We start from the raw sequence: 136,345 nt of genomic DNA, 5'->3' as shown, positions 1-136,345 counted from the left end.
CGACTAAACAATTGGTCGGCAACTTCGTAGCACATCTCCCGACTAAATAATTAATCGGCCAATAGTAAACCATTCCCCGACTAAACAATTAGTCGGCCAATAGTAAACCATTCCCCGACTAAATTATTAGTCGGCCAAAAGGTTATATATCCCCTGACTAAACAATTAGTCGGCCATGTTTAGTTCATTCGCCGACTAACACGTTAGTCGGCAAATAGTCCGATCTTTGCCGACTAAATCCAAGTGCCGACTAAGTATTTAGTCGGGAGATGTTAGTCGGTAAATGAAAATACTTTAGCCGACTAAAACATTTTTTAGTCGGCAATTTCCTTTGCCGACCTTCTTCCACCGACTAATGTGCCGACCAAAATTTTTAGTCGGAAAATAGTTTTGCCGACTAAAATTTATGCAATTGCCGACTAAACCTTTAGTCGGGAATGGTGTTTTTTCTTGTAGTGCATACACTATTTTTTGTTTACAAATATAGAGAGATACTATAAAATAAAGCAAAAGATTAATGAAATCCGTGATTCACAAAAAACAAAATGTGAGTTCTCTTTCCAAACGGAGTCGTGTGGAACTCAATTTGACAAAAATTCTCGCGGATCCAGGGCTGCCAGCTATGTCCTTCAACTATGAATTGCAATCCAAATGATCGAGACCATTTAGATCCGTAGGGCATATCTACAGAAATGCCACTGGGTGATGTTTCTGTGGTTTCCAAACGAAGTCGTGTGGGACTCAATTCGACAGAAATTCCCGCGAATTCAGGGCTACATCCTTCGATTATGGATTGCAATCAAAATGATTGAGACCAAATCCGTAGGGCATATCTACGGAAATGCCACCGGATGGTTTTTCCGTAGTACCCCAGAGGTCCTCATTCCTAGCTACACCACTAGGAAGGGCCCCAAGCACCCCTAGCACTCCTGTGTTTTCCTCAGGGGAACAATTTCACTACCAACAAGAGAAGTAGAATAGCATGCCTACCCGTTTTTACAAGGGAAAATTAGCCATAAGGGCGGCAAAATAGTTTTCATTTAAGGAAAGGATGTACACCAGCAAAATAGGTTTTAGTGGAGGTCCTTCAACTTTTTGAGTTTTTTGGCCATAAGGCCAAAACATGTTTAGGCACTTTCATAGGGTTTAAGGGTGCACTTTCTTATTGTATGTTTTAGTGGTTTAGGCACTTTCATATGGTACCCTAGGATTTTAAGCACTTAGTACCCTAAGGTTATAGACACATTTATCCTTATGTTTGATTGCAAAAAGTACCTGTCTTTGAGCTTAAAAAAATATAAATATGAGAGATTTTTGGCTAAGTCTCCCATGTTACAATGTTCTTTATTTGGTAAGAATTGTTACATGTTTGCCTATCTCAGCAGTATCAAGTGTTTCTTCAATTTTGCATTCAAGCTCTCACGACCTTGGGTACTTCTAATTCCCGCACTAAATGACCAGTACTTCATGAGCACATGCGCCCACTTCTTCTAAACTTTCCAAGTTTGTGTCATCCAAAAGTTGTTCTCCAAGTTATACTTACAAATCAATGAATCCCACGCTTACTTTCGTTCTTATAATCATAAATTCATGCTTTTGATCATGAAATTGAAAAATCCTAGCTTGCCTAGGTTTAAAGATTTGCTATGATTCGAACTTTTTCAATAATCAACTCACAATATCACTACAACATATTACACCATTCCCGACTAACGTTTTAGTCGCCAAATGTCCACTTTTTAGTCGCCAAAGGGTTTTCCCGACTAAATAATTTAGTCGGCAAATGACAATCGGCAAATATAATTGCCGACTAAATAAGGTTTAGTCGGCTAATATATGGTTTTAGCGACTAAATGGGCGACTAAAAAAACTTGGTCGGGGATTCGATTTTAGTCGGCCAAAGTTAACTTTTGCCGACTAAATACTTAATCAGCAATAATAATTGCATTGTGGCGTGAAATATCAATACAAAAAAATCAAGGGAGCAAAGTGGAAAAATTACATTTCCATTTCTGAACTGTATTTGCCTTTACCCAATTCATTATTAGGAGGAATATGGCGCTTCCAAGTCATCACACGCGCAACTAATCACTCTACCACTGCTATACTTTGTTTACTTTTCAGTAATTAAAATATTTATACTATTTGGTTTCGTCTGTTTTACCTTTATTTTTTAAACTTACTTTATTTTTTTCTTTGATAAGCTTTTAAGTTTACTTTTTTTTTTATCTTTTCTTTGAATTTACTTTCTTAAAAAAAAAAAAAAAAAAACTCGTTACTGCAGTTCATAATCTTTTTTTAGAACTTACACACTAAAAGAGAATATTTCGATCACACATTCACGAACAGAACCTATTTCTCCAATGCACGAATTAGAACATTATCACCCAAGCCTCACTTTGAGGTCTTTTTTCCCCGGTTAGAACCATCTTATCTTTGTTTTTATTAAATATGATTTAAAAGATAATTCTTACCGAGATTATAGTTGATTGCTTTTTATTAGACAATTGATTGCATGACAATACTATTTATTCTAATGAGTTCATGTCTCGATAAAGGGGTTTTTTTTTTCCTATAAAGGGGTTTTCTAAACCTAATCGAGCCGCAAATTTACGAGAATGAATTATTCACCGAGTGTAGCAAAATGAACAGTCTTGATCGTAATATTTTTCTCGTGTTCGTGTGGCTTTTGTAACAATGAGTGCAACATAAGACTTAGTTGACTATCATCAAGTAAACAAAAAAAAACATAGATTGTAAATATAACTGCCGAGTAATTTTTTGTAATACTCGATCTGAACCGTTATGATTTCATGTCTTACCAATTATAGCATCGTCACCAAAATCGAAGACCATTCGATATCAGCGACCACATAATCAAAAACATATTTAATGCGTTCGGAGACGTTTAAGTGTTATAGTGCACTAACCGAGCCCCGCCTGAGGCCTTATTTGGCAATCCAAATCATCTATCTTTGACGTAATACACATTAAATCATTCGTACCAAGACTGAAGTTAACCCTATTTGGATAGACACTTGATCGGACAACAAAATTCTTTTTAATTAACAATTTGCGTGCCGATAAACAGCTTTCCTTAACCCAATCGAGCAAAAAATTTATGGAAATCTTATGATTAAGAAGGAAAAAAATTGAGCGGTTTCGATCGGGAAGGTTTCATAGTGTGATCGATGTCGTCGGAACAAATATTGATTTTCTTGAAATTTTGTTTAAAAGAGAGGAAAAATTGATATTCCCCAACCAAATGTAATTTTAGTCAGCAAATATTACTATTCCCTACTAAATTAATCTACTAAATTATTTAGTCGGGAAATGTTTTTCATTCATTCATTTTTTCAATTTAGGAAAAAATTGATATTCTCCGACTAAATCTATTTTAGTCGGCAAATATTAATATTCCCTACTAAATTATTTAGTCGGAAAATGTTTTTCATTCATTAATTTTTCAAATTTAGGAAAAAATTGATATTCTCCTACTAAATCTATTTTAGTCGGCAAATATTACTATTCCCTACTAAATGGTTTAGTCGGGAAATGTTTTTTCATTTATTGGTGTTTAAATTAGGGGGGGAAATTGATATTTGCCGACCAAATTTATTTACTAGTCGGCAAACATATTATTTCCCGACTAAAACTAATTTTAGTCGGTAATTGGTCAATAATTGGCGACTAAATTTAGTTTAGTCGGCAATTTTGTAATTTCTTTTAGATACATCCACCCAATCAAACACTGGAAAGCAATAAACAGAGAGAGTGCTCGGCCTATGGAGCTTACAATCTCTCCCTTTGGCTCTTTCATGACTGCAAACCCCTAACTTAACCAAGAGCCTGCACCACATAATATTTCTCCACCTTTTTGTCACCGAAGAACGAAGGAAATCATAAGAGCATCCACAGTGGACTAATCAAAATTAGATAATCAAAAGTTGTCAAATCACCTTTTGATTATTCATTTAAGGGGTTGTTAAGTTTAGCAATGTAGATATCCACAGTGACATAATCAAACATTGAATAATTAAAACTTGTCACATCACATTTTCAACCTGTAAGAATCTAAAAATTGTCACCATATAAAACATTTTTCTTGAAATAGTTTTCAAACTAATAAAAACATGTTATTAGAAATAGAAAATAACTTTTTGTAAACTTTTATTTTGAAAAACACTTTTCCAAAAAAGTTTTAAAAAAAACAGTTTTTGAAAAAAATACAGTTTTTTTTTAAATAACAGTTTTTGAAAAAATAAAAAAGACAGTTTTTGAAAAACGGTTTAACTATTTTTGTAAAGAAAAGAAAAGAACTTTAAAAATATTTTTCTTAGAAACATTGTTGAGAGAGAGAGAGAGAGAGAGAGAGAGAGAGAGTTTCTGCTATTGGCAAAAAAGTTGCTAGTTTTGATTTTTCAAAGGCCAAAATTTGATGAATTGCTAAGAGATTATTAAGTTTGGTTATGCCACTGTGAACATTTTTTTGAAAGAACAATATTACTAACTTTAACAACATTATAGTTTTGGTTATTCCACTGTGGATACTCTAAGAAACCATATTAGCAGAGAAATGCAACCAGTTGCTAACCATCAATGATAAGTTCAATAAGTGCAGCAAACCAATAAGTGCTGCACTAGGCATAAATTAATGGCCATAAGCCCAACTAACCTTAGCAAAAATACAGGAAAATGAACCATATGAGCAATTTACTATTAGTTTACTCCCTCCATCCCAAATTCTTTGTTCGGTCCGCAAAACGGAGTGTTAAAAATAATGCAATTTTTTCTTTTGAAGAAAAAATTCAAACTTTTTCACAAATTACAAATACTCATTGATATCTAGTAAGTTGTTGAAAAACTTTTGATTTTTTCTTGCAAAAATTTATTATTTTTAACACTCCGTTTTGCGGACCGAACAAAAAATTTGGGACAGAGGGAGTATTTTTTTAAAAGAAACATCACCTTTTAAGCAACATACTAATCATACCCGCAAACGTAGTAGACGGTTAAGGGAATCAATGAACAAACACACAAACTATTATGCATAGTCACATGCTATGATCCTATCAGACGAGTATGAAGAGAATTGATGGAGCATAGGTCATGACAAAGTAACAAAAGTGTGCGCGTGAGTCGCGACAAAATATATTAAGCTCGACCGAACAACTTAAATTTGGTTTCTCATGAATGCACAGAAGGTCTTAAAAACTCCCCCTCTCAAGAGGTCAAACCAAGCATTTTTGGAGAGTCAATAAATCAAAACTCCCATCCACATATTTAAACTCCCCCTCAATTTATTCCGAAACACAAGATGTGGCGTGGAATGCCTTGGGTCCCTTAAGCTTTCTAATTGACCCGTGTAGCGAGCTTTAGGTCGGCGACACCCAAACAAAATGGCTTTAGGGCACTAGGTGTAGAGGACACCCCAATAGACTTAATTACTCGAGTCAAAAAGGCTACGACCACAAGCTAATCCATGCAATACAATCTCGGAACTATCCACCTTTTAACACGAACACTCAGTACTGCTTACTGAGACAAGATGCCTGATTACTGAGTGAAAAGCCCGAAAATGCATTGTGTAGAGAGAGAGGCCCGGTTTCTGAAGGGCAGTATTTGCGGAGTAATGGATTTCTTAGATGATGGTGATTGTGTAGAGAGAGATATAGCAGGATCGTGTTCATCACTTTTGGGGTTGTCGCATACGTCTACTTCAGCTATATGCTCAGGCCAAGATCTGGATCAGTCCAATTTTCTTAGTCTGTGTCCAATTCATTTTGCTTTGTTCTGGCACTTTTGTTTGAATTGTATTAGGTTGAGCTTTTGCTCCCTTTGGGTTGGTTTCTCTCCAATCTCCCCCTCCCTTTGGCGGCGGATGGCACATGATTGTCCTCGGTCTAGGTGCTAACATCGTTGGAATGTAGGCCGTTGGTTGTGATGCCGTCTTCCCATTTCCTTTTAATCTTCGTAACTTTGTTATTGAGATTAATAAAATTTCTTTGCTGATAAAAAAAAAAGCCCGAAAATGCAATAAAAGAAGGAAACATCACCACATCACGCTCTTTTTTTTATTATTATTTTTATTTTTTTCAACTAAACACCCAAGACAAGATCATAAATGCTAAACGGCCAATCTTTTGGGGAATAAGAAAAGATCCGCTCCAGTTTCACGAGAAATGACAGTTAAGGATCCGGAGCACATATTATCTTTTGTCGTGAACGAGTGTAAGACACAAAGTCAAGACTATGCTACGACCAATATCACAGCACACCATATGAATAGAAAGATTCAAAGATTATAGAATGTACACACACAACTATCGTGTCCCTATCATAAACCCCATTAACAATTAACTAAACCTCCGATATGACCAAGGAGCCACGTTGGCTTAAAAAAACTTACTTATGCGTATAAAAATATGCTCTCTGCGTCCATTTTTTAAGTGTTCCACTTCGTAATTCCAACTTATTAAGAAAATATCATCATTACACATTTCACATCAAATTTTACCACCATTTTCCCTACTTACCCTCTATGGAGACATCATCATTACACTTTTACTCACTTCACTTTTCAAAATGAAATCTACTTTAATTTTATGGACAAAATGGAAAATGTACCAACTTTTACCCACTAACTTTATAAAATGGACACTTATTAAGGGACATCCCAAAATAGAATACTGGACTTTAAAAAGGGAATTGAGGGAGTATAGTTATATATATATATATATATATATATATATATATATATTTTAAATACTCCAAAACAATTGTGAACTAACCAAGCATGTCAAAATCAAGAAAAACAAAACAAAACAAAAACAAAAAAAACAACGCAAACCATATGTCTAAGCAAAAGATATGCAAAGTAAACCAACTTAGACTATGGGTAGGAGACCAAGCCTTAAAAGGCAGGGTCAACTCCTCCGGATGATACACTGTAATCAAGAGGGTTGGTAGGTAAATCAACACAAGGTTTCAAGTCTGATATCCTCATCCAAATAGGTCTAGTTTTGACCCTCTCAACGTTTCCAACAATTTTAGGCACACATTTTGGATTCACATTCTTATTATTTTTATGAGGAGTGATCCTACGTCTAGGTCTTCGGGTTCTACCCCCATAATTATTGACACGGTGAGGTCGAGACTCAAGAATAGGGTACCCATAAAATTTAAAGCAATTAGGTCGAGTGTGACCCTTCACTCCATAAAAATGACATATAGGAATAAACTTGCTATATAATCGTTAGAATGTGCAAAGTGTGCGCTCAAAGTATGACTGGTATGCAATTTCCTACACTGAGGTCTAGTGTGACCTGAACACCACAATGATGACAAATTGGAATAATTCTATCAACAGTAGGTTTCTGTGCGAATGTAGTCATCTTACCAACATTTTGAGGCATGCTAATACTTACAATCTCTTTTGGCTTTGCCTGTTTTCACCTCTTTTTGCTGATTTTTTAGTTCATGTTGCCCTTAGCGAAGTCTTTGAAGAAAACTCCTTGACTTTTGCTTGTGCTTTCCTTGCTTATTTTATTGTCAACAATTATATTGGATGAGGAAGCATGGTAACCAAGTCCTGACCTATCTCCATGATGTAGAACACGTGGAGGCCCAATTTCATGATCAATTGGACTGGTCGAAACTTCGGAAGCCCAAACGTTGTTTAATTGTAAATTACCCGATTTGGCAACTTTCGGATGAGCTCGGATCGGGCCCAAACTTGATGGACTGACTTATTTTCGTGTTGCGGACAATACACATGAACCCTAGGTTGATGATGAATGATATTTTCTGGCCTAATTCCTTCTTTTAGGCCTCCAATTGGACGTTTTTGCCGTTTTAGAAAATATTTGTTTCGTTAATATCTTTTAGCGTATAATTTCATAGAAGTTAATTCTTTTTGGGAAAGTCATGTTTTTCTTTCCTTTTTCAAATTTTATTATTTTTCCCAAATTTTGGAAATTTTCGGTTTTGAGTTAGGGTTTTGCTAGAGTTACGCATTTTTCCTATTAAATGGGTTGTAACCTAATGTTTATGCAGCTTTTTATCAATAATATTCAGACTTTGTCTTTTTCTCTTGTGGACACAAGTTTATCATTCGTTCGATTAGCACGCAACTAATCTCTTTGTTAATTCCATTGCGTCACTCCAGTTGGCCTTTAAACGTCTAGTATGTCATTGAGAGGCTTGATCCTGCATTGAAACGCTCAAAAACACAATTTAGCACTATCTAATTCAACAGTCAAATTATGTATTTTATCATCATTTACCACGTTTAATTTTTCAAGCTCTTTGACTTTCTCGCGGAGTCGTACCACTTCCCCTTGCAGTTTACCTATCTCTCTTGAGTCATTCGTTCAAGAGATTTAGATAACTCCGTAGCTATAGATAGCGCTATTGTCAAGTCGGTGGTAGCTGCGTCGAAGATATCCTCATCAATAGCCTTTATATAGACTTCCATTTTTGCTTTCGAATGATCAAAGTTTGTCCCATCCAACACCAGAGAGGACGATTAGCTAGAACTCAACTCCATAGCAAATAAAGGATCCGCTTAGAAACGACCCGCTCTGATACCAATTGAAAAATCTTATCCTAGCTTCCCTAGGGTTATAGATTTGCGCTATGTTTCAAACTTTTTCAATAATCAACCCACAATTGATATATCAACCCAATCAAATACCGGAAAGCAATAAACAGAAAAACACGAGATATACGTGGCAAACTCTAAACAGGAAAAAACCACGGGAATGAATCATGCACTAAAACCATTGTACGATTACAAGTAGTTCTTACTCAGTGTTCGCGTATCCTCATCACGAATCCTAAGACCTACTTGCCGAATCCACGTTCATCGTACCTCTGCATGATCGCCGAATCTTGAATCCTCAAGCCTTTCGAACTTCACGAAAGGTCTTTGCATAGAGATTGTATGTGTTGTAGTAGAAAACCCCTCGAAGATGATCCTTTAGAGCATAGGTATTGATAAACCTTCACTAGTCTTCGAGGTGCACAAACCCTAGCCACCAAAAGTGTTTTTGAAGATGGGAAATAAGAGCTCTCTATTTTCCTTTCAGCAAGCGTGTCTTTTCAAGACCTAAAAGATCTGTATTTATAAGCACAATCAAAGGATGCAATGAGCTCCAGTTTTGCAGCCAAACGGATTTTGCTTGAGCGAAAACCTATTTCACCAAAATATAACGACAGCCGTGTTGCTTGAGCAAACCAGTCTTTTGCTTGAGCGAAATCCTCCCTTCAACTTGTCAAGAACACACCCTTTCACTTGACTAACAACTACCGCACTTGAAATAAATAAATACACCCATATGATTCCATTCCACAACCTAGTACAGAACTCTAAAAATGATAAAAAGAAAGCGTACAACTCGATAGAAAATAATACATGTAAATGTGAATTTTGGCCATGAAAGTGCCAACCAAAAAGGAGCTCGGCCTATGAAACTTACAGAAATCACGACTAAATTTAGAATCATCTTTGAACAAGTAGCCCAAATGCATCAAGGCATTTTGCGTAGTGTGAAAAGTACACAATCCATGACTAACCTCGGGCATATCTTGAGAAATCGCATTAGCCATTGTTTGATGTTGGTCTGTAAAAATGGTGAGAGGCTTCTTTCTCGACATTGCTTGTAAAAAAGTTCAAAATAACTACTCAAATGAGGCCGTGGTTTCATCATACAACAATACAGCACCAAAAACTACCGTCATATGATAATGGTTAAAGCCTGTAAACACACCTATAGCTAACACTCTTTGTTTGTTCAAAATGTTGTGTCAAATGATAATACATCACCAAAAATTTCATAATCTGTTATCATATGATGGTTAGCCCAAAAACTATTAGTTATCACCTCATCAACATTAGTTGAATTGCACGATAAAAATACGGATTGTTAATCACTTCTTCGTTGAAAATATGTCAACAAAGCTCCTGCTTCACCATATTGTAGGTCTCTATGCCTTTTGCCACGCAAATAAGTTTTGTGGTCCTCTATCGTGAACCCTACAAATTTGGGCCCTCCTACCTGGGCACTAAGAATATCATGTGATAACTTGAGCGATAACCTAGCAGCATTAGCTATTTCAATATTCGTGATAACTTGAGCGATAACCTAGCAGCATTAGCTATTTCAATATTCATAGCTTGACTTTCACACAAATTCCTTTGAGTCAGACATCAATAAGCAGTTCCAGAAGGACGCAATAGTTAATTGTGGACATCAACAAACTTTTTCACCTCCCATTTTATCGAACGCCAATTCAATGATATATACAAATTTGCACTACACTTTGTTCTCGTCTCTCTTCTAGGTTGTAGGACTATGCGATGCCGCTTATCCTTTTCCTTTTCTCCTTCCTTACGACAAACAAACCTTCCATTAATCGTGAGACCATTTTTTTTGCTTTTCGTATGGTAATCTTGTCTAATACTGAATCCCCCTAATCCTTCCATATATGTTCGTTATAGAATCGAAAAGAAACCTCCTCTGACTCAAACTCCATACCAATACGTGGTGTGCGCTCTTTTAACAACTCCCCATTATCTTCTATATACCCCTCAACCCCATCATCCTCCATTCTACAATAAATAGTTGAAAATTTCTAAAACAGGTCACAAATCATGATGGGTATGAAAAATTCTAAAGAAAATGATAAATCCAACAAAGAGACAAATTAGGAGTATGTATAGTTTTAATCCAAAAAAAAATAGAAAGGTTCTTGGACATTTGAAAATAATATTGCTGAGAAAAGTAGCAAAATCCATTGATAACCTTGATTTTATAAGAGCTTATTGGAAAGATGGTGGTTTTCAAATGGTACGAGTTGTTTAACAAATTTTGTTGATTATACCAATCACAGTTGTTTAGGTGGGCAAAGAGGAGCTTTCCGAAGTTGGAGTTCATAAAAATTTACCTTAGAATTACCATGTTATAGGAGAGATTATGTTCTATGAGCTCAATTGAAAATGAGCATTTGGATAAGTTAAAATACGATGATTTAATTGAAGAATTTGCGTAAAAAAATACATATTTCACCCTTTCTCTCTCCCAATCTTCTAAATATTTCTCTCCTAATCTTTCCTAATTTCTCTCTCTCTCTCTCTCTCTCTCTCTCTCTCTCTCTCTCTCTCTCTCCCTCTTAAATCTTTCCTCTTTTCTAATCTTCTAAATCCTTCTCTTTCCTAATCTTCTCTCACCTAAAATCTCAAAATAAAATTTGAAATAAGATTATAATATGTATTAAAAAAAAACATGATCGATAACATTATTTTGGCTTTGCCACTGGGAAGTGGTGAAGGGAGATTGATGAGTCTAGAGAGCTAGAGATCTAATTCGAATATTCCATTTTTTAAGAAAACTATATTATCTCTTCTACCAAATCCCACAATATATATATATATATATATATATATATATATATATATATATATATATAATTCTATAGACAATATCTATATCTACAGTAATATATAATTGGGTATAATGGGACAATAATGTATTTTGAAGATGAGAATACAAGTATTCAAACACATTAGAATGGACACCTAAATAATTCTAATAAGTAGGATGCCTATTTAATTTCTTCTTTAAACGAATTGAACAGCTCCGATTAATTGAGTGAGGCTTTGATTAGATTCGTGTTGAATATTTTGTCCCTTGAACCGACCTTCATAAACAATGACAAAAATCTTTGACAAAAAAAAAAAAAAAGGTTTTACCAAAAAGTTTTGTGTCAAATGTCGTGTCAAATATTTTGTCCATTGAACCGGCCTTCACAAACAATGACAAAAATCTTTGACCAAAAAAAGGAAAAAGGCTTTTAACAAAAAGTTTTGCGTCAAATGCTGTGTCAAATAGTTTGTCTCTTAAACCGGCCTTCATAAACAATGACAGAAATCTTTGAAAAAAAAAGAAAAAAGGCTTTTAACAAAGAGCTTTGATTAATCTGGTGATATGATTATATTAAATGCAATAATCTGCCAATTCAAATCAAAGCTTATGCATGGACAAATCAAATTGGGACCCGCGCGCGGATTTTGGATTCCATCGATATCTTGTGAACAGAGCATACGTGCAACAGATCCAAACCTTTCTTGTGATTAAAGAAATCAGTACTAATGGAGGAGGGTGATCACACAACGGCGAACCGTTCTTGTGGAGCGTAGCGAGGAACAAACATAGTGCTCTCTCTCTCTCTCTCTCCATTTTCTTCCACCCAAATCGATCCACCACAACGATGGTTTCAGAGATGGCCGCGCCTGTGGTGTGACGGGAAAAGAGAACAAGGTTTTGGGGTGCAATCGATATGTGCACCAGTTTTTCAGGTCTGTATTTTTTTACTATCAAAACCGAAAAATAAAGACGGAATAGTGGCTGTTTTCTCTTGGTCTTGGTGGGTTTGTGCACCAATGTTTCATATACTTTTCTTGTTTAGTTTTGTTTAACTTGTGCAACCGATTTGTTTAGTTTTCTTTGTCGTCGTTGGTTTTTTTTTTTTTGTTATTCGTTAATCCTAATTTAGTCTATCTCAGGGGACATAGGGAGATACCATACCAACTGTATTTCACTCTACATCACTTGCTGTCAATTGCTTTGTTTGCTTTGAAAGAAAGTAGTGGGGCCAACAAGGGTATTGTGGTCAATATTGCACCCGGATTATTTTGGATGGGGAGTGTCCAAAAATAAGGCTCCTAAAGAGGGATTAAGATATTCCGGCAAAATTACATCCGGGTACCAAAAACCCAAACAAACGCCGGATATGTATATCCGGCATCTTCTTATATTCCCTGGCCAACAAGGGTATTGTGGTCAATATTGCACACGGATTATTTGGGATGGGGAGTGTCCAAAAATAAGGCCCCTAAAGAGGGATTCAGATATTCCGGCAAAATTATATCCAGATACCAAAAAGGCAAAAACCCAAACAAACGCTGGATATATATGTATATCCGGCATCATATCTGACATCTTATTTTCCTTCCGTTTAAGCTCTACCAAACAGTATGTTAGAAGCATACATACTGCATTTTGGAAACAATTTATGTAGCTCAAGATTTTTCTTTTATTTTTTTATTTATGACTGGATGTCTAAGCTAGCTTACATGTACATCGGCTAATTACGGGGCCCAAAAATTAATAACCGAGCAAACCTTTTAGTGGCACCAAGCAGGGATAGAGCCAAGATTTTACCCTACCAATGACGAAATGTATATGCTAAAAAAAATAAAAAGATGCATTGCAATATGTGTTCAACACTTCTTTTTTTAAAAGAACGAGTCAATTATTATTTTTTTGACCATGATTACCTACCACATTAGTTTACATAAATCAATAAATTGTTATATTATTGCTCAATACAAACTCAATAAGAGAGTCAAAACATTCAATAATTTCTATAACTTCAATTGGACATTGAAAAATTGAAAAAGATCAACCTTTTTCCAATGGAGTTTGAGAAATCTACACAGAATGCTCAACGATAAATGATTTTTTAATTTTTCAAAATTCCAATACTGCACAGTGCCGGCATTGGAAATTTGGAAATCTAGAAATCCACTAAACGAGAAATCACTTTTGCCTAGTCATGCACTGTGCCAACTGTTTTAGTTAACTTGTTTAATTTTTTAGGTTAAGCTGTTTTATGTTAAGTTGTTTTAAGTTAAAGTATGGAGTTTTTTGTTCTTAATTAGACACCATCCTTTATATTATTTCATTTTGGCCCATTGAATTTAGTTTTAGAATACTATTTTGGGTCTCCTTTCTTGAAAAAAAAATAAAGAATTTAAGACTAGTCTGTTGCAAAAAAAGAAAGAAAAAAATTCTAACAGTGGCGAGTCTATATAAGTTGGGGATAAATTATTTTTACATATAATAAGTGCATTTTCTAAAATTCTTACCGTGGCAGCCGCCCCTACTAGACCCCCCTAACTGCATCCTTGGCACTAAGTTTGGAATGTTTAGCCTCCATGTGATTCAAACATAAAACCTAGAACAAACAGTTATTTGTTTTATTAGGCCCATTTAGCCAAACCCTGGTTTATGTAGCTCAAGATCTCTTTTATACAAAGAAGATATTGCTATGTACCCATGTTATTAGGATTCTAAAAGTCTTAGGATGTTAGAACTTCTCAATTATGAAACATGATTTCATGACCAAAAATGCATTAAAATTTTTTGCACTTAAATTTCAGTACATGAGCAGTGTTCAATTCCCGTAAGCACCCCCTAAGTTCCCTAGAATAGAGGCAGGAAAAATAGCTCGATGCCAGCATGTTAAAAAATTTAGCACCCCTCATTCTTATTATTTTTTCAATATGAAAAAGAAAAAAATGAAAAATGAAAAGGTCATCTTATTGAAAACCCCAATCATGACATCCCTTCTCTCCCACTTCACACCTCGAAACGCACCATTCTTATAGAAAGAAAGGTGCTTTCACATCTTCTTAACCCAAAATGAAATGGCTCAGGGGAGGAAAGGTTCCCTTTTTTGAGTCTACTCTCGGGAACAAATCCAGTGGAGACGATGTGGGGCCTGTAGCTCAGAGAATTAGAGCATGTGGCTACGAACCACGGCGTCAGGAGTTCGAATCCCTCCTCGACCAACCTTTCCAAAAAGGAAGGACCTTTCCCTCTGGGGGTGGGAGTAGGAAAATCATGATCGGGAGAGCAAACCAAAAGCCATGGAACTTGGGTGTGGGTCTTTTGTCGAAATGGAATGGCCTTACTTTTTCTTTTGATTTATTATTTTTCGTTAATGGTAGAATCTTTAAACAAAGTCTCCACGGCCCATCCTTGCAAAATGGATCTCTTTATCATAAAGAGATTCGTCGTTCCTAACTCTGCTTCACCTTAATTGTTAGTTGAACAAATCAAAGATCTGTCTTGGTCCGAGCATGCGGATAGTCTTTCTCTTCTACATGTCCATGGAGTTTTGAAAATTCCACACATCTCAGAGATAGATAGAGAGTTGGGAATTTCTCGAATGAACCACACTCCTTCGTATACGTCAGGAGTCCATTGATGAGAAGGGGCTGGGGAAAGCTTGAACCCAATTCCTACGGTAATGAATATAAGCGCAATTGAAATTTCTGGAGAATTATACATTTGTGTATTGATAAGACCATTTACTATTTTTTGAAGCTCGATCACTCCCCTGGATGAGCCATATAGCCAAGAGAAACCATGAACCAGAATAGATTAGGATTAATGAATGAAAAAAAGAAAAAGAAAGAAAGAAAGATCTAGAGCCCAACTAGGATGTGGTATTTGTTGAGCTTCGTTATCTTAATTAATTTTGTAAAGTTGATTGTTCTTTTTCTCTGCCCTTGAATAGACATGCACATGAAACATCGTCTAATGCCATAAATATATTGCATCTGGTTTGAAGTTGCAATTCACATCACCGATCTTATAAATATGTGCAATAAATTATGGGAATTGATGTTGGCACTCTTCTAATTGATAACTGCATAGAGTGCTAAATCAATTTGGAGAGTGCTGAAGTCACTCCCCTAAATGAATATCCATCAAATGATATAGTTAGGGTTCGATATCATGTAATGATCATCACATTAAAACTCTTCTGTTTTTTGTTTTTTTATTTATCTTCAAAAGTAACATTTTAATAAGGGAAAGGGAGTGGATCCAACCAAAAATTGAAACCGTACAACCAAAGGGACAATGCCCAATAAAACACTTGAGGGCCTAAAATGCCCAAATAAAATAATAGCTAGCATATACAATCCAAAAGGCCTAAAAAAACTCAGATAAAACAATAAAATCCAACCCAAAGAAAATCCAAAATCTAACCATAGCTAAGGTCGCCGCCGCCCATCATCTCTGGTAGATCCACCACCACCACCGATCAAACTCCATCGACATCCACCAGCCACCGCTAGCCAACCTGCGGTGGAACCCAGCACATAACCAATCTGCCGCGGAAGCTACACAAGCAATTAGGCGAGATCCAGGCCGTCCAATAACGGCCACAGCGGGAGCCAATACCGGTTTAGTATATTTATGTTATTCGATTCATCTAGTTTGTTATTTTTTCCTAATAACTGAAGTGTCCAAGCCAGCTTACGTCTTGTTTCGTTCTTGTATAACAGTATCATTACGGCGGTGTTGTTCGGGGATGATCTGACACGATCCTCGAGCAGTCTTCAGAGTGACGCGTCAAGGAGCAGGAGGAGCTAGGCGTCAGCGAGTTTTCGGGAAGCACGGCAAGGGCAGCCGGACGTGTTTGGCTGCACGATGAGCAGGAGCGGGCAGCAAGACGACAATGAGGAGCTCCGGCGGGTGGCAATCGACCGGCTCCCGACGTATGACAGCTTGAGGAAGGGGATGCTAAATAGAGTGTTGGACGACGGGAAAATCATGCAAGGTGAGGTGGATGTTACTAAGCTAGGAAATCAAGAGAAGAAGCTGTTGATGGATAGTGTACTCAAGACTGCTGAAGAAGATAACGAGAGCTTTCTTGAACGGTTGAGGGAACGGACTGATAGGTGAGCTCACTCTCTCTCTCTCTCTCTCTCTCTCTCTCTCTCGTTTTACTTCTGCGACCTAAAATCAAGACACAGTTACGCGGTTGGTATTGAAAACCTAAAGTCAACTGATATACGTAATAGTTTTTTTTTTCCATTTTATCCTCTAAACTATGCATATTTTTTTAGCAAATTTTCGTAGTCGTCCCTCTACTTTTGCGGTTGTCTCAGTTTCATCCCTCTAGTTTCAATTGTCTCAATTTCGTCCCTGTAATTTGTTTTACGTTCCAAATTGGTAAAATCATTAACACCATTAATGAAACTAACAGAAAAATATGATTAAAAAATTAAGTACTCCAATTTTCAATCCGGTTGAACCAGTGCGAAGATCTTATTTTTTTATCATTTATCCTAGATGGTCTTAATGAATTTTTGGCTCTAAAGGCCTATCAACGAGCACCCGAAAACTCTTTATTTAGTTTTAAGGCTCTCTTGCGGTACTCATTGAAAGGCCTTAGAGCCAAAAATCCATTATGACCATTTAAGATAAAATAATCAGAAAAATAAGATTTTCGCATCAGTTCAAATAAATTAAAAATTGAAACACTTAATTTTTTAATATATAAACGGTGTAAAAAATTAAGTGTTCCAATTTTCAATCCGTTTGAACCGGCGCGAAGATCTTATTTTTCTGGTCATTTTATCTTAATGGTCATAATGGATTTTTGGCTCTAAGGCCTTTCAATAAGCACCCTAAGAGAGCCATGAAACTAAATAAGAAGTTTTCGGGTGCTCATTGAAAAGCCTTAAAGCCAAAAATTCATTACGATCATTTAGGATAAAATGATCAAAAAAATAAGATCTTCGCACTGGTTCAACCGGATTGAAAATTGGAGTACTTAATTTTTTAATCATAGTTTTCCGTTAGTTTCATTAACGGTGTTAACGATTTTACCAATTTAGAATGTAAAACAAACAACGGGGATGGAATTGAGATAATTGAAACTAGGGGGACGAAATTGAGACAGTTGTAAAACTAGAGGGATAATTATGAAAATTTGCCCTATTTTTTTTACTTAGTTCCTAAACTATCAATTTGACAATTTCATCCTCTCAACTATTATACCATTATCTACTTAGTCCAACATATATTGAAAATCAGGAATTTGGACGGAAAATGCCACATAATGCTATGTTTGAGACCTTATAAAGAAAATACTTAAAAATGAGAGCCCTAGAGATAAAAATTAATCACGACCCTTTAGAATAAAATGATCAAAAAAATAAGATTTTCGCAACAGGTCAAACGGGTTGAAAATTGAACTTAATTTTTTTAACCATAATGTTAATATATAAACAGTCAAATTCTATATAGAGTTCATTCTTTTTGAAAAAATATGTACGTGTTAGCCTCTATAAAATGCCACGGAAGACCTTGATATATTAATTATGAGACTCCTTTAATTATTACTCTAAGGATAATATGATTAGAAAAATAAATTTAAAAAATAATTATAATAACCAATTAAACATAATTAAGAACTGGCAACACATGGTATTGGAGCTTCAATGTGTCCCCATTCTGTGCCTATCAAGGTGAGGTGGCAAAAGCCCAAGTGGTTGCGGGTAAAACAATCATATAAATGTCTTTAATTATATTTAGCCCAAACTCATGGTTCTTGTCTAGAGTAAATTCTGGGCCGGTCCTAATTTTGAATTCGTTAGCCAACCAAGTCCTATGGGGTACAAGTGCAATGCCCACTAAGTACTATGGGTGTGATTTTATTTCTTTACCCCACTTTAAATAGCAACAAAGCTGGTCAGCCCATCATTTAGGGCTTCGCAGCCCCTCCCCTCTCTCTCTCTCTCTCTCTCTCTCTCTCTCTCTCTCTCTCTCTCTCTCTCTCTCTCTCTCTCGTCACCACTGCCGCCCTTCCCTCCACCACCGCCGCCGCCCTATTACTCCCTCCACCACCGCCGCCGCCCTACTACTCCCTCCACCACTGCATGGAGATCAGCTGCCCCGTCCTCGCCGCCCCCCACGACGTCCGCCGATTCCACTCCGACGACCACACCCACGCCCGCAACCTCTGGCACTTCAACGTTGGCGAGGACTACCCCGTCTTCGATGGCCTCTTCCCCTTCTACCAAGCTGTCACCGCCCTTCCTTCTCGCACCCTCTCGCTTGTCACCAACGACAATGGCGCCACCATCACCAACGACAATAGCGGATCCTTTCCATCGCCCTTCCCGGATCGTCTCCGCCGCCCTTCTTGGATCGAGGTCCTCTAGCTCACCGCCAAGATCCTCTTCGAGCTATCCCGTCAACGCCGCCATCAAGCTCAACCGCAGGACGCCGACATCACCGGCTCATCCCCGCCGCCCGACTCCTCCCCGGGAGCGGTCGTCCGCCATCATCGTTGTCTCTGGATTCGTCGACAGGGCTAAGCAGAACGATGACCGGATTGGAGGATATATTCGGGTATCAAGTTTTTACCAATTAACATTGTTAATTGTGTTTTTAGATTAAAATTAATATTGTTAATTATGGTGTGAATTTAGATAGAAACTAACACTGTTAATTAATATTGTAATTAACACTGTTAGTTTAGACAGAAACTAACACTATTAATTGTGGTGGTGGAGTGGTGGTGGTCATTGGGGTGGCGGTGGTGGTGTGGTGATGGTAGAGTGGTGGTGGTGGTGATGGTGGTGGCGGCGTTGTGGTGGTGGTGGTCATTGTGGTGGCAGCGATGGTGGTGGTGGTGGTGGAGGCATGGTGGCGGTGGCAGTGGTGGTGGTGATGCTAGCTTGGTGGTGGTGGTGGAGTGGTGGTGGTGTAGGAGGTTGTATGGGTCGAAGGGTATTTTTGGAAGAAATTAATGGATAGGACTTCGTCAGCTAACAGAATCTGTCAGGACATTGTCCACCTATATAGGACCGGCCAGGAAAAAGTCCTTTTGTCTGTTCAAGAAGTCCAAAAATGAGTTTTGTTCAAACTAGTAAGAAAGAAGTGGAGTAAAAGCGCGCCGTACGGTTAGTTAGTGGGTTTGCTCCCCACACAATCGACCATGATTCAATTTTAAGAGTCAAGCGGCACAAAAATAATTTTTTTGTGAATTCTTTTGTTCTCGCATGGATTAACTACCTTTAATTGGTCCGAAAAGGGGATTAGTTAAAAGTGTGCCTAAGTGGTTGAAATTTTAAAAAAAAAATTTAGACAACATATCCATCCCTTATCCCTGTACGTTAGGAAGTTGACATTTTTTGGCATAAATTTTAGCTTAAAGTAGGTGGGGGTTGTGTTTGATACCTACATACGCAGGGTGGGAATTGAGATTCCGAAGATTGAAATCCGGTTTGAGCATTTATCAGTTGATGGAGATATACATGTTGGGGATAGAGCACTTCCTACTCTGTTTAATGCCACCTTGAACGCACTTGAGGTACTTTCTTCTCTCTATGTTTCTACGACTTTTACTTAATTTGTCTTCGTTTCAATAATTTTTTTTGGTGGAATAGCAAGATTATATTAATACTATATTACAACTCACTGAGTGTGCATCTAATACAAGTGAGTAAAGGCCTATTGTACTTTTACACGAGTGAGTCAAATTACACATCCACATCAAAGATAAAATTTGGACAGATGGCTAGATGTCGGAGAATTTGAGCAAGCCAAAGTGGGTATTGTACACTCGTAATAAAAAGATTGATCAATTATTTGTCCCAATTTGAAGTCACTCTTTATTTGTTAGATTTATTTTCCATTTGATTCTTGAATCGGTTTATCTTTGTTGAGCAGCTTGAGCTTGCTTTAGTTATTGTTGTTAGGGCCACTCTTGGATAAGCTTTTAACGAACAAACGTGAGCATGGGCTTGAATAATTCACACAAAATACAGATATCACACAAAATACAGGAGATCGAGAACCACAACTACTAGAACCTAGAAACATGGCACCTATAGCCAAAGCAAGCAGGCGAAACGTCAATACATAAGAACCAGTTCGAAGAAAAGGTAATAGAGAATCCTAATAGGAAACCCCATCTCAAACCCGAGAATAAGCACAAGTGAAATCCAGAGCACAAATCTGTCATCCCAAAAAGTCACACATGCGCGTTTATGGCCCGACAAACTGACTCGCAGCCACAAACACTGGACGCTACTCAAAGGTAAGTCCCGCTGACACGGCGGACTGTGGCCACGAGGAACAGAACACCGGCAGGCATAAACCGACGAAACCCTCTTGACGTTTTGTTCCGTTTCTCTTGTAATTTCTACAATGCGCAAATAATTTCTTTCTGATTGTAAAAAGAAATTACCAATGTGTAGGATAGGTCCTTTTATATATATAGTAAAAAAAAAGGTGAAGAGAGTCTTTTTGGTCACCTTCATCTCTCAGTTAGAAAAGGACAACTGCACAAATTTTCTGGATGGGTACAACGGGAGAAAATTGGGAAACGAATCTTGGATTTTCATTGTGATTGAGGAGTGAATAAAAGAAAGAATTATACAAATCATTTTTCACAATCCCCTTCATACTAAAAGACTGAAAGTGCTCATTTTTTGTTCTTACTAGTGCATGCCCGTGCCTGAAGGCACGGCGCAATACGTTTCTGTCATACGCTTGGCGATAGGGGAGAGAGCGAGGGAAAGGGATGTGCTGGTGTTGTAAGGATTTGATCACATTGTTACCTAGGGAAAGGGATGTGCTGGTCCTATAGTGATTTGATCGAATAATACCATTAAAACGAAAGATGAACAAAGTCCACAACAAATAAACTCTCAATTAGAATACTTTTTAAGATACATATGTTATCTTGGTAAAGCTTTTAAAAAGTGTTGAATTCACTTTGCCATGTCTCTAGCATTTACCTTGGTAATGATACATCATGTGGCGTGTTCAGACATGTCTCCACATATTTCCATTTTGTTGCGTGTCCTCGCAGTGTCGGACTACAAAGTCTATCCAAAAATTAAGAGAGCTACACAAAAGTGGGTATAAAGAATATATTAATTCACTCCCCGCTATTTTCACTCTGTCAAACATATATTTTAACAAATACGAAGTGCGCATTTTTTAGAGACAAATAACAAAAGTTATAGATCAAAAAAATTTCCATCCTAAACAACAAAATCAATTGTTTTTTCTAAACAGCAAAAAAATTCCCCAGACATATCTCCACGTGTTATTTCCGTCATGTCGCATGTCCTCGCAGTGTCAGACCACAATGTCTATCCAAAAATTAAGAGAGCTACACAAAAGTGGGCATAAAGAATTAATTCACTCTCCACTATTTTCACTCTGTCAAACATACATTTTAACAAACACAAAGTGAGCATCTTTTAAAGACAAAATCCATTTCCTAGTCTAAATAGCAAAAAAATTCTCATCCTAAACAACAATTTTTTTTCTCGATAAGACTCTTATCAAAAAAATTTCCATTCTAAACAGCAATTTATGCCACATTAATTTTTCCACAAGAAGACCCTAAGGAATTGATTTCATGGACGGCTGATTGGTAGGTGTGCGGGACGACTGATTGGTGGAGGAGCTTCGTGGGCACTGTTTTTTCTTTTCTTTTCTGGAGCTCTGAGGAGTGGGTTCTGCGGAGAGAGGGGGGGGGGGGGGCAGAGAGTATAACTATGGAGGAAGAGGGGAGAGAAGAGACGAAACACGATGGAGAAGAGGAAAACTGGGTAGACATTCATGGGAAATAGGTTAGAATCAATGATTTAATCCAACGGTCGTAACCTATTGAAATTGCGATCCAACGGTTAGAGGGGTTCTCATATTTGTATGGGTAGACAAAAAACCACTCTGTTTTATTAATCCAACGGTCGTAACCTATGGAAATTGCGATCCAACGATTAAAGGGGTTCTCATATTTGTATGGGTAGACAAAAAACCAAAATAGGTTAGAATCAATGATTTAATCCAACGGTCGTAACCTATTGAAATTACGATCTAACGGTTAGAGGGGTTCTCATATTTATATGGGTAGACAAAAAACCGCTCTGTTTTATAATATAGACTAGTGCATGCCCGTGTCTGAAGGCACGGCGCAATACATTTCAGTCATACGCTTGGCGATAGGGGAGAGAGCGAGGGAAAGGGATGTGCTGGTGCTGTAATGATTTGATCACATTGTTACCTAGGGAAAGGGATGTGCTGGTCCTGTAGTGATTTGATCGAATAATACCATTAAAACGAAAGACGAACAAAATCCACAGCAAATAAACTCTCAATTAGAATACTTTTTAAGATGCATATGTTATCCTAAAGCTTTTAAAAAGTGTTGAATTCACTTTGCCATGTCTCTAGCATTTACCTTGGTAATGATACATCATGTGGCGTGTTCAGACATGTCTCCACATATTTCCGTTTTGTTGCGTGTCCTCGCAGTGTCGGACTACAAAGTCTATCCAAAAATTAAGAGAGCTACACAAAAGTGGGTATAAAGAATTTATTAATTCACTCCCCGCTATTTTCACTCTGTCAAACATATATTTTAACAAATACAAAGTGCGCATTTTTCAGAGACAAATAACAAAAGTTATAGATCAAAAAAATTTCCATCCTAAACAACAAAATCAATTGTTTTTTCTAAACAGCAAAAAAATTCCCCAGACATTCTCCACGTGTTATTTCCGTCATGTCGCATGTTCTCGCAGTGTCAGACCACATAGTCTATCCAAAAATTAAGAGAGCTACACAAAAGTGGGCATAAAGAATTAATTCACTCTCCACTATTTTCACTCTGTCAAACATACATTTTAACAAACACAAAGTGAGCATCTTTTAAAGACAAAATCCATTTCCTAGTCTAAATAGCAAAAAAATTCTCATCCTAAACAACAATTTTTTTTCTCGATAAGACTCTTATCAAAAAAATTTCCATTCTAAACAGCAATTTAGGCCACATTAATTTTTCCACAAGAAGACCCTAAGGAATTGATTTCATGGACGGCTGATTGGTAGGTGTGCGGGACGACTGATTGGTGGAGGAGCTTCGTGGGCACTGTTTTTTCTTTTCTTTTCTGGAGCTCTGAGGAGTGGGTTCTGCGGAGAGAAGGGGGGGGGGGCGGAGAGGGGATGGAGTGAGGGAGAGAGTATAACTATGGAGGAAGAGGGGAGAGAAGAGAGGAAACACGATGGAGAAGAGGAAAACTGGGTAGACATTCATGGGAAATAGGTTAGAATCAATTATTTAATCCAACGGTCGTAACCTATTGAAATTGTGATCCAACGGTTAGAGGGGTTCTCATATTTGTATGGGTAGACAAAAAACCACTCTGTTTTATTAATCCAACGGTCGTAACCTATGGAAATTGCGATCCAACGGTTAGAGGGGTTCTCATATTTGTATGGGTAGACAAAAAACCGAAATAGGTTAGAATCAATGATTTAATCCAACGGTCGTAACCTATTGAAATTACGATCTAACGGTTAGAGGGGTTCTCATATTTATATGGGTAGACAAAAAACCGCTCTGTTTTATAATATAGATATAGATTATCAGCGTTCTAACAATAGGAATTAATCAGCTGCCAATTTATAATCCGACTAGATCTGACTAATTGATATGCGCCGATTAATCGCCAATTACTAATTGCTATGTGCCCATCAATCGCCAATTACTAGGCTTCGAAGATGGCTGTCCGTATGACTAGCGCCTGGTGACTTTTAGAATATTACTTATTATGTAAGAAGAAAATCAAGTCTGGCCTTACATTTTCATTCATTCTTGGTAAACTTTTGTGCAATATACAACAATTTTATATGTCTGCCGAAATGAAGGCAAAAACATGCAGGGTAATTGGGAAAAATCGCTCCCCAAAAGTCATTGCGGTGTTCATTAATTATGTCGAAAAATATACTCCATGATAGTACATATACTGTACCAAACCATTATACCATGCACTATATTTTTTGTGGGGCTCACTTCGGATTCTACAAAAATACAAAAAAAATTCCATAAGTTTTAAAATAATGTTTTATGGGCCTCTATAAAAAAATTAGCGTATTATTTCTAGATTCGTAGGGGCGAAACTGATCTTATGAATCTAGAAATAATTTTTACCGATATCGATTGGAGCTGATTTTTTACAGAACTCCATAAAATATCATTTTAAATTTATTAAATTATTTTTATATTTTTGTAAGATTCAGAATCGACCTGAAAAAAATGCAGTCAATGTTGGAGTAATTGTTTGGTGTTGGTGTTGGTGCTGGTTCCAGTGTCTACCCAACAACGACTATTACTAACAATAGTTGCTGGGTAAGTTTAGGTTTGAAAAACGAGCCGTTTGGCGATTTGGGCGTTGTGATGGCGAAACCCTAACCCCCTCCCCGTTTCCCTGCGCTGCCTACCCCGTCGGCGTCGCCGGCCTTCCTCTGTCTCCGACATCGCCATCTCCTTATACCCAGCTCCTTGTTCTGTTTTTTTGCCGCCGCCGCTGTGCTTTGTCGTCGCCGTTGATGATTGATGGCTCCTTCCGTATCAATACACCCTTATCGCCGTCGATCTACCCATGATCGCCTCCCAGTTCCTCTCTGTCGTTATTGACCGACATCTCTTGGGAGGTATTTCTGTGTCCCTCTTTTGGAAGGCCGGTGTGTGGTTTCTTTTGTGTCTTTGCTGGAGTTCGACGGGTTTTTTGTTGTTTGCCTGTTTTGGGGTTTCTCTTCTCGACCGGTTTTGTTGTCATCGGTGCTGGTTTCTGTGCTTTTGATCTGTTTTTTGCTGGGTTGGCTATGGCATTTTGGAACAGTAATCAGTTTAGGTCTGGTCATGGGTGTTCTTCTTTCAATATTTTTACTGTATATGTGGATAATCTGCCTTTTCATATGGATGTGGTTTGGTTAAGGCAGATTTTCAAAGGTTATGGTCCTGTGTTAGATGCCTTTATACCCTCAAGAGAAGTTCTAGGGAATCAATACTAAATTTGGCTTCATCAGATTTGGTTCCAAAGAGGAAGCGATTAATGCAGTGTTCGGGGTTAATGGTATGATTATTAGAAATATCATGATTCATGCTAATTTGGCAAGATTTCCTGGAATGAAAATTATTCGTGACGGGAACCGGAATGGTCAGGATACCTTTATGAGAGGACCTGTATATTCTTTGAGGGGTAAAAATGATCCTTCTGGAGGATTTTTTGAGGTTGATCAGGTTGGTAATCGTAGGAATTTTCAATCTTCCATTGATGCTACGAAGGTTGGTTTGAAAGGTCTTATAAAGGAGGTGCTTGCGAAGGAAAATTGATCAAAATGGTTAGAAACGAGCGCGTTGGGTAAACTGTCGGTATATATAGATACTAAGGAGTTGCAAGATCTGTTTATTAGCCACGGGATTTGGGATGCACATATCCGGTACATGGGGGGTCTTTATGTTCTCCTTTCGTTTGATTCTGAAGTGTCTTTGGATTCTTTTCTTGAGGATAACAAAGTTTGCCTATCTCAATGGTTTGCCTCTGTGGAGGCTTGGATCAAGCATAGGATGATGCCATCGAGATGCACCTGGCTTTCATGTTTCGGAGTGCCGCTCAATGTGTGGAATACTCAAATGTTCTCCAACATCGGTAAGATTTGGGGGGAGACTATTAAGATTGATGAGTTCATAGCAAAAAGTCTCTCTTATGATAAAGGAAGATTTTTTATTCTTACTGAACAGCTGGAGTGCTTTAACGAGGTTGTCAATTTGAATGTTAAAGGAGTTCTTTATCCTATCAAGGTTGTCAAGGACCCTGTAGCTGAAACCACAAGGGAAAGAAGGGTTGTTTCAATTATTAAAGTGAACAATGGGATTTCTGCAAAAAAAAAAATTGGTTTAACTTATGAGGAGATGCTTACTGTCTCATAGTCGGAGGGAGAAACTTTACTTTAAAGAAGTTTGTTGAAATGCAAGAAGAAAGAATTTAAGGAAAGGATCCATGCTCTAGATGATTTGGAGGAAGAGTTTGTCTTGGAGGAAGAAGTGGATTTCGAGGATGGTACGTCGCTTTCTATGGAATTTTAATTTTGAGGTTTGGCGGGTTAGATTATGGTTTCTTGGTTTCAGCTTTATCCTTCGATTTTACTCTCTTGGAGTTTCAGTGTATTTTTTAGTCCTTGTTTGTTTAGGGTGTTTGGGGTGTTTAGAGGTTGTTTTGGTGTGGTTTGTTGCTTTGGTTTTTTGGTTGGTTCCTTGCCTTCCTTTTAGTTTGGTTCTCGGGTGGCGTTTTCGCTAGTGTGCCCGTGATCTGTTAAATCTTCGTGCTGCTTAGCGTTCCATGAAACATTTTATTGACTATATATATAACATCTTGCATATCTCTTAGCTTTGTGCTTTTTTTGCTGATTACTAACACATTTGTTTTTGGCTATTGTGGACAAAAGAGCGTTCTCGGACTGATTCGGCTTGCCCCTTCTAAGAAGAGAAAAATTCAGATACTTAAAGATGTTGGCGGCATTGTGAAGCCATCACGGTAATGAAATCAAGTTGGAAACCTTTTCTTTTCATGATAGATAGGGAAGTAATCTTGCTTACGGAAAATGGTTTCTCAAAAAAGGGAGTAATGGAGAGATTACCAGTGGCCACCTAGAAAAAAATTCTAAATATGTTGTTTGTGTCGTTTGTATAACCAGAAAATTTATTTTGTGAGTTCTATTTCCATATTGTATTTTGGTTAGTAATGTAAAAGTAATACTATATGTTTTGCTTATTGTAATCTATGCTTCATTTTGTGGTGCATTTGGAAGGAAAATAGTTGGTCTTTTAAGGAGTTTTTTGGTTATAGATATCGTTTTCTGCTTTTGCATACACTGGTCTTTTATTCTATTCTCATTTACCTCTCTTTCTTTTATGGTTCTTCTTGGGTAGGTTGGAACTTGATCAGTATTGTACTGCCTGGTTGTTTAAAAGTACTAATTTCATGATTTCAGGATGATATTGCTTTTGGGTCCACCCAATGCGGGCAAAACAACATTATTGCAAGCACTAGCGGGGAAGCTTGATCGGGACCTAAGGGTGTGTTTATGGTTCTCCATTAGATGTTTTTGTTTGTTTGTTAGTGTCTTATGTTGTGTGAGGATTTCCTCTTTATTCATTTCCATGTGGCAGTTATCAGGGAAAGTCACCTATTGTGGTCATGAATTGAATGAGTTTGTTCCTCAAAGAACCTGTGCTTACATTAGTCAACTGGATCTTCACTATGGGGGGATGACGGTGAGAGAGACATTGGATTTCTCAGGACGCTGTTTTGGGGTTGGCAAAAGATACGAAATGCTTGTAGAGCTCTCAAGACGAGAGAAAGAAGCAGGAATTAAACCGGATCCTGAGATCGATGCATTTATGAAGGCCATAGCAGTGTCGAGCCAAGAGTCCAATTTGGTCACAGATTATATTATCAAGGTCACACTTCTGATATTGAAGCCATTGTCTTTTTATGTACAGTTTGCTATTGCAGAACTCCTTTCATAATCCCTAAGAGAAAATGATTTCGCAACTCACGGTTAAACGAATTCTCACAGATACTAGGATTGGATATTTGTGCGGATATTTTGGTTGGTGATGAGATGAGAAGGGGTATTTCTGGTGGACAAAAGAAGCGTGTGACCACCGGTATGATTTCCAAGACTGTGAAAAGGAAACATATATTGTTCTTGTTGATCACTGCCTTTTCTCCTTGTTTCTTTCAGTTGCGTATGTTCTCCTTTCCATGCCAGTGAATTGTGAAGATTCCCATTGCATATGTTAAGAATCTTTGATAATGACACTTTAAATCTGTCTTTTTTGTTGGTCTTTTGCTTGTAATTTTAATTACTCCCAACATGCTCATATAAATACATAAAAGTGCTCTTCTACTGTAAGTCTTCGTTGGTGGGTTGGGGGGATCCTATAGTGGTCTGCACTACAGGGATTGTGGATGCCACTCAAGTCCTCAAAACTACGTCGTATTGCCCTAAGGAAATAAAACAACTGGTCTGCACTACAGGGATTGTGGATGCCACTCAAGTCCTCAAAACTACGTCGTATTGCCCTAAGGAAATAAAACAACTGCTCCCTGTTAGAGCATGTACTCCAATAAATAGGTGAACTACCTCATGTACGGTGCACATTTTTTATTTAGCTATCAACTTTTTGTTTCCCGACAACACCACACTATTTATTTTACCTAATACCAATTAAATTGTACATTTTTTGCCTAATTAATTTTTTTTAGACTGTTTATATATTTTAAAATATGGTTAGAAAATTAAGTGCTCAAATTTTCAATCTGTTTGAACCTGTGGTGGTGTGAAGATCTTATTTTTCTGATCATTTTATCCTTAAGGGTCATAATTAATTTTTGTTTTTAGGGCTCTCATAATTAAGTATCTGCTCTACAGGGTCCCAAATAAAGAGCATATAATTGATTATAAGATCCCTAGAGACAAAAAGTAATTGACCTTTTAGAATAAAATGATCAGAAAAATAAGATTCGCACCAGTTCAAACGGATTGAAAATTGGAGCACTTAATTTTTTTATAGAGGACAAATGTTTTGATTCGAGATTTCCTAAGAATTGACTTAATGAAATCCTCTATTTCATATATTGTAAAAAGAAATGATCCATCGGGTTCAGAATGGATATCTGATAGTGGATCAGATTGGACCAAAAAACACTAGTTGAACAACAAAATACGTCAAAAAAGAAGTGTCAGTACGAAGTTCAAATTTTGACAATACTTGGCAATCATCGCACCGTTGCATTTTGTTTTGAACTTGTTCCTTTTCACAAAATAGTGAATCAAGCTATAAATTTCAATTTGTCTTATTAACCAATTAGTAGGCTTTCATGTACTTAGATACATTGTAGATGATGCTTCTCAACAACTTCTTTTGTTTCAATTCTTTCTTTCTTTTTTTGTCTCTTTTGAAAATGTTACTGAATTCGTTTCCGATACATTTACAAAAAGTTTCCCTTCCTATGCTTTCCAAACAACACACCAAAGAGTTTTGATCCTTGATTCCTTGTTACTTTGGTTTCGAAATGAGTTTTCAGTGATAAGTCCGGTAAATTTTTTCTTAACTGCGTGTAGGAGAGATGTTGGTGGGACCAGCAAAAGCTCTTTTCATGGATGAGATATCGAACGGGTTGGACAGTTCCACAACTTTTCAGATTGTCAAGTACATGCGGCAAATGGTCCATATAATGGATGTGACGATGATCATCTCTCTTCTTCAGCCAGCCCCAGAAACTTATGATCTGTTTGACGACATCATTTTACTTTCAGAAGGTCAAATTGTCTATCAAGGTTCGCGTGATAATATCCTCGAGTTCTTTGAGTTTGTGGGTTTCAAATGCCCTGAGAGAAAAGGAGTTGCCGATTTTCTTCAAGAAGTGACTTCCAAGAAAGATCAAGAACAATACTGGTTCAAAAAGAACCAACCATATAGATATGTTTCAGTTGCCGAATTCTCACAGGCCTTCTACTCATTCCCTATAGGCCAACAACTAGCGGCAGATCTTAGCATTCCGTATGATAAAACAAAAACCCACCCGGCTGCTTTGGTGACAGAAAAGTATGGGATCTCCAACCGGGAACTTTTTAAGGCGTGCTTTGATAGAGAGTGGCTCTTAATGAAGCGCGACATTTTTGTTCACATATTCAAAATCACCCAAATAACAATCATGTCATTGATAGCCTTGACTGTGTTCTGGAGAACAACAATGCCATCTGGCACTTTGCTAGATGGATGGAAGTTTTTCGGAGTTCTATTCTTCAGTTTGATGAACGTGATGTTTAATGGGATGGCAGAGCTCGCAATGACTGTTTTGGGGCTTCCTGTCTTCTATAAACAGAGGGATGCCTTGTTCTACCCTCCGTGGGCTTTTGCCTTGCCGATTTGGGTCCTTCGAATACCCATCTCCCTCCTAGAATCAGCAATATGGGTTGTTCTTACGTATTACACAATTGGGTATGCTCCGGCCACAAGTAGGTAAGAGTGCTACCAAACTTAAATTCTGCATTAGAAATTTATACATCCCATTCGGCATCAGGATGTCTAAATTCATAGGTTAAGCCGCGAGTAGTTCACTTTGTGCCTGAGATTCATCCAACGGGAAATTGGTATACTCTTTTCTGTGTCCAAATTTGTGTACCTAGAATTTCCGATACTACCTTCATTGATGGTAAAGTGAACCTAATGATTTCATGTTATTAGAGTTTGTTTCACTGACAAATACCCTCCCAACTCATTCAGATTTTTCCGTCAGTTCTTGGCATTCTTCAGTATACATCAGATGGGTCTATCTCTCTTTCGCTTCATTGCTGCGGTGGGGAGAACACAGGTGGTTGCCAGCTCTTTAGGCACCTTCACCTTGCTACTAATTATTGTTCTTGGAGGATTTATTGTTGCCAAAGGTAAGCTGCAGATTTCATTTTTCTATTTTCCCTTTTGACCGTTTCCTGCAATCACACCAAGCTTTTGGTTGGTTGGTTGGTAGGTAATTTTCTAATGTGGTACATTACTTTTCTGAATAATGCTTGGCATTTGGCCAAAAGGTTATGTATTCTTGCATGTGAGTGTTTCTACATAGATGATTAAAGCATTACAACCATTCATTTCCTTTTGTGCCTGCAGAAGACATTGAGCCATTTATGATATGGGGCTATTATATTTCTCCAATTATGTATGGACAGAATGCACTAGTCATGAATGAATTTCTTGACAAGAGATGGAGTGCCGTAAGTTATCTTTTATGTATGTCTAGAAGTCTATGTTTTGCATTTATATTTGAAATGTTGCATAATTTCATGCAGTCGCCTCAACAAAATGTTAGAATTTATTTCTAAATGCAGAATAACACAGACCTCCGAATTAATGCACCTACGGTTGGGAAAGTCCTCCTCACGTCAAGAGGCTTCTTTACGGATGATTACATGTTTTGGGTTTGCATTGGAGCACTGGTTGCATTTTCTATTCTCTTCAATGTTTTTTTTATTGCAGCATTGACTTACTTGAATCGTAAGTTGTTTGGCTTCTCTTTTTTTTGTTTGAATTTATCATTTCGTTGTGAAAGAACTGTAGGCTTGATGACCCTGTTTTTGTATAATCTACTTCAGCTCTGGGTGATTCAAGAGCTGCAGTGTTGGAGGAAGATGATGAAAAGAAGACATTATATGGACAAATGGCATCTGAAGGTTCAAGCCTTTGCATTTTTCCCTTAATATCTCTACTTTATAACCAAGTCATTACCCATTCCTCATAATACTTTTCAAGTTAAGATGTAGATCACTAGTTACTGGTTGTACAACCGGAGTTCTTATATCACTCAGATGATCCAAACAAAATAACAGAGAATAGAAGTTCACCTTGTATGTTTTTGAAAGACTTTGCGTTCATTTTCCTTCCCATTTTGAAGCTTATGCTGAGTTGCATTGCATGTGTAACGAGAAAAATAAATTTGGGATGCCAAATGTCCTAGGCATGGCAATTTCCTTGTTATAGTAAACAATGTTCTAATGGTCTAGATTCTGAAATCTTTTGATTGGTTACAGGTGTTGATATGGCAGTAAGAAATGCTTTACAGCCTAATCATGTTCCTAGAAAAGGAATGGTTTTGCCCTTTCAACCCCTATCACTAGCATTCAATCACATCAACTACTATGTGGATATGCCCGTTGTAAGTCGCTCGTTCAATCCGGTTTGTTACGGTCTGCTTAAATTCACATCTTTGCGGTTATCATTTGGCCTTTTTATTTTTTATTTTTTATTTTTATCATTTTTTTTGAGGATGTACTCATCTATCTGTTATATCATGTTTATCTAGTAAATAGCTCAGCTAGTCTAGCAACGGAATTTTGCCTTCATTCTCATTCTCACTGACATTTGATTTTATGTATAGCTTGTAATGCCTAGCACCAGAAGATCTGCTTACCCTTAGCTTAACCGCGTGGCTCTAAAGGTTAACCCCGAGTTATACATTATAGCTGGCTAGCGTTTCATTATAAACCACTTCACTTCCCCATGAATCCTCGATGTGGGACTTCACAGTCTCCCCTACTTAGGATTGCAACGTCCTTGTTGCACAACATGGTCCATCACTTCCACTCACCAAGTGTGTGAGACAAGTATCTGCTTAAGCACGTTAAGCTCCTCAAGCTCATCTCATGTGGGACCCGCCCAAGCTCGACAAGCACCTCAAGCTCCTCACTTGTCGGGCCCACCCAGGCGGGTCTCCTCGCGAAACCCGCCCCACATTTCCGGTTGGTGTAGGCTCTGAGCCCTATTGGCTTTTGATAGCAATGGGTCGGGATCAGCTAATCTCAGAAAGCTTGGGTCTGGCCCAACTTGAAAAAGAAAAAAGAGACTGGCCGTCTAAACTATGAAAATCAGTGAACCGAAGGACAACCCAAGGGTCTGAGTCTAATCATGAAGTGAAAGGCCCCCTCAACCTCTTAATCAAGGGTTTTTGAAAGCAGCATTCCTTTGATGCTGCTTACATAGTGTTTGCCGATGCCTTAAAGAAAGCAGCAATGATAATAGTGAGTGGGCTCCTCGCGCTTTGTTGAGTGCTTTGAAGTTCACTCATCTTCTTCCTTGACCTTATTCTCGAGTATGAAGGACAATTTCTTAAGTTTAAGTAGCTCTTTCCTGAGATGTCTTTCAAGCTAAAGAAGGATTTCATTCGTTGAACACAATACATACGGGGAACAATCCCTTCATTCTTTGATCCCAACTCGATACCACCTATAACGACCCGCGCCAGTTGACCTTTCGCAATTCATTATATATTACCACCCAATTCCTTGGGTTTTCAATGTGGGATGTTACACGCCGCCACTTAAGTCACAACGTCCTTGTTGCATCCCCATGGTCCATCACTCCCATCTACCAAGCGATATAAGACAAGTACCCGCTTAAGCACATTAAGCTCGTCTCATGTGGGACCCACCCAAGCACAACAAACATCGCAAGCTCCTCACTTGTTGGACCCAGTCTCCCCGCAGGACCCACCCCCGGCTTTCGGTTGGTGCAAGCTTTGATACCTTGATACCACTTGTACTGTCCCAGGTCAGCCATCCCGCGTCAGCTGACCTACTTACCCTTAGCCTAACCACGTGGCTCAAAAGGTTAACCCCAAGTTATACAGTAGCTGGCTAGTGTTTGATTATATACCACTTCACTTCCCCATGAATCCCCGATGGGAGACTTCACATAGCTTGTCCCACATAAATTTATAATCACCTCGTGAACTTATATACGAACTTTTGTGGCCTCTCTACTCATTGCTAGTTGGGTTTGAGTTATATGCTCAAAAAATAGTGTCAGAGCTAGGTTGTGAGACCCCATGTCCCATTTCTGACATCGATGGTAATAAGTTGAAAGGAATGATATATAACGAATTCCAACCGGCTATCGTATACTTCGAGGTTAACCTTTTAAGCCACGTGATATATAACGAATAGAGGGTGTGCATTATATTGAGTACCCATCCTTTTTGGCCATGCCAGCGTGAATTTCATTTTGTTGCGATCCTATGTTATGGGTCCTTTAGTTACTTCTTCACGTGCAAGTGGGACGCATATGCAGAGGAATGTTGTTAGACTTGTCCCACATTGCTCATTTAAGCCACTCAAACTTGGCTAATATATTGTAGAGGTTACTCCACTTACGGCCAATTAGTTTTAGGTTGGAATCCTCCAAGAAATCTAACATGGTATCAAAGCTGGTATTGGGTGGTCTCGCCTCACGTGTGGTCAAGCAACGCCCGAGCAAATCTCCTAGTCTCCTCAATTCGTTTCTCCACGTGCATCCGAGCTGCATGTGAGGGGGAGTGTTAGACTTGTCTCACATCGCTCATTTAAGCCACCTAAGCTTGGTTAATGTATTCTAGAGGTTTCTTCACCTACAGCCAATTGGTTTTAAGTTGGAACCCTCGAAGAAATTTAACAAATGTTAGAGCTTGTCACCCCTCAATAAATTATCTCCATAGTATATGATTATGAACAGCCTCTCAAGTCATTTTCAGTTGGTTTTACGTTGGATGGTTTATTTCACTTTGATGATGAGTTTTACTTGATTTGGACAAATTGATTAAGTTGAAAATTTTACTTCTCTTAAACAAGGAAATGAAAAAGAAAGGGATTAGGGAGGATCGTCTTCAACTGCTGCGAGATGTTAGTGCTGTTTTCAGACCAGGGATATTGACTGCATTTGTGGGTGTTAGTGGTGCTGGAAAGACCACATTGATGGATGTGTTGGCTGGAAGGAAGACTGGTGGGTATTTTGAAGGAACTATCAGCCTTTCGGGTTACGTGAAGAACCAAGCAACATTTGCTAGGGTTAGCGGGTACTGTGAACAGAATGATATTCACTCACCTTATGTTACTGTTCATGAATCTCTTCTACACTCTGCTTGGCTCCGTCTTTCCTCAGATGTGAACACAAAAACACGGAAGGTGTGTCACTTGATAAACATCCCTAGAATTTGTATTTGGAATTGCCTTCATTTCCATAGTCTTTTGTTTCATTAGCCTTTTTCGTGTTTTTGGAAACGAGAAAACAATAAAAGACTGAAAAAACTCCTCATTTTCCTTTTTGGTGTTTTTTGGATGGAAACTTTGTTGTTTTCAAAAATAAAAGGAATCCCTCTAAAACCATTTTCAGAAACGGTTCACCATACAAGTATTTATATGTTTTATAGAAAAAAGAAAACGTGAATGTTGCCAAGCAGAAGTTTTTTCCTCTATTTAAATGACTTTTTTTTCCCTTTTTTTGTGACAGATGTTTGTTGAAGAAGTGATGGAGTTGGTTGAGCTTAACCCGATAAGGAATTACTTAGTTGGGCTTCCAGGAGTAGACGGACTTTTGACAGAACAAAGAAAGAGGTTGACGATAGCTGTAGAATTGGTTGCTAACCCATCTATCATCTTCATGGATGAACCTACATCAAGCCTTGATGCTAGAGCTGCAGCCATTGTTATGCGAACTGTGAGAAATACGGTGGACACAGGGAGAACTGTAGTGTGCACAATTCACCAACCAAGCATAGACATTTTTGAAGCTTTTGATGAGGTTTACGAAATTTTCTAATTAAATAATATATGTGAAACTAGTTTATATCATGATTTTTGGCCATTTTATGGAGCCAAATAGCAACTTATGAAGTACCAAAACGCCGAAGTGGTCTCCCTATGCATCAGGCATGTTGAGGACATGCCACGTGTTAATTTGGGTGTCCCAAGTTAAGGCACAGACGAGAACATTGCAGGGTCATCATAATTTTAAGAACAAATTTCCAGAGTACAATTATAGAAAAGTAGGAGTAGGTACGAGTGTACGACTAGCAAATTATGATATGAATTCTGGACAATCTTCATAAGAATAGCAATTATATAGATATGTAAAAAAATTCCCTTTAACTGTTTTGTTGTGTTCCTGTCATGTTTGTGTCCACACTTTTAGGGCATATTGTTGTGTCCCATGGCTGTATCCATCTCCATGCCCGAATCCTCGTCATGTCCGTGCAGCTTAGATTGCAACTAACGATAGTTCTTGTTTGCAGTTACTTTTGATGGGGAGAGGAGGCCAAGTCATTTATGCTGGACCTTTGGGTCGCCAATCCCGAGAGGTTATAGAATATTTTGAAGTGAGTAAATCTTTTCCTAATGCTGCTGTTTGCTTTTGTTACAAGAAAGGATAACACAGAATTTTCAAATTAAACTACCAGAATAGCAAATTTTCTACTACTTAAAAACTTGGGGTAGATTGAAATCTCAAATTTGTGAACTGCCACAGGCTGTCCCAGGTGTGCCCAAGATTAAGGATGGTTACAATCCTGCTACATGGATGTTGGAGATTAGTGCTCCTTCGGTTGAGACTCAACTGAATGTCGATTTTGCTGAGATATATGCCAAATCCTCCCTTTATCAGTAAGCAGAATTCGATTTTTGAGTTATTATGAATATGTAGCTTTCATGTACTTGCACAGCATTACATGGGCGCGCTCTTTAATTTTCTCGTTGTACTTGTGGCAAATACACATAAATGTGTCTAACTCTTTTATTTTACTTCATCTAGTAGGAAATGTTGGGGACAAGCTAGGACTCATTGAGACATAGTTGTAATAAATTTTAAGTTGGAACAGAACCCTGTTGGAGGAAAGAACACACACACAAACTCACAATATGAAGAAGAAGATATTATGGGAGAAAGACTCAAAATATTTTATTCACTCATAATCCAAAAGACTAGACTACATGCAATTTATAGGAATAACAAAAAAGTAACTCACTACCTCTAATTGACAACCATTATACCCATGACCTCCACTAAACTATTATTAGAGATCTTTCATCTCTAAAACTGCTACTCATTATACATAACTCTCACTAACATAAAAATAAAACTCACCATTACTTTAAAAAATAAAAAATTCCCACTAACAAATATGAAAAGACATAAAACATAACTCCCTTAATTATTACTAAATAAAAAACAAGTTTATTTTTCCAACAAGCCCTAATTGGCATGGATGCTTACTTCATGATACTCATTTAGTTATTGTGGATTTGTATCTTCATGATGTTAACATCTTTATGTTTTCTTTTCCCTCTTTCTTTGTTAAAAATAACGTTTGGTATTGTTACAATAAAGTGAGGGGTAGTTAGTTCTTTGTATCATATCACTCTTCACTATATATTAACGATATGTGTGTGTTAGGGGTTAGATTAACATGCTAAACACCTCTCTCTCTCTCTCTCTCTCTCTCTCTCTCCAACATTGTATTAGAGCTGGGCTTTCGGAGGCTTTTGGACAAAGACTCTATGTCGTTGGCGGTGACTCCCCTTTTGTTTGTTTTTTATGGTTAATCGTTGTCATATGTTTTGAATTGTTTGTTTACCTCACCACGTGCAACCGAGTTAGGGGTCGCACATGTTGGCGGTGATTCCCCCTTTGTTTGTTGTTGATGGTTAATCATTGTCATATGTTTTGAATTGTTTGTTTGCCTCACCACGTGCGACCGAGTTAGGGGTCGCACGTGCGGGGGAATGTTAGTGCTTGTCCCACATCAGTTAATATTCAGCTCCAAAACTAGTGTATGAGCCTACCTGCGGCCTCCCAGCTCATTGCCAATTAGTTTTGAGTTTGACGCTTTAACAGATATATTTATATGACTATAAAATATACCTATAGGTATCTACTTTTGCATTCAATATGTCCTTGTCCTAATCTTGGGAAAATAGCTTGTTTGTATCTCGTACTTGTCCCGGTTTGTATCGGTAGCCGTGCATCTTAGATTATGGCTTTAGGCAGTGGCGGTGCAGGATTCTTCACGTGGGGGACCAAACCACATGTATTCGTAAATTAATAACAAATTCCCATCCTTATACTTAAATAGATAATGATAATAAAGACATGCATGCCAAAAAGTAACAAAATTAATTTCATGAAGAACATTTCCATCTTGCACTAAAAAAACAAAAAAAAGAGACCAAAGTGGATTACATAATTTTTTTCACACTTTTAAAAACAAATGAAAGGTAAAATACATCACATAGATTAACATTAATACCAGAGAGAGAGAGAGAGAGAGAGAGAGAGAGAGAGAGCATTTTTCAAGGAAAACCAGACTTGGGCTTGTGAGATGTACTGATGTAGGAACCATTCTTCAATCCAAGGAGAGAGAGAACATTTTTCAAGAAAAACCAGACTTTGGCTTGTGAAATGTACTCATGTAGGAACCGTTCTTCAATCCAACAGTCTTGAAATAATGATTTCACACACGAATCCATGCAACGGTTATATTAGTTGCATATTTATTTCAACTGTCCTTGTCTTTTCTTGATTCTTGATTCAGGAGGAATCAGGAGCTCATTAAAGAACTCGGTACTCCACCTCTGGGATCGGAGGATCTATACTTCTCGACCAAGTACTCCCAACCATTCGTTACACAGTGCAAAGCTTGTTTCTGGAAACAGCACCGGTCTTATTGGAGGAACCCCCAATATAATATCATTCGGTTCTACATGACCGTTGTTATTGCTGCAATATTTGGGTTTATTTTATGGAAAAAAGGGCAGCAAATGTAAGTCTTCGACGTCTTCAAATTTCATTTACACTCACTGGCTGCAATAACTGTTGGAATTCCCTTCTTTCCCGAAAAGACAAAACAAGATGCACAATAGTCAGCAACACTCTGGGAGATGAGATCGAATTATTGTTTTCATTTCTCTAGTTTTTATTGTTCTATGTTTCTGTAAAGAAAATTAACGAGGAGTTCAAAGCACATATATGCTTCATGTTGTTTGTTTGAGCAAACCAGTTTGAAACTACTTTGAACTACTTCCTAAAAAAATGATGTCTTTTCGAAAACATTACTAGAAACACTGACAAACACGTTTTCATGAAGGAAAAGTAAAACAGGTAAAAAAAACAATACCGAATGCCCTTTCGTATCTTGGTATCGTCCAAGGTGAAGGAAATATCGAGCATTACATAGTTTGTGTAGTGTCTTCTTCCTCCTCTCTTTTTTGTGTGTTTGGTGTTCCTGTTTGATGTGAAAAATTGAAATTTGTAGACTACAATTTGTTGTTTGATTTAAATATGGAATACCTAGATTACAAAAACATAAACTTCATTAACAGGACAAAACAACAGGATCTGATAAATCTTTTGGGAGTTATGTTTGCTGCTGTTCTCTTCCTTGGAGCTTCTAATGCTACTTCAATCCAAGCTATTGTTGTTATTGAGAGAACAGTATTTTATCGTGAAAGAGCAGCTGGGATGTATTCAGCGTTGCCTTACGCATTTTCTCAGGTAGCACAACTCATCTCACCTCAATAAGTTACCTTCCTCCCTGAAATGAGATCTTAATATCTCTATGGTGGACTGTAAATCTCCATCAAGAAAATTAGTATGTTCTTGTTTGCCTGTTTTCAGGCCAAACATTGTAAACTTTTGAAATAGGCAGATATTGTTTGCGAAGGGTTTTTTTTTTTTTTCTGATGCAACCTAAGATACCCATAGATAATGTAGAAAGAGAAACTCCGAAATGGGATACAAAAAAGACTAGCTCTTAATAATATTTGTTCAAAATGACAAAAGCTACCAAAAGAAGGACTCCAACACTTATATATAGACCCAAAAACAAAAAGACATAAATATCTGTACTACATACTACATTTTCTTGCCATGGTCTTTGTTTTTATATTCTGAGTATTTGAAACCTATAAACAAAACATGTTTGGAAACTGTTTTCTCATTTCCCAAAAATTGATTATACTTCTAAGTTCTAAACAGAAAATAGTTTTTCTCCAAACAAGTTTTCATGGAGAAATAGGTAAAAGAAACTTCCATCCAAATTCCCCGAATACCGTATTCAATTTTTTTCAAAAACATCATTGTGGTGTTCCTCTTCCCTTGAACAACTTTCAGAATAGTTCACCAAATGGTTTTTTGCATTTTCTGGAACTTAAAGCAGAAAATATTAATAAAACGCAGATCTTTTTTCTGACGTTTTCTTGTTATAAAAATTATGCAGGTGGCCATAGAGGTGATTTATGTCACAATCCAAACATTGGTATACTTCCTTATACTCTACCCCATGATTGGGTTCGAGTGGAAGGTTGTAAAAGTCTTGTGGTTCTTCTATTACATATTAATGTGCTTCATCTACTTCACAATGTATGGCATGATGGTTGCCGCGCTGACACCAGACGTCCAAATTGCCGCCATTGTTACGTCCTTCTTCCTTAGCCTCTGGGGCTTATTCTCTGGTTTCCTCATTCCCAGGCCGGTATGTCAACTTAAGACCTATCAAGGTTTAGTTCCTAAAAATATGGAAACTGTCTTTTATTTCATAGAATTTGTGAAAACATATAATTTATGCAAAACTTTTGTTCAGAATGATGAGATTGAATTACAGTTAACTTTTCAAAAATGAAAGGTTGGAAACCAAAACATCTACTATGGTGGCTCGTAATTCAAGAAATGTTGTTGTCACTTCATTCTTGATGAGCTTTTTGTCCTCCATAAAGACTGTTGAAGACAAATAGAGGGTGTTTCATTTTGAAAGAAAAGGTCTACAAAACCGAAAGTACGAAAAGAAATCTGAGTATATGCAAAATCGTATTCTTCCTATACCAGTCTTTTTGTGAAAAATACACTGCTGATCATTCTTCATTCTTGAACAAGTGCTTGTTTAAAGCTTCTGACGTGGGTACCATTTTCATAAAACAAAAACAAACCATTGTAAGTGGATTTTGGAAGAGCGTTACCTATAATTTCTTTGTAATTTACATTCGATGTGGTATCTAATATTTCCTGAACTCGTGGACTGTTGCAGCAAATCCCGATTTGGTGGAGGTGGTACTACTGGGCTAATCCAATGGCATGGACACTCTACGGACTAGTGACTTCTCAGGTGGGTGATAAGGATGCTTTGCTTGAGGTCCCTGGAGAGGGTGATGTGCCATTGAAGCTATTTCTCAAGTATTATTTGGGTTTTGAGTATGACTTCCTACCTGCAGTTGCACTGGCCCATGTTTGTTGGGTCATAGGCTTCTTCTTTGTCTTTGCCTATGGCATCAAGTTTCTCAACTTCCAAAAAAGATAACAAAGCTTCAACAAAAAAAAAAGGTTGGTTATAGGTGAGCATGGGCTACATTGTGACAAGTGGGGTTAGCTGACGCCACCGAGTGGTAAAAATTTTTGAGGATATGTATATTGTTTTTGGTGTTTTAGAAAACTTTGCCGGAAAGATTCCATACCTGTGGTGCTTGCCCTGCAAATTTTGTGCGTGATGTTAAATCTTATGGTTCTTGCCCCCACAAATTTTATCGTTGCCCCATGTATGTAATGGAAATTACACCATTGCCAACCATTAAAATGCCTTTTTTCTCTCTTATCTAAAAAACAATGAAACTCTATGGGTCATGGAATGGACTTTTACTTCCTCTTAGATGCAAGGTCTATCTCTTACTCTATAGCCTCTCCTCATCTTCTTTAGCAAACAAATTTGAATACCATGGTCCTTGCAATATGGATCTTATTAGAGGTCTTTTGAACGGTGCAAAAATTCGAAAAATAATCCTAATGAATACATCATTTTAAGTTCGAAAATTGCATGTAATGTCGTAGGCGACCATCTTTATGGTTAAGCAAACCACAATATGAGTTTTGGGTAAATGATTTGGGTTCGGAAATGTTCCCTATTCGATTGGAGTTTTAAGGGAAATTTTTTAGAGTAACGAGGAGGGAGAGAGAGAGAGAGAGAGATTTTATTGAAGATTTTGCCCAAAAGGTCAACTATCCATGAAAGTGTATGGGACCCTGGCAAAATCTCATTTGGGTGTTTTTACTCAGATTTTTAGAGTTTTATACTCTAGTTATAATATGAGTTTAAAGCTCTGTTTGGAACTTAGGAAAGGAATAGAAAAGAAAGGAAAATAAAAATAAAAAAACCCTTTTACTGTTTGGTTGGAAGAGAAAGAGAGAAAAGAAAATAACAATTTCAAGTTTTGTGAATGATAAATTTTTATCTTTTTTTTTCCCTCTATTTTGTTTTCCCTAATACTCTGTTTGAAACTTAAGGAAATGAAAATGGAAGAAAATTTAACTATTTACTAAACTTGAAACTTTTATTTTCTTCTCTTTTTTTCTTCCAATCAAACAATAGAAGGGGGAGAGAAGATTTTTAGTGCTAAGCAAATACCCTATGGTGCCCGCTCAGCGTATCCTAGCCGTTCATTTCGATTTTGGACGGCTCGAATTTGAAGAGGGAAAGAGGAGAGAGCGTTTCAATATGAACCGTCTAATACACTTTTTGACGGTCCGGATATGTTTCACAGGCAACACGTCGGCCGGGTGACGTGTACCCACTGGCACCCCAAAATTTCTCAAGTACGGAGCCAATTTTACTACTGGAGCAGAGAATCAGAGATGGTCTCTCTCTCTCTCTCTCTCTCTCTCTCTACACTACGAAATGGAGGGATTCTCACAAAAACCCTAAAAGCATCTGAAATTCCAAACCAGTTGTAAAGATGAAGAAGACCGATGACGGTGGGGCCATGGATTTCTCCCTCTGGAGTCGACTTCCACCGGAAATGATCGACCACGTACTCTCTCTCCTACCGCTGAAATCTCTCTGCCGATTCAAGTCTGTATCCCCCTTTTGAAATACCCTAATCTCTTCCCCTCATTTCGCCCAAACCCACTTCCACATAACCAACACCACCCACAAACCCCAAAAAACCCTTCTCATTTCCCCCTTTCGCGCTCTCTACTCCGTCGATTTCGTCCAAGAAAATCCCAGCGCCAGAAAGCTTGGTTTTCCGGCAAGCAGTTCGAGAAGAAAGAAGAAAGACACGTTACACGTATGAGTGGATCTCGGTCTCGGGGTCTTGCAATGGCCTCGTTCTGATTTCTGATCAAGACAATTCCAATTTCTTGTTCAACCCATTCACTGGAGAATGTAAGAAACTGCCCGAATCTCCTTTTTCTCACGTATCTTTGGATGAGGGGGACAAGTATCTTCTACGTGGTTTGGGTTACGACTCGTCGATGGATGATTACAAGGTTCTGATGCTCCTTTTCCTTTGCTTTGAGTTTGACTTCGAAGGTGATACTGCTGATGTGGCTGTGTATTCACTGAAAACTGATTCTTGGAGGATAATTCAAGTTCCAGATTATATCTATCCGGAAAGTCATGATGGGTTTTACTTTAATGAGCGTCTCCATTGGCTTTGTCTTGATCTGTTTGTTGTTGCTTTCGATATGTCACGTGAGGTTTTCAGGAAAATCATGCTGCCTGCTTCGTATGATAATTCTGGTTATTATTATGAGTTTGAGGGTTATCACATGGAGGTTCTTGGGGGTTGTCTCTGTTTGGTTGTTCGGCCGGATGGAAGCAACAAAACTGGAGTTTGGATGATGAAGAAATACGGGGTAAGGGACTCGTGGACTAAATTTATGATTGCTAATCTGTGATGTCTGTAGGGCGTGTGTTGTGTTTGTCATCAGAAGGCAAACTTGTGTTGAAATCTTATGGACAGATAGTAGATGTTAACGGAGAGATTCTAAAGGGATGAAGTTCGGGACAACTACATTGAGACGCTGGTTTCTCCGAATCACAGAGGACAGATTCTGAAATACTGTGAAGCTTCTTTAGATGAAAGTTCAAAGGGTTATCAAGTATATTTCCGACATAGAAATGACTCTGTCCCTTCTTTTGTTGATTAATAATTGATTAATTGTATATACTGTATGTCACATCAGCTTCTATATTTAAAGGTTTTCGGAGGTTGCAAATCCACATATCCCTTATTGATACTTGCATAGATTTGGCAGTCAGAGTTATATAGGGCCTTGTTTAGGAGAGCTGCTATTCCCCCCTCCCCTGACACACACACCCCCCGGCCCCACATCCCTTTTTCCGGAATTACCCCCCGCCTCTCTCTCTCTCTCTTCCTTTTCTTTCTTTCTTTACCGTTTCTTTCTTTCTTTTTTTCCTTTACTTTACAGTTTGATTTTTTTTTTCATTTTATTTCATTTTCTTTCTTTTTAGTTTGAATTTTTTTTCTTTAATAATAGGTTCAAGTCTAATTTTAAGCTTTGTAAAGTAATTAAGAAAAAAAAGTGTTTCAATTGATCATATTTATACGACTGTTTTATTTTTCTTTTTTTGTCCTTTATAGATTAAAAAATATAATTACAAAAATAAGTGTTTCAATTTTCAATCCGTTTGAACCAGTGCAAAGATGTTATTTTTCTGATCATTTCATCTTAAATGGTCGTAATAAATTTTTGGTTCCAAGGCCTTTCAATGGACATCCTAAGAAAGTTTTAAAACTAAAAAATAAGTCTTACGGTGTTTTGTTGAATGGCCTTAAAAAAATACGAGTAATTAAGTAAAGAAATAAATTAAAATAATATGATCAGAATAAAAAAATCTTCACACCAGTCCAAACGCATTAAAAATTGAAGCACTTAATTTTTTAACCATATTTTTTAATATATATAAACGGTCTAAAAAAATTAAGTGCTTAAATTTTCACTCCGTTTGAATCGGTGCAAAGATCTTGTCAATATAATCAGAATAACAAGATTTTTGCACCGATTCAAACGGAGCGAAAATTTGAGCACTTAAGTTTTTTTTAGACTGTTTATATATTAAAAAATATGGTTAAAAAATTAAATACTTCAATTTTTAATGCGTTTGAACGGGTGTGAAGATCTTTTTATTTTGATCATATTATTCTAAAGAGACATAATCAAATTTTGTCTCTAGAGCTCTCATAATTACGTTTCTGCTCCATAGGATTGCAAATTGATGGTGAGGATATTTTTTTTAACCCAAACGTTGCCGTTTAGAGGCAGCAGGGCTCAGGGAATTAAAATGGCGGAGGAAGGTAATTAAAAGGGCTGAGGGAGGGTAAAAGCGGAAAAAGGGTGTGGGACCGGGAGGGGTGTGGTGTCAGGGGGGGTGGGAAAAGCAATTTTCCTTGTTTAGTGATGTATGTTGAATTTAGATTATATCCTTGATCATACTCAAGTGGCTAGGGCCCACTCTAGAAGGTTGGAGTCTATATGACCTATGAAGCATGACTGCATGAGTACATAGAGATGGGTGTCGCATCCGTGTCATGTCCATAAAAGATATAGGATACGGATACTCTGTGGATGTCCACTGGCACTTATCTAATACTCCTTGAATGAATCAGTCATTTTTAAATTTAAATTAATTTTCTTTGTCCTTGAAGTATCGAATGCCTTTTGGATATTCTTCCGTCACTTATCCGAACTTCCATGAAATAGAGAATATGGCGTTTCTAATGAGCATCAAAGTACAAGTAGTAGTGAATACATGAGTAGTTGTGAATACATGAGTAGTTGTCCTATACGTTACGTAGTCTTAGTTTTTGAGCTGACAACAACATAAAATAAGAGAGGAGAAAGGGGATTACCTTTTTCGCCATAATCCTCTATGCATTGGGAACTCCTCAGTTGTTGAGGAGCTGCAGTTGATATGCATTCTTTGATCCATGAAACTCATTTGCCTTGACACCCCAGACTCTCCAATATCCTTGATTGTACCGAAGTTTGTGTACAATTATTTGAACCACATCACCCCAAGAAGATGGCATTCTTAGAATTAGTAAGGGTGTTGCAATGACTTTCCAGCCCCCCTTTCCATCTCTTCTCATTCCTCCCATTGCTCTATGGTAGGTACAATATCTATGTAAGCCACTTAGCAATTTATCTCAACTTATTTAGTGTGGCACTTCCTTCACCTTTAGATTTGATGTTACAGTCCCATTGAATGTCACTGATTTGTTGTTGCGTTGGCTGATCCATTTAAACAATAACAACTTGAAGTCTTGAATTAGTGCTCGAGTTTTAGCTTTCTAGTTCTTGCTTTAACTCTTCTCTATGCACCGAGCTTCTTGCCATCTCTTTTTCCATCCACTAATACTCATTGCTTTTATAGCCCCTTTGGATGATGAGAAAAGGGTGAGTAAAGAAAAGGAAGGAGAATCTTGTAATTTATTTGGATTTTTAAAAGAGATGAGAAATGGTGAGAAATGATGAGAATTGGAAAAAGAAAGATGAACTTTTAGAGGAAACCACAATCTTATTTTCTCTCTCATCTTTTCTCGCTATACAGAGGACCCGTTAGTATTCTTCATATGCGTACACTTACTCACTAATGGTTCAAATTTATGTTGCAGCTGACAGGGAAGGAACATCCAGGCTCTAGTCCAGCAAATTAACCATGTGGAGCAATACTCTCAACATTTTGCAGGGGAACCATGATCTAGCTAGATATGCTCTTTAGCACTTCATCTCCTAGCCCATTTGAAGACACTTCTGGGGCTTGATTCCATCTAAAGCCTCTCTTTTTGTACTTTTGTAACTTCGGTTTCATTTTTGGGCTAGGAGCTGCTTTATTGTGGTATTGTTGTTTGTTATTCCATGTGAATGTTTTGTTAGTTGCTGCTGGTAGATTTCTTCTTTGGGATGTACTTGAACCTCTAGATTTACTCTTATATCAATGATGTTCATGCATTGTCGAAAAGGAGAGATGGTTGTTCCTTTCTAGACTACTACTCTTCATGGAACTATAAATAATGACTTGTGTTATGGTCTTCGCATTTCTTGTGTATTTTCAAATTCCACATATGTTCCCTTGTTACGGTGGAACAGTAGATACATTACATAATGTTTTCATGTTTCTTTTGAAGTGTAGTTTCCAAATGTTTCTGCGTATGAAGTGTTGATGTTATGGTGGTTCGTTTCTTTGGATTTCTTTTATCATATATCTCAAAATTATGCACGTCATGCATTATCATATCATTGCAGAATTATGGTCTCATTGTCTTAATTTTTGTAATCCTGAAAGAGTGTTGAGAGCTAATTTGCAAATGGCCACTGTTGTGTTGGAGTACTATTGCTGCTTCTTGTTTTTTTCAAGACTTGCTGGCTGAATGAGACCTAGAATTGCACATATCCACCACTCGAAAACAACAAATCATAAAACTGATCGATTCACTATGTTATGAGATTGTCCTTTAGGATGATTCAGAGAATTCCAACAAGCTGTCGGTAGCAATTTCATTTGTTTGGCTCTTGTAATGGTAAATATTTTGATCGAGGATATTGAAATAGAGGCTTTGAAATATTAGCGAGCTAGAGTATTCAGTTGTAATTTCCGACAGTTTCACTCAATGAAATACCAGTTATTTATCAGAAAGAAAATGCATGGATTCCGGTATGCCCCTTATGTTTTCTCCTTATATGGCTAAAAATTGTTCTCTGATATTGATATATGCAAGTGTTCAACAGTTTTAGTTATGGACAAGCTTTAGTTTTTTTGGAAATACCAATCGTTACTATCATCCGATCTGCTGAAGGGTTTATTAGTAGTTGGTGTTATCACTGTTACGGACAAGCTCAAATAACCTTTCATGCTCAAGTCCAAATGAAAACTTTGCTTTCCAAAAGGGAAGAAAAGAAAACAAGATCTGACAGTAAGAGAAGCACAATCAAATGACAGATTGTCCACTCGTCCTCCATTCTTCTTCTCTTTCTTCAACAACAGCAACACTATGAATTTCAAGAACAGATTGAGTAACAGACGATGGTATAGGGAAGAACCTTTTCTGTTTTTTCGTTTTGTGACAATGAGAATTCTTGGTAAAATACAGTATATGGTTGAACGTAGTTAGTTATATATTGGGAAGAAATAGGTGAGAGGCTACTTGGGAGTGAAGTTTTCGGATATTAGGAACTACTTACAGCTCAAGTTTCCTTAATTATAGGAATTTGGACTGGGTTGAAATACCCAGTGGAGTGATTAATGTGGGATTTATGTAAATCCCAGAAATCTGGACCGTGGATTCTCTGATGAAAGGAAAATTGAATCAGGGAAGAGCTCTGTTTTCTGTGGACTGCGATATCTTGGAATCCCGTTAATATAGGGATACTCACACGTCAGCATGTTTGGGTGAAACTGAAACGGTTCCCTAAACTTGAAAGAACTGAAAGGCAAGGATTTCAATGAGTTGAAATAGGATGGAACTCTCACAAATCCGCGTTTTCCAGTCCTTTTCTTTTATTTTTGTGGTTCGACCTGTGGAGGGCTACTTACCATCGGCTCTCCGGTGGATCTCGATATCGATTTGCGCCCTTTGTTCGACGAATATTTGCCCAATGTGGGACAACTCTTTCAATGTGTTCTCACATCAACCACCAGTAAAAAGAGAGCAGGGTTGGCAGATAGCCGTATGAGTATGTTCGGAACCGCACGCAAGGATCTGAATTACATGAATACCAGATGAAGAATCAAAACAGGACAAGTGAAAAAGACTTTTGGGAGCACTAGCTATAAGGAAAAGTTGCCATGCTTATGGCAAATGCCCATAATGCTACATAATATAGTAACACTGCATGCTTGAAATTTTTTGCCAATGGAATCCACATATAGTACATATTGATCTACATGATACTAGTGTGTAAAGGAGTTTCAAGATGTTTGCTGATAAAAACAGATCAATATAGTGTCGGACAGATTTTCTGTTGTTATCGATTGACTCCCGCAGTGGGAAGAGAAAGAACAACAAGAAAGGCTCTCTATAGACTATAAGTGCCAACTAATAAGTTTAGCTTCCGTTTCTGAAAATGGTTCCAAGAGAACCCCTATCACGAAGGAATCCTCCTTCCACGGGACAAGCTGGATGGGCCGGAAGGGGCCGGAAGAGGAAGTGCTTGCCCGCCACCTACCCTCAAAATCAAAAAAGAGAAAGAGATAAGATTCCCAAGAACAAAACCTAAGTGAGAAACTAAATAGATTCGGACAAAATACAAATAGAAAGATATGACAAATAGAATAGATAGATACAGAAAAAATCTGTCGATTATGTTATGGCTGGAGTACTACTCATGGTGACTTAGTCGAATTGGGTGAAGCTGTAGGTATTATTGCAGGTCAATCTATTGGAGAACCCGGACTAGGGGCCCGCTTTCTCAGTCCTGCGTAGACCAGCCATGCCACAACGTACTATAACTACTATGTTGAATCAACTCAGAGTTGGTTAAATTGTTACCTTCCTATACAATTTGAAGGGGAAGCAGTATGAATAGAATTACATTTTTTGTAGTCTCTTACAAGTTTTTGCTTTGTATTTGGCTTTTCGATTTTGTTTCCTTACAAATTGTGTTAATTAGCCTCATCCATGGGTATGTTCCTCTTGAAGCAGAACTAATCCTGTTCTACAGCGATATACAAGCGCCATTGCAGTTCATCTGCATTAATTTTTCCTGGCTTTTGCTTTCGGCGGTGAGTTCAGAGGTGCATACCAGCAATGTTTTGAGTACAGAAGGGATTCATGTAGAAAATTTGTGTTAATTAGCCTCATCCATGGACGAATGACCAAATGTATGATGCTATTATTTTTTCTAGATAAAATCTGTTAGAAAATTTGATTGGACAATTTTCGATCAACATAATTTTGTCATGGTTGATATTCTCAACATAATTTATAAAATGAACAGTTTTTCATAACGTAGAGTTAAATAGAGAAACAACCCAACCCGCAAATGATAGGATGTATTAAAAAAAAAAAATTCAATCATATGGAAGTAGAGTCCAGATTGTCATAGCCCCATGGCATCATGTTTTTAATTGGCCCAGTTTTCTTTCATTTTCCCACAAAATGACAAAACAAACAGAGCAAGAGAGACTAAAAAAATGCAAATCAAGGCAGGAGGAAAATGCAAAGTTTGCTTTCGTTGAGAGTTGAACTCAAGACCTCCCGCTTACTAAACGGGTGCTCTAACCAACTGAGCTACGAAAGCTCTCGTGCCTAGGGGATCTGAAAGAGAACATAAATAAACGTAATTTAATACAGAAGGACATAACAGAGAAAATAAATAAGTTTAGAGCAAAGCACACAGTACCTGTGAAAAGAATGTTTGCTGCCATTGACACGGGGAGATGAGTTTATGTCTCACCAAGGGCGGATGAGTCCGGAGTCCTATCCAAGTTTCAAATTTTCTTTATAATTGTAGTAGTTTTTAAAACTATATAGGATGGCCATCGCCGTGTCCAACGTTTTCCTTTGAAATCTAACATCCACTCATCCAGGCTCTATTAATATAAAATGGTATTATACATAAAGAAAGAGCGTTGAATGATTATGACTTTTATATAGTGATAGAGAACACTAACACTAGGTTCTATATTTTTGCTATCAAGATTGATATTGATGCACAATGTGCATGTATGTGGTCATTTATGATCATAGTTTTGTAGTTGAATAGATTGATAAGAAAATTGTACACATCATAATAGTTTCGATAGTTTTTTTTTACAAATGACAACACAAGTGACACCATTTTTTCATGTACCAACTTTTTGTTGTGTCTGCCCAACATTCAAAGCCATTCAATGAACGAGAGTTCACATACATCGAACGTCACTAAACATAATGGTGTTTAAAGTTGTGTTTCTTGATTTTTGGAAAAAATAAACAAGCAAATAGTGAGCTCAACAAGGGTAGTTTACGAGCCCTGTTCCGCTAAGAAAAATAAGTACTTATTTTTTGAATTAAATGTAATATATTGTAAAAGAATGACTTGTTTCATAAAAGAAAAAATAAGTACTTAAAAAGTAAAAAGCTTAACGGAGCAGGGTTACCCTTATTATTTTTATATACCAAGGCTTTTGTAATTGAAAGGTTTGAACAGTGTAAGGTGGTCAAACGTGGTCTTTTGCAGCTCAAGACAAATTTGAAAATGTGTGATAGTACAAGGAGGCAAAATTTAATTAAGCCTTACTTCTACAATTGTTTATAATTCCATTACTCATCATTTTTAACAAAAGAATTGATTTTATCACTCTATTTTTTTCTTCTTTTTTCTATTTGAAATTAAGATGATACCCTCTAAAGTAGATGAACACTAACAAAATAAAGAGTAATTTAAAAATTTTATATAGAATAAAAAATAAAAAGTAAAGTGCCAAAATCACTTTTTCTTTTAACAATTTCATTTAGAAAATTGATATTCGCGCTCTATTTTTTACTGATGGTGCTTCAATTTTGACGTAATTTTTACTGATGGAACTTCAATTTTAACGTGAAGTTTTTTCACGTCAAAATTAAAGTGTCATTAATAAAAAATAAAGCGCAAAAATCAGTTTTCTTTCATTTACTAGAGTAAATAATTTCTGCGTCTCTCAAATGCTCTCTCCTCTGATTTTCCTTTTCCTTTCCTCTGAGGAGAGAGAAAATGTTTTACCAGGTCAATCCGGGCTGCTAAACAAGACACCCCCATACGTCACCGTTTTAATCCGACCATATAACACACGCTGCCGTATCGACCACTTCCACACCAACGTTTACTTCCTCTTCTCTTTCCTCACTCCATTCCTTCGAGTAGATTTCAGTCTCTCTCTCTCTCTCTAACCTTCTCCACCATCTCTCTCTCTCTCTACAATCATGGACTACATATAGATACATATGTGGTACACACGCTTCCCCTTCAACCAGCAAACATTGACCCAACAAATCCTCTCAAAAACCCTCAGTTCAAATCTCCTTAACTTGCTCAAAACTCCAAGATCTGTTCGTTTCAACCCTAGATTCCACCAACCCAGGTCAGATCTCGTCAAATCACTCTATATCCGTACGTTTTTCCCACTGATTTCAAGTTTTTAGCGCTTGTTTTCTAGTTTTCAACGGTTAAATAACGACGGAAAAAGTTTCAACTTGCATCGAAAAAATTTCTCGAGTCAACTAGGGTTTTGTTTTGATCTGTTTTAAAGTTACTGCAAATCCTGTTCTAATTAAACTAGGGTTTTTGAGCAGAGGACTTTGTTTGCAAAGATTGATTACCGAATATGTCGGAGTTGGCCAAGAGCGATTCGATTCAAATCCGTGAGGTGTGGAAAGAAAATCTTGATGAGGAGTTTGCTTTGATTCGCGATATCGTTGATGATTACCCATTTATCGCGATGGATACGGAGTTTCCAGGCGTTGTTCTTCGCCCGGTAGGGGCTTTTAAGAATATTAACGACTATAACTACCAGACCTTGAAGGACAATGTTGACATGTTGAAGTTGATTCAGTTGGGTCTTACTTTCTCGGACGAGAATGGGAACTTACCCACTTGTGGGACGGATAAGTACTGCGTTTGGCAGTTCAATTTCCGCGAGTTTAGCGTGAGCGAGGATATTTTCGCAAATGATTCGATTGAGATGTTGAGGCAGTGTGGGATTGATTTCAAGAAGAATAATGAGATGGGTATCGATGCCAGCCGGTTTGGCGAGCTTTTGATGTCTTCGGGGATTGTTTTGAATGATAATGTGCATTGGGTGACGTTTCACAGTGGCTATGATTTTGGGTATTTGCTGAAGTTATTGACTTGCAGGGATTTACCTGATACGCAAGCTGGGTTCTTTGACCTTATCAATATGTACTTCCCGGTGTTGTACGATATCAAGCATTTGATGAAGTTTTGCAATAGTCTTCACGGTGGGTTGAACAAGCTTGCGGAGCTTTTGGAGGTTGAGAGGATTGGCATTTGCCATCAAGCAGGTTCGGATAGTTTACTCACTTCTTGTGCATTTAAGAAGTTGAAAGACAACTTCTTTAACGGCTCCGCGGAGAAATATGCAGGCGTTCTGTACGGCCTTGGTGTTGAGAATGGTTCGGAAAATAAATGATTGGCAAACCTTTGAATGCTTGTTTGACCAGTTAGGCATGAGTTTCCCATTTCCATCTGTATACAATTGGCAGAAAGTTGTTGCTTCTTAACTTTCCTTGATTGCTTTGTACTTTTTTCTGATTTTATGTGTAACTCAACCCTGAGTGGGTGGTGTAGCTTGAGTGATGTAAATTATCACATTTCAATAACAATCTTAACGTTTAGCAACTTCTTTTCCTATGATTTTCATTATATGGTCTCCAGTTTTGGTGTTTTGCCATGGTAATAGCATGTGTTTTGTCATCATAATAGACTCAAAGTAGTTGCAGAGATTTATGGGTGCACATTTCTATTGCTATCTTGACACAACTGCGTAAATTTGGTGGTTTCATAGAGTGGCGACTTTGAGGGATTTGGAGTGGAGTGGTTAGTTTCGTTAGAGGCTCTATGCTACGACCTTTTCTAAGAAACCTAGTCTTGATAAGGGATTTGACCTGTCATGGAGTCATTTATTCTTCTAGCGCCATTTGCTGTATGTTGAAAATGGCTTAAGATCATGCAAGTTGAGACTTTCTACCTGTCGAAACAAAGAAAAAATCATCCAAGGTGGATCTTTCTAATGTACATTAAAAAGAGAAAGGATGGTGGGTTAAAATGGAGAAAGTGGTTAGATGGTGTATCTTTACAATTTATGTTCCCTGTCTGGGTGGATGGCACTCCTTCCAACTTCTTCATCTCTCAAGTGTTTCTTGTTTTTTCCCATAAGTTCTTCATCTCTCGAGTTTTGAACTTGATAATATGAAGAATTGTCTTTTTGGATTTCCTTTGGCCATTTTCTTGGACCATCAACATCTCTTGTGCTGTGTCTCATGTATTCTGGATCGGTATAAATTTTGTGGCTAGAGATCCAAGATCAGGTTATTTTCACAACAAAGAAAAGACAAAATGATCAGTTTACTGGGAAGATATTTTATTGTCTTTTATAGTGTTTTTGAAGAAGCTCCATTCTCCGTATTTAGAAATATTTCCTTACCAACCATTTACTCTAACTTCCAACTAGATTTTGCGCGCACGTAGTATATTTTTTTATTGCTGCAAGTTTATCACGCACGTACTAGAACATTTCCACTGTTTCTCTGCTGAGATTAATGTGAGAGGCCTGTGCTCAACATTCACATAGGCAGGTAGTAAGTGAAAATTCCTTTGGCTAAAAAGCTAATTTATGAAAAAAGGGGATTTCTTATGTACTTTTGGTTTTTGCATTTAGGATGGTGAAGGAGATTTATAATATGTATTCAATTCTTATTTTAGAACAATTATGGTATAGTTTCAGTTAAACCGCATTGCATTACATCCTTTAGGAGGCTCCATCGTTTGAGAATCCTTGCACTGCCTGGTACCTTGGTTTTTTCATCCTTAAAAGTACTTTGATATTGTTTGAAACTAATGTTTAAAACCTGTGTATGATGGTTGCATCCACTTCAATGTGTTTCTTTAGTTACTACTTATCAGGCAAAAGAGCCACCGAGTTGAATTGCAAAGACATGGATTCAGGTAGAAGGACATGGAAACGTTCAATTGCAAAGAGGATTTGGATTAAGGATGACAATTTGCAAAATCAGAAGATGTGAGGACACAGTTTGCTTTCGGCGGGCAGAGCACTTATTCTAGGGTCAATTGATATGTTCTCTTAACATTTGCAGGTTACTCCACCCCTTGTCTGTGTTTCCTTGTTGAGGTGTGCATGTACATCTAAGGTAGGCCTTCTTGTTCTTCCCCACAGGCCACGGTAATAAGAATTAGGTTGCTAATGTAACTGTTGCACTGCAAATTCAATTGGCTGTTTCTTTAGATAGTCATCGCTGTTTTACTGTACTTTTCTGTTTGTATCCAGTCTGCATGTTCCTGTTTCCAGTCCTTGGAGACTATACATATGAGTTACAGCATGCAGGATTTTGTTGTTTAACTATCGGCTTTAATTGGTTGATGCCAATGGCGGGTATGTATAATTCATGTTGAGCTCCTAGGTGTTTTGGTATACTGGAACTTCCTCAGTTTTGATTCTCTGTAGTAATTGATTTTTCGGGAATATCAGTATTGCACACATAGCTTGACAGTATAGTGTTATGCTTGGATTGGTTGACAGTATTGAATCGGAACACATATGTGGCAACACTGATATGCCTGGTCGTTTCACAAATTTCTCTTGATAAAACTCTTTTATTGGAAATTCCAATGTTTGCCATCATTTCCCCCACTTTTGTTGCTTTTTACGGACGACTAGGTCTCCATTATCTGTTGGTGGAGCACATAGTAGCTCTTATCTTTCTATGTTCCATCCACAAGGATCAACAGAGATGGTTGCCAGGCATCAAGTGAAAGGCTAAAGGTTACAAGTATGCTAAGCTACAATTTTTGTTTTTTTCCTGTTTTCTTGTGATGCCATGTCCACTGTTTCCTGACCTATTTTGGCATGTTTTTGGGTCATTTTTTTGGTTTGTGCATTAGCAACTCTGTTTGAGGATTGGCGAGCACATGATTAGTATGGTCATGTGTCCCAACCTAGTTAGGATGTACTTTTCCAATAATGCTTTTTCCCCTCCTCTAGGTTTCAATTCCGCCGGTTGCCTTGATCATATTAGCATGTCATCGAAGAATATGATTATATTTTCTGTGATGTGTTAAGAATATCTTTGACCTGCTATCTTGGACATTAGGACCAATGTAAGCAATTGAATGACTTTTGAACTGGACACGTTCACTGGGGAGGGTTCAATCTACCTTTTTGCATCAAGTCTCCTACAAAAGTAGGACTGTAGGAGCCATTTAAGATTACTTTCGGGAAGGTTCATTACTTGAAGACCATCTTGCGGTTTTCATAAAGACATGGTGAGCTTCTACAATTTCTGAGTTGTTAACCATGTTTTCATGATATAACCAGAGTACCCCTCAGGCTTCATAGACAACACAATGCCAGTTGCCATCATATTCCTCAAGGCACTCTTTCTTTATGCTATACTTGAACAAAATTTGACATATTATCTAACTTGTAAGTGTTCACTAACCTTAGAAAGTCAAGGTAGTCCTATTATTCACACATGTTGAATATTTGAGATGTTCTAAATACTTGTGCCATATTGTAAGACCTGTGTTCATTCTCATGAATTAGTGCTTCATTATGCGTACCCAGGGCCATTCCTCAGCACTACTCTACCTATCGCGGAGCTATGTTTGTAGCTATTCAACGAGCCAGCAGTGGCAAGGAATATCTTGCTTAACATCCCACGTTTTGAAAAATTGATTATCTGCTTCATCTTAAAAGCAAGCGTCCTCTATCTCTATTTCACCACAGAAAACCCAAATATACAAAGCTCTTCACGAAGAAATTGTCTGGATTATTTTGATTGATGACTGGTTATAGCGACTCTTGATGCATTCGGTGTCCTTTTTGCAGCTTTAACTGTCGATTAATTGCCATTTAGTTATGGTGAAGTTATGACTTCGTTTATAGAATTTCTGAATGTCCACCTAGCTTGAATTATTTCTTGTTGCCTTTTTTTTTTTTTGATTGATCGGAATAGAATTATTTCTTGTTGCCTGAGAGTGTATGTTTTTGAAGTCAATGATTCCCTCATACCAGATGGACGTATTAACCAATTTCTCATGGCTTTATGTTGCTCCATTTCTTGATGGTAATTTGATGGATTTTGGTTATGCCTATTGCAAATATCCTAGTTGTTCGCTTAAGAATCCTTCACTTTGCTAACTGTAGGTTTGGGGTAATTGATCCGTTCAAACAGGTATTCCGAAAGCTTCAGTTTGTTTCATTGTTTGTCGACTTTGAATCGATGTTTCATACTCACAGAGGAAGAATAGGACATGGGATGGCCTCAACAGTTTAAAGTTTGACCTGTAATGTGTCACCCTTGATTCGGTATTTTGGTTTGAAGGACCTTTTATCAAGTTTTTGTAAGGCTCACCATACTGTCGTTATCTTAGAGGAGGTAGTTTAAAGTTTAACCTCAATAGTTTTTGGATGGCCTCAACAGTTCAAAGTTTGACCTGTAATGTTCTTATGCTAGTTAGTTTTTTCCTAGTGTTTTAGTTATGTTCTTCAATCATTGCTTTCTCAAATTTTCCCGTTTAATGCAGGATCTGGGGACTGAGGATGCAAATTTTCTTTCTTCAAATAGAGAAGTTTTCTTGATAGTTAACTTAAAAGTCCGAAGTGAATTCCACCTTCTAGCTCAATTGATTTTGATCAGTAAGGTTGACTATCCTTGTGGTGGATCAAGTTCTGGATTTTTGCTGTTCGGTTCTCAAGCTAGATGCCATTCCGGTGGACATTTCAGATGGACTTAAAAGAGGCTCCCTGAACCTAGATGCCATTCTGGTGGACATTTCAGATAGACCTAAAAGAGGCTCTCATAGTCAGGGACTTGGTTTTCGTTGTTGGCCATCATGGTCCATTGTTTTCCTGCCGGTCGGGATTGTTTCTTTGCCATCCAGATTTCCTTAGGAGTTTGAATGGATCAGGATATCAAGGTGATTCAAAAGAAGCCACTACTTCTGGAGGACTGCGGCAAAACAAGATACATACCAAGTTCTTGCCGTTGTGGAACTCAAATTTGGTTGGGTTTAGTGTCCGAGCAAGGAAGGATAAAGTAAGTGTCCAATTCACATGTTTTTTGGTGCAAACAACTTACATGACCAATTTCTTAGTTAGATGTTTCAATGTTGCTCCGTCAGCTCAAAACCAAAACATCAATAGCACAAAGGGCGGTAGGAGGCAAGGTATAAGTTGCTGTATCCCGTCCGGTCCTATGCATGGGGTCACGGTCTTCTTCTTTTTCTCCAACAAAAATTTGGAAACCCATAAGTACATGCGAGAAAGCCTAAAATGTTGGCTCACAACTAGCAATCAAAAAGGGAAAAACAAAAAAGATTTTCACTCCACCCCCTTATAAATGCACTCCCAAACTTGTTTTTTAGTGTTTGTGCTAAAATCATTCCAAAAAAATTAAGCGTGAGTTCACGCTAATATTTTGGATATTTTTTGTTTTGGTTCTTTTGTTGTCTTTTCTGAATTTTTGTTAAATTCATGTTCTAGTTTTACGATTAATCATCCGTCTCAATAAGAGAAGTCTAAAAAAAAATTATGGCTAATAGAAAAAAAAAAGTTCACTAAAATACCAAACAACTCATATTTTTTGTCTATAGTATCATAGTATCATCTTATATTAATTTTTTCGAATTTGGTTCACATTACGAAAAGTTAGACAAAAATTAAGAAAAAGTAAGTTGTAGTAGGAGTAATAAAAAAATACTGAAGACAAAATATTAGCGTGAACTCATCCATAGGAACTGGTCATTTAAAATGTATGTGCGTGAGGAGTGAGGACTAATTTTAGAACTTTGTATTGAAATGGGGAACATGTTCCTCTAATCTCATTATGAAGTCTCCGTTCTTATTTAACGGTCTCTCATTTTATTCTAATCGGATAAAGAATAATTTATATTTTCAAATTGGTAATAAATTTTATATGCAACATGAATGTTGTTTGATAAAGCTCAATTAGTTCTATTCGACAGTATTTTTAAAATCACACATATATAATATATTATTTAATATAAACAATTGAAAATGACATAACTATCAAATACACTCTTATATTGGCACAGAGGGAGTTTATGAGTCAACCTCAGAAACTGAAATGTTATGGTTAGGGCTATAGATGAACTGAGTCGTTTGCGAACTGTTCGAAACTTGGCTCGGTAATGACTCGTTCGAATTTGACTCGTCTACTAAATGAACTAAATCCAAACCTTAATTTTTGGCTCGTTCCATAAATCAGCCAAACTTGAGCCTAACATTATTCGGCTCAGTTAGGCTCCCGAACTTGGGGTTAAAATATAATTATTAATACTTTGGGGGTCTATCTATTAACATCATATATTTTAGGGGTATGTGTATAATTTAAGTATTACTTTTACTACTTCAGTATACCGCCGAATAGTCGATACAAAAAGTTCTTCTCAGCCGCTCCTCAACCACCGCCTCTCTCCGGCCTCCGCCACATCCCTCTCTCTCCAAAATAATCAAGCACTGTCGTCTCTCCATTACACCTCTCTCCCAAAAAAAAAAAATTCACCAGATTTGTTGCCCATACAGAAGTTGTATCAGCTCCAGCTGATCCACCTCTCTAGGTAAGGTTTTTATTGGAAAAGTAGCACCATTTTCGAAACCCTAGTTACTTCAAATGATTTTGAATTTGATGTTTTGTATTGGTTTCTGGTTGGTTAGGTTGTGGTGAGGATTAGACCGGCTAATGGTCACGAAAGAGAAGGGGATCGGTTGGTTACGAAGGTCTCCGATAACCGTTGGAGATAGAAAGTTTACCTGTGATTCTGTAACAGTCATGATTTTTTTGTTTTTTTATCAATTTTTTGTCATATGTGCGTGATTTGTGATTTGGAATTGGGAAATTGTGTTGTTTTTTTCCTAATTTTTTTGGTCATATATATGCATGATTTGTGATTTGGAACAGGGAAAAAAAGGTTCTCCATTAATGTAGCCTCATTCCCAAATGGCGGTTTTAAAGCTAGGAGCCTTGTTGAATAACCCATTAACACTCAACCAAGCAAACCAAATCCATGCACTCATTCTCACCAGCGGTCTTAACCATCTCCAACCCTTACTCATCCGTCAACTTCTCGTACCCCAACTCAGTTACTCTCAACCCACAACTCAATATCTCCGGTTGATTCTCTCCCATATGCAAGACCCAGATGTTTTTTCATGGTCTTGTACCATTAGGTTCCTTTCCCTGCACAATCAGTTTAGAGAGGCTTTTAATATGTATGTAGAGATGCAAAGATTGGGTTTGTGTCCAAACACTTTTTCCTTGTCTTCTTCATTGAAGGCATGTGGTAGGATTGGGTATAAGGTTGGCGGTGTTTCAATTCATGCTCAAGTTCATAAACATGGGTTTTGTAAGGTTGTTTATGTGCAAACAGCTCTTGTTAATTTCTACTCAAAGGTAGCGTGTGTGGAGATTGCGCGGAAGGTGTTTGATGAAATGCTTGAGAAAAATGTGGTTTCTTGGAATTCAATACTATTTGGGTATGTGAAGTCGGGGAATTTGGCCGTGGCGCGTAGCATGTTTGATGAGATGCCGGAGAAGGATGTTATTTCTTGGAATTCGATGGTTTCGGGATATGGGAGAGAAGGGGATATGGAGCAAGCATGTGCTTTGTTTCGCCAGATGCCAGAGAGAAATGTAGCTTCTTGGAATGCGATGATTAGTGGATATTTGGATAGTGGGAAGATAGAATTGGCACGGAGTTTCTTTGATGCAATGCCTAGAAGAAATAACGTTTCGTTGATTACAATGATTAGTGGGTACTCGAAATGTGGTGATGTTGAATCTGCTAAGGATCTCTTTGCCCAGATGGGTGAGAAAGATCTACTGTTGTACAATGCCATGATAGCTTGCTATGCTCAAAATAGCCGATCAAAGGCGGCTCTTCAGCTATTCAACAAGATGATTCAGCCCAATGTAAATATTCAGCCAGATAAAATGACATTTGCTAGTGTTCTATCCGCTTGTTCTCAATTGGGAGATATGACATCCGGGTCTTGGATCGAGTCGTATATGAAGCAACTCGGAATTCAGATTGATGACCATTTGGCTACTGCCTTGATAGATTTGTACGCTAAGTGCGGAAGCATTGATAAGGCATACAAGTTGTTTCAACTCTTGCAAAAGAAGGATTTGGTTTCCTATTCTGCAATGATTCTGGGATGTGGATTAAACGGTAGGGCAAAGGATGCCATCACGTTATTTGAACAAATGATGGAGGCCCGAATTTCTCCAAATTTAATTACTGTCACTGGGATATTATCCACCTATAACCATTTTGGTTTGGTTGAAGAAGGCTACAAATGCTTTAACTTGATGCAGAAGCATTATGAACTTGTGCTCTCGGCGGACCATTATGGAATTATGGTCGATATGTTAGGGCGCGCGGGGCGATTGGAGGAAGCATATGAGTTGATAAAAAGCATGCCAATGCAACCACATGCTGGGGTTTGGGGAGCTTTGCTTCTTGCTTGCAGCTTGCATAGTAATCTTAAGATAGGGGAGATTGCAGCTAAGCACTGCTTTGAGTTAGAGCCTGATGTAAGTGGTTATCGGTCTCTGCTTTCTAGTATATACGCCTCAGTTGGGAGGTGGGATGATGCCAAGAGTTTGAGAGAGGGTTTGCAGGAAAAGATTCCTGGTTGTAGTTGGATGGAACAAAATTGAGTCAAATCAAAAGGTGGGCGTAAATTACAAGTGTTCATTGGTTGGATGGGGACACTGTCGCACTGCTATAGTTCTATTTTCACCTGACCACAATTTTGGTGTAGAGTTGAGTCAAATCCAAGATGACAAAGGCTATAAGCCTGTAAATCATATCTGATTCATTGGTTGGATGAAAGCTCTTATACTTTCATATATCCCATTGGATTCTGAATTTGTGGCAGGATATTCCGGGGGAGGAAAATGTTGGGGATTATTTCCAGAGGGACGTGTGGAGGGGTTTTTGCTTCTTCGCTTCATTATCTTAGTTGCTATTTTCCTTTACCTTTTCCTCTCTCTCTGTAGATCCCTCCATCAAAACACTGCCTCAAGAGTTTGTGAAATCTTAATGTTAGATGTCCTTGCTATAAGATGGAGATGGAAGATCTGTTATGTGGGAGGGATGACAGTGTCTCATTTTGTATTGCAGTTTATCAGATGTTCTGTGTTTGTCAATTGACCACCTGACATTGGGTAAGCATTTGCTTCCATGATCTAACGGTACTAATAGGAATTTTGCATATGTCAACAATTCCATTTATCAATGTTCTTTAGTTTGTGTTATGTGATTGTTTGGCAAGTTGGATGTAACAGAAAAAGTAACGTGAATACAATAACATACATACGAGATTCATGTTCCCATCATACGAGATGTAACAAGCTAATTCCTCTTGATGAGGAGTTTGCTTTGATTCGCGATATCCGCGAGTTTAGCGTGAGCGAGGATATTTTTGCGAATGCTTCGATTGAGCTGTTGAGGCAGTGTGGGATCGATTTCAAGAAGAATAATGAGATGGGTATCGATGCCAACCGGTTTGGCGAGCTTTTGATATCTTCGGGGATTGTTTTGAATGATAATGTGCATTGGGTGACGTTTCACAGTGGCTATGATTTTGGGTATTTGCTGAAGTTATTGACTTGCAGGGATTTACCCGATACGCAAGCTGGGTTCTTTGACCTTATGAATATGTACTTCCCGATGATGTACGATATCTAGCAATTGATGAAGTTTTGCAATAGTCTTCATGGTGGGTTGAACAAGCTTGCGGAGCTTTTGGAGGTTGAGAGGATTGGCATTTGCCATCAAGCTGGTTTGGATAGTTTACTCACTTCTTGTGCATTTAAGAAGTTGAAAGACAACCAACTTCTTCATTGGCTCCACGGAGAAATATGCAGGCGTTCTGTACGGCCTTGGTGTTGAGAATGGTTCGGAAAATAAATGATTGGCAAACCTTTGAATGCTTGTTTGACCAGTTAGGCATGAGTTTCCCATTTCCATCTGTATACAATTGGCAGAAAGTTGTTGCTTCTTAACTTTCCTTGATTGCTTTGTACTTTTTTCTGATTTTATGTGTAACTCAACCCTGAGTGGGTGTTGTAGCTTGAGTGATGTAAATTATCACATTTCAATAACAATCTTAACGTTTAGCAACTTCTTTTCCTGTGTTTTTCATTCTATGGTCTCCAGTTTTGGTGTTTTGCCATGGTAATAGCATGTGTTTTGCATCATAATAGACTCAAAGTAGTTGTAGAGATTGATAGGTCCGCATTTCTATTGCTATCTTGATACAACTGCATAAATTTGGTGGTTTCATAGAGTGGGGACTTCGAGGGATTTGGAGTGGAGTGGTAGTTTCGTTAGAGGCTCTATGCTATGACCTTTTCTAAGAAACCTAGTCTTGATAAGGGATTTGATCTGTCATGGAGTCATTTATTCTTCAAGCACCATTTGCTGGATGTTGAAAATGGCTTAAGATCATGTAAGTTGGGACTTTCTACCTGTCAAAACAAAGAAAAAATCATCTAAGGTGGATCTCTCTAATTTACGTTAAAAAGAGAAAAGATGGTGGGTTAAAATGGAGAAAGTGGTTAGATGGTGTACCTTGACAATTTATGTTCCCTGTCCTTGGGAATGGCACTCCTTCAAACTTCTTCATCTCTCGAGGGTTTCTTGTTTTATTTGGGATCGGTATAAATTTGGCTGCTAGAGATCCATGATCAGGTTATTTTCACGACAAAGAAAAGACAAAATGATCAGGTTGCTGGGAAGACTTTTTATTGGCTTTTATAGTGTTTTTGAAGATTCTCCGTATTTAGTAATATTTCCTTAGCAACCATTTTCTCTAACTTGCAACCAGATTTTGTGCGCAAGTAGTATATTTCTTAATTCTGCAAGTTTATCACACGTACTGGAACATTTCCACTGTTTCTATGCTTAGATAAATGTGAGAGGCCTGTGCTCAACATTCACAAAGGCACGTAATAATTGAAAATTCCTTTGGTTAACAAGCTAATTTATGAAAAAAGGGAATTTCTTAGGTATTTTTGGTTTTTGCATTTAGGATGGTGAAGGAGATTTATAATATGTATTCAATTTTTTTTCTTAGAACAATTATAGTAGTAGTTTTAGTTAAAACCACATTGCACTACATCCTTTAGCAGGCTCCCTCATTTGAGAATCCTTGCACTGCCTGGTACCTTGGGGTTTTTTCATTTGATTTGTTCTAAGAATTGATCCCTAAAAGTACTAAGATATTGTTTGAAACCACTGTTTAAAACCGTATGATGGTTGCATCCACTTCGATGCTTTTCTTTAGTTACTACTTATCAGGCAAAAAAGCCACCGAGTATCCTTACCCAAGGATTCAGGTAGAAGGACATGGAAAAGTTAAATTGCAAAGATAAGGATTCAGGTAGAAGGACATGGAAATGTTCAATTGCATAGAGGATTTGGATTAAGGATGACAATTTGCAAAATCAGAAGATGTGTGGACACAGTTTGCTTTCAGCGGGCAGAGCACTTATTCAGGGGTCAATTGATATGTTCTGTTAACATTTGCAGGTTGCTCCACCCCTTGTCTGTGTTTCCTTGTTGAGGTATGCATGTACATCTAAGGTAGGCCTTCTTGTTCTTCCCCACAGGCCACGATAATAAGAATTGGGTTGCTAACGTAACTGTTGCACTGGAAATTCAATTGGCTGTGTCCTTGGATAGTCATCACTGTTTTACTGTACTTTTCTGTTTGTATCAAGTCTACATGTTCCTGTTTCCAGTCCTTGGAGACTATACATATGAGTTACAGCATGCAGGATTTTGTTGTTTAACTATCGGCTTTAATTGGTTGATGCCAATGTCAGATATGTATAATTCATGTTGAGCTCCTCAGTGTTTTGGTTTACTGGAACTTCCTCAGTTTTGATTCTCTGTAGTAATTGATTTTTCAGGAATATGAGTATTGCACACATAGCTTTACAGTATAGTGTTATTCTTGTATTGGTTGACGGTTTTGAATCGAAACACATATGTGGCAACACTGATATTCTGTTGGTGCCTTCAATTGTGATATTGCCTGGTCATTTCACAAATTTCTATCCTAATATTGTACTCATGTAAAGACACCTTACTACCGAACCCAGTAATATGAGCATCTGCGTGAAAAGAAGGAAATACACGAGTCTAACCTTTCAAATCGATTGGCAACCCGGACGAAGGCTTGTTCTCACCAGATCCAGATATAGCTTTTGCAGGAAACTTCTCAAATTTAGCAGAAGAAGACATAAAATTGCGACGAAAACTTTGTACAGATGATATATGACAAGTGCTAGCAAGCTTAGCCCATGATGTCCCTTTGTTGAAGCAGTAGGAAGTAAGAACTAGAGAATCTAATTATCTTGCACCACCTCTGCTCCTGGAAGGGGATCTCGTTTGTCATCTCTAGGAGTGTAAATCTCGGTTTTGCCCTGCTTAACATTTCCTGCATAAAAGATGGTTCAAATCAAGAATAGCATTAAACATCTACTCCTAACCCAACCCACAAACAAAACACTAACCGAAGTGTTCCAATCATCACTTGAATAACAAAAGAGAGCAAATTTCTAGTACAGTAACTGACTATTTCTTCTACAAACTACTATTGCTATTAAATCCAAACTTGCAAGGGCATCTCCAAGAAGCATCATAAACAAAAGGTATCAGAGCAAAGAATCAGATACAATTAGTCTCCCTAGTGCTGGGGATCATAAAATGCAGATATAAACAGGTATTCAATCTCTAAATAGAGAGACATACCTGAGTAACTGTTTTCATCCAAATCCATGTTCTCCTGGGGCAATAGAAAAAAAGGTGACGCAAACATTGCGTCAATAGGCTAAATAGAGAAAAGTTCCAAACTCGCATAAAAATTTCGGGCCGTGGAAGACAAGCCAAGAATCTAAAGAACCATACATTACCCCTAGATGGAAAGATCAATGGGGTATGAGCTGGAAAGGACTAGACAGGCTTAAGCATTGGCAATACATATACAATGTGGTTGCTCTCGAAAAAAATTTAACTACGAGAATAACATACCCCTTACTTTCAAAAAAATCAAGGAACTCAATAGCGTTATGTTATAGAACCATTCCCGGGGGAGGGGGGAGCAGGCCTAGTGGCATTTTAGTTTCTATACTCCAAATATAAAAATGTATGACTTAGAACTTTTCTTGAGTTAGGATAGAAGTGGAAGGAAAAACACATGTGCTTCTACTTTTGTTTCTGTACTTTTCCCCTGTACACATTCTTAACTAGAGGTCGGGCACCAACAATGGTTGGGGAGTTCAGGGAGTGCAACCTTCACTAAATCAATTCTTTGACATGTTAGACATTTTTGGAGTTTAGAGTGGTGCATAGGTCCTTTTATTGTTTGGCCTTTTCTTTATGTTCCTCGCTTTCTTATGTAAATGGGTGGCATACCCTTGAGGCCTTTTCTAAATAGTCTGCACATGTATTGAACTCTGGCAATTAGAGGAAGGATTCAAAGGGCTAAGTGCCCACTGTGCTCATTGACAATCATTTTCTCATCAGATAGTTTCTAAATATTGGTTGATATTGTTGGATTTGTTGTTCAATCTGAATGTCATCGAAATTGTAGTTGATCAACTAAGCCACCTCTGTTTACTCTCGACTTGGACTCAACTTTTTAAAAAGAACTGAAGCAAAATTCGTTGCATACCTTTCCTTCTAATTTAGGTTCAGACTCTTCTTTGATATTCAACTTCGTTTCGAAAAGCCTCCAAAGTCCTGTTCAAAAATGTACAAATTAAATGGGATTTCACCAATTAAAGACCTGATTGAAACTAAAGAGAAAATGGTTGGTTTTTCTCTAAAATATGAAACATACCTCTTTTTCTCTCTACAGGTTTCAGTTGGCGAATTGACCTTGCTGCAAAAAAGGTTTTAAGTATTATGTAACACTGCAAACTAAAACATAAAGGAAATGGAAGGCAATTCCCAACAATTCAAAGAAAAGTAAAGAGTACCCCTTTCAGTCCTATTCAATGCCAACGTTGAATTCAAGTATATTCAACTTGTGGCCCGTAGACAAGCATAAGCAATATTGAGAAGGGAGGTTGTTTGGTAAGTTTCGCTTTTCAAAAAAAAAGGTTGTTTGGTGAGAAACTACACATACAAAAGTGGAGGTCCTATGTTCAACTCATCTCAACCTCTAGGGCCACCTGCACAAGATAACCGTGTTTCTCATGGGTCTTGGCTTTGCCAGGTCTGTGTAGTGGGGTACCATGTTCAACTCCTCCCAATGTCCTTTTTCTTGTCACAAATACATGACAAAAAATACCAAAGTCGTTAAGTTTTACAACCTGCTATTCATGACTTCACTCAATATAAGGTTATTCTACTATCTGCATGATTGAATTCGTACAACATTCATAGACTGACACAAGATGATGCAAACCAGATAGAACTCTTTTATTGGAAATTTCTATGTATGCCATCATTTCCCCCACCTTTGTTGCTTTTTACGGACCACTAGGTCCCCACAATTCTGTTGATAGAGCACATAGTAGCTCTTTTCTATGTTCCATCCATGAGGATCAACAGAGATGGTTGCCGGGCATCAAGTCGAAGGCTAAAGGTTATAAGTATGCTAAGCAACGCTTTTTGTTTTTTTTCCTGTTTTCTTGTGATGCCATGTCCATTGTTTCCTGACCTATTTTGGCATGTTTTTTGGTCATTTCTTTAGGTTGGTGCCTTAGCAACTCTGTTTGAGGATTGGCGAGCACATGAATGGTCGGGTCATGTGTCCCAACCTAATTAGGATGTACTTTTCCAATAATGCTTTTTTCTCTCCTCTAGGTTTCAATTCCGCCGGTTTCCTTGATGATATTAGCATGTCATCGAAGAATATGATTATATTTTCTGTGATGTGTTATGAATATCTTTGACCTGCTATCTTAGACATTAGGACCAATATAAGCAATTGAATGACATTTGAACTGGACACGTTCACTGGGAAGGGTTCAATCTACCTTTTTTCATCAAGTCTCCTACAAAAGTAGGACTGTAGGAGCCATTTAAGATTACTTTCCGGAAGGTTCATTACTTGAAGACAATCTTGCGGTTTTGCATAAAGACATGGTGAGCTTCTAAAATTTCTGAGTTGTTAACCATGTTTTCATGATATAACCAGAGTACCCCTTAGGCTTCATAGGCAACACAATGCCAGTTGCCATCATATTCCTCAAGGCACTCTTTATGCTATACTTGAACAAAATTTGACATATTATCTAACTTGTAAGTGTTCACTAACCTTAGAAAGTCAAGGTGGTCCTATTATTCACACATGTTGAATATTTGAGATGTTCTAAATACTTGGGCCATATTGTAAGACCTGTGTTCATTCTCTTGAATTAGTGCTTCATTATGCGTACCCAGGGCCATTCCTTGGCACTACTCTACCTATCGCTATGTTTGTAGTTATTCAACGAGCCAGCAGTGGCAAGGAATATCTTGCTTAACATCCCCCGGTTTGAAAATTTGATTATCTGCTTTATCTTAAAAGCAAGCGTCCTCTATCTCTATTTCACCAGAGAAAACCCAAATAAACAAAGCTCTTCACAAAGAAATTGTCTGGATTATTTTGATTGATGACATTGACTGGTTATAGCGACTCTTGATGCATTCGGTGTCCTTTTTGCAGCTTTAACTGTCGATTAATTGCCATTTAGTTATGGTGAAGTTATTACTTCGTTTCTAGAATTTCTGAATTTCCACCTAGCTTGAATTATTTCTTGTTGCCTGAGAATGTATGTTTTTGAAGTCAATGATTCCCTCGTACCAGATGGACGTATTAACCAATTTCTCATGGCTTTATGTCGCTCCATTTCTTGATGGTAATTTGATGGATTTTGGTTATGCCTATTGCAAATATCCTAGTTGTTCGCTTAAGAATCCTTCACTTTGCTAACTGTTGGTTTGGGGTAATTGATCCATTCAAACAGGTATTACGAAAGCTTCAGTTTGTTTCATTGCTTGTCGACTTTGAATCGATGTTTCATACTCACAGAGGATGATCAATAGGACATGGGATAGCCTCAACAGTTTAAAGTTTGACCTGTAATGTGTCACCCTTGATTCGGTATTTTGGTTCGGTATTTTGGTTTGAAGGACCCTTTTATCAAGTTTTTGTAAGGTTCGCCATACTGTCCTTATCTTAGAGGAGGTAGTTTAAAGTTTGACCTCAATAGTTTTTGGATGGCCTCAACAGTTTAAAGTTTGATCTTTAATGTTCTTACGCTTGTTAGTTTTTTCCTAGTGTTTTAGTTATGTTCTTCGATCATTTGCTTTCTCAATTTTTCCCGTTAATGCAGGTTCTGGGGACTGAGGATGCAAATTTTCTTTCTTCACATAGAGAAGTTTTCTAGATAGTTTACTTAACGTCCGAAGTGAATTCCACCTTCTAGCTCAATTGATTTTGGTCAGTAAAGTTGACTTCTTGTGGTGGATCAAGTTCTGGATTTTGCTGTTCAGTTCTCAAGCTAGATGCCATTCCGGTGGACATTTCAGATAGACTTAAAACTGGCTCCCCGAACCTAGATGCCATTCCAGTGGACATTTCAGATAGACTTAAAAGAGGCTCCCATAGTCGAGGACTTGGTTTTCGTTGTTGGCCATTGTGGTTCATTGTTTTCCCGCCGGGCGGGATTGTTTCTTTGCCATCCAGATTTCCTTAGGAGTTTGAATGGATCAGGATATCAAGGTGATTCAGAAGAAGCCACTATTTCTGGAGGACTGCGGCAAAACAAGATACCTACCAAGTTCTTGCCTTTGTGGAACTCAAATTTGGTTGGATTTTGTCCGAGTAAGGATAAAGTAAGTGTCCAATTGACATGTTTTTGGTGCAAACAACTTACATGACCAATTTCTTAGTTAGACGTTTCAATGTTGCTCCGTCAGCTCAAAACCAAAACCTCATAGCACAAAGGGCGGTATAAGTTGCAGTATCTCGGCCCGTCCTATGCACGGGGTCACGGTCTTCTTTTTTTTCTCCAACAAAATTTTGGAAACCCATATATACATGCAAGAAAGCCTAAAATGCTGGCTCACAACTAGTAATAAAAACGGAAAAACAAAAAGATTTTCGCTCCACTCCCTTATAAAATGCACTCCCAAACTTGTTTTTTAGTGTTTGTGCTAAAATCATTCCCAAAAAAATTAAGGGTGAGTTCATGCTAATATTTTGGATATTTTTTGTTTCGGTTCTTTTGTTGTCTTTTCTGAATCTTTGTTAAATTCATGTTCTAGTTTTACGATTAATCATCCGTCTCAATAAGAGAAGTGTAAAAAAAATTATGGCTAAGAGAAAAAGAAAAAAAAAATTCACTAAAATACCAAACAACTCATATTTTTTTGTGTAGAGTATCATATTATATGAATTTTTTCTACTTTGGTTCACATTATGAAAAGTTAGACAAAAATTACAAAAAAGTAAGTTGTAGTTGGAGTAATAAAAAAATACTGAAGACAAAATATTAGCGTGAACTCATCAATATGAACTGGTCATTTAAAATGTATGTGCGTGAGGGCTAATTTTAGAACTTTGTTTTGAAATGGGGAACATGTTCCTCTAATCTCATTATGGAGTCTCTATCCTTATTTAATGGTCCCTCATTTTATTCTAATCGGATAAAAAATAATATATATTTTCAAATTGATAATAAATTTTATATGCAATATGAATGTTGTTTGATAGATCTCAATTAGTTCTATTAGACAGTATTTTAAAATCACATAAATATAATATATTATTTAATAGTACTCCCTCCGTCTCTTTTTAAATGTCCTGCTTCGTAACTCCAACTTATTAAAAAGACATCATTATTACACCTTTCACATCAACTTTTTCCTCCACTTTCCCTACTTATCCATCATCATTACACCTTTACTCACTAACTTTTTAAAATAAAATCTACTTTTAGGGACAAAATAGACAATACACCAACTTTTACCCCCCCTAACTTTACAAAATGGACACTTATTAAGGGACAGCCCAAAATGGAATACTGGACACAAAAAAAAGGGACGGAGGGAGTATAAACAATTGAAAATGACACAACTCTCAAATACATTGTTAAATGGGCACGGAGGGAGTTTATGACTTAATTGCCCTCTAGTTTATTGTTTTAATGGACAAATTAGATCAATTTCATTATAATTAGAATAATACATATTTATCATTAATTGTAGGATAAAATAAATTTATTTACTAAAAAAATAATTAAAACATATTATTTACTATAAAAATATTATTTCCCGAAAAAAAATTAAGAAAATATAATTGAAAAGTGAGACATTGTGAGATATACACAACCCATCCCATATACTCTTATGTATGAGTGTGCTCTTTTTCATTTCATTAGGGTAATAATTCCTTCTGCTTGTCATAAGAAAGAAAAAGGAAAAAAAAAGAAGAGAGGAGTAATTCTTCACCCTTGGTTAGCCCGTAGAAAAGGGAGAGATGTGAGATACAGTGCCCAACACAGATACACAACCCAATACCTCCACCACCGCCTCCCTCTCTCTCCCCCCATCCCCATCCCCCTCTTCCAACCTCCATTCGCCAAAACCCAAATCTGCTAGGCCACACCGCCCTTGAGCGCCCACTCCCGGTCTGACTACTTCGACGCCGACGATTGGTGACCTCCTTCTTCTCCGATGCCAATGATCTCTGCGAGGAACACCCTGAGGTACCACTTGGATTTTTCAATTAATTGTGTTATTTATTTCCTCTCATTTTCCTCTGAGAAATCATGCGACCATAGAACAGCGGTGTACGACAGAAGAAGAGGTCCAGAGTAGAAGACGAGGTCGAGAGATTTCAAGGGCAACAAAGTAATTCACCAACCTTGCATAACCAATGACAGGGGTACCCCTGTCGTTCACAAATCCGGGCGCAGGTGGATTACAAGTCCGAAGTCTCCAATTCAGGGAGCAAATCGGGGTGGAGTTTTTCGCTTCCAAACACCAGAGAAGAGGAGAGGACGGAGAACAACTCCAGGTGCGAACCAAATCTGGGGGCAAATCCCCTAGCCAAACAAGCCGTTAATATAGCCTCATTCCCAAATGGTGGTTTTAAAGCTAGGAACCTTGTTGAATAACCCATTAACACTCAACCAAGCAAACCAAATCCATGCATTCATTCTCACCGACGGTCTTAACCATCTCCAACCCTTACTCATTCGTCAACTTCTCGTACCCCAACTCAGTTACTCTCAATCCACAACTCAATATCTCCGTTTAATTCTCTCCCATATGCAAGACCCATATGTTTTTTCATGGTCTTGTACCATTAGGTTCCTTTCCCTGCACAATCAGTTTAGAGAGGCTTTTAATATGTATGTAGAGATGCATAGATTGGGTTTGTGTCCAAACACTTTTTCCTTATCTCATTCTTTAAAGGCATGTGGTAGGATTGGGTATAAGATTGACGGGGTTCAATTCATGCTCAAGTTCATAAACATGGGTTTTGTAAGGTTGTTTATGTGCAAACAACTCTTGTTGATTTCTACTCAAAGGTAGGGTGTGTGGAGATTGCGTGGAAGGTGTTTGATGAAATGCTTGAGAAAAATGTGGTTTCTTGGAATTCGATACTATTTGGGTATGTGAAGTCGGAGAACTTGGCCTTGGCGCGTAGCATGTTTGATGAGATGCCGGAGAAGGATGTTATTTCTTGGAATTCGATGGTCTCGGGATATGGGAGAGAAGGGGATATAGAGCAAGCGTGCGATTTATTTTGCCAGATGCCAAAGAGAAATATAGCTTCTTGGAATGCGATGATTAGTGGATATTTGGATAGTGGGAAGATAGAATTGGCACGGAGTTTCTTTGATGCAATGCCGAGAAGAAATAACATTTCGAGAATTACAATGATTAGTGGATTCTCGAAATGTGGTGATGTTGAATTTGCTAAGGATCTCTTTGACTAGATGGGTGAGAAAGATCTACTGCTGTACAATGCCATGATAGCTTGCTATGCTCAAAATAGCTAATCAAAGGAGGCCCTTCAGCTATTCAACAAGATGATTCAACCCAATGTAAATATTCAGCCAGATAAAATAAACATTTGCTAATGTTCTATCCGTTTGTTCTCAATTGGGAGATATGACATTCGGATCTTGGATCGAGTCGTAGAAGCAACTCGGAATTCAAATTGATGACCATTTGGCTATTGCCTTGATAGACTTGTACGCAAAGTGCAGAAGCATTGATAAGGCATACAAGCTGTTTCAACTCTTGCAAAAGAAGGATGTGGTTTCGTATTCTGCAATGATTTTGGGATGTGGATTAAACGATAGGGCAAAGAATGCCATCACTTTATTTGAACAAATGATGGAGGCCCGAATTTCTCCAAATTTAATTACTGTCACTGGGATATTAACCGCCTATAACCATTTTGGTTTGGTTGAAGAAGGCTACAAATGCTTTAACTTGATGCAGAAGCATTATGAACTTGTGCTCTCGGTGAACCATTATGGAATTATGGTCGATATGTTAGGGCAGGTAGGGCCATTGGAGGAAGCATATGAGTTGATAAAAAGCATGCCAATGCAACCACATGCTAGGTTTGGGGAGCTTTGCTTCTTGCTTCCAGCGTGCATAGTAATCTTAAGATAGGAGAAATTGCAGCTAAGCACTGCTTTGAGTTAGAGCCTGATGTAAGTGGTTATCGGTCTTTGCTTTCCAATATATATGTCTCGGTTGGGAGGTTTGTGAAGGGGTTTGCAGGAAAAGATTCCTGGTTGTAGTTGGATGGAACAGAGTTGAGTCAAATCAAAAGGTGGGCGTAAATTACAAGTGTTCATTAGTTGGATAGGGACACTATCGCACTGCTATAGTTCTATTTTCACCTGACCACTTTGGCTTGGTTTGGTGTCATGGAATTTTGGAGCAGAGTTGAGTCAAATCCAAGGTGACAAAGGCTATAAGCCTATAAATCATATCTGATTCATTGGTTGGATGAAAGCACTTATACTTTCATATATCCCATTGGATTCTGAATTTGTGGCAGGATATTCCAGGGGGAGGAAAATATTGGGGATTATTTTCAGAGGGATGTGTAGAGGGTTTTTGCTTCTTCGCTTCATTATCTTAGTTTCTCTTTTCCTTTACATTTTCCTCTCTCTTTGTAGATCCCTCCATCAAAACACTGCCTCAAGAGTTTGTGAAATCCTAATGTTAGATGTTCTTGCTATAAAATGGAGATGGGAGATCTATTCTGTGGGAGGGATGGTAGTGTCTCATTTTGTATCGCAATTTATTAAATGTTCCGTGTTTGTCAATTGACCACCTAACATTGCTAAGCATTTGCTTCCATAATCTTACGGTACTATTAGGAATTTTGCATTTGTCAACAGTTCCCTTAATCAATGTTCTTTAGTTTGTGTTATGTGATTGTTTGGCAAGTTATATGTAACAGAAAAAGTAACATGAGTACAATAACATACATACGAGATGCATGTTTCCCATCATTCTTGACAACTTCTTGTTTATAGTTAGTTAAGTTGATGAAGAAAATGGTTGAGATTATCTTCTACTACAACTAACATATAAATTTTTTATTTGACATGGTCCAACAAATTATATTAGATTAAAGTTGTTTTTAATTTGCTTGTCATGTTTTAGGTGATATTGTCCCCTAGCTGTATCGTTCCTTAAGTAATAGGGAGCTCCTAAAATGGTGCTGCTCCAACCTTTGGAGTGTGCTCCTGCGCTCCCAAGTAAGGAGATTAATAGGAGCCCACTCCCATTGATGCTTCTTATGAAGATGAGAACTTTTGAATGACCCTTGTAGGGAAAAATAGGGATTTATCACTTGGCAACTCATATATCTAGCTCAAGTCATTGCAAAGAAAACCATAAAATGTAACACCCCAATTTTTTACACCTATGGTGAACTTGACCCATATTTTCAGTACCTAAAATGATTGCCCTTTTAAAGTGCATATTCTAGGCTACATTATTTTTTTAATATGTGTGCATGTTCCTTTCATACTTCCAACCTTGGGAACTATCATATTCCTGGGCTCCTGCTTCTTCTACAGTTTCGTGCCACTAAGTATTGTTCTATGTTTTTGCTCTCTCTCTCTCGTATAGTCTGCATGCATATGCTCTTGCGCTTTTGCATATGTGGGCATCTAGGTGCTTTCTTTGTAAATAGAAAGAGCATCCTGAAAAAGGAGAAATTCAACCCATCATTTTTAGAACTTTCTATCAAGCAAAATAAGTAGTTGAAGGTTTTTCCTGGATCTTTGTGAGATTTATATGCAACGACTAGACAATATCATCTTCATTTAAGTATTCACTTAGTTTTGACAACCCTTTCAAGGATTGTTTAGTTTCTTAATGTACTTAGAGGACATATAGACAACATCATAAGCTTGGAAACTGAAAGCTAGAACAATGGCATAGCTGGGGGTTGCTGTTGCTCATACTTTTTGTCATTAGTTATCACTTCGTCTTATACATAGTTGTTGGAATTTTTTGTCAGTGTTTGTTGCAGCTTATGACCCAGAAAGACTTCAAGCTGAAAAGTACAGCTGATTAGCCAGGAAGCAGGAGAAAGAGCGCTTGGCATCAACTCATGGTAAATTGGTCTTTTCTCTTAGTAGTCATCATCTTCATTGTCCATGAACTAAGGATTAACATGCATAAATTTCCATTAGGAAGGAATTATATAGAAGGTATGTAATGCCATCTCTGACAACGAAATTTTTTGTGGTGTTGTGACTTGTGTAAAATTTTTGTTCCACTAAATTTTTGTGGAGTTGTAACCAGTTATTTTGTTTGTATTCTCTAAAAGTTGTAGAGCTTACAGAAGTTTTGTTTTTCCAATATTTCTCTTCTTTTGGTCAACCTTTTGCTTTTCTAATTTTCTACTGAAGATATTTTGAAGAGCTCGTTACCACTCTCATAGTTTCTGTCCTCCTTTCTTTTTCATGTTTTCTCTTATTTAATTGGGTTTCCACATTTCGTTTAAAAATTTGCCTTTGCAAGAAAGAAGTACATTAGGAGCAACCACGACGCTGAATGCATGTAGCAATCATATGAATTGTTCATTAACAACTTTGGATTTTAACAATTTCATTCAATTTGATAATTTTCTACTACTTCATTCATCTTTTTCGTTCTCTAATTTGTTGCAAATAATATTTCGAGATGTAAGTTATGATGGCCTGCATACTTATGATTCTGCTTCATTATGTTCCATACGGATATATTTTATTGAAGTGGATACCTATAGTTGTTGATAGATATAGTGCTTTTTAATGATGTAAGTTGAGAAAATATATAACATTCTCATTAACTGCATTTACGTCCTGTGCATATAGGAGAATTTTACTTGTATCATGTATGTTTATTGCATATTATGGATATTCTACTAGTATCATTTATGTTTTTGCCTCAAGCAGATTCTATTTGGCGGAGTCTACTTAGGTCATTGTAACATGTTCCTAGACTAATCGACAAGGTGTTGCTTAACTTGCTCGGTAAAATGCCCTAATTGATTTACGTTGACACAATTATCATGTCATTGTTCATCTTCAATATAAATTGGGCGATTCATTTGGATTCTCCTTCAATATTAATGACAGATGTAGTATAATCTTAAAAGACAAAATATATATACAGATATCACATTTGGAAAGTCAAATGTCATTCGCAATAATGATTGAGAACTCCCCTCAACAAGTACTTTAAATTACTTAGATTAGCTACATGAATTCACTACTTGCAATTGATTATCTTCAAAGTCCTATGCTCAGTAAAAGCATGACATAATCGTATTTGTAATTTATTGGTTCACCAACCTCCTTATCAACTGAATCACTAGATAACCATTAAGTTGTCTACAATAAGAAACTTTCCGTTATTTATACCATTAAAAAATAATCGTTTTCCCACAAACAACAAGATTTACTATTATCGTGTTGAATCTTTTGATTTTAATGTATTTTCTTTATGTGTATTGTTGTAATTTATAGCAGCTATAGATTCTTGTGATCAAAATAGGATTTACCACATTCAGTATCGGTGCAGTTCGATAAGGAGGTTTTCTCACATAGTATGACCTTTAGATAAGAAGGTTTTCTTGCTTGTTAGACATTAGGACAAAAAGAATTTCTATTACTATGAATAGATAATGAGTTTTTTATACGCTTTAAGATAATGAGGATGTGCTTTACAAGGCCTAAAAAGATAAAAATTAGATAGAAAAAGGAATTTCCAAATTGGGGCATTGTTTTAATTAGAGGTGGGCCGTAAGTCTAGAAAATACTGGGAGCCTTAAAGGATTGAGCCTCGTGCAACATCTTTACCAACCTCCAGAAGAGTATTAACGGAATGACTCAAGATGCTTTATGCCCTAGATGTTATCTAGACTGGAAGGATTATATTCATATACTTGTTAATTTCCTATTCAGGAAAAGCGTGGTCTAGTTTCTCTAATTTAGATCCAGGATGAAGAGGACATCACTTGATTGGATGTTTTTCATGCCCCATTATTCAAAAAATTACTACTATTTTCCAGTTGCTTTCGGTACATTTGGTTGTTAAGTAGAAATTAAAAATTGGTCTCCTACGCTACCAAGATTATGTGGAAGTATCGATTTTATTTCATGAAGTCATTTGGTCGCCCAAATAGATTTCAAGAGCTCTTGCTCTGCTTATTTGATAATATAGAATGTGATGTATAATCTATTCTTCATTTATGCATAAATATGCTGATGAAATTGGTGAGGTTTCTAAATCTCTTTCCAAACTTACTTTTCGTCAAGGGAGACACATTGGTTGGTGTTTTCCAGGGTAAAATAGGTTGAAGATGAACATGCATGGAAGCTCAAGAGCCAATCTTTGACCGGCTGAATTTGAATGAGTAATCAGAGAAAGAAGGCGGATTCTGGATCATGGAAAGGTTGGAATTTAATCTATGGAGTGGTAAGTGCTGAAGCTAAGTTATGGGAGATCTTCAACGGCCTCAAAACCATTAAGGCTCACTAGTTGCAAAATGTGTGTGAAGAAAAACGGAATGATGTATTATTGATTGTCTTTAAACCATAACATAGCATGCCTTTATATAGGCTACAAGACACATAACAAGGAAATACACATAATAAAGAAACCTAGACTAACTAGGAAACATAGATAATAATCTGACTAAACTTGAAATAGAATAATAAAGCTTAGAAAATATGACAACATAATATTTCCTAATATTATGTTAACAATGTGGACATTGAATCAAATCTGAAGTGGAAAACAACTTGATCAAAGAGGTTGCAAAGCGAAGAACCTTAACAGGCCTTGATGCCACGAATCCTCTTGACACACATGGGTGCCTTTGGGAACGCGGACACAGGTGGGACATTGTTGCCGTCAAGTTGTGCCGCTCCACCAAATTCCCCATATAGAATCGTGGCAAAGGAAATCAAAGTATGACTGCTAGAAATGACAGTACAATTGATATGTGGTGGACATACATGGTGGGGTGGCACCCCAACTTGCTACTTACAACATGCATAGATTTTGTTATGAATTGTATAATTTCTTATCCAAGTGTTAAGATGTACTCCGTAGTATTCTATTGGCACTCCGACTTTCAGGGATTTTTTTTCCCTCTAAAGGCGCGACCCCCATTAACATGTATTATCGGTCATTAACGATTTGAAGGGGCAGGCGTTTTTGATTGAGAGGAAGCAATAAATTAGGGTTACAAGAATGATGAGTTTCACCTTGAATGGATGGTTAAGTTATGTGCAGTGAAAAACAATTACTTTATCTTACGTTTTCATGCACGCGCACACTAATATCGCTATATTGGGAGAGACAATGATTATGTTTCCATATGAATCGTTAATTTGTATTTTAATAGTGTCTCATGCTTAAAATTTCAAGCTCCTGGTTTCACCTTTGCAATCGAGCACTCTTCATGAAGGCAATAGAGTCGTAGTTCACTTGGCAAAGATAGGAACTGACCAAAACACTCTAGTTAGTTTTCTTCTTTCTTTTCGCCATTACCAAAAACAAAGTCATTTAAGCTGAGTAGATGCACGTGAAGTTTAACATCAGGATAGAGCGAGGACTTACCTTAGCAATGGCCAAATCTAGGTTTGTAGAAAATGGACGTTTCGTTCAAACATGAAGTTGGTGTTTTTTTAGGCAAATCCATCTCATTAACGTAGCATGTTAAAAGGTGAAATGACACGTGCGATTCTTGTGCCTAACACAACCTACTTCACTCACCATTTCCTCTTTTGAACTTTTAGTAGTATCTTTTGAGCTTCCAATTTCTACTAGTGGCCTTATTCAAGTTTGTCATTTGTTGCATAAACACAATGATAGATTTCTTTTAGCAAGGCCTTAGTGAAAATGACAAGTTTTCTTCTAATCTCAGTTAAGTTTGTCATTACCATAACACAGTCTTCATTTTATCATTATTTTGTTTCCAACTTTTCCTATTATCTTTAAATTTCCCCATTCTTCTTACATGGCGCATTTTAGGTTTGCAACTTCTAGTACACAAGGTTATTTTCTTTAATGGAATCTACCTCATTAATGTAATGCATGTGCTATAGTTGGCAAATAAAAATAAAAGATAATTTCTCACTTTGATAATGTGAAATTAATAACGAGAATGAAATCGATGACATATTTTTTCATGAGATCTTAACGTAAAATTTATACCTTTTAACTTTTAATTATACCATTCAATCACCCAAAACACCCACATGGGCTAATCTAGATTCGTCATTTTCTTTAAGTGGGCGTAACATTTTAATAGGTTGACACGTGTCCTTCTTTCCTCATCTTGCGCGCCTATTCCAAAGACAAGTTGTTTGTTCGCAACAAAATGTACTTCATTTATCATTTTTCTCTTTCGTATTTCTAGTAGTGTCTTTTAATCTCTCAATCTTGGTCACGTGGTGGTTTAAGGTTATTATGCTTGGTATGAATGTATACTGCACAATTTGCTTTTAAGCGAATCCACTCATTAGCGTAGCATGTTAATAGGTGAAATACAAGAAAAAGAGATAATTTCCATGAATGAATTATTCATATTAAGTGTTTGCAAACTTAGTATATCTACCCAGGTCGTATTAAAAATCACATTGCAGTTTACAGCGCCAGTGCAAAAACTCGAACTCATGTATTGAGGCTTTGTTTGGAACCCAGAGAAGAGAAGGGAAACAGAGAGTAAATTCAGAAAATCTCCTCTCCCTTGTTTGATTCGGTAGTTGAAAAGAGGAACAGAAATAGAAAAATACTTGAAATTGATTTCCATTCCTACTTTTCTTTTATTTTCTTTCTTCTCTTACAATTTCATGCAACTTTTCTATCTTTTTGTAAAACCAAACAATTGAATGTAACACACTTTTCCTATAATTCTCTCTCCATTTCTCTTTTCTTCCCCACTCCCAAATATAACATAATCTTTCAAATAGCATTCGCTTGCGCTCTCAATCTTCGTTGCGTTCGTGTGCTCAATTCTCCCATTCACGAATTTTAATAGTTGGTAAGGTTTTTGTAATATGCTTTCATACTCGTACTCCCACACTTGCACCCGTTCCCGCATTATGCAATTAGAGCATAACAACATTACATTAGACCTCCAAAAGGGATAATACCACCACAAAACATAAGGTAAAAAGACATGTTTTCTTTTGGTAAAATGGAGCAAGTCCTATTTCGAGGCCTGAAATGACTTCCACGAGAGAACTTGTTAGAACTTTAGAACCACGTCAAAATTGTGTTAAACGATTTATGTACCGGATAGACAAGCCGAGTCAAGCTTTCTAGTATTTGAGCTTGGCTCATTTACTATACCATCGATTTCGATCCATTTTTTTTTCATAAGCCGAGCCTATATAAACGGGCTGAACTGAGCTTTAGAGTGTTGAAATTGGCTTAATTTCTAAGCAAGCCTAAAACTCAAGCTTCGCTCGATAGCCTAAAACGGGCCGAGTTTTGAGTTGCTTACCAGCAACTTGGTTAGTTTGCGGCCCTATTTTACTCTGACAAAAGCCAAAAATGCTCTGTCCATAGTACACGCCAAACGTGTATATATACCCCTCGATCTTCAGACCAAAATCCCACATTGTCACTCTCGCTTCCTGCGCAGCTTTTCCCAGGTGGGTCCTTCGCTTACGGTTTGCTCTCTCCCTCTACTCATTTCTCAAGATATGTCCTTTTGATTCAAACCCATTTCCAGTCTTCCATTGGTGCTTAATTCTCGTAAAAATTCAGACCCATCTCTCTCTCTCTCTCTCTCTCTCTTTGCAGGGACAAAATGAGTAGTTTAGTGGAGAGGCTTCGCGTGAGGTCGGATCGCAAACCCGTTTACAACATAGATGATTGGGACGACGGTGAGGATCTTGATCTGAAAAGACCTGGGTCGGGTTTGGATCAGCAGAAGATTGAGAAGATAGTCAGAGATGATGCGGTTTGTTCTTCCCGTGTTGTTTTTTGTTGTTGTTTTCTTGATTTAGTTTTTTGGTTTTGTCAATTCCCATTGGGGTGTGATGTATGCAATTGGGTTGTTAAACTCTATGATTTTTGTTTTTTGAACGGCAAAGAAAATTTTCATTAATCATGAAAATCAAGAGATGAAAACCATACAACAGGTAAGATATGCATTGAGAGAGGTTCGAAGAGCGCAATTGCTCTTCTACTACTGCTAAATTTTGATTCTTGCATCTGGGCCAAAACTGAGATTGTTTGTTTTCACAGGCTTTGTTAGACTCCTACCCTTTTTACTTTGGTGGACTTGCTTTGGTTGTAGTCTGTTGTTTTCCTGTTGTTTTTGTTGTTATCTTGTCTTAATTCCTTCAGTTTTTTCAATTCGCCTTGAGGTGTATGCATGCAATTGGGTTGGGAACTATTTGTGCCAAAAGTGTGATTGTTTGGTTTCAGGCTTTGTTAGATTCCCTGCCCTCTTTACTTTGGTGGGTTTGCTTTAGTAGTAGTCTGTTGTTTTTTTAGTTATCTAGCTTGGTTCGTGTGGTTTTGATAATTTCCATTGAGTTGTGATGTGAACAACTAGGTTGTGTCTACGCCTAAAGGTAGATTGTTTGGATTCAGGCTTTGTTAAACTCCCTGCCATGTTTTCTTTGGTGGGTTTGCTTTCGGTGTAGAGGATTTTTCTCCTTTTCATGCAGAAAGATTTTTGCTTCGGTTTTCTTCTGTAGATGCAAGATTTAATGCAGCTGGGGAGAAACATTATACAGTCTAATCCCAACCCTACGGACATGTGGGGCCACCCTACTTGGTATGAGCGGTGTAGTACGTGGCAAGGCTGTGCACCTGGGAAAATGATTCGTGATTGTACGGATAATAGCTCATTCATAACCTTATGAAACATAAGTCTGCATGAGATTTTTTGATGTGAAATGGATTAATGCTTTAAGATGATACTGAAAGAGTAGGTTTTGTATTTTTATATGCTGCAGGAAGTTACTTATTGTTAACACCGGTTGTTGGGATTGAATAACGGTTTTAGACATTTATGGATCAAGCGTTCCGAGGGCATTACAGTTTGCCTATGAAGCACCGACACCAAGGAGTGGCCGGATCCGTGTTGGGCTCTCCAGGGACACACCGAAGTATGTAACATGGCGTGCCCATTATTATGGAGGGACAAGCCAAAGACACGCCCGATGCATGTGGGACATGGCAAGGACACTCATGGGGACACGACTCATTGACTTTTGTAAATTTAAAAGCTTTTCTGGGAATAAATATTTTATAACTTCAATGTTGGAAAAAGTGTAATAAAACCTGTGTATATATAGGCTTATACCATTGGTCGATAACATATCTGATAGGAGCCCTAACCAAAATATTTAGTGCTTATCTTGTAGGTATGCATTACGGAAAAGTTACTAAACATAAAATTACTGTGTACCATGCCGTGCCCCCCTTTTTTTGATAATTGGCCTGTCCCATGTCCTTATCCGTGCTCCATTGCAGTCTACTTTTTACCAGTTTGGGTTGTTCAGGAAAATCTATGTTACAAGCAAATGCCAAAACCCTAGCTTTTTTCGCAATTAATGTACAATCCGGAACATTGTACATTACAGTTCCGAGATGATAATTTAACCATCCCAACACATCGCTCATTTAGTATTGACTTCCTTCTGTAATGCATCTGTCAGTTATCCCACATACTCTCATGGAGGCTTGACTTCTCGCACTAATGGCCTAGATAAGTTTTGTTGTTTAGTTTATGGCCCAGCTCGTATTTGGGCAGACAGAGTGTGTTGGCTGGGTTAGATATCTTATTTCATGAAGGCCTATAGGTCCAGCATATACAACATACCATTTTTTTTGGACTGTTCAATTTGACGAGAAGTAAGGTTATATATATGTGTGTGGGTGTGTGTGTGTATTATATACATACATATATATATACACACACACTTAGGATCCAATGATATATATATACATATATATATATACACACACACTTAGGATCCAATGAGGGATCCCGCACGGCCTTACCGTGCGGGACTCCCCTTTCCCGATCGAATTGTGACGATCCGAGCCGCTCAATGTGTTCAGAACGTGATTTTAAGGGTACCCGCGAGAAATCAACAAAAAAAATTGATCGGGAAGGGCTTGATCCGAGCAGTTTTTTACTTAACCGTTCAATAAAAAACTGTTCAGATCAAGCCCTTTCCGATCATTTTTTTTGCTGATTTCTCGCGGGTACCCTTAAAATCACGTTCTGATCACTTTGAGCGGCTCGGATCGTCGTAATTCTATCGGGAAAGGGGAGTCCCGCACGGTAAGGCCGTGCGGGATCCCTTAGGAGATCCGGACTGTATATATATACATGGAAGTGCCCGTTCGGGTTTAGCAGATGTTTTCTTTAAGAATGATAACAATGTGAAACTTCAAGAATTTTCAAACCGGAGTTCGGAACCTATTCGTCCAGCTGAAACTTCAAGGTAGATGTGCAAGTGTAGACTTGAATTTATAGGCATGTTTCCCTTGCTGTGGTTGGCATTCTGTGAAAATTTAGATTTGTCTGGCTTAAAGTTCTGCCCCTTTTCAGGTCACAGCTAGTGGCTACTACTAAAACACACTTAATGGAAGAAACACATAATCTGTGTTTTTCAGGTCACCACATAACCCTTTAGATTTCAAACGATATGTCCATCACAAATCTGGTTTCTTCATTTTGGTACGTACCTTTTTGTTGGTAAAGTAAACCGCTTTGCCAAGTTGGACTAGAATTAGGTAGCTTATGGGGTAATAGGAAGTGCCAGTCAACGTTTGTGGTACATTGTCCTTCGTCCTGCTTCCTCGTTATAGGAAGCCAGAAGTTTAAATGCCCTTTGCATGTGGAACTTGATGGAAGCCGTAGTTCTTTTGAACTTTGAAGTTAATCTGAAAGAAGTTCTATCAGTTTTAAATCTATATCGCAAAAACTTGACTTTACAAGTACTTAATTGCAGGTCAAGATTCTAAAGAGTGATCGTCTGTAATAGGTAAAACGGTATACATTAAGAGTCAAGTTTTTAGAGGTTTGAGGTTTTGGTCGGTGGCTGATCAAATGGAAACTTTCGATTATGTCTCTGAGCATCTGTAGGTGGAAATTTTAAATCTATATCGCAAAAACTTGACTTTATAAGTACTTAATTGCAGGTCAAGATTCTAAAGAGTGATCGTCTGTAATAGGTAAAACGGTATACATTAAGAGTCAAGTTTTTAGAGGTTTGAGGTTTTGGTCAGTGGCTGATCAAATGGAAACTTTCGATTATGTCTCTAAGCATCTGTAGGTGGAAATTGTAAACAGTTTTTCTGTTCTTCCTTTCAGAGTAATATCCGATATACGTATGTGGCATTTTCAGCACCTAATGGTAGTGTCGCCTCCCTAGCAGGATTCTTGCAAGGAGATCTCAAAAGTTTTTTCAATAAAGAAGATAGTTCCAGGAATAAGTAGGCTAAAGACTATAAACTCCTGCGAGGTTCTATCCTGGGATTACTGGTGCTATATTAGGAACATTTTGGGACATCATGTGATATGATTCACTTGACATGCTTCAGTTTCGTTTGCTTCATTTATATGACATCTTTATGTTGTAATCTCTTACATTTATATACTTTTACGAGTGTAGAAACTATGCAGTCCTTTATATTTTAATTTTCTTCATTCTGTTGTTTATTTTGCATGTAGAAAGATGATTTATGTCAAACATGCGGCGGAAGTGGAAATCTTTTGGGCTGTGAAACATGTACATATGCCTATCATCCTCGGTGTTTGGTTCCACCATTGAAAGCTCCACTTCCTAGCAACTGGAGGTGCCCTGAATGTGTATGGTTCCCTGATGCTTTGATGCTGCTAGTTTTGTTAGATTTTATGCCATTGTAATGCACTGATGCTATAAAAGGATGGAAATCTGTTATCTCTGCAGGCTTGCCCTCTAAATGATATTGAAAAGATCTTAGACTGTGAAATGCGCCCTACTGCTGCTGATGATAGTGATGCCTCTAAGCAAATATTTATGAAGCAATACCTTGTCAAGTGGAAAGGACTATCTTATCTTCACTGCACATGGTAGTTCTGTGATTCATTATTGCCTTTGATTATTTTTGTGTCATAAAGGAGCTTGTTTATCGGGACTTATTTGATTTCTGCTATTGAAGAATGTTCTGCTATACAGTTTGCTAACATGTGAGCTACTGGGAATGATTCTAGTTGTCTTTTTGTGGGATAGTATATCTGTGTCTGATATTTTTTTTGTTTTTTGAATAGTAATGGAATGCTTCCCCTCTATGCGTTGAACTTTTTTTTGGCAATACTGTAATATTGTCTTTCATTTACTGAATCTCAGGGTGTCGGAGAAAGAGTTTGTTAAAGCTTACAAGGCACTTCCTCGGTTGAGGACTAAAGTAAACAACTTCCATCGTCAAATGTCATCAATTAATAACTCCGAAGATGAATTTGTGGCTATTCGTCCTGAATGGACTACTGTTGACCGGATTCTTGCTTGCAGGTTAAACCATCTCAACCTACATTCATAAACTTGTATAAATGGTCCTCCACTCTAGCAGTCTGAATGATATATTATCACCTTCCCGGCAATTCAATTTGAGTTCAATGATGTCTTCTGAATTTAAACTCTTTTGTGAAATGTATTTGTAACTTTGAGCTTTCTCATGTGAATGAATTAGCTTGAGGAGAGCCATCAGTTCTTTCATTGATTTGCGCTCTGTTTTTCTTTCCTTCGAATGGAGATTTGGGTAAATTGGAGTGAAGACCGAAGATAGTGTTGTAAGGTTAAACTTGTCTAAAATGACAAATGCAATTGAATGATCTTGGATGGACAGTAAATGCGACCATTAAATATTTTTGCAATAGACTTCCCCCAAATTTTGGTCATAGGTTCGATTCTGATCGCCGGCTTTTCTCTATTTATCTTTTAAATTGTTTCCTAAATATATCGATTGGGTATGGCTTTGACTATTCCCGGAGCCTGACAATTAGTTGACCATAGACATGTTTTAATTAATGGTCTTATAATAGATACACCAAGTTATCGTTGCACACCCAGGCTTCTCTTGCGTCTTCTATGGTTATTGTTGAAGGATGGCTGGGAAGCATGGACTCTCTCTTATCTGGATTAAGCAGCAAAAGGCTGCCACATGTGAGCATATCCATCATCGAGTCTCCAAGAATTAGCCCAATAGCATGTATCCAGGTTGACCCATGGAGGAACATGCAAGGATAAGTTCATGCATGCTTGTTAATAGCAATGAGATAAACAACGAGCCGAGAGCCAAACCTTTCTGTCTGGAATAGTCACAACTAGTTTCTGCCAAGATATATATGGATATAGAACTCTGTATCTGTATATGAATTAATTAATACAAAAAAGAAGGAAAGATGAGATTCATTTACTAACTTCTTGCCTGAGACAAAATCATCACATCAATGCAATTTATGGTTACATTTACCACCCCTGAAAGGCTCTAGGGACATTGGCTATTATTGTACTTAATTTTGTTGATACGACTTGGATTCTCATTCTTCATGCGTTTCCTCGACTTGGGTGCAGTTATAGTGGCTAATATGACTTAACTGCACACAAATGTAACTTTGCTGCACAATTAGACTATATTGGTTTCTTTTTTGTTCCTTTTAAATGCCGTTTTGGCACCCAACTTATGGTTTTATATAGTTACCTCGTTGTAGGGTTTAAATGAACATTTTTGCCGTAAAAATGGTCATTCAAGTGCCAAAATAAATATATAATTAACCACAGTTACATCTATCTATCTGCGTAGACAGAAATTGACCTAAGTGTGCTGAAAAGCGCCTCCCGTCATGTCTTCACATTCTTCTGCTGGATTCTGTGGTGATTGCGGCACCAGAAGCAATATTACGGGGGTTGTACACCGATAATTTCCCCCATATCAGTCCATAACACCTGAACATGTACCCTTGACATTCCTATTTGGTAACGTTCTAAAAAACGGTAGGCACTAGTCGAGCGGAAAAGGGGCACCTAGCGCCTAGGCGCTAACTAGTGGGCTGCCTAATCTCGGTGTTGGGCCACCACCTAGGCAGCCTAGGTCGACTTTTAGAACATTGCCATTTGGAGATTAGGCAGGTCCCACAAATCGTGTAATAACTGGCTAACATTATTCGATGTGCCAGTAGTGGCATTGGAACCATTTGTTTCCCTTACCGCACTATTTTTCTCCAGGTATACCGTATGTGGTTTTGTCTTTAAAGCGCATTGTTGGAAATTGTCCCACATCTGTTAATTATCTCCTTCAAAACTAGTATATGAGCCCGGGCGGCCTTTCTACTCATTGCCAATTGGTTTTGAGTTGGATGCTTTAACATGGTATTAGAGCTAGGTTTTTGTAGGCTTTTCCCCTTTGTTTGTGCCATAGTTGCACTTTGTTTCGTTGTGATCCGTGTTGTTCTAGATCATTTGTTGACCTTTCCACGTGCGAATCAGAGGTCGCACGTGCGGGTGAGTGTTGGAAATTGTCCCACATTTGTTAATTATCTCCTCCAAAACTAGTAAATGAGCTTGGGCGGCCTCTCCACTCATTGCCAATTGGTTTCGAGTTGGATGCTTTATGCGTACTAAATGGATTAACATTGGCTTTGAATAGTGCCATTGAAACCAATTTCTTAATTTCATTTTTTGTTCTTGTACTTCATTTTCTGTGCCCAAAAGTTAGTTAAACATACTAAACTTGTGGATTTCAGTAATGCATACATGCATAAGGAGTAGGAATCACTTGATGGATCGAATACAACTAAAATAGCTATGCTAGCCCGAAATTAGCTGGTAAGTAGATAATTGAGTTGGTTTGCGAATGAATATGGAAATAGGGCGGTTCTAGAATTGGAGTGAAACCCTAGGTGGTGTTGGAAAAATCAGTTTGAGATTTCATTTCGTTGCTATTAGGCGAGGTAGGGCGCCACAAGTTATTTTCACATTCTACTGAACTTTGTTAAAAACAATTGATTCTGTTGATGTATTCTCTGTTGATGTATTCTTTGCTCTGTTTTTTTTGTCATAATAATTCTTGTTTCCATAACACAAGTGTGTGGGCTTGAGACATTTAACAACTTTCATGATTTTTTGCAGGGGAGGAGATGACGACGAGAAGGAGTATCTTGTTAAATGGAAGGAGCTTTCCTATGATGAATGTTACTGGGAATTTGAGTCTGATATATCTTCATTTCAACAAGAAATTGAAAGATTTTACAAAATCCAGTCTAGGCGTAGAAAACAATCTTCAAGTAAGCAGAAGAGCAACACTCGTGATGCCACAGAATCAAAAAAGAAACAGAAAGAATTTCAACAGTTTGAACACAGTCCTGGATTTCTTTCTGGAGGTACATCATTCAGTATGATACAAGCTTTCTTTGATTGTGCATGGTTGTCTGTAATTTCTGTTTTGATTTGACCAATCATTCTATTAAATTGCATTTTGATGTAAGTGAAGGTTCACTCCATCCATATCAGCTTGAAGGGCTGAACTTCCTACGCTTCTCTTGGTCCAAACAAACACATGTGATACTTGCAGATGAAATGGGCCTAGGTGGGTTCTATACTGTTCTCTTTTGTTCTCCCTTTCCTTTTCTTCTTGGAGTCCCTTTCTTCAAATTGATTGTTTAGTTTCGTTTATATATTTCTATATTCACCAGTTTCAAGCTTTAGTAGTTGTCACTGTTACTGTCACTATCAGTTACCTAGAAAGTGTCCGCAACTTTTAACGCGCTTATTCCAACTACATTTATTATCATAGCCGGAATCAGTAAAGATGAGTTTGTTAATCTTATGTCTTTAAGTGAAATAACTAGAATTGTAGTTTCTACAAAATACATATGATTTCAGGGCCCATGCGTATGACCAAGTAGGATGAATACTTGTCATCAACATGTGGATGTGATGTAGATAAATGAATGTAACCATTGGTTTACCTTTGAATGCAGGCAAAACAATACAGAGCATTGCTTTTTTGGCATCTCTTTTTGAAGATAGTCTGTGTCCACATATAGTAGTAGCGCCACTCTCAACACTGCGTAACTGGGAACGCGAATTTGCATTATGGGCACCTCAAATGAATGTTGTATGTACACGCTTTTTTTAACCTTCCAATAACTATCAGTTGGCATCATTACCTGGATAAAGTTGCATGTCACAGGTCATGTACGTTGGCTCTGCCCAAGCTCGAGCCGTTATTAGAGAACATGAATTTTACTTTCCCAAAAGGAAGATGAAAAAGAAGAATGGTCAAAGTGTTGGTGAAAGCAAGCAAGATAGAATAAAGTTTGATGTCCTCCTAACATCATATGAAGTTGTTAACTTAGACACAACAGCATTGAAACCGATACAGTGGGAATGCATGGTTTGATTCCTTATCCTGTTGAGTACTTGGCTAATTACTTGGCTAATTTAGAGTATGTTTCTTGCTTGGCTAAACCATGTTGACAAATCTATGTAGATTGTTGACGAAGGTCATCGTCTCAAGAATAAGGATTCAAAGTTGTTTTCTTCATTGAAGCAGTACTCCAGTAAACACCGTGTCCTTTTGACTGGAACGCCTCTTCAGGTTTGTCATCAACTCTAGTGGTATGTTGGTGGGTACTGTTAAAAATTCTATGAATGCCTTCCAGGAACATGCGAATGCCTTTTTATTTTTTATTTTTTATATGATGAGGAACATGTGAATGCTTGGTTGCAGTCTATGTGAATTCCTTGGTTTTTTCCCTGCAATTTGTCCATGAACTAAAGATGCCTTCTCGTTCGAGGTTTTTACGTGTAGCTCCTGTTTTGGACCCCCTCTACCCGCACACTCCAGAAAAAAACGAAAATGCACCGTCAAGGATTTTTGGAGTATTTTCTCAAAGTTGCCCTTATAAAAGTGTCTAAACCACTAAAACCCTATAATAGGAAAGTGCACCCTAAAACCATACGAAAGTGCGTAACCTAAAATGCCAAAACCTAAACCCTAGGGTACCCTATGAAAGTGCCTAAAACCCTAACTCTATGAAAGTGCCTAAACCACTTGTTAAAGCATCCAACTCCAAATCAATTGGCAAAGAGTGGAGAGGCTGCCCAGGCTCATATACTAGTTTTGGAGGAAATAATTAACCGATGTGGGACAAATCCCAACATTCTCCCACACGTGCGACTCCTGACTCGCACGTGGAGAGGTAAACAAAGGATCCATAACATTTGGATCACAATAAACAACAATGCACTTATAGAACAAACAAGGGGAACAAATTTTTCGAAACTCTAGCTCTGATACTATGTTAAAGCATCCAACTCCGAACCAATTGGCAAAGAGTGGAGTGGTTGCCCAGGCCCATATACTAGTTTTGGAGGAGATAATTAACCAATGTGAGACAAATTCCAACATTCTCCCGCACGTGCGATCCCCAACTTGCATGTGGAGAGAGGTAAACAAAGGATCCATAACACTTCAAATCACACTTAACACCACTAAAGCCCTATAATAGGAAAGTGCACCGTAGGATATACCCTACTGTAGGGTAGGGTACCCTAGGGTTCAGGCACTTTCATAGGGTTTAGTGAATTTAGTGAATTTTAATAGTATTTGAAAGGTAAAGGGGTAATTTTATCATAAGGTTATACTTGGAGCCTTGGAGGTAATTAAAAACTGATCATCCTTAATGGGAAGTAAGTACACTGTTTCTATCCTTAGAGGTAATTTGTTGTTCTCTTTCTTGGTTTTCCGTAGGTGAATTATTGTAATTTCTTAATAGGTGATTCCTAAGATGCGCTAACCCAGTAGTATACATAGATTGTTATTTGAAAACAAAAGACAAAAAGGTTATCTGGGCTCCTCTTCATGGTTTCCTTATTGACGCCCTTCTTCTCGGCATAGAGTTTGAAGTTCTTGAATCTTAGGTTTATTTATGTCTTTTGGGAAGAAAGCATATTTCCAAGGAGGTAATATGAGGAAGAAAGCAGGATTGATTCAAGCCAAATGTTGAGGGAGATTGACCAGGGGAATAATTCTGACTGTGACAATTGGGATTGACAATAGAACTACCACCTCAAGGAAATTTTCCTTGGTCCTGTGGGTCTTCTATTCTCTAGAAATCTCATCTAAGATCAATGTGTCGGGACCTTTATGATTTTATCTTAGCTTGATCAGGGAATTTTAATTAAGGCCCCTTTAGTCAAATTAGTGGTAATGCTTGGCTCAATGATCGTTATGTATTTGAGCTAGTAGTCCACAAGCTTTCAACTCAGATAATATATCAAATTGTCCATAAGCTGATTTTTCCAATCAAATAATCCTTTACTTCACAAGTATTGAGCGTATTGGATGAACTCTACAATGCAACTCTCAACCTTCGTATGTGCCGACATAAAACTAACAAACCAAACCAATTGAATGCAAAGGTGCTGCTGTAATCTTATGACACAATCAGGGATGCTGACCTGGAATTGCCTGAAGATTGACCCAAATGAGCTCCAAAAAGCTGCTGAGATGGTGATGTGTACAATTCATGTGGTTTTACATATGTCAGTCTGCATAGTCTCCTGAATCCTGCCTGATAGTTTTTCTTGTAATTTGAATGACTATAGAAGAATAGAGTTTAAAGGAAAGCAAAGAGGTTTAATTGAAACTGGAACGAAGGATAAAAAGAGAAACATTGGGAACTCTCTTCTTATTCATTGTTTTCATACTAGTTACGTTATATACATATATAGACATATTAGTTTTTTTTTTGAGCAGCTATATAGACATATTTTTGTGTGCGTGTGTGAATACATAGAGAGAGAGTAGCGTTTCTCTCCTTGTTTATTGCTTTCTCGTAGAGAGAGAGAGAGAGAGACCTTCAATGCAATGGATTGTAACGCCCTCTCACATGACGTGGGCCCCATGTATGTGTAGGTCCCCATGTATGTGTAGGTCCCACACCATGTGAGATAGAGAGAGTAGCGCTTCTGTCTTCTGGGTCCAGCGCACTTAACGCTTCTAAGTCCAGTACTCTGTGGTAAGTATATGAGTTGTAATTAGCAAGGACTTATTTGGACAGCTTTTAGAATCTTGTGATCTCTACGTATCATTAATTGTGCTGGTCTATACCAAAGAAACTAATTTGTTCCATTCTTGAAATCTTAGCTTCGCCATTGGCGAATACATTACTGATCCTATATTTCCTCTAGAGATGATTAATTTATCAGTCCGAGAAAGGTTAGTCAGCTCATGGATATCTAAAAAAACTAGTAGGATCCATTTTGTTTTTGAAATACTAAAGGTTGGATCACAGCATGCATCCTATCCAGCATCCTTGTCTAATTGTTCAGGTTGGAAACATTGATGCTCAACTGTGGCGAATTTTCGGTATGACCAAACGTTGTTCTGTAGAATCTGTACACACTTAGGATTCACTCTGCCCAATGTGTAGCCGGTTATTTATGGCATGTAAATTTCTATGTTTTGGTAAGTTAATGAAGAGGAGCCTTGGAAAATTGTTGCATAATCTGTGTTTGGGAAGTTCTAAATTCGTAGAGACGGAGATATGTGGGTAATAATGTTGGATTGCATTATTCTCATTGGTGCATGAATATTGGTATTGATTTATCATTTAAGTGTAGATCATCATTCTGGCCAAAGTGTGTTCTCACTAAAACGGGAACATCATTGGTATTTACCTTCAAAAGAGAGCTTACTTGCTTCTTGTTTATATTGGTTCATTTATATTCTTTTTCCTTCATGTTCTCTGCTCTAATAAAGTCTTAGGGAGCAATTTTTGGGCCCTTACTGTTGAAATTTTCCTAGATCTCACTCCGTATTCTTCTCTTCATCATCCATTAGTTTCTCTATCTTCTTCCCCTTGATTTTTTCTCACTTTCATTATCATTTATTCCCAAAAATAGTTTGAATCTTCTATACCAAGAGATACCTGTTGTGCAAGGTAGGCCACTTTTTATGCTCTTTTGGTTTACATTTGGTGTGTTCATATTACCGATCTAGGATGAACTGATGTTTTTTCATCTCGTCAAACTTTTAGCATGTTTTCATAATCCATGTCGATGAAAAGGAAAATACTATGCTCTCTAATAGATATCGGCCTCTACACATTGGTTTTTGGGCTCTCCGGTACCGTTACACTCAGCTATTCCGGTGAGAATGGAAATCATGTGCTAATCAACCGAATCTCCTGTAATGTATCTCCTGTAATGTATCGGTTCATAGCCCCATTGTTGATTGGAAAATGTTCTAGTGTTTTCCATGTGGTGCAAACAGATGCGGGAATGGCATTTGTAGCAATTCCCTGAGTTGGTTGTTATTGTTTTCTTTTGCATTTGTAAATATCTCATTTTGATTGGTGGGGATTCTGTTATGGTAACTGCATTTGTAGCAATACAACTTCATTTTCTTTTGAAGTTTTAATTTCGATGATGTTATGCAGAGAAATTCTTCATGAAGTTCAATTGCTAATATCTGTCATAACTGCCTTGTGCCCCACTTTCTCATGCTTAGGAAGTTCCATTTCGTCATCCTTGCAAGTTCCTTGCCACATTATTGTGTGGGCATTTATAAGGCTAATTTAGCTGTTGTACTCTAAATTATAATATATATGTGTCCTTACTTGTCCATTGTTGTCTCCTAACCCACTGCATTCTGCCAACTATATTCCTATGGTTTCATTAACTTTCCGTCAAATGACGAGCCATATATTTCTAGATTTTAGTTCTAGAAATTCTAAATCTGCTTGATTGCCTGTTTTGTCCACACTGCTTCTATAGTTTTAGAGTGCAAAAATGGTTTACTGTTTTAGTATGTTATAATGCAATTGTAACTTTGTGAGTTTAGTATACAAAATCAAGTAGTTAATGTTATAATGCATGAAGTACTAATTCTTACGAACTTGTCGTATTTTGATTTTTCCAGAATTGTTAAATGCTTGGTTAGCATCTATGTAGTCTGTCGTGTCTACCTCCATGTTTTGGCTGTCCGGTTAACATTTTGCCTTGCCATATCCAAATCTTTTTTTTGTTTGCATTGGATGAGTTTAGCAATCTATTGAAGAGAAAAAAAAAATACTGATGTTGTAGGGATGTTAGGACTTGCTGTGACAACAAACAATCAAATTGTCAATCGTTGTAGTTAACATAGTAATTTTCAAATGGGATTTCTCTCAAATTTTTAGATTCTGAGTTTGTACAATTCAACATCAAAGGTGATGCAAGCCAATGATAGTAGTGTGCAACTGCTATGCAGAAGAGAAAATAAACCGAAATAAACCGTACGACGAGTCAAAAGCAATAAACCCTAAAAGCTAAGAAGGCCTATCACATACCATCAATGCAAGGAATCCATAAAGTAACGTATTTATCTCAAACTAGGTGGAAATGGGTCTTGACCAACTATATAAAGTGGGACACAAGAACTCAACAATGTGAATGTTTCTTGACTCCTGGTAGCATCTCCTAACCAAACGCATTCAAAACAAAGGACTTAATGACCACAAATTTCATATTTATCCACCAATCCACCTTCCGCACCACCCAAACAGGAGCCCCACCACATCCTTATGGAAGACCCAATGTATCTCAAGGCAAACTAGGACCAAACTCCACAAGTCATTAGCCACCCTGCAATGTAGAAGGTCAATTATGCCCTAATCCATATTGTGTAAGCAACCTAGTTCGGGCCTTAATACAAGGAATGCTTCTCAAGTTCCCGTGATTAATGTTGGTGTTTGACCCTGATAAGCTGCAGTTTGGATTTGTCTCTTTAAGATTGTTCAACATTGTGTCCCTCCTCTTATCTTGCTTTTACTCATTTTTGTTAGTCATCCATTATATCCCTTTTTGAATTTGAATTTAATGAGTGTTTGCTCGATATATCTATATGTTACTGGCTAAGTATCAGTACGGTACTAAGGTGGTATACATTTCCTTTCTGACACATAAGTATTATGATATTGCTAGTTTAGTCAGAGTCGATAGTTGCATTTCTTAGTTGCCAAACGATGAGTAATCAGATGGCTATTGAACTCACTTTTAAATTCCCTACCCACACATTTTTCAAATATCCTCGAATGGCCTTAGTCTGGAGCGGGGCCAGGATATTCGAGTGGTAATGTCGGCGTGGCTTGAGCTGTATCTTTCATGCTAATGTTTGAAGTTTATATTAAGTGACGCTATATTTGGCCCGAGGTAAACATTGGTGGCAAAATGTCAAGGGATATATATGGCCGGCCTATAGGCAAATGATCATTTATTTAATGAATAGCTTTTCTATTAGCTCTTTAATTGTAGCCAAGTTTTATAAACTTGCTATAATACAGTTTGAGTTTTATGTGACCCCTCTGTTGATGTGTTTCAGAACAATCTGGATGAACTTTTCATGCTCATGCACTTCCTTGATGCTGGGAAGGTCAGTCTCAATGGAGTTTGTATAAGCAAATGCTACTTGGATGAATGGGTTTCCAGATTCAGCATATAAGTTTAAAATGCAGCATTGGTTTAATTTAAAGTTATATTTTCAGTTTGGTAGTTTAGAGGAATTCCAGGAGGAGTTCAAGGATATTAATCAAGAGGAGCAGATATCAAGGCTTCACAAGATGTTGGCGCCCCATCTGCTTAGAAGTATATCTCTTAAACTCTCTTTTTTTTTCCTTTTTCGACTATGGTTTTATATTTTAGCTTGACAAAATTTTGTTCTCACCTTTGAATCCTTGGTAGTTAATCTTTCACTTGAAATTAGGGGAAAGGATCCGCTTCTTTCCTCTTTGACAACAAAGGAAGTATGATGTTAACGTCTAAGAAAGTATGTGAGGGGTTTGAGAAATCCTCCCAAGGGAGATGGCATGAACTTGGATTGAGCTGTATAGCTGTTATGTTAAACTGTTTTGTAAAATCATTAAGCTTACACTTGTCTTAGGGTAAAGAAGCCTGTTTAAAACTGGCACACCAATTTTAATGGAACTTTAAGTTATGAGTTAGGGGAAGCAATGTTGAAGATGTTTTTTCATTTTTCTTGTTCACGGCGTACGATTTAGCAATGGTTGGTTGGAATAGACAGCCGAAATTTCAGTAAAATGTGTTTGAAGTTAGAACCACTAGTTTCGTGTCCTGACTTGAATGAAACAAAGAAATGTATTATCCGAACATCTCTATTATTTGTCAATCATAACACGATAAGGTGCTGATGCCTTCAGCAGCGAAACATGTTCTACTATGTTTTTTCTTCAGCTGAGTTTTGCCCCAGATGTGGAAGACAGTCATGGTGTTAGTTTTGGGCTGTCTTGTTCTATCTGATAATAGTTCTGTTTATTTGTCTTCACGTCTAAAGCATAGTAAAAAGGAAATTGTTTCACTTACTCTTGTTGTACCGTGTTCATGTACTTCTATATTCAGATTAGCCCCTATTGAGTTGACTTGTCGCCAATCCCTCAGCAAGGAATAAATATCGGCTCGTTTCTCTGAAACAGACAACTCTGTTTCGTAGGTAACCAAAACGAGTCATTAGTGGAATTCCTGAATTCCAATGTTTCCACCGACCCGTACTGAAACCTGCCCAAACATATCAATCTTCTGCCATACATACTGATATACTCAGTTTTTTTCAAGAACGATAAGGTGTATTGAACATTGACATTTTCCTACGTTCTGAGATGCTTTGACATTTTCATCTTTCGATAATGAGTAGGTTCTATAAAAATGGAATCAAGGGGATGCCACCCATGTGCAAAAGAATGCCAAGGACAAAAGGGATACATGAAGAATCCCAAACCAGTGTGGAATCCCAAGCCAGTTAGGGAAAACAATCCTTTACACTACTAACTCCATTACACATCAAGGGTATGATTGCATACCCTCGACTCCCAACTATGTAACTGGAAAGGAAACGACTCTTATGCCTAGACATTAGGTCTCTCCACCCTATCGAAATATCTACTGCTCTGTTGTCTCCAAGTAAGCCACATCGAGCAAAGCAGGATCAAAATCTAGAGCTTCCGTCTCTACCCACTCTAGCCCTAAACCATGCTTGAATCAGATCTACCACCTAACATGGAAAAATCCACGACATATTCCACCATGCAAGCATTGTAGCCCAAAGCTCCCTTGCAACCAGACAATGAATAAACAAGTGCCACTGATTCTCCATCTCTGAAGCACATGAAACACCAATTAACAATAACCTTTTTGCGTTGAATGAGGTTATCTATGGTAAGTATCCTTTCCTTAGCAGCACACCATGTCGAAGAAAGCAAACTTGGTTGGAGTACGAGTGCACCAAATGGCCTTCCACAAAAAGCATATGTTAGTACCTTCAACCAAGATGTGGTAAAAAGATTTCACTTGGAAAGAGCCATTGGCCACCAAAATCCACAGCAAAGAATCCTCGCCCACCGTCAAGCCCCGCATATCGTAGAATTTTCCCAAAAAGGGCCAAAAGCTCATCCAACTCCCAATAATGCACCTCCCTATAAAGAGAAATATCCCACATCATTGTGTCCCCATCCGTTTTGAGATAATCCTATGCTGTCGGATCCCTATCCACTGCAAACTGAGTCAAAGAATTCATCAACCTCTCACCACCACACCATTCAAGCTCCCAAAATTTCACCCCTTGTCCCCACCGTCATACTAGTGTGCCTAGAGAACTCACCTCACCCTTTCCTGATACTCTTCCAAAGCCCACCCCATGCGACAAAGAAACCTCATGCGAGGACCACTCACCCCAACCTTCCCCATGCTTAGCACCCACCGCTTTCCTTCCACCTATCTCTTTCGCACGCAAATCTCCATAACCACTTCCCCAGTAAACCTTGGTTGAATATTGTCAGCCTCCTCACCCCTACACCCCCTTCCCTGATAGAGGAACAAACTTTATCCCAAGCTACAAGATGATACTTGAACATCTCCCCCGAACTGCCCCAAAGGAGATATCTTTGCAGCTTTCAAAATTTTTTGCCACTGAACTGGGATAGTAAAGACCGACATAAAGTACATGGGCAAGCTCGAGAAAGTACTCTTAATGAGAGCGAGTCTTGCCCATTTCAACAAATACTGACTCTTTCATTCTGCTAGTTGCAAAAGAAATCTTGCAACCGTTGAATCGCAGACAGCCTTAGGCTTGAACGAAGCTACCAGACCACCTTAGTCGTTTCGTATATTTTCTTTCAATACGGTACTTCAAAATTGGTAATATTTTGCTGAAATCAGGATCTTATACTGGGGTTGATGAAATTGCAGGAGTGAAGAAAGATGTCATGAAGGAGCTACCACCTAAAAAAGAGCTTATTTTACGTGTGGATTTGAGTAGTAAGCAAAAAGAATACTACAAGGCTATTTTGACTCGCAACTATGAGATACTTACTCGAAAAGGTGGTGCTCAGGTGAGATTGCAGGGTGTAATGAGATAGAATTATTTTCATATTATTTTGCCTGACATTTAACTATCGTTGGATATACTGAAACCAGATTTCCCTTATCAATGTGGTTATGGAACTGCGCAAGCTCTGTTGTCACCCTTATATGCTAGAAGGAGTAGAACCAGAGATTGAGGACCCAAATGAATCCTTCAAGTAATCCTATGCATTTCTTATTTTAATCATATCAGTTCTGTTCTATATGCAGGAGCATGGTGGTTTGATTCCGTTGGCAGGAACTATGTTTACATGTTTTATCTCATGTAAAGAAAAGAAATTGCCTCCGTAGCTTGACTTGGATTTGTCATTGGTTCCTTTTTAACTAAAATTATAATTTGATTTGCACCTACATTGAGAGAATACCCATTTGAGTTATATTCCTATGTTTATCTTGTTTTGTGACCTCTGCTCTTATTTGTGTCTAAAATTCCACAGACAACTACTGGAATCTGCTGGGAAGTTGAATCTGCTGGACAAAATGATGGTGAAGCTTAGGGAGCAGGGGCATAGAGTTCTCATATACTCTCAGTTTCAGCATATGCTGGACTTGCTGGAAGATTACTGTCGGTACAAAGTACGGATCTTAACCAAGTTTTATATATCGTCTTGGATTCTTTTTCATTGCTTATTGAGACTTTGCTATAAATGGAAACTTTCATCCTAATGATTTTTACTTGTTAGAAATGGCAATACGAAAGGATTGATGGAAAAGTTGGTGGGGCTGAAAGACAAATTCGCATAGACCGATTTAATGCCAAGAATTCGTCCAGATTTTGTTTTTTGCTATCTACTAGAGCTGGTGGTTTGGGAATAAACCTAGCAACAGCTGATACCGTTATTATATATGACAGGTAAAGAATAAGTTTCCTGAATTTGATTTTTCTTTTCAGTTGCTCCCTTCGCCCTTCCTTTGCTCATCGAATAAAGTGGTAGTTATGCACTTCCTCTGTCCCTTTTTGTTTCCACCTGTCCAATTTCAAATTTCACATAATGGATCTCCATTTTGAAAATTCAATATGCTTAATTTTTTTTTTCATTTGCTGGAAATCAATACCTTTTTCACAAAGAGTTGAGTGCATTAAATGCACATCTCCTTTAAAAGTTGAACATCATAAAGTGGCTAACATGGTGGGACTGAGGTAGTATTAGTTACATCATTAGGCCAGGTTTTGGGTATGGACGGGTTAGGAATAGGGGCCTGCATGACTAGTTAGTCTTATGGAATCATATATCGAAAGGATATATGGATGACTTCTGGAATGTCATAAGATATTTTTTTATAGCTGAGACCTGAGAAGATGATTTCATTTTCATCCCTTCTGGTTCCCAACTTCCCATTTGAAGTAGCAGTGAGCGTTTCTCTATTTGGTTTACAGCCTTGAAATCTTTTATCACTGTGGTCCAAGTGCTTAGTTCATGAGCGAGTACATTTATGATGAAGAAACTTCAATGCGGTTGTTTAAGCTGGCTTTTGTCTATTGGCAGCTAGTCATATAACTTGGTCCTGTAACTTTTGTGCTGCTTCGATTTGGTTTACACCATTGAAGCAACAACCGAATGGAGAACTTCAAGGACCTTTTATCCCTTACGTATGAGCCCAATCAAGAAGATATACTTAATTTTGAAGCAATAGGTCAAGCTTTAATCAGAATACTTACTGGCTTAATGTTTCATGTCCCTTCCCACTAGTTTTACTGGCAAATAGGTGGGAGGATTACTTTCACAAAAGAAAAATAGACTGGAGGATTTTATGCAGTTGCTTTGGTGGCATTGGGTAGAAATTCGAACATTATTTGGTGGATTAGCACTCCTGCTCTTTGATGAAGGCAGGGACTTGGTAATATTACTTCACATATTATCAAGTCTGGTCGGGGAAGTCGCTTGAAAACTACCTTCAATGGGTGATCTTTAGTGAAAGAAAATGACGAATGTAGGTTTGGTTACGAGGAAAAATACCTTTAGTTTTGATTCATCCTTCATTTTGCTGTATAATACTTTGCTGTTTAGCATTGTGCCTATTATATTGCTTGATTATGTCTCGTGCAGTGATTGGAATCCCCATGCTGATTTGCAAGCAATGGCTAGAGCTCATCGACTTGGGCAAACAAATAAGGTGAAAGTGAACTATTGGAAATGTACTGGGGTGTGCCTTGATGAGGGTGTTGATGGTTGTCATAGTTTCTGTAAATTTTGCAGGTAATGATTTTTAGGCTCATAACTAGAGGAACCATTGAAGAAAGAATGATGCAGATGACAAAGAAGAAAATGGTTTTAGAGCATCTGGTTGTTGGGAGGCTGAAAGCACAAAACATCAACCAGGTATACATTTTTTATCCTGTTCAGTACTAATATCAATTCTTGATTCGAAGCAAAATATTTATCGGAGTTTATTTAGTCATCCCAAACAACATTCTTATTTCTGTTATTGGTCATCTTGTCTGCATTTCTGTCCTGTTTGGATACACTCCCGTTTCACTGTCCTTTTGCATCATTCTTTTCAAATCCTTCCAACACTTTTTGAGGGATGCAATGTGTATTGTAAGCATGTACATATTGAAGTGCAATGATTCTATTATGTCTCTGATCCTTGCATATTTGTAGAATCGTTGTAAATGCTTCCATCAGTGCGTTAAGCTTCTCTTAGAAATCCTTCCATTTGTGATTTATAGTTTTATACATGGAGATTTAGCCTACTAATCTTAAAACTAGTAAAAGGAGCACTAGAGGAAGACCAGATAAATCACTATGCATCCTGAGCTGTGTTGACTACATTGTCATACTTTGGAATTGCATCTTGAGCTGAACCTGAGCACTGATTATCAATTTTGGCATAAAATTTCTCTTAGCCAACAGTTTCTCATGCAAAACTCCAAAGTACCAGTGAGAAATCTGCTGCCTCTATCGAATTTACTCCCGCATGGCGAAATTTGGTTGTCTGGGATGCAAATGCTGTCTGTTAGAACACTTCTTCTCAATAGGTTCACAATGATAGAACTGGGATTTTGTCCCCATTGAAAGTACAAGTTTTTCTTTATTCGAACTGTGAGATTTTTCTTCTTTGTTCAAGCATTCTTCTGAAGTTAAACTTGAAACTTGAAAGTGATAAGCATAATACTGGGAACCTAAAAGTGGACTACATTTGAACAGGGCTGCACCTATTCTACTCTGCTATTTCAGATGACAATTTTAAACTATATTTCTGTGGCTTCTACCCCCTGATATGCTTCACAATAATATGAACAACTTTTAAATCTCGGTGGAGGGTAACATGATAAATAATCTTATGCGGGTAACGAATTACGATGTGCAATCTTAATGGGGGTAACACGGGTAAATAACTTGTGTCAAGTGCTCAGGGTAACAATGCAGGTTACAGCTCTCTCTCTCTTGTTTTTTTCTTTTTTCGTGTTTCAAGGTGCTCTCACTCGTTCAACATCACTCCACGATCATTTCCACTGCCACCCGTACCATCCTTATGCAGTTGTGAGCACTTGACACAGTTTTTTACCCAGGTTATCCCCAATTCTGTACTAGATTTAACCTTAAAGATTCAAAAACTGCTGGTATTATTTTAACACAGATCAAAGGGGCAGAGGGATATTTTACAATTGAAGTATGATCAGCAAAATAAAATAGGTGTAGCCCTATTTAATTTTGCCCATTTCTGAGTTTCCGATATTAACCACATAACTTCGATGTTTAACTTCAGAAGAAAGCTTGAACAAAGAAGAAAAAGGAAGGGTAAAATGTGAACAAAATCTCAAGGTTCAACATGAACTTGTTTTTATTTTTTATTTTTATGTTATGTGTAGTTATGTGTGGATATGTTACGTTGTATTTGTTCCCATCCAAACTAATTGAAATAATTCTTAGAATTGCACCCTTTCCTCTCTCACAATCTTCCCTTCTTTTTTCCCTCATTTCTTCCTGCTTTTTGTCCGTTTTACCACTTTAATTTTTCCTGCAACCAACTACCAAGTATAACAATGAAAGGAAAAAAGAACGGTCGAATAGGTAGTTCATCTGCTAGGCAGACACATAGTGTTTCTCCATTCAAATTAGTCTACAATAGCGTTTCTTCCCTTCCTTTTTTGGACTTCCGATTCACTTCTCTTTGGGATTGAGATGCATCACTGTATTTTTGTGCTTCTTCTCTCCTTTCTCCTTCTGTTTTCTTTGGCATATATCCTCAGCCTTTGGGGGCAGATTCCAGAACGGAAGTTTTGACCATGGTGGAACCCGAACTCTGTAGCATGATCATCAGTTTCCTTGTTTTAACTAACAACTATTATGTTCTAGGCAAATATGTCTTAAAGTTTAGCCATGAAATATGAGTAATAATCTACTGTGATGACTTGGAGTCTAGGCTAGAATGTGGTGGCAACGATGAAAGACATAATTTTCGGAGTTTAAATGTGGATACTTAGAAGATGAGTGGTTAGTAAAGGAAGGGTGGATCATGCAATAAACTCTTTGAGCTGCTCAAGGATCACCAATTCAGCATTGTTCTATGTTTGGAGAGGCGGGCTGGCAGCCAAGAGTAATTGCTGCGAAATGAAGACTATCCTTACTGATATGCTTATTTACTGTTGTTTCTGTTATTTTGTGCATTCAATGTGGATTAAATCATTTGATATTGGCTTTGAGTGATTTGTATATCGTTTGGTATTTGGTGTCTGTTTTTCCTTTATTTCAGTGCTTGTAATAATGGATTTACTATTGACGCTGCCCAATGTATCGAGTTTAGGATGCCTTCCATTTAGGTCGATCCTTCGACATGGGTTGTCTTTGCAGACTAGATGATTTTACTAGTGGAGTTCGTGCCTTATCAAAGCTGAATGTTACCATATGTGTAATTTTTCTTGTGGTGGCACCTGCTTTTTTAATATGTTGGCTGATGAGTGGAACTTTGTAAAGTATGAGGGGTGGCACAGAACAATAAACTATGAAGACTTAGAGATGCTTTCTACTAGAGTGTATCTGGTATCTCAGGGCTGCCGTAATTTGTTTTCTGCTTTCTTTTACATACAGTTTTTGTATTTGTAATACACAGAAGATTTAATACAAGTTATGCTGTGTCAAATCGTGCATTAACAAATAAATAGTTTTGAATCATGGCTAGTTTTTGGTTCCTCAAAATTGATGGCTGATGACCTTATGCCCTCTGAATTTAGGAAGAATTAGATGACATCATCAGGTATGGCTCAAAGGAACTATTTGCTGATGAGAATGATGAAGCGGGAAAATCTCGGCAGATTCATTATGATGATGCAGCCATCAATAGGTATCTGTTTCCTATGCTAATGTATATCATTTGAGATATCGAGATAAATAACCACATATATCACTGTATCTTTTGTTAGGTTACTTGATCGTGAACAGGTTGGAGATGAAGAGGCTAATTTGGATGATGCAGAAGAAGATGGATTCTTGAAGGCTTTTAAGGTTTGTTACTGTTCTTCCTTGTTTCTTTGTATGGCTAGAAGTTATGTTACATCGGTTCTTCTAAATGCACAAAATACCCGTCATTCAGACACTCGTCACTCGTATATGGTATGGGATTCATGCACATTGTATGGTTTGACATTCACCTAGCAAGCATGTTTTGCAATTTGCGTTACAATGAAATATGCATCAAACTCCTATATTTCGCCAGAAATGCCTTTTTGCATCTTCTAAACATCATTTACTCCAGCAATGAAAGAAATATCTGAGAATTATTAGTTACTTTTGTGTACCCATGTGTCCTTGAAATTAAAATTGCATGAATCTAACACACAGTCACGCATCCGACACCGTACCTGATTCCATGTAACATTGGCTAGTAGTTCCCGCTCATTTCTAGTAACGTGCACATGAACGTTCCACATGTAGCTTACCTTGTTGTGTAAATCTATGTTGCATGATATAGAGGAGCCAAGCCAGGTTGGAGATGCTCTCCAACATGGTGTTTATTAGATATGCTTTGACATGTTTCTGATGCTTTCCAAAATTTGCCGAAGTACTTGAACTTGAGATTTTTAAAATTCAAAGCATGGTCTGCAGCTCCGCGTTGGTCAAGTATCCAGGGGATGCTTTGAGTTTAGGGTGAAATATGCACCAGCTAAGAAATATTTGCTTATTCTAAGTGCTTGTTGTAACAAGAAGTTTATGATGTGATCTTTTGTTCCATTTTCTTACACTCCATCTTCTATGAATCATTGTCACAGATTTTGAAGTACTGTAATTTGTATGTAATGACAATGTGTACATGTAGTTTCTCTATATAAGCTTGTACACTAGACCAATCCTCTTTTTTTCCCCGACTTTTCGTGATTAACTACTTTGGCCTTTCCATTGTTCTTCTTTGTCACTTTTCTATTTATAATATTCAACTGGCAGGACCAGTCTGTTTAATCAGAAGCATCCCACATGTTCCACCTTAAGGCCTGTGACCTTTAGCTATGGCCAAAGTTCCTCGCCTTTGCTACCTCATCAGAGGATTTTATCTGGCCACCCACCTGGGTTGTGACCTTTACCTAGTGTCAAATGTCCTTTGCATTTGCTACCATGTCAGAGGATTCCTTGCCTTATGCTGGGAAACTTTCCCAGTCCATTGATACTTGATCAATATTTCGTCACATGTGACATGGAACAAGTACATGTATTGTGTTCCTTGAACAGGTTTACATATGGTCTTCCCAACAGTAGTTTATTTATCCCTCTCAATGACGAATCTGCAAACCTCCACACCCAGCATAACTAGGAACTTGAACACTTTCGTGAAGTTATGTTATCAAGAATATTGTTATTCAAGTATATGATCCCCTCTTTTCCTCGTGCATTTTGATGGTTTCCTCTAGCCAATAATCATTTTTATACCTTAACCAAATTGTTAAGAAGAGCCTTTATATCTTGTTAACCATTACCATTGGTTATCTGGCTTGTCCTATTGAGATATTTTATTGCTTCATTTTATTTCTTTCGGAAGTAACAAATTTGCTTTAGGTAGCAAATTTTGAGTACATCGATGAAGTGCAAGCAGCAGCAGAGGAGCAAGCACGAAAGGCATCAATTGAAAATACCACTACCTACTCAGAAAGAGCCAACTACTGGGAAGACTTGTTAAAAGACAAATATGAAGTTAATAAAGTTGAGGAGTTCAATGCTATGGGCAAGGGAAAGAGAAGCCGTAAACAGGTAACGTTATGTCATTTTGATAGAAACATTAAGGAGTAATAAATTCAGTTTGCTTCCAGTATTATTATACTGTTTTACTAAGGGGCCGAGGGCTTATCTTCTATAAAGTATCGCTTGCTCAATGTTACTTTTTCTGGATTTTGGTTAGTTAATTAATCAACATTGCATTCCTCTCTTTTAATCAATCCTTATCTCATAGTTCTTGTTTTGTTCTTTCTAGAGCGCATGACATATGAGGCTTTGCTTCATCTTGTGATATATGTGATGTACGATGATGTAATGAGCTTCATTGATACCACATATTCACTTTGAAAGTTTAATTGGATTGTAGAATGATAATTGTTGTGAGAGATTTTTGTTCTGAGCCTAAAGTCACTAACTCTGCATGAAAGCTCCAATTGCTGTTCATCCAATATAACCATCTCTGAGAACAATCCATGACAAAAACTTCACCTTACTGCTCATGGGGCAGGTTAGAGTTTTAGGCTGTCTTTGTTTCGACGTCAAAGCTTTTCCTGAAAGGTATTTTTTATACTCTGTTGTTTGGTTGGACGAAAAGTAAGTAAAACATTTCGAAAGTGAAATAGTTTCCGTAATATGTGTTAAAAGGATTTACGTCTAAAAACTTGGCAAGTCATTTTTGTTAAATTGTGCGAGGCCACTCAATGTATCAAGAGTTGAGACCATTTGACATTTGTGAGATCTGATTCAGTCTCTTCTTATGTTCAAATGACAAAATAAAAAGCTAGCCCTTTTGCAAATCCAAAGGGGGGTGATAATATTCAGCCAACCATTGGGAAACGAAAATAGCAAAATGTCTGCGCAAAATTATTTTTTATGGAAAATGTTTTTCATTGTAAAATAAAATGTTTTCCATTGAAACAAACAGAGCCTTGATGGTTTCTCATATTCTCTTTTGGATTTTTTCAGATGGTATCTGTAGAAGAAGATGATCTTGCTGGTTTGGAAGATGTAAGTTCTGACGGAGAGGACGATAATTATGAAGCTGAGTTAACTGATGGTGAAACAACTTCAACTGGACTTCCAACTGGGAGGAGGCCTTATAGAAAGAAAGCCCGGGGTACATTTTTTACGGCGAAGTATTATCATCATGCATCAGTTGGATTGTTTGATCATGGTTGTTAAAAACTTAATCTGCCCCACTTTTTGCAGTGAATAGTGCTGAACCTCTTCCCTTGATGGAAGGTGAAGGGAGATCGTTTAGAGTATTGGGTTTTAATCAAAACCAAAGAGCCGCATTTGTGCAAATTTTGATGAGGTTAGTTTGTTATGTTTATTTTATTGCAGACAGAGCAGCTTAGGTAATGAATTATGTCATCAGAAGAGGGGGTACTTAATCCTCATAATATTTGTTGGTGATGGTGTATAATTTTCTGATGATTAATATTGTCTGGTAGATTTGGGGTTGGCCAGTATGACTGGGCAGAGTTCACACCTCGCATGAAGCAGAAGACTTACGAAGAAATTAAAGAGTATGCAATCGAATCTTTGCTTGATCATAGGAATTTCTATATATTGGGTTGCTGAGATGGCGATGTTGCTTAAATGTATCTCCAGTTTTTTTATCAGTCTCATTAAATTATGTGCAAATGTCTTATAATCGTTGTTTCTTCAATGGTCGTGCTTGGGATTGCTAGACAATTCACATTGTTATTTCCCTAGCTGCTTGGATCAATTTTCTTCATCCTTAGGGCTTCTGCATGACTGGTTTGTTCTTAATTTGGTATATAGAACATGTGTCAAACCTGAGAATTTTGTCTTTTTCTGTCTAAAGACTCCCAAGGGTTTCTGTACCGTGTCGCCTTCTCTTTTCTATCTTATAAATTCTCCAATACACTCTGAAACTGCTGAAAAATATGTGGTTGTGTTCCTCTCATTGCGGTCAAATTGTTGTCTCTCTTTGAAATTAGCTCTATATAGATCAGATCAATGTTTTGAAAACCAGTTAGTGAATTAGAAAAGGGACTGGGTGGACGGTTTACCGGTTCAGCCGCAGTCGAACTGGAATCGAACCGTCATGTCATAATTATATAAAAAACATGAAATTGTAAAACTAACTAATTACTAATTTAAAGAATTTGTCTGGAATGAATATGTAATCCTCATTATAATGTAATTTTTGTTCTATTGTTTGAGTAATCTTGAACTTATTATTACTGCAGTTATAGATGATGTTTGGTGCTGCTATTCTTGCCTTTTCTTTTCCCCTTTTTTGTTTTAATCAACTATATCTGTTTTGAATGGTTTTATTTTCTTTTGTGGTTTTTGGCCAATAGATAGGAGGGTTAGAATTGTAGAAGGGGATTGGGTATTCTTCAAGACAAGTGAAGTTTGTATTGTGGACCTTGTGGTTTGTTAGTCCCACATAGTAAGTTATAAAACTTGAGCCACACCAAGCATCTATAAAATGTTACTAAGGGCAAGGCAGGAAGCTGTCAACTGCCTATTTGCTAGAGATGTCTGAGCACTTGTCCCCAAGCCAGCTGTCTTTGGTTACTGTCGTCAGCTTTAACAGGTAGCAGTAAAGTCGCTTAAGTTCAAAATTTTCTCTTTCCAGTTCCAACGGTTGGACGAATTAACCATTTAGGCCTTGTGGTTTTCACAATGTAAGCCAGTTTTGAAACATAAATGGTTCTTCGGTTAGTCCGGACTGGAGCAAAGACCCATCCACGGTCCAACCGGTTGAACTGGCCGTCCGTTTTTAAACATTGGATCAGATTTCCTTATAGGTATATATGTACCAACTGGGTCATCACCATAAAAGGTACCAAATGCAGGGGATAGTGTTGGAAAAAAGTGTGGCTAATTTCATACACTAGGAATGAGGTTTAATGACTTTTTTGCCCTTTAGTGAGAAACAAGAATAAGATGGTGTTCTTCAAGTAATGATAGTGAACAACCAACACATAAGACAACACGCTCTCCTATTAAAAACAATGTAGAAAAGGATTTTGGGGCTGAATAAGTAGAAAGCAATGTTCTAGAGAGATGTTGATTGCATTGACAAAATGAAGGTGCAAAGTAGTATTCCACATACCTATAGGAAGAATTGGAAAAGCTCTGGAATGGATTGGGAAATTTACTCCATCTAGAGGAATGGAGGTGGAGATGGTAAGACTGCGCTTAAGTGGGCATATTTTGATGGCAGCTGGGTTGCTAATAGATTTTTGCAAAGTGAATAATAAAAGTTTATGAAAAAGAATTGGGATAGCTTCCAATGTGAGGCTTGGATCTTCAAGAGCTTCAGCCTTGTCTGCAATGTTACTTTATGTTTCTTCAACTAAGGAACTGATTGCTGAGAATGTCTTGGTTTGGGGGGATTAGATCAAGCCTCACTTTGCTAGTTGCACTATAAGGATTGAGCATGATTTTTTTGCTATTGGACATGGACTCTTCTAAATTACCAGGCACCCAAGGAAATACTTTACAGTTTACACTTAGATAAGGCCACCAAATGGGATGTGTTTACGATGTGTCATGGGATATATACCTAGCAATGTTTGAGTTTACCCAAGGAAAATGTGTTGACAATTAAGAGTATTTTTTGGTATATGGTGTCCCTGCACCCTGTACTTGTGGCTCATTATATAGGTAGTTTTTATGTTCCTGTTTGCAACTTCTAGTCGTTTGGTGCATTGATTTTTTGCCATGTCTTGGTTATCCAGGTATGGAACTCTTTTCCTGTCTCATATTGCTGAAGATATTACTGACTCACCAACCTTTTCAGGTGATTATTTATTCTCATTGGGTCTTGTGCTTCTCCTACTTTATTTTGTCTGTCCTTTATTTTTCCTTTTTGTCTCCTTTTGGCCATTGAGTTTTGGTTTAAAATTATCGTCTTTGCTGCAGATGGTGTTCCCAAAGAAGGACTGAGAATACTAGATGTTCTTGTTAGGCTTGCAGAGTTAATGATGATAAGGGATAAAGTGAGTTTTTTATGCTTGGTATAAGAGTTTAGATACATTGAATTTGATTTAACAGTTACTTAACATTGGATTTTAAAGATGTCCTTGACCTGGAAGTCGTCATGGAATTTTATTCTCCCATTCTCCCTCATAACTTCTAATAGTGTTTAAATTTGGGAAGCCTGGATGTTTATCCATTTTTTGTAACCTTCTATTTCACGTGTAGATGCATGATAGGAGTCTCTGGCATTTTTTTTCCCCCAAATGTCAGTTAATTGAAGAAAGGAAGTCCAATACGTTTCAGTCTTAGTTGGGTAAAACATTTACACACAATCACATGCATGGAATACTTGGATATCCCTTTGTTTTGGGAACTGATGGTAACAAATTTCAATGAAGTCTGAAGACTTTAATCATTCCATTGGTAATTTGGTGGTATGCTCCTTTGACATATATGGAGAAATCCTTTAGTTTAAGTGTTTTCTGGGATGCAAACCTGCCAATACCCAATATGCATTGACCATTCAATAGGTTTTGAAAGTATAACCTTGAATGTTATCAACTCTCTCCGTTTCTCACTTTTGCGCATGGGAAAGTGTTTACGTGAGACCTATCTGTTCCTCGTCTCAATCTGTCTGTGATATATGATTTGGATTGAAGTGAAATTCAGCTTAGTGATTTGTTCACCCTTCCATCAAGGTGATTCTTTTCATTGTTGTTACACAAGTTCAGCAGTGAAGCTTTGGCTTCACAGGGTTGTCTTAATTTCTCTAATCCAAGTTAAGTTAAGCAGATATATGTTTGTAACATAAATGACTTTGACTAACCAGTGTGCTGAACCTATATTACATGGACTTTAGGATACTTGCCACTGCGGTTAGGTTATGGCATGTGTTCAACATACCTTCTTGGACGTCCACCTAAAGACGTATCTGATTATATCTGCTCTACTGAATTATGAATTTGTTGTTTGTGCTGGGAGCTCTGTGAAGTGATAAAAGTTATGATCATTCTTTATACAGTGGCATTATATTTTACATTGTATTAGACATTTCTTGTACTTTTTGTTCACAACTGATATGGTATGATAGGTGAAGTTTGCAGCAGAAAACCCAAGCAGTCCCCTTTTTGCAGATGACGTAGTATCTCGTTTACCAACATTGAAAAGTGGAAGGTTTTGGAAGGAGCACCATGATCTATTACTACTGCGTGCAGTACTAAAGTATGTCTCTTTTTTTATTTGGTTATTCTCTCTTTTGGCCTCATAAGATAGTACGCTTTGATGACTTAAGAAACAAATGGAGATAGAAAGTGCACGTCCTGCATAAAGAAAAAAGAATAAGAGAGAAGTATTACAAGTACATATTCACAATTAATTGTTTTAAGGCTAAGAAGCACTGACATGCCAAACTAGTTGCCGTATTCATATCCTGGCGTGTCTGACATGGATACCATGTGGCATATGCCGCGTATCCACTTAATTCTTGTCATTTTCAAGCGGGGACCCATTGGTGCATGTTTGGAGACAGACGTGTCTTAAGTTAGACACCGGTGGGGTGGGGACATGGAAGGAGTCAATTTGTAATTGTAAAACTTAATTTGGTGGTTGTATAATGCTTAACAAAATAAAGGCAAAAATGTGAATAATGAAATTTCGACTGTTTAATCTGCCGTTTAAATTATTTTCTCTCAATAGTGAAAGGTTAGAATTTCAAACTATAATACTAGTTTAGGTTGTTTCTGGACACAACATTCATATGATAAACAACACCACAAAGTACAATAATATTTTACTTGAACAGGATCTATTAACATAATATGGTTTCCTATTCTTAAGACAAGTCCCTGCTGTGTATGTGCCTACCCTTTTGGAATTGTCTTGTTGTGTGTCTGCACCCGTATCTGTGTCCGTGCTTCTTAGTTTGATGTGAATTTCATATAATGTCTTGTGGACCTTGAGGTAAGTTGGTAACTTTTGCATTTGTTTATTTGGGTATCACATTGGTTGTAGATCTGTTCTAGATGTCAACTTCCAAGTCTTTTATTTACTCTTACTTGAAACATAAAATTCACTGGCCATCCATTGCATTGCTTATCAGTTATTTTTTTGTTGTTGCTACTGTTTGTTAAGCATGAACTTTAGATATTGGAAGTTCCTTTCTTGGGTGGGAGGGATGGAGAGGGGATGCTTTTAGGTGGTTCCCACATAGCTTCATCCTAATTTTGTGTTTCTTCTCAAGCCTTGGGAACTTTAGTCACTTTCATAAGTCGATGTTATAAAGACACGGTTTCTTAGACAATAAGCGGAATACATGAACGTACTTGTGTTTTAGTAAGTGTATGTCTTCATATCAACCATCCACTCTTGGAGAACACTAGGGTAACTTCCATTTTCATAGCATTAGCCAGTAAACCTATTGGAAATTTGTGTGAGTGCCAATCCAGTTGTTTTGACGTTTATTTCCCAGTTATGCTACAAGCTCCAATGAACAATCATATTGGCGTAAGCCCTATTTATTTTGCTAGACTAGTTGTGAGGGACATATAATCCGCAATAATAACTGATCACCTTGAACTAATATTGAGGGAAATAATAATACGCAATTGCTCTTTGTTTTGTGTATCGCATGTTCTATGGATATCATAAATCGGATGGATATTTGATTCTGACCACGAAAGCTCGAACCAACTGCAGAATATGTTGTCTCCTTGGATTTATAGTCGAATTCAATGCTCTAATCCGGTTTATAGTCCAATTCAATGCTCTAATCCGGATAAACGGGACATTAGAGAATTAATGTACGAGGACCACAGCATTGTTTTGCAATTTGATATGGGTACTTTAAGTTTTTTCTGTAGTAACTTGTTTGGCTGTGTTAAGGCATGGCTACGGAAGATGGCAAGCTATTGTTGATGACAAGGACCTGAGGGTTCAGGAGATCATATGTCAGGAGCTCAATCTTCCATTCATAACTCTGCCTGTGCCGGGAGCATCTCAAGCACAAGATGCTGCAAATATTGCTGCTACTGAAACACCTGCGAACCAGACTAAGGAAACAGGTGGTGGGACTGATTTAGCAGCTGAAGCTGCACAGGGAGCACCAGATGCTCCTAACCGAACACACTTATATCCAGATTCTAATACGTTGTATCACTTTAGAGAAATGCAGAGAAGACAGGTTGAGTTTGTCAAGAAAAGGGTGCTTCTTTTGGAGAAAGCACTAAATGCAGAATTACAAAAAGAAGCCTTTGTAAGTTTATACTTCCTGCACATTTTAAACTTGTCTCCTTGCTTAGCTTGCTATATCTTTTACGTATGTTTAGGAACTTTTTGCTTGGACTTTTCGAACTACTTTTTGATGAGCCAAGTTAAACAAAATGATTGGTCTTTGCAGGTTTCTTTTCTTATTTGTTTTCTTTCTTTCAAATTAAGGAAAATCAAAAGCATGACATCCTTGTCGTTTTCCCTCAGTACTATACTAAAGCTAAGAAAACATAACAAAGGTGTCTTGGGGTGCTGTGCGTTGAATCTTGTGTGGTAACTCAGAAATGCTCAAGTAGCAGTTTGGGTAGCATGAAGATGCTGCAAAAATGTTGCTTCTGACTTTACTATTTTACGCTTTGACCAAAATTCGAGATTTCAAATCCAAAAGTTTTAGCTTTTCTTTTTGGTTTGTTGTCGTTCTATCTCTACCCAACAAGCCCGCCCACCACCCCCCCGGCCGGCCTCTACTGTTTTGCCCGAGTGAGTTTCACTGGAAACTGGCAGGATAATCAAACTAGAAACTTTGTTCCTGCTGCCAATGATTCGTCTTTTTGAGGTCAATGGTAAGGCAAATCATCATCGAATTTGGGGGTTTTAAAGCTGTGAGAAGGTACTAGGATTTATAGATAGAAAAGATTGGGATTGTCTTGATTATAAAGATGATTTCTGGACTTGTAATCTCGTATTGAATTACTTTACGTTCACCTACTAAGGCTAGGGCCTTGTGACATACAAGATACTTAAATTGCGCGAAAATTTTCCTAAATGGATTCTCTATTATTGTGCAGTTTGTAGAATCATAGATAAAGTCTGCTAGTTGTCTTGGACATCTTTTTTATACATCCATAAGTTGGTGTCTTTGAAGCCAAGATCGAAAGGTCACTATTTTCTGAACTCGGTTTCATAAATCTGACATCAAGATCAATTACCACACCTAAGCCCCCATAAAAGCTGTTAGTGTAAATGCAATGCAATGCAATCCTTGAAAGTTGAAATATGTAAAGGCTAATTGTCAAAATGTTCTGCCTTAATAAGGAAAAGTGGCGAGATATCTGATATGGTATTTTTCTATTGAGTATGTTTATTAGTGGGTAAAGTAGGCCACTTGACTGCACCAACACTCATATGAAGATGGTACACTTGATGGGTTTGAAGAAAACATGGAGCTTGAAAAGTCAATTACAGAACCTTGTGGATTGTGATGGTTTGAAAATCGTTGCTGACTTGCTGGCAGCGGCAATTAGTTCTATAGAAAGGGTATTTGTGCTAGATGTTGTGGGCCCAATTTTGTTTTTATTTCCATTGGTAGAAACATTTTTTCATGTTTCATTTGAAAAAGGTGAAACAAGTCTCTGATTTTTGCATACCCTGTTGTTATTTCCAATAGTTGTCATTGGGTATGAGCTACTCTTAAAGAAATGTTCTGGCTGTTTTGGCACTTACTTTTATAACTATATATATACAGGAGCATGCTATTTTTATAATTGGGCCTTATTTTCGTCATAAGACCACCTCAGTAACTTTGCTTTTACTGTCTATTTTGGTTTCTTATTTGTTTCACGTATTGTTTTCGTTATAGTTTTTTGCAACAAATTCTTGAGTAGTTTCTTTCACTCTAGAATGGATCTTTTGACAACATTGTTCAAAAAAGCTCAGGCACATTCCAGAAACCATTCTGCAAAATGCAATGCATTTGTATAAGCGGAATAATGCCTGACCACCGCGAAACTGTCAACATTCAAACAGGCTTGCACCCTGATCCCATTGAATTGACTACGAAATTGTTGAGATATTGATTACGTCTCTTACCTGCTATCTTCTCTGTTATTTATTCAGCACACATACAACTGTCAAGAGTGACAAAAATTTCTGTCCTACAAGATGTTATCATGTATTTAGTATCTTCTAAGTCCAAAATACTAAAAGGAGAGCTCAAATATGCAAATCTTTTTTGCCATTTGTTTTATCGAAATTTTGAAGTAACTGAAGTAGGGATCTAGTTTCTGTCATTTTCCTATGCATTTGGAGACAATGTTAAAAATCCCTTCAAAGAAGGTGCACTGTCCTTTGTGGTTAATCCTCGCTATTTCTTATGGTAGGGTCAGGAAAATACAAATGAGAATGCTGGTGGCGAGCCGGAAGCTGAAGTGAGGATTGTAGATATACCAAGTCCATCTTCGGCAGAGATTGATGCGAAAACTAGTAATCATTTACCACAAGTAGATGTGATCAGTAAGTGTACTGACTGCTTCTCTGTAAATCATGAGCAATGGTTTGTAACTCTCAGTTACAAAACCACTAATGTATGATGTTCCTTCATACTTTGATGTGTTCGTTTCATTGCATCATTAGGCCTCAAAAGAAACATTTTGTATAGATAGTGCCGGAGGCTACTGGGCATACTACTTGTTGGGGTCGCTGTTTCAGCAGTTAAACTAACAAGGTTGTGGGTTTGTACCGGAGCACAACCATTTTTGTTTAGATAATGCCTGAGGCTAGTGGTGTTGCCTCCGAGATATCGCTACGTCTTTAGTGATTGGTTCCACTTGTTTTTGCCAAAAACTGCATAATCTCTAATTGTGATCCCTGTAAAGTGGATCTGTTTTTTACCTCTCTCATGGGGGCATTGTTAAGAGCTTGTCCCACATTGGTCAACTAATACCTCCAAAACTAGTGGTCAAGCAAGAATGTGCTTACATCTGTTGATGTGCTTTGTTGACTAGCGAAGGGAGTGAACCCTTGGGGCTAACGTTGCCACTGGGGTCGCTCTTCTTACTCTAGGGTCGCACTCTATATGGAAAGATGAGTGGTTGTGCTTCACTAGCCAAGTCCATGCACCCACAGCTTGATCTACTAGTGTTATCTTCGATCTGTCTAGGTCAAGACCTTCTCTTTACTCTCCCTTATGAACCCTTGGAAGAACTAATAAGAAAGAACTCACTAGAAAGCAAGCTACCTGTGACACCCATACCCGGTCCGAACCAGATCAAAAATTTCTTATGAGCTTTGGCGGCCTGAGTCGGCTTCTCCTCTCGCAACCTATTAGTTTTAGGATAGAGAATTTAACTGGTTTATGTTATTGGTAGCTAAAGCTCAAAAAGCCTTCTGCCAAAGTTAGACCTTTGGGATACATATTTCCTTCATGTTAAAGTTACCAATTTTGTAGCACCGACAATCCTAGAGGCCGGCGTGTCTTTGTGTCCGACATGGGGACACGCGGGGGACACGGATTAATTAATTTTTTTAGGGGGACACGGGAGGGACACGAGAGGGACATGTATGGGGACACGGCAAGAATTAAATATGCAAGTTTTTTAAAACTTTGGGGGATAAATGTGTAATTGCTTCAAGTTCTTTGGATTAAAAGTGTTTTACAATGTATATATGATGCTTGTGTATAAATTTTGAAGCTTCAAGCTTGTACACCTAATTATATTTTCACTCGTAGACAATAAATATTATTTATTTATTTATTTATTTTCTCTGTGTCCCCTGCCGTGTCAGTGTCTCCATTTTTTAAGAAATCCAGTGTCCGAGCCCGTATCTGTGTCCGTGCTACATAGGTTACCAACTGTCCCAAAAGTTTAAGTTGTTAGGTAATGACCCAACAATGTATATCAAGCTATCTAGATCCCTCCCTTACTTGCAAAGGAATTGTGTTCGAAAATATATATTGAGGTATCCAACTGTTGTTAGAATGATATTGGCCGATATTGTTTACATTTCAGTCCTCCAGGAGTTTGAGTTTTACTGCCTAGTTTCTCCTAGCTTTACGTGGTTAATATGTGGTGCTGGAATTATGAAAAAAATAATCGTAGATAACCATGGGCTCACTGTTTTACTTCTCCCTTTTGTGGAACATTTGAAAATGCTGAAATGCTCTTTCTGTGTAGCTCCAGAAGAAATTTCAGTTGCCGTCTGTGATGATAACCCAGATCGCGTGGAAATGGCTCAGCTTTATAACAAGGTAAAGTGTGTATGGTCAAGTATTGGTAACTTATATAATGATTGGACATGTTACTTTACGGTTTAGGATAATGCACCATATTCTCCAGCAGAGAAAATCTTACTCCTTTTGTCACATTTTCACTCTTCGTGTGTATCAAAAAATGGTCCATCTTTTCTGCTGTTTCTTTTCTAGATGATTTTGAAAACTGTCCACACTGATCAAAAAGAACACTTTGTCCAAAAGAATTAATTAAGATCGTTTTTTGTTTCGGGGGAAAAAAAAAACTCGATTCTTTTCACTCACCAAGATACATTATCCGTTGACGGGTTAATAGGAATGACTACAGAAAGAGAATTAAAGTGGGAGGGAGGGAGTATACTGAAGGTTGTGAGCACTAATGTCTCTCTCTCTCTCTCTCTCTCTCTCTCTCTCTCTCTCTCTCTCTCTCAATGTAGATGTGTAAGGTAGTGGGAGAAAACAAGGACTCAATGGTGGAAAATTTGGCAAATGAACCAGCAAGTTTCCAGGAGAGGAAGAACCTCATTCCACTTGAAACTATTTGTAATGGTATAAACAGAATTCTCTCTCCTGTTCAGCAGAATTGTTCTAGCTCCCAAGAACGCAAACCAAATGCGGATTCACAGTTGGAGGAACCGAACAAAATTGCTGGAGATGACCAAAAACCTTGTCCTGAAGCAACTACTGATTTCAAGGTGCCAACAATGGAGTCGGGATATCGAACAGATTCATGCCCGCCTCGTTCCGAAGCTCCATCTTCTCCCACCAATGGAGCTGGAGATGACTTGGAAATGCAAGAAAAGCAGGATGATGCCTATTCAAGTGCTGATGGTTCAACCGATGAAAGCACGGGGAAATAGTCCGCTGGGGTCAATATTTTTATGATTAGAGATATGACAAACAATGTTTCTGGCAAAAGTGCCTGAACTGGTTTTAGACTAATTTGTTTCGGGGTTTTCCCGAGATCATTTGACTCGGGTAATAACAATTTGAGAGTTCTAGAATGACTTCTTAGACTTTGACTTGTGGTGCTTTAGCTGTGTTCTTTTCTTCTCTTCTGGTTGGTTTTGTTGATTCTTGGAGAAGTGCTTTGGGAAGAGACAGGTTCTCGATCGATGATCGTGGCTACCCTTTACGCACCAATGAATTCCTCACTGTCTAACCCTTACATGTAAGATTTACAATCTTACTGAATGGACCAAGAAAATTGTCTGCATGTCTGATGGAGGATAGAGTGGTTAGGGAATTCACCAACATAGAGCTCTTTGTTGTTAAAGCTGTCTGCTTCCTTGCCTTTGGTAGCTGATATAATGGCTTTTTCATTTGTGGATTGTGTGAGGAGAACAAGAAAATATGGAAGCGAGAATGTAAAAAGATGGCCAACTAGTCTAGCGCTGCATGCAAAAGCCACAATTTTCTTCCTGTAGCGGCGAACGACAACATAAAATGGACTGAAACGAAAAGAATCGATCATAATATTTATACAAATTCCTAGGTTTCTCTCGCAAAACGTGTTGAATGTCGATATGCATTTATCCCATCGAAACTTGCTCATAAATGTCGCGAATATCCGACCTGTTCGTACATTGATCCCATCTAAACTCATTGACAATTCATAAATCAAAGAGATAAGTAGATCGTGCTATCTTAGATAAATCGCAGTCCAAGAAGTAATAAACAATCGAAAAACGTATTATCCCCAACTTATCTAACAAATCCAAACGTTCAAAATGCAGCCAAAAACTTATCTCAACCTGCCATGCAGCCAAAAAAGTATCCCAAAATCAATTCATACTATGACCTTCATTTTAACCAACAGAGGTCCCCATCTTGCTCTCCAGTCGCTGCGTCCTCCCCATTTTCGCTCCCTGGAACTAACCCCGGTGTGGGTTGCCAATAGGTTTATGCAATAGCGGGCATCTTTTTTGCTTCGTCGCCATTTAGGTCTCCAGATTTGCATTTTCAATGTAGCATAAGAATTGCTTCTTCTCCATTAACAAAAGAATGATGATGATGACTGATGATTGAATGGGTGAACCGAATGATTCACGATTCACCGGTTTGATTCGTCCTCACCCCCGGAATAAATCTATTTTTCGATTCATGGAATCTATTCCTATCTATTGAGTCGTAACATAAATCATGAATGGTACGATTGTAACAACTATGTGGCTTAACTTCTAAATGTCGCAACAACTTCAATAAACAAGTCAACAAACAATAGTCCGCAATAATTTTTTTTTGAACGGGTCATTACCATGTATCAAAGTACATGTGAACCAACTGAAGGTGCAACTATATTAGCTCGCTGCCTTGGTGTGGAGTTGAGCCTTTCGAGGAGTGACCGGTATTTCTGTGCAAATTCAGCAATACTATTAGTTTTAATGGGAGAAAAACAAGACCTAAAATAAAATACAAAACCAACACAGGGGAAGTTAAGGTTCTGTGCCTGGAGATGCCTTGCCACATCTTTCTCTAGTCAAATTCTCCTCATTCATCCACTCCAGAATCCTTTCAGGGTGCAGCCTCTGCATTAGAAAGGGGTCATGAGTAGCAAAAGAAAGGCCGATCGATGTGGAAATTTTAAAGCATGATCAGCCAAGAGAAAAAAACAGTGATTACAACTACCAGGAATACTTCAAACTTCCTGTTTGGCTTGAATTTGTGAAAAACGGAGACCTTATTACTTTGCCTCCAACTTATCCTTTTGCACAAACGATCGACAACTGAGATAAGCAAAAACTGAGACCATGCAACAACGGGATCGACCTCTCAAACAACATTAGTTTTCTTGCAACAACTGATCAGATCTCATCTCATGGGACTTCCTTGCAAGAGAAAAAAACAGTGCATGTTTGGGATAAGCAAAAAATGTACTATTTCTCTGCAGATTGCAAAAAACAATGCATAGTTAGTGTTAGACTTTGTTCCACATCGCTCATCTAAGCCACCCAAGCTTGGTTAATATATTTACTCCATCTTTAGTCAATTGGTTTTAGGTTAGAACCCTCCAAGAAATCTAACATGGTATCAGAGCGAGGTCTTGAGTGGCCTCACCTCTCGTGGGAGTCTCTGTCGCCTGAAGCAAATCTTCTGGTCAGCTCAATTCGCACCTTCATGTGCATCCAGGTTGCACGTGAGGGGAAGTGTTAGACTTTGTTCCACATCGCTCATCTAAGCCACCCAAGCTTGGTTAATATATTCTAGCGTCTAACTATTAGGAGAAAGAAAGAATAGGAATCTCTTCAAATTGCAAAAGAACAGTGCACATTTGGAGCAAGCAAAAAATAGGCTCTCCCCATATTTTCATTGCATCACATGAGCCTCGGCCAATTACGTCTATCCGCTCGAAGTATTTCAACAACCATCTACAAAATCACTTCAATTCCCTAAAGAAAGATAAATCCAATAGACATCCAAAAATTTGTACTGAGTTTAGGGATAATAGAAAACAACCCCCGACATTACATAAAAGCCGAATCCGATGGTTGAAAATTGCAAATTAAATATAAACTGAGGGCACTTCTGTTCAGGAGGTACCGTTACATCAACATCGGCGTTTCTTACAATAAGTCTAGAACCACAAATTAACACACCACACAAACAAACACACTTAATGGACGTTTCATCCTTGGCCTTTACCTATATCAACTAGTACGAGGTTTCGAAAAATATTAGTATTACCCATACAAAACCGTTGTAGCATAATTAATCTGAACTTCACATGATTTTTTTATTTTTTTTGATAACTCGGTATAAAACCTAATAGACTGACTAATGTCGTGGTGCATTTCTTGTTTCAGCTTTCAAATCCGGATGGGAGTTTTATTTCCCTTTTTTTGTTCTTTTCCTTTTCTTTTTACGTCGTATCATTCCGTTGGGAATAGGAATGAGGAAAAGATAGGAACTAATTGGGATATGTTTGGTCAATTCTTTCACTTTCATGCTTTTGTGCTACTTGCAGAATGATATTTCTTGTGGATATGGATAAGGATTCTATACCTCAAACTTTCCAATCAAAATCTGATTTCTAATGATCGACTTAAATAACATAGGAGTTGGCTTTGTATGCAGTACTCATTTGGGGTGAAATCTTGCTTCCATGATAATTTCAAGCTTGTGATTGCGAAAACCGCAATTAGGCAAGTCTTTTTTTTTTTTTTTGAGAAAATGACAGCACAGAATGTGTTTTAATAATTAATACCCGTCAAGGACATTTTCAGTATTAACAAATATTCTTAGCATATCTTTAACGGATATTAATTATCAAAACACGACCTTACCCGTCATTTTTCCAAATCTCTTCCTCTAATTTGTGGGCGTCATAAAATAATTTTTTTTCTCATTCAGCAAACTTTATTATCACAAAAGTCTTGGACGACACTGATCCATAGGAAGCATGGACACTTTTAAGATGGTGACATGTCCATGTCGGAACACCAACGGTTGTTGGACAATGAGAGACTCATGTCCATCATAAAACATAATTCATTTTGCTTGGTTGAATTCAACTCTCATCTCATCTCATTTTTCTCTCTACACGTTTTTCAATACATATTTTCCTATATCTCTCTTCACTCATTACATCAAAAATAATTTTCAAAAAGTTGAACCAAACAAGGTGATACCATTTCGACAAAACTAGTAATGCCAGGAAAAGGTTGAAAGTCATTTTTTCACTAAATTGTTCCTTTCTTCGACAATTTCAATGGATTTCATATTTTTGCCTTCCACAATTTTGAGACCCTTATTCTTGAAATAATGTTTGAGCAAAAAATAGTGACACTCAAATTTGCCTTAAAGTGGTATCGGTACTACTCTCTCCGTCCCCTTTTTAATGTCCAGTATTTCATTTTGGGCTGTCCCTTAATAAGTGTTCATTTTGTAAAATTAGTGGGTAAAAGTGGATATATTTCCCATTTTGCCTCTAAAAGTAGATTCCTTATTAAAAAGTTAGTGAGTAAAAATGTAATGATGATGTCTCCATAGAGGGTAAGTAGGGAAAGTGGAGGTAAAAGTTGATGTAAGAGGTGTAATGATGATGTTTTTTTAATAAGTTGAAATTACGAAGCGGGACACTTAAATAGGGATGGAGGGAGTATCTACTTTGCGATAACTAGACATGTAACTCAAACTCGTGTTTTGATCTTTGAAATCAAGCCCAAGAGAAGAGTACTGATGAATGGAGTCAAGCTATCCAATCTTACAACGAGAATAAGTTTTTAATCTTAGGTGCAATGGTTGTCGGTAGGTTTTTGTTTGTCATAAGTATTCTTTTTGGGTGTTGGTGGAGATGCACACATCCGGATGCTCAGGAGAGCTGGCGTTGAGCAAGCTGCAATAGGGCCTGCTGAGGTAGAGCCAGTCGCAGCACAGCCAACCCAACCAGCCCAGGCACACGGACTTGATTGAGCAATTTCCGTTACTTGCTTTTTAGTCAGTGAAGCAATCAGATTTGGCGAATCCCAATGTCAAATATGCCAAGGCCCATTTGAGCATGGGAGGAACGTACAAGTCCTCCCTACATGCAGGGACGGAGGGAAAGGGGGGCACGTGCCCCCGCTCGAAATTAAAATAATTTTGTTATATTTTTATATATTTTGCATAATTATGAGATTAAATGTGCTACTACACATAAACAAGTGCATATATCTTGAAAATATACATATAAAACTAGTTTTATGTTTCAATTTCGTCATACGATGCATTTAAACTTGTTGATTTTCGAACTATTTGTCTACTTGAATTGATTCTTTCTTAATTGTACTTATTTTTAACCGTCTAAGAGTAATATTTTAAAATAATATCATTAATAAAACTATATCGATCATTCTAAAACTTGTCGATGTACATGGAAAACATACTCTCAAATTTTGTCTGAGATTTTGTTTATTTTTACATAATTTAAGTGAAAGTATGTGTTATATATTTTTGTAGTTTGCATTGCATGCCTTAATTATGTAACGATCTTATTGTGGTTAATTAGAAAAATAAATTTTCGCCACTATGATTAACAAGGTGCCCCTACTAAATAACATTTCTGAATCCGTCCCTGGCTACATGCAATCATATTTTTCATAATGAGTGCATCATTGTGTGGTTGACATCATGCACGCACTGCCCTATATGCCACCATGATTATGTAGGTTGGGAACCTGGAGTGTAGTCCTTGATACACCTTGAAATATGTTACGGTTTTCCTTTCCATCCTACTTTACTCACTTATATGTAAAGTGTAGAATAATTCAAACATCGTGGATAATTTGAATACATGTCTGTTCAAATTTTTTACTTCGCATGCACAACCCATGATATCGTAGATATATAAAATTTCTTACACTATTGCTAGTGGAGTGTTTCGGATCTGGTAGTGACTACGAAGAGTTATACAATTGCGTTCTCACTCCTTTCAATCTTTGTATTTGTTACAAGTGATGAATAAAATTCTTTTTTACTGTTTAGGAAAAAAAACCATGAAGAATTAAAAAGGCATACGATCGGTATTTCATTTAGTCTAAGGTTCTTTTGCTAACTTTTAGCCTTCAAAAAAACTGGAGTTAGAAACTGAACTAAGTTAGCCAGCCCACTTCTTAGGATCCGAAGAAGCGCATAACCCAAGAAGATGCTGAAAAATCTTCCCAGCAAAAACATTTACGTGATCGATTTGCACTGTTGTCTTGTGGCTGTTTTGAAAATGTGGCATGGGCATGACAACGGCATGGAAAAAGCACGAGCACGAAAAAAGCACGGACATAGAACGACATGAGTAAATATAATAGGACAAGCTGTTATATTTATTTTCTAGTATTTTGTGTAAATTACTCGTGTTTTGATCTTTGAAATCAGGCCCAAGAGAAGAGTACTGATGACTGGAGTCAAGCTGTCCAATCTTACAACGAAAATAAGTTTTTAATTTTAGGTGCAATGGCTGTCGGTAGTTATTTTGTTTGTCATAATTAAGTATTCTTTTTGTATGTTGGTGGAGGTGCACACATCCGGATGCTCAGGAGGGCTAGCGCTAAACAAGCTATAGTAGAGCCCCGCTGATGTATATTGGCAAATAAAAAATAAAAAAATCTTGCAGTCCTCCTTGATCTCCTTACTGCCATTCTTTACTGCATTCATATCACTCCCAACCGTGCATCTGTCCATATCAACAAAATAAAGAAGAGGAGGACGAGGACGAGGAGGAGGAGGAAGAAGAAGAAGGAGGAGGAGAAGAAGAAGACGAGGAAGAAGAAGAAGACAGAACTCGCATGCCCACAGGAAACTGGCCACTGGGTTCATCCATACTTCGAGGAAGAAGTAAGCTTTGAGGAAGAAGAAGAAGAAGAAGAAAGCTTGTGGGAAAGCTTGATCATCGTCCACAACCAGAACTCGCATGCCCACAGGAAAGCTGGCCATTGGGTTCATCCATACTTCAAAGAAGTAAGCTTGAGGAAGAAGAAGAAGAAAACTTGAGGGAAGCTTGATCATCGTTCACAACCAGAACTCTGCATGCCCACAGGAAACTGGCCACTGGGTTCATCCATACTTCGAAGAAGTAGAAAGCTTGAGGGAAGTTTGATCATCGTCCACAGCCAGAACTCGCATGCCCACAGGAAATTGGCCACTGGGTCCATCCATACTTTCCCAATTGATACTCATTTTGTTCTCAGTAGGGAGGAAAAAACTGAAGCAAAATTCTGAAAATATTCTTTCTGCTCCCGGAAGTCTGAATGACTAGTACTTTTTTAGATTCTTTTACTTACCAAAATTATTTTTACTTTCCATTAAAAAAAGTCCGTATTACCGACGGAGAGTCTTTTATTTTAGGAAAGTTGATTTGCTACCATAGTATGAACTAGAGGCCGGGCGCACGTACAAAATTCGACTTGCACACGCATTGTGTGTGTCCCGAAATTTAGTATTAACTTATCGTGACAGATAAACAATAATTAAATAAACATCACAACAAGCAAATTGTTTATACATATATATTGTGATAACAAGTGACACATTGCACATAATAAAATCATACATTACCATACTAACGCCGTCACCATGGCCGTTTTTTGCACGATCTAATACATCAGTACTCTTTTATCAAATTTTGTAAATCGTGTTAGTTTTCACGGAGAACCTCCATTTTACACCATAAACAGGTGTTCTCTCAAATCTTCCTTTCCCCTGTGAAACAAAACTACTGGGAGAACCTCAATTTTGCACCGTAAACAACTATTGTGGTGATTTACTTTTTTGACCCTACAGTTTTTACCCACTGCAGTTGTGGGCATTGTAAAAATCAATTTTAAAATAGGCAATTTCTCAATGGAAATTGATTTTCACGCTTTACTTTTTACTGATGACGCTCCACTTTTAACGTGAAATTACTAGTAACTTTATGAATAAAGTGGAGCGTTATCAGTAAAAGTGGAGCGCCAAAATCAAAATCCTTTGCGAATTTGGACAAAATCAGCTGCCAGGGACTTTTCTAAGATATTTCTGCGAAAACAAAGTCTAGGTATACTACACGGACTTCGGGTTGATGCTGTGCACCGTGTTCCGCACCTCTGAGCCGTTGGATCGTGCATTCGACGGCTCGGATCTCATCTCGGCAATCAACGATCGAGAGTCATTCATTGTCGAGATGAGATCCGAACTGTCGGATGCACGATCCGACGGTTCGGATGTGCGCCGCATCGTGCTTCGCACACCACTACACAACACCATCCCCCAACCCACATTATACCAAATCACTACGTTATTCATTACATTTTTTATGGGGTCCACTTTGGATCTCACAAAATGTAGGAAAATTGCAATAAATTTTTAAATAATATTTTATGGGGCCCTCTAAAACAAGAAAAAGCCTAACAAAATCTTACCGGAATTCTGGCTTCATTCTTGCAAATTTATAAGTCTAACTTAGTACAGTATTTTTTTATTTTTTGTAACTCTTTTTTTAACTTTTTGTCGTAATTTTTGGCATTAATCGTTCGTCTCTCGACGAAATTAATCGGAAAAGTATAAAAGTATGAACTAATATTGAAAGAATTCAAATAAAGCAGTACTTTAGATAAATAAGATAGTTGTTGATACTTTATCCGTCTTTGGTGAACTTTTTTTTTATTTTGGTCATAATTTAGTATACTTTTTAGACTTCTCTCGTCTGACGAGATGGATAATTAATTTAATAAAAATCATTTGAATTTAAAAAAAATTAAAAAAAACCAACAAAACAGTGTATCACACAAAATAAAGATGAAAATTAAATAAAAAAGAATGCACTGACTCCACTACCCCCAGTTACCGAACCCGATTAAAATCTGCAGTTAATGCTTCGTTTTCAAGGCTCATCTTCTCTCACCGAACGCGGAACGTCTTCTCTCTCTCTCTCTCTCTCTCTCTCTCTCAGATTTCTTCAGAACCCGTCCCTCTCTCTCTCAGATTTCTTCAGAACCCGTCGATCCCGTTTACTTTCTGTAATTCAAGACGTAGGGCTAGAATTTTCTAGCCGAAGAAACCCGCAGTCCCTCTCTCTCTCTCTCTCTCTCTCTCTCTCTCTCTCTCTCTCATGGATCCGCCTACTTCATGGGATTCCCTTCGAAAGCAGGTACGTTTCGTTTGCAGCCCTAAAATTATACTTACGTATGTTAACATATGTTGTAACGTTTGTGTTTGGATACGTCTTCTGTGCGATGGATTGAGATCAATTTCATTGACCAAGTCCCATTTGATCGACCGTTATGAATTTAGAAATTGAAGTTTTTCAATTGCCTCTTTTGCGATCTAACGATATTGTTTAGTATGTGGTTTCGGTTCCGTTGAGGTTCGGTATTCTGTGATTAATGCATTTGGAAAAATTATGGATTTTTTGGGGCAAATTGGTGACGTAGGTTTTGTTGATGGAAAGAATTATGAAATCTGGGTGAAAATTGATTGCGATCTGTAAATTGGGAACCGGAGTTGTTTGAAAAAATATAGGGTTGATGTCAATGTATGGAAAAAGAAGGCATGGCTGTGGGTGAAAAGATATTTTGTAGTTTGTGGAATCATTTGAAGAAGTGAACAGGTAGCACTGGACAGAGCTCAGTGGAAAAATAGGATTCATATAGCCGGCACCAATTGATTGGGAATTTGGAACACAAGGCTCGGTTTGGGAATCATTTGAAGCATCCTTCATTTTTATCAGAAGGAAATCTTGTCAACATTAATGATTCATTTGACAAAAAATGTGAAGTTTTGTCAATTAATACTCTTCTTCGGCGAATTTTGGTTCGAAGGAAAGAAAGTGAGGAGCTGAAGTAACGAACTCAGAATACATGAACAACTGTTGGAATAAGGACACATTTGGTGGTTAATCCCAATGTGGTAGTTGGATAATGGCGACTAACGTGGTAAAGGAAGTCGGGTAGAGTTATTTTGGGTACTACTTGGATAGTGGTATTCATTTTCTTTTAGCTGAAAGAGGAAAGAGTCACAGTGTTTGACATAGAATAGAAAGGGGAATTCCGTGATGTGATATTGTTCTTCACTTAAAGGTCGTGGAGCACTGTTACTCTTGAGAGAAATCTCTTGATCAATCCCATGAATTTGGGTTTGACTATCTCCTTCATTTGCATTTAATTTCCAATTGATTGTCACTCTCTTTTGGCTACGCAATTACCATTGCTATGTTCAATCTATGGTTTTGAATGTAGGAGTTCTTTTGTTTTCCTATTTTTGAAGAGTGATAATTTTTCCGAGTGATTAGCTTTCTTATTGTTTTTAGAAGTAATTTGCATTGTTGCTGATATATTGTACATGTAGGCAAGGAAGCTTGAAGCACAATTGGATGAACAAATGCCTTTGTATCGTAAAGTAGTTTCAAAGAAAGTTGATGATGGTACAGATAAAGATCTTGAATCAGGGATAGATGAACTACTCCAGCAACTACATCAAGTAAATTCCCACATGCAAGCTTGGGTGTCATCAGGAGGGTCAGAAATATTTTCTCATACGTTGACTCGCCATCAAGAAATTCTTCAAGACCTTACTCAGGTGTTGTTTTCTAGTGTTTAAGAAAGAATAATTGGTCATAAGAAATAAATCGTATAATTTTGGCTGATTTAAAAAGTTATGTACATGTATGTGTTTGTGCTTGAGTGTGGTTGGTTGGAAGAGGATGGTGTGTACTCGTGTGTAATTTTGGTCAAGTTCAATGATGGATGTTAGGTGAAGGAACCAACATGTAGAAAACCCTTTACTACCTGCCCCTAGAGTACTTAGAAAATCGTTATGCTTGCGACTTCCCATTTTGTCACTTTCTGGCTTTCTTATGTCCAAATTATTTGTCCATTTTCAAAAGTCAAAGAGCGAAATCCCCTGTGATTACCCTCTTACCCGTCTCTTGGATTGATTTGACGAGTCTAACTTGCATTTGAAGGGCAATTTTGGGAAGTTTAAGTTTTTAAATTACATGATGGTCCTTCTTAATAAGTTGTATTCCCTAAATTGGACAAACAAATTGGGATGGATGGAGCATTAGCTAATAAACGTGATGAAAATTTTAATTAAGGAAAATGTGTGTTTCTTTTTTTGTAAGGGTAAGTTGGACAGCTCCTTGGTCTGATGCCTTCTAACTTATAGTTTGAGGTACAGTGCGAGGTTGAGACTATATTTTACTGACTGCGGTAGACTTTAATACACTAGCTTATTGCTGATAACTTGGTCCTTGCTTTTCTTTGATATGCCTTCACGCATGTAGAGAATGTGTTACTCCTCTCACCCTCACAATAGTTTTCCTAGCATGAAGCTTTTCCCTCTCAACTTATTACCTCTAGCAATTGACTAAATGCATAAACTATTTGACAACGATGCCATAAGTTTTTGTTTCAGTAGCCAATGACAGCCAATCAATATGTCCACACCAATATTTTGTAAATATTTCCATACCTTTATCTGGTCCATATTGACATAGAAACCACCAAACAGTGGCAGCTCAAGGAATTTGCCGGAGGGTGTCTTGAAATTACCTTGACTCTACTAGCTCTATTAACTAATAATGCACCCAAACATTTGCATATTAGTATGAATAGTGCAACAAGAAAACATGAAAATATGATAGAGTTACACTATTTTCCTCTATCGTCGTTGAGAGAGAAGACAAAACCATAACCATATACTGATACCAATAGCAGTAAATCAGATCATTATGTATCTTTCTTTAAAATTAAAATTTTCACGATTATGGTTGTAGGATTTGCTTGGACTATTGTCATGTCATGTCTAAGTTGTCAGGATTGCAGATTGCTCATAATATTGCCAAGGCCGCGTTTTTGTTTGGAGTCTGTTGTAATTGTTATAGGCAATTTACAATTATAGGATAAAATGTTTCATTGAATGTGAATTTTTTCATGAGCTCAAGCTTGAGTCGAGCTTGACTCTTTTATATATTATCGAGTTGAGATGAGCTGAGCTCAAGCTCTGTAAATGTTTGGCGAGCCGAGTTGAGCTTTCTTTTTCCAAGCTTGAGCTGAGCTCGAGCCTTGTTTTTTAATTAGCTGAGCTCGAACGCCACAACTTATGGTTCGACTTGACTCTGATTGTTTGCAGCCCTAACTTCTCCCACATTGATTGCCGCACACCTTATGGTTTGACTTGACTCGGATTGTTTGCACTCCTAACTGCTCTCACATTGATGGCCGCCTCTCTTGCTCACTTTGCCAATGATTGGCAACAATTTTGATGATAAATTTCTCCAACTGAGTTAAGAGATGTGATTGCATTATTGCACATAAAAGGAGAAATTAGCTGTCATTAGCTCTGTCACTTTGGATGAGAAAAATAGCATTGTAACCAACATAATTCGTCCAAATAGTCAACTTGTGATCATGATTCTCTTTCCCAGGGGCACTAAGATAGAGATTTTAATTGATAGCCAAATCGGAAAAATCTAGCTTCACAACCATAATCCTGGTGAGATAAGCAGCCATAAACAAGGGATAGCTTCCCAAGTTATAATGTTTATTTGTTTCAAAAATTGACAGCTGCCTCTCTTCCTCATCTTGCCAGTGACTAGCAACAATAGTGCTCTGATAAACTTCTTCCATTGAGTCAAGAAACGTGTCTTCTGATAAAATGGGAGAAATTAGAAGTCCATAGTTGTCACTTGGGAGGAATTTTTTATCATTTAATCCAAATGATAATTCATCTAATTAATCAATCAACTTTTCGTTTTTTTTTTTTTTTCCGGCAAAGATAGAGATTTTGCAAAATCAGGAAAATGGAATGTCACAACCATCGGCCCTCAAGAAGCTTAAACCAATTAGTAGCAGTAGTGAGCAAATTCTCATTGCAAAACTGGTAAGTTGTATTTACTCTCTCATGGCAACAATGAAGGGGGTTCAAGTTTATCAAACATAACAGCAATAATTTTAAAAGAAATTATCTATCGAAATAGACTATAGGGTAGATTACAGTATATGGGACATGTTTAAGAGTTTTTTTTTTTTTTTGTCACAACGAAATACATCAACGGATTAGTGAGTTAGTTGTTAGGGGGAAGGGGAAGGGGACTTGGGTTATGAACTTTTGGTTGGGTTAAGAGTTTAGGTGAACCTGTATACCAATGTCTTTTTCAGTCTGCGACTGGTTTCTCACAGCATATTATATTGGCGATGGCTTGTAGATTGGAAGTTTTTCGTTGAAGTACTATTTCAGTGGTCCATCGATCTTTGACTCGTGGTCACGAGATGATTCAATCGATATTGCAGAGTGAGCTATGCGAGTCATTGATTCCATGACCAGAATCAGGCAGAAGTCATTGTCACCAATCAAGACAAAGCTCTAAAGAACATCACACCTGTTGCTGAGTCGCTGGCGTTTTATGTGGAGATTAGGAATTCACCTCTTGCCAGTTAGGAATTCACATCTTCCTGTTCACGCCACGCCAATTAGGAAACAATCTAGAAGTAGATAAACAAAATATCATCAAATAGAAACTTATTATAAATTTTGTTTTGACCTTGCACAAATCAACGGAAGCCCTTCTCTTCGTAAAATAGAGGCAAATTTGTGAACTTAATATACGTAATTAAGTAATACCTGATTTTACCTACATTTATACATGGTCTATAAGTGTATCTTAGAGGGATCGATACAGTATTTAGGAAGAGTGATATGGTTACGGTAGATGATAGCACATAGCGGAGAGGACCAGAGGTATCTGCCAAAATAGATTTCAGAGGCAGTAGTTTGAGAGGATCTGAGTGTTTTTAATATTAAAGATCACGATGTCCTCAACAAAGCTTGACGGAGGAAATGGATTTATGTAGCCGACCCCATGCAATAGGTAGGTTCTGTTTTGTTTGGTTTCTACTCGGTGCATAAATGTCTTTATATATCTCTGTGCTAGTAATATATCTGTGGATGGTATATATTTTTAGATTTCTTCCTTTGAGTTAAAATAGGGGCAGTATCGTCCTTGTAAACATACATGTACACATACTTAGAGGATTTGAAAACTCATGGGTAGGATGTAACCTACCCAAACCCTTTAAATTGGAATCCACCGTAATTAATCCCCCTTTTTTAGTATTTTAAATTTTCTTCATCTTCCGGATTTTGATTGCTCCATCATCAATGGGTAGGACGTAACCTACTGAAACCCTTTAAATTGGAATCCACCGCAATTAATCCCCCTTTTTTAGTATTTCAAATTTTCTTCATCTTCAGGATTGATTGCTCCATCATCAATTCTTGTCATTCTTAATATCTATTGTTAATGTCTATTGGCCAAGGACATTTTGCATGCTGGTGCTTATATTGTGCATGTTTTGAATCCAGGAATTTAATCGGCTCCGCTCCAGCCTTCGAGCTAAGAAAGAGCACGCCTCCCTGCTTGAGGATTTCAGGGAGTTTGATAGGACAAGATTAGATATGGAAGATGGTGGGGGATCTTACGAACAGGCTCTGCTGAAAGAGCACGCTGCTGTTAGCAGAAGTACAGGACAGGTAACCTAGAAGAAAATTAATTTCTGTTTTTGCTACTTTGGAAACCGGGTATTTTGCTGAATGTATGGATCCCTTTTGCAGACTGATGGGATATTGTATGTAAGATGCAACCACAAATGCAAATGAGGCGGTAGGCTTAATAGTTCTACTGTAGGAATTAATATAATTGATTTTTTTATCAGCAAAGAAATTTCATTCAACACACGGATTAAAAACATGAATTCAGTACAATAAGAAAAGAAATGCATTGAGAGAGCCTCGGAGAGTGCACAATACATACCCTCCTCCTACTCATACCCTCCTCCTACTGCTACTTGCAATTTCTCAACCTACCCCTCATCAATTAATAATTGATTTGATGTATTACTGGACTTATTTATATTTATCGACGTCCGACCTCATCAATATCTGTCTTTTGCTTTTATATCGAATGCCTTGATTTCCCACTCTAGTGTATGGCATCTTTATTTTTCCTATTTTGGGGCGTCATTGTTTTCATCCCTAACCTATCCTATCTAGATGGATGTATCACGTGAACTTGATTAGATGTTCACCCTCTTTCCTTGTAGCTTTTGGGTTCAATTGGACAACCATGTTAAATGCCGGGTTTTGCACTTCTCTGCATAGGGTGATGGCTCTCGAAGTCCATTTCAAGGAATTCACTATTTTTTAGCTCTTTTTTAAGGGGTTGAAACAAGCCGTCTTCTATTTTTCCCTTAAGTCTCCCAGTTGATGGTGCTTTAGAAATGACTTCCAGTTCAGAATCAGCTAGAAAGTGAGTGGAACAGTATGCTGCAATTTCATAATGATCCCAATTTCATATCTTAACCAGTAACCAGATTCCCCATTGTCTTGAATATTAGTAATTGTATTTGAACTTCTATTGCCTTGATGGTGGACGTATCAATGCACCGTGAAAACAAATGAGGAAAAGAGAGACACGGGGATAACGTGGCTCAGGGCTAAATATGGTATCTTTGTATTTCAATTTAGAATGTAAAAAATTCACATTGAATTATGGTCTAGAGAAGAGTTCAAATAGCATTTTGTGGATCAGGTTTCACTCCTATCAAGGAGATGGGGCCATGGGGTGTGAAGGCTCCACATCTTGAGTAAACTCCTTGTTGGGAAGTTCCTTTGGACGTTTGCATGTGATATGGGGAGGTATTGGAAGAGTAACTATAAAATATTGTCCTTTTTCTTTGTGAGTGGACTTCTCTAGAGGTCTTGATGTTGCACGGGTAGTGTATGGGGGAATATTCGTCAATTATAGGATGATTTCTCAAAGGTGGCAAGTTATATGGTGGGAATGGGAAATAGAGTGATGTTTTGGGGTAGCGAAAATTGTTGAAACGTAAATCCAGTTTGACCAAGTCTAAACCAGGCGATTGGTTCAGTTCTTTTACTACTGTGGTTTTGTCTTGGCTTTGAAAGTGAAGAAACTAAAAGGTTTTTGCCAATGGTTCCAGTTCCAATCCCGATCTGAACCGCAATTAAATACTATATATGTATATATCCATATTTATATAAACATTTAGTCATATGAAGACTTGTAAATTTACGGGAAACACCCGTTAAAAACAGATTCAGTCATCCATTCAAGCATGGATGATGTTTGTTTGATTTTAGCGACTTTGTGCTACTTTTAATGACATTGGTTTCGGAAATCAATTTTTGCTTGATTAGTTTATTCTTTTTTATCGTTTGAGGAAATGACATCTCAACTTAAAGCCCGTGGTTCGAAACTGGGATCAAGCCGCAGTCCGGCTCAATGAGTTTCATGAATTGGTTTGGTTCTTAAAATCTCTAATTTGTATGAATTGGTTTGGTTTGGTTCTTGTTTTACCAGAAAAACCCGAGCAATCTGGTCCATGGTCACCCTTAATTTGCAAGAGGAATAAGGAAATATTAGAGCATTTGCTCATTCATTGCAAGCCAATATGGATTCGATGTTTAGAAATGTTAGAATAGGTTCATTGTTCATTCTGATAATTTTTTTTCCGAATTCATTTAACTCCGTTATTATTACTATTTTCTACATTTTTGTGCTAATATCTGTGTCAATTTGGTTTTGTTGCAGATGGACTCTGTGATTTCTCAAGCTCAAGAGACCCTTAGGACACTGGCCTTTCAACGATCAACGTTTGGAGGCATAAATTCAAAGATTAGCAATATCAGTAGTCGACTCCCGACGGTAGGATTGCATTGTTACAATTGCTTGTGTCGCACTAATGATAGATTTCATGACAAGAGAAGTCCAGGAAAAGTGATTTTAACATTTTGGTTTCCATAGACTTTCAGTGTCACAAGGGGCCTCAGAAGAGGTCACCAGATCAAATCAAAATTTACTATTGCACATGGTATCTTTTGAGGTGCTTTCAAGATAAATCACTGAAAGTAATATGGACACATAATGGACTGGAATATTGGAGTACCAAATATATTTGTTTCATCAAATGTATTAATGCTTAGGGGCCTCAGAAGAGGTCACCAGATCAAATCAAAATTTACTATTGCACATGGTATCTTTTGAGGTGCTTTCAAGATAAATCACTGAAAGTAATATGGACACATAATGGACTGGAATATTGGAGTACCAAATATATTTGTTTCATCAAATGTATTAATGCTTAGGCAATTTGACTTTCAGGTGAATCAAATCCTCTCATCAATAAAGAAGAGAAAGTCCATGGACACTATAATCCTTTCCTTAGTTGCCTCTGTCTGCACATTTCTCATTTTGATTTACTGGTTGAGCAAATAGTTGATGTTGCGGGTCTTGTCCTGAAGTCTCGTGACAGTCTTCCGTCCACTATATTGTTGGCGAATACCCTGTTGGTTTGTTAATAATTTTTTGTATTCTTTATATGTATAATTGTATATGAGACAGCCTTATGTAAACAGTTGGCTCAAGACAAACCCTCCGCAGTATCAAGATGTTTCATGTTAAAGAGCCACAAAACTAGTGTCGCAAGAAATTCATGGCTCCATCTTTTCGCATGTTACAGAGGAGGAATTTACATTCATGATGGTTAGTTTGAAACACACCTGCTATATCACTCTTATTGCAATTGCTATTTCTTCATGTACAATTGTCTTTGCTTCTGCTTAAGACTTGTAAGTACTTAGTTACTAGGTAGGCCAGTTTAAGAAAATTTACTTCGTTGAGCCGTGGAGTTGTGCTGCAGCTATGGTTAGGTCATCAGAGTTGCTGCAATTGCTTACTTTTCTGGGAACTAAAAGGTTGATTGTGGATGTTGATGGAAAAAAAAAACATGCCACAAGAGCTAAGTTGTTGCATGTGCCCGTGGACTAATTTTTTTGTTGCCTGTAGTGTTTCTTTGGTTCGAGCTGCAGAAAGGGTAAGGCTGTGTACATCAACCATTTTCCAGACCCTGCAATGGTGAGAGCCTCGTGTACTGGGTTTGCCCCTTTGTAGTGTTTCTTTGTTCTCAGGAAAAGGAAAGGAAAATTATCTGGGAAAATTATCTGGGAAAGTGGACGTAAAACTTGGCTGTGCTCGGTACATTATTTTGCTATTTTATTGTCTCTCTTCAAGAACCGAAAAATGGAGAATTTCTCCAAATTTTCCTTTCATTTCCACTTCTTTCCTCGAGTTCTAAACAGAGTGATAAGCTTTTTTCTTTGACAAACAAGATCATTAAATAACGAAGCGAAATAACAAATCCAACAGGGCTGCTCTAGCCTTAACCTTATGTCGAGCTACCTTAACTACTTTTACAACATTAAAACAAGAACATAAAGAACAAAAGTCCGTAAAAGCAGTTTGCAAACTAAAATCAGCTCTATCAGGCTTGAGAAGCCCCCGAACAAAGACGGTGCAATTAGTCTTGATGCAAATCTCCAATAAAAACCCGCTGCAAAGCCCACTCCAGCACTGATAAGCTTTTTAAACTGGTAAGGAAATCGATGTGCTTTACCGTGCCAACATAAATACTGTAACAACGAATAAGTGAAAATGTGGGTGAGAGGGACTCGTATTTTAGTATACTAGTTGTTGTAAGTGAACAAGAGAGATGCGAGAGTTCACATTTTGGGATGAAGGCTACATATTTTGGCCTACAGGATGTTGCAGGCATAATCTTTGTGTATAAGAATGCAGGTGAAGTGAAGCTATGGAAATTCAGGTTCTTTCTATTACAGTTACAACAATGGGGATTTTGGTGAATTCCCCTGATTGAAATTTCTGATGAACCTCTAGAACCTTGGTATGCAGATTTTACCCCCCTTTAAATCTGAGCATTGCATGAAAATAGATTTCCTTCCATGAATCCAAGTCATGTTTCCCTTGCTTTTCATTCTGTTTAGAAATATTGGGGATCCACAAAACAACGGTGCTATGTCAACTGGCTTTGCAACCGTCTGATGCACATGGAACCCCCAAAATTTAATGGCTGCAAAATCATTTGTGGTCGGTTTGTCTATATCATTTCCATCCCCAAAAAGCCCCACCGGTTATCAATAGGTAGTTTGTTCACACTAGCAGGATGGTACTCAACTGCAATTACTTAATTTGATCTAGATCCCGAAGTTTGTCAGATTGCTTTTTTTTCTTCCCTCTTCCCTCAGCTTTGCATTTAAGGTGTATGCTGACATAATTACATTCACTGATTTGAAGAGTTCACAGTCGCATTTGGTCTCCTTACAATGTACGAAGCAAGATGAGATGAAAAATAATACTTGGTACAACACAAGTTTCAAAATGCCTAGGGGTTTTAATCTTGGGGAAATTT

At 37.7% G+C, this 136,345-nt stretch overlaps 6 protein-coding genes, 1 long non-coding RNA gene, 1 other non-coding gene and 2 pseudogenes across 21 annotated transcripts; 8 read left to right on the top strand and 2 right to left on the bottom strand.

Moving 5' to 3' along the window:
* The first annotated feature begins 16,142 nt into the window (after window positions 1-16,142).
* On the top strand, window positions 16,143-41,450 carry LOC131317773 (ABC transporter G family member 39-like). 8 transcript variants are annotated; one of them, XM_058347394.1, is made up of 20 exons: window positions 16,146-16,537; window positions 19,842-19,962; window positions 26,901-26,989; window positions 27,447-27,531; window positions 27,625-27,915; window positions 28,035-28,125; window positions 29,586-30,486; window positions 30,751-30,911; window positions 31,135-31,235; window positions 31,350-31,515; window positions 31,614-31,691; window positions 32,049-32,173; window positions 34,620-34,952; window positions 35,278-35,568; window positions 36,059-36,142; window positions 36,292-36,425; window positions 38,354-38,581; window positions 39,141-39,312; window positions 40,037-40,291; window positions 40,841-41,450. In XM_058347394.1, exons 1-20 carry the CDS (start codon window positions 16,287-16,289, stop codon window positions 41,108-41,110), a joined length of 4,227 nt encoding a protein of 1,408 aa, XP_058203377.1. In that variant the 5' UTR covers window positions 16,146-16,286; the 3' UTR covers window positions 41,111-41,450. The 8 variants fall into 8 exon arrangements, with proteins under 8 accessions (XP_058203384.1, XP_058203377.1, XP_058203379.1 ...); XM_058347396.1 differs by having other exon boundaries at window positions 31,132-31,235; window positions 40,037-40,316; window positions 40,841-41,386; XM_058347393.1 differs by having other exon boundaries at window positions 16,147-16,537; window positions 31,132-31,235.
* Window positions 41,451-42,414: 964 nt separating this feature from the next.
* On the top strand, window positions 42,415-46,646 carry LOC131317778 (F-box/kelch-repeat protein At3g06240-like). 2 transcript variants are annotated; one of them, XR_009197407.1, is made up of 2 exons: window positions 42,415-43,686; window positions 46,224-46,646. XR_009197407.1 is itself a non-coding variant. In XM_058347408.1 (2 exons), exons 1-2 carry the CDS (start codon window positions 43,057-43,059, stop codon window positions 46,263-46,265), a joined length of 426 nt encoding a protein of 141 aa, XP_058203391.1. In that variant the 5' UTR covers window positions 42,429-43,056; the 3' UTR covers window positions 46,266-46,646. The 2 variants fall into 2 exon arrangements, 1 of the variants encoding a protein (XP_058203391.1); XM_058347408.1 differs by having other exon boundaries at window positions 42,429-43,440.
* Window positions 46,647-49,774: 3,128 nt separating this feature from the next.
* On the bottom strand, window positions 49,775-49,848 carry TRNAT-AGU (transfer RNA threonine (anticodon AGU)). Its single transcript has one exon. It is a non-coding gene; the product is annotated as a tRNA-Thr (tRNA).
* Window positions 49,849-51,380: 1,532 nt separating this feature from the next.
* Window positions 51,381-52,926, top strand: LOC131317776 (probable CCR4-associated factor 1 homolog 7). Of its 2 annotated transcripts, none has more exons than XM_058347403.1 (2): window positions 51,381-51,649; window positions 51,861-52,926. In XM_058347403.1, the coding sequence occupies exon 2, from the start codon at window positions 51,893-51,895 to the stop codon at window positions 52,715-52,717; it is 825 nt and encodes a 274-aa protein (XP_058203386.1). In that variant the 5' UTR covers window positions 51,381-51,649; window positions 51,861-51,892; the 3' UTR covers window positions 52,718-52,926. The 2 variants fall into 2 exon arrangements, with proteins under 2 accessions (XP_058203386.1, XP_058203388.1); XM_058347405.1 differs by having other exon boundaries at window positions 51,382-51,678.
* A 5,791-nt stretch (window positions 52,927-58,717) lies between these two features.
* LOC131317775 (pentatricopeptide repeat-containing protein At4g22760-like) lies at window positions 58,718-62,475 on the top strand. Of its 2 annotated transcripts, none has more exons than XM_058347402.1 (2): window positions 58,718-58,905; window positions 59,003-62,475. In XM_058347402.1, exon 2 carries the CDS (start codon window positions 59,286-59,288, stop codon window positions 61,005-61,007), a length of 1,722 nt encoding a protein of 573 aa, XP_058203385.1. In that variant the 5' UTR covers window positions 58,718-58,905; window positions 59,003-59,285; the 3' UTR covers window positions 61,008-62,475. The 2 variants fall into 2 exon arrangements, 1 of the variants encoding a protein (XP_058203385.1); XR_009197406.1 differs by having other exon boundaries at window positions 58,737-61,077; window positions 61,147-62,475.
* On the top strand, window positions 61,416-62,475 carry LOC131317541 (probable CCR4-associated factor 1 homolog 7; annotated as a pseudogene).
* A 2,242-nt stretch (window positions 62,476-64,717) lies between these two features.
* On the bottom strand, window positions 64,718-66,104 carry LOC131317779 (uncharacterized). The gene is made up of 3 exons (XR_009197408.1): window positions 66,035-66,104; window positions 65,113-65,146; window positions 64,718-64,798 (listed from the first exon to the last, which is right to left on the bottom strand). It is a non-coding gene; the product is annotated as an uncharacterized LOC131317779 (long non-coding RNA).
* Window positions 66,105-71,439: 5,335 nt separating this feature from the next.
* LOC131317540 (pentatricopeptide repeat-containing protein At4g22760-like) lies at window positions 71,440-73,121 on the top strand (annotated as a pseudogene).
* A 7,237-nt stretch (window positions 73,122-80,358) lies between these two features.
* Window positions 80,359-117,619, top strand: LOC131317772 (CHD3-type chromatin-remodeling factor PICKLE-like). 3 transcript variants are annotated; one of them, XM_058347392.1, is made up of 31 exons: window positions 80,359-80,501; window positions 80,653-80,812; window positions 84,551-84,688; window positions 84,789-84,931; window positions 85,209-85,370; window positions 87,987-88,237; window positions 88,348-88,443; window positions 88,838-88,974; window positions 89,050-89,253; window positions 89,350-89,457; window positions 95,227-95,277; window positions 95,390-95,489; window positions 98,103-98,245; window positions 98,331-98,434; window positions 98,714-98,852; window positions 98,960-99,129; window positions 100,325-100,391; window positions 100,475-100,597; window positions 103,453-103,562; window positions 103,642-103,723; window positions 105,266-105,457; window positions 106,388-106,538; window positions 106,631-106,736; window positions 106,876-106,950; window positions 109,144-109,205; window positions 109,328-109,404; window positions 110,475-110,605; window positions 112,265-112,634; window positions 114,748-114,880; window positions 116,542-116,615; window positions 117,197-117,619. In XM_058347392.1, exons 2-31 carry the CDS (start codon window positions 80,660-80,662, stop codon window positions 117,473-117,475), a joined length of 4,131 nt encoding a protein of 1,376 aa, XP_058203375.1. In that variant the 5' UTR covers window positions 80,359-80,501; window positions 80,653-80,659; the 3' UTR covers window positions 117,476-117,619. The 3 variants fall into 3 exon arrangements, with proteins under 3 accessions (XP_058203375.1, XP_058203374.1, XP_058203373.1); XM_058347391.1 differs by having other exon boundaries at window positions 117,194-117,619; XM_058347390.1 differs by having other exon boundaries at window positions 117,053-117,619.
* An 8,306-nt stretch (window positions 117,620-125,925) lies between these two features.
* LOC131317777 (Golgi SNAP receptor complex member 1-1) lies at window positions 125,926-134,676 on the top strand. 2 transcript variants are annotated; one of them, XM_058347407.1, is made up of 6 exons: window positions 126,067-126,129; window positions 126,160-126,210; window positions 127,407-127,637; window positions 131,424-131,591; window positions 133,672-133,785; window positions 134,242-134,676. In XM_058347407.1, the coding sequence occupies exons 2-6, from the start codon at window positions 126,172-126,174 to the stop codon at window positions 134,353-134,355; spliced, it is 666 nt and encodes a 221-aa protein (XP_058203390.1). In that variant the 5' UTR covers window positions 126,067-126,129; window positions 126,160-126,171; the 3' UTR covers window positions 134,356-134,676. The 2 variants fall into 2 exon arrangements, with proteins under 2 accessions (XP_058203389.1, XP_058203390.1); XM_058347406.1 differs by having other exon boundaries at window positions 125,926-126,210.
* The last annotated feature ends 1,669 nt before the right edge of the window (window positions 134,677-136,345 follow it).

Source organism: Rhododendron vialii, chromosome 2a (genome assembly GCF_030253575.1).
Source record: "Rhododendron vialii isolate Sample 1 chromosome 2a, ASM3025357v1".
Classification (NCBI taxonomy): Eukaryota; Viridiplantae; Streptophyta; class Magnoliopsida; order Ericales; family Ericaceae; genus Rhododendron; species Rhododendron vialii.
This window is presented reverse-complemented; position numbering and strand designations above follow the sequence as displayed.

Coding starts and splice junctions, on each gene's coding strand:
- LOC131317777 (XM_058347406.1), top strand. CDS start 126,172: ATGGATCCGCCTACTTCATGGGATTCCCTTCGAAAGCAG. Junction 126,211..127,406: donor GGGATTCCCTTCGAAAGCAG/GTACGTTTCGTT, acceptor TTGTACATGTAG/GCAAGGAAGCTTGAAGCACA. Junction 131,592..133,671: donor TTAGCAGAAGTACAGGACAG/GTAACCTAGAAG, acceptor GTTTTGTTGCAG/ATGGACTCTGTGATTTCTCA.
- LOC131317772 (XM_058347390.1), top strand. CDS start 80,660: ATGAGTAGTTTAGTGGAGAGGCTTCGCGTGAGGTCGGATCGCAAACCC. Junction 89,458..95,226: donor TGACTGGAACGCCTCTTCAG/GTTTGTCATCAA, acceptor GATGTGTTTCAG/AACAATCTGGATGAACTTTT. Junction 106,737..106,875: donor TTTGTGCAAATTTTGATGAG/GTTAGTTTGTTA, acceptor ATTGTCTGGTAG/ATTTGGGGTTGGCCAGTATG.
- LOC131317775 (XM_058347402.1), top strand. CDS start 59,286: ATGGCGGTTTTAAAGCTAGGAGCCTTGTTGAATAACCCATTAACACTC.
- LOC131317773 (XM_058347393.1), top strand. CDS start 16,287: ATGAGCAGGAGCGGGCAGCAAGACGACAATGAGGAGCTCCGGCGGGTG. Junction 36,143..36,291: donor AGGTTATAGAATATTTTGAA/GTGAGTAAATCT, acceptor GAACTGCCACAG/GCTGTCCCAGGTGTGCCCAA. Junction 39,313..40,036: donor TGCCTTACGCATTTTCTCAG/GTAGCACAACTC, acceptor AAAATTATGCAG/GTGGCCATAGAGGTGATTTA.
- LOC131317778 (XM_058347408.1), top strand. CDS start 43,057: ATGGATGATTACAAGGTTCTGATGCTCCTTTTCCTTTGCTTTGAGTTT. Junction 43,441..46,223: donor GGATGATGAAGAAATACGGG/GTAAGGGACTCG, acceptor TTTATGTTGCAG/CTGACAGGGAAGGAACATCC.
- LOC131317776 (XM_058347403.1), top strand. CDS start 51,893: ATGTCGGAGTTGGCCAAGAGCGATTCGATTCAAATCCGTGAGGTGTGG.